The following is a 119,464-nucleotide window of genomic DNA, read 5'->3' on the forward strand; positions in this document are numbered from 1 at the left end:
TCAGTTATACCAGTATAATTAAACTGGTATAGTTAAACCCTTAGGCGCCGACTTCCCCTCTGCCTGCTGCGTGCTTGACCTCCCAACTCTGGCCTCGCCCCGCCTCTTCCCACCCCTACCCCACCCTTGCCCTTCCCACAAGTCCCCGCCCCTGCCCCGCCTCTTCTCTGCCTTCTCCCCCATGTGCGCTGCGTCCCCATTCCTCCCCCTCCCTCCCAGAAAGTCCTAAGTGCCGCCAAACAGCTGTTAGGCAGCAGGTGGGAAGCGCTGGGAAGGAGTGGGAGGAGTGAGGACCCGTGCGCATTGGGGAGCGGGAGGAGGAGGTGAGGAGGGGGACAGGGGGAGGTGGGTGCAGAGCACCCGCTAATTTTTCCCCATGAGTGCTCTGCCCCGGAGCACCCACGGAGTCGGCACCTATTGTTAAACCAGTATAGTAATACCAGTATAAATCCCTGTGTTGATAAGAGTGGCTTTTTTGGTTTTGTTTGCACAGCTTCCCAAGTCATACAAGCTAAACCAAAAATAGCCCTCCTACATTGGAATAAAAGTGTCTACACAGGGGTTTATACTGATATAACACCATTGGTTTAAATACACACCTTAGCCTATAATGGCATAGCTTTCCCACATAGATACAGTATTGCCAACTCTCATGAATTTATCGTGAGACACATGGTTGTGCCCCGCTGCTGCAGGAGCTCTCATGATGATGCAAAGAGCTCCTGCTGCCGTGTAGTTATTTTGGAGATGGTGACTACACGCACCACCCTCCTGTTTCCAGCAGCAGCCTGATTTCCTGTTCCCAGCAGCTGCCAGCTCTCTCTTCCCGTCCTGGTCTCAAGTATCTGCTTCTCTGACTCCTCCCCGCTCCACCACTTCAACAGGAGAGAATGAGTGCTCTACCCCAGAATGTCTAATAGCTCAGTGGTCATGGCCCTCTCCTGTGATAGGGAAGACCCAGGTTCAAGTCCCTGCTCCAAGCCAAGCAGAAAAAGGGATTTGACAGCAGGCCTCCCACATCTCAGGTGAGTGCCCTAACCGCTGGGTTATTGGTTATAATAGAGTGGATGTCTCTGTCTCTCTGTTTTTTTCCCCTTTGGGAGTAAGGGCTGGCCTGGCTTAGGCCTCCAATTCCAGAAGGTTCACGAATGTGAATCCCTAGTAGTGGAGTTAGGTGCCTAACTTCCCTGAAGGAGCAGGGCTTAGGCCACACCCTTCTCCTCAGCATTTCTTACTGGCTGCCTAAAGCAGTTCCCCACTTATCGTGCTGACTTCTGTGAATCCCTTTCTTAGGTACCTAACTCTCCCCGGGCACTGTATAGAGAATCTATGTGCCTAACTCAGGGCTGAGGATACCACTGGGTGGGAGAGCACCTGAAAGTTAGGCTTTACAATGCTCAGTCCCTTTGTGGATCTAACGCTTAGTCACTTTGAGGCTGTTTTTAGTCTTTTTGCAAGACGATGCCAACAAAAATGGAATGGAATGAAAACTCTTGGCATAAAAACTAGGAAACACATTTTATATAGTTAATTATTTCATGAGATTAGATACTGTATACAAATAAAAAATAACATATCGCAGTGTTAGCAAAAAAGCATGTTGCACTAAAGTGACCCGCTGTCTGCACATCCATGTATAAATGTTGTGTATTGGTATCATACACTTCCACAACACTTATATCTGTGTGTTTATAGCTACTGTCTATTGTGACCTTTAGTTCCTACCTATTCGATATTGTCACGTACTGAACATAAGTACTTTCCAGAATATGTAAAGAAAAGATAATCGAGTCATTAAGCAGTGAGGCAGGCTGAGGATAAGGCTCAAATTCATATGGAAGTCTGCAAAAATTTAAGTTGAATCCTTAGAAAACCAAGACGGTTCTGATGCTGCAAACAGAAAATAGAAAAATATATCAACATTGTTTATTTGTAACTTTTTATTTAACATTTGTGCATAGCATCTGCGTATGGACAACACTCATTTTTTACCTTCTGTGGCTTCTTCTGTTTAAAGTCTCAGCCATTCCCACCTCTGTCAGTTGTTGACCAATTTAGCAGAACTATTCTTGTGCTGGGAGGGTGAAGTGCTAGGATTCAGAGGTTGCTGCAGTGATGGGGTGCAGGAGATGTTTGGGGTTCCTTTTAAAATTGTCCCCACAGTAAAGGGAAATTTGGGCTAGTTTCCCTGCCTTGGATGGAGTAACCTGCTCTTTGCTAAACCTGTCCGTGCCACAAATAACATAATCCTGTGGGGGAATGTCACTAAAATACTTGCCAAGACAAATTCTGGCTTTTGCAACAGGCCAGATTGGACCAGATGGCAGTGGCCCTGGCCCCTCTAAAATGTCCCCTCACATGCACCCTTCAAATTACACAAGTTGAACTCAGTGCTATGCTATCAATAGACTCAGTATATATCTTGGGAAGAAAGTATAGATATTTCCAGCAAAAGCGTAGCTTAAAAGCTTAAAAAAAAAACGTTTGTTTGCTCAGTGCTGATACCTCCTTTTTTAGTTTTGTTTATAAGAAAGTATTTTATTTAAATGTAGATTTCCCCATCCCTCTACCCGCCTCTGTGGAAGCACATGAACCCCTGCCTGACACATTGGGCTGACTAGGAAACTGTTTGTGGGAGGCCCTTGAAAACACTGTCTGATCACCCTATCAGTTGTGCTTCGCTAAGTGAGCAGCAGGAATAAGGTTTTTGCTGGGTTTTTAAATGATGTTTTGTTTTAAAGGTGTTATATCAGCAAGATAAGGCTGGTTTAATTTCTTGATAACAACCTACCTCTTCCCCTCATACATAAGATCAAAAGCATCATTGATTTTGTCGAGTGGCAGAGTGTATGTCACCAAGGCATCCAAATTGAATTTCTTTCCCATATAATCAGACACCAGCTTTGGTATAGAATCTACGGTCTTCCAACCTGCAACAAAGCATATAGCACCCCAAATCAAACAGGCTGTATTTACATAACTAGGTCATAAAAAAGATAATTTTGGTCCACGAATCGGAACAGGAAATTAGCCAGGTCAGCACTTCATTGAAAAGACCAAAGTCATTCTTGAACGGGCTTGATTTGCCTCCTCTGGCCCAGAGGGAGAGCAATCTGCACCCTCCTGCAACTGTGTCTTTGGGGAGATTGACTTGCAGGAGGAGATGTTTGCACTGTGATTCTCCCCTTGAGTTCCACTGGGAGAGGCCAGCATTAATTTATGCCAGGAAACTACGGAAGGTACCCCTCTCCCCAAAGGCTGCCCAAGAGATATTCTGGGTCAGCGCATTTTCTAGGCAAACTTGTTATGCCCTCTCCTAAGCAGGCCCATCACAATTTCTGGACTGTGCTGGCTGCCTCCAGGTTCCCTGGGGGGGACTGAGGATGCAGGCAGGCTGTGTCATCTCAACCCATCTTTCTCGTTGCACTTTCCACTATGGGGGGCAGCTGGCATCCTGGTTCTGCTGGTATTCCCTGGCAAAGCCCAGGGAGTGAAAAAAGCCTTCTGGATTTTCTATGAAGAGAGGAAAGTAACAGCGGCTTGGTCATGAAATCCGTGCTCAACTTGAACATTTTTTCCTGTGAGGGTTTTTAAACTACCCCTGTTCTCTCCAGTTACTTCTAGAATTACCGAGGGGCACGACAGTTTGCAGGTAGGAGAATATACATGGAAATTAATTTAAGTTCAGAACAATTATTTAAGACTCTCTCTTGCTTAAACCATGAGGTGTGCAAGGTTGTAGTTTATGGAGCTGTCAGTCATTAAAAAAGCATAGCTTTTTTTATTAAAAAAAGCTTTTTTATTAGCTTTTTTATTAAAGTCATAGCTTACTCTCATTCCATATGTGGAATGGCCTTTGAAGTCAATGGGGATTTGGCACAGAAAAACAAAACTGTAGGCAAAATGTCATCAACTCAGGAGGGGTCATTCACATACTTCATTTCACGAATGGAGAGCCTGGTCTCTCTAATCTGTTAGGAAGTGAGCCACCTCTTTTAAAACTAGTTGTATAATTTGGAATCGTAATTTGTTTTTGAAGATCTACAAGTTTGATAATATGTGTATGTACAACAATATAAATAATATCCTTCTCTGATTTTGGGGTATAGCTTATTTAATGGCCATTTAGACTCCTGATGTATGTATTTATACCATGTTCATCATTGTGGCATCTGAGCCTTAAAAGACCATAACCAAGTAATCAAGTGGGTGACATTTACCCCTGTGCAGAGGGCCAGCATGAGGCTTGTGCACCAGTTCAGTCCCACTTAAGCTTTGCTTTGAGGGTGTGAGTGGTGAATAGCCCTTGTGCTGGACTTCTGCCATGGTGAATTTCTCCTGTGATTCTTTGTCTTGTGGCTCTCTCTCCCTGCCTGTGACACTGAAATTGTGTTGGTTACTTGGCTTGTTGTGTTAATTATTGTTATTGCTGAAGGCAGGTAGGGTGTAGAGATGGGCTTGTGCCTTTGGAAGCTGAAAGCAGTGATCCATGATCATCCTGACCATTACAGGAATTGAGTTCCACAATCCTGGGCTGACTGCTGAGAGAGCTCGGTTTCCAGTTCTCGTGAGTTTGACTCTGATAGATAACTGTGCTTCTCAAAACAAAAAAAGCTATCATGAAGAATCTTTGTGGTAGAGGAAGATGCAGTTTGTCAGATAGATCTGCCGGTGGAATCTTTGAAGGGTAGGGCCATGAACTTGAACTTGATCCAGAGTTCAATAGGGAGCTTGAAGCCCAGAGATGAAGTGCTCCCTGCAGACCAGTAATTCCAATCTTTTCTGATGAACATAATTTCAGTGATTCACAGCTATATGAAAAGGTAGGGGGAATATACTAGACTTTGGGCTTGCAATTTTTGGAATTTCTAAATTTCAAAGGATCCAGCAACTCCAGATACTTCTCCCCATTCTCCCCTTGTGTAACGTCTCACTGCTATGGTTTCTCTCTTGTATGGAAACATTCTGTTTTTCCTATAAAAATACAAGATGGCAAACAGCTTGGCTTCCAAGAATGCTGTCTGAAAAGGGGGAAAGATTGTGCAATTTTAGATTAATTTTCTTGAATTGGATGGTAGACAGTCTTTTTTTATTTTTGTTTATATTTCCCCAAATGTGGTGGCAAAACAACTGCCATCGTGTTTTGGGAAATACTGCATATCTTAGAAAAAACAACGAGGAGTCCTTTTGGCACCTTAGAGACTAACAGATTTATTTGGGCATAAGCTTTCGTGGGCGAAAACCTACTTCATCAGATGCATGGAGTGGAAAATACAGTAGGAAGATATATATGCACAGTACATGAAAAGATGGGAGTTGCCTTACCAAGTGGGGGGGTCAGTTCTAACGAGACAATTCAATTAAAGTGGGCTATTATCAACAGGAGGAAAAATCACTTTTGTAGTGGTAATCAGAGTGGCCCATTTCAAACAGCTGACAAGAAGGTGTGAGTAACAGTAGGGGGAAATTAGCTTGGGGAAATTAGTTCTTGTAGTGACCCATCCACTCCCAGTCTTTATTCAGGCCTAATTTGAAATAGCCCACTTTACTTGAATTATCTAGTTAGATCTTACCCCCACCCCCACACTTGGTAAGGCAACTCCCATCTTTTCATGAACTGTGTATATATATCTTCCTACTGTATTTTCCATTCCATGCATCTGATGAAGTGGGTTTTAGCCCACAAAAGCTTATGCCCAAATAAATTTGTTAGTCTTCAAGGTGCCACAAGTACTCCTTGTTGTTTTTGCTGATACAGATTAACACAGCGACCACTCTGAAACCTGTATATCTTAGATGAGATGGATATAACTGTTCTTCCACCCTCCCACTGCCTTATGGCTAAACTATGTGGGAAAACAGACCTCCAAAGAAAGTGGCATTTATTTTCTTTCCCATTATCAGCTGCATTGGAGAAACAGGGATTGATTGTCCACCCGGAGCCACTCCAACGATTGTACAAGTTCCCCAGCCCACCATGGTGCACTCCAGGGCAGCTTTCTGAAAGACAAAGCAAACTCAGATTTAAAGGGCACATTACTGCTTGTGTGATCAGACTTTAGGCTCTTACTCAGTTCATAGTTCATTAAACTTCCATGGACTTTAATGGGAGTTTGAATGAGGACTGAGATGCTAGCCATGGGGTAAGAGGTAAATTACTGTCATGGATCAGAAACTGGCTAATTGCCAGAAAACAAAGCGCAGGAAAAATGATAGTTTTCATCATGGCAATAAATGTGTTCAAAGGTGCTTAAAATGAAAAGATGGAACAGATCCCCCTCCCCACTACTGCAATTCAACTAGACATAAAGGTGATCTGAAAATTTGCAAAACAAGTAAGATTGACTTAACATAATTATGCAGAAAGATTGCATGAACTCTATGCCCTCCAAAAAGTCAGTACTGTGTTTAGTCTTACCTGAACAATACCATGATCACCTGTCTTAAAGATATATGATATTTTACAGTATTATGCTTGTTTTAGTAGTTCAGTCTTATTTCATTTACATTAAAAGTCAAATCCTGATTCCAATAAAGGCCATGACAATACTCTCATTGGGTTGAACAGAACCAACATTTGGCACTGGAATCATATTCTTGTAAATGATAATACTTCATGTGACACAGTAATTTGGTTTATAGAGGATATCCCATGACTTCTTAACTCCTGAATCCAAACTTCTGCTGGGAGATAGGATAAATGCTGCAGCTCTGTGGTAAACTTGGTACCAGTTTGCATGGGTTAAGTAGGATGTAAGAAGTTAGTAATTAGTAAATAATTACCAAGAAAAAAGATTGAGTAATTTAATAATTTTTTTTTTAAGATTTCTGGCTTGGGAAATGGTACCATATGAATCTCTACAATTCCAAAAGCATGTATAGGAGAACTTTGTATGCACCCCATTGGGGGCAGCATATAAAGGTGAGGAGAACGTACATTCAGTCTGTGTTATTGAGGGCTGGAAATTAAACTTTGAGGTGACAGATTTGCAGCCTGATCTGGAGACCTTGTTGACTGGGGCAACTAGTGAGAACTGGAGAAGATGCTGAATGGAAATGCTTTATGTAATGGCTTGCTTATATGGTTCTCTTTCCCAAACAGCGGGATGGGCAGTGTCTGAGTTGGCATCTAGTGGGAATAGGTGAGGTTACCTTTGGCTTTCCATATGATGCAGTGGCCAGATTAAGGCATGTTGCTAGATCACAAACCTGCACAGAGCTAGGTACCAGGGAGCGAGGAAGAGGGAACAAGGACCTTCTTGTGTCTCTGTGTAGGGGCCAGGAATAATCTTGTTCCTTGTACTTCAGGTTTGAAAGAAGAGGAGAATTCTGACAGCAAAGGCCATGCTAACAATCCATCCCAGAAAAGGGGCTGGTCTCCCCTTCTCCATTAAAGCATGCAGCAACAACAGGTGCCTCGTGAGCTCCCTGGGACATTTTGCTTGCCTCAGAATCAACACCTCAGGAAGTTGCAGCTAGGGAAGTGCACCCTTCATTAACCTCTGTAAAGGCACCCGTATAACCCACAGAAACTTAATGTTAGCAGCTTTATTCTATTCATGTCAGGAGTGTACCATTTTGGGAAGAAGAGCCATTGGGTGAGACAGTTATTGGGAGGATCTTCAGTACATAACACTTGGAGGGTATTTAATTTTAATGAATTATTACTGTCTGTTTTAATGAAAACAACAATCTCATTATATCCGATTGTTTATCCCATCTAAGTGTAAGCAGAGTCAGAATGAGCTCTACCCTGACATCTGGTGGTGAGTTGTGGAAAATGACTTCAGGAGCTGATCTCGTTTGCATGGGCACACCCACCCGGCCTACCATGATGGGACTGCTTGCCCAAATAGTCACTTTGGCTACTGTGGGACCCCCAGTCTCTTTGTTATTGGAGTAATAAAGTATTGTTATCTTGGTTATGGAATCAAGGACAGTAGAACTGTACTTGGCATTTTATGATGGAGGGACTCGCCCTTAACTAAATAGCACTTGCTAGGCAAGGGCCATGGGTTCCAAAGCCCAGTGAACTGAGAGAGGTTGGGGATAGGTATGTGTACCTGGTATTATGGCCCTAGACTATGTTGACCTTTTTTCTCACCACTGTGTAATAACAGAGCTAATCATGACTCCATTAGGAGTCTTGTTATATGCTGCAGAGCTGAAATCACTGATTCCTAGGTCTAAGCATTAGACCTACTTTGGGCTAGAGGTTATGAGTGTGCCAGCTCTGGTCCCTCCTTCCCCCCAATAGCTGAAATCACTGAGGGCTGAAGTTACTAAAGCTGAAATCACTGGGAGCTGTGTTAAGCAGGGGGCCTGAAGATATATTGGTGAGTGGTTAGCAGGGCAGCTGGTGGAGAGGAGTGGCTAGCAGGATGGCTAGTGGAGAGGAGCGGCCAGCTGGGTGGCTGGAGGAGAGGCGCAGCTGGCAGTGAAGACTGCAGCAGAACCCCACGGAGAGGCTGTCGACCCGAGCAGTGGAGCATGTAAGATGCCCCCCCCCCATACCTCCCCCCACGTCCACCCAGGTTGGGAGGTAAACTCTGCAGATGAACTTCTGAACTCTGGGGGCTGCACTGACCAAGGACAGAAACTGTGGGAGGAGCGACTGTTGGATGGCTGGATTTAAGACCCTGAGGGGAAAAAACACTGCCAAACTTACTTGGGGGTGGGTCTTTTGCTCATGGTTTGTGTTATGAATCCTGTTTGTGGTGTTTCCTCAACATAATGCCGCATTGTTCCCCTCCTTTATTAAAAGGCTTTTGCTATACTCAGACTCTGCTTGCGAGAGGGGAAGTATTGCCTCTTAGAGGTGCCCAGGGGGGTGGTATGTAATTGTCCCAGGTCACTGGATGGGGGCTCGAGCCGCTTTTGCATTGTGTTATTGAAATGGAACCCCTAGATACTGAACCTGGCCCTTGTTGCTGCCAACTCTGACGGGCAGGAGGGTTACATAAGAGTCCTTATCACACCTATTACCACTGTATCAGAGCACAGACCTAGACCAAAATACACATACTGTAATGGAACGCTAAACTGTATTATACGGTTCAGTCATTAGGTGGCAGTGTGTGTAAAATACCTTATTTAAAGCTAACCTTAGCCACACCTGGCAGAGCAGTAAACGATCTTATGGTGAATACATCTGGTGTGCATAAGCAAGCTCTGTGACCAGTCCATATCTGGTACAGAAGAACGTGACACATACCATGACAGCAACGTTACCGATGCATTCAATGGCAAAATCAACACCACCATTGCTCATTTCAGTTATAACCTCCTGAATGGGCTTCTTGAAATCCTGAGGATTGAGGCAGTCAGTGGCTCCTAACTGTTTTGCCAATGAAAATTTATCGTTGTTGATGTCAATTGCAAAGATCCGGGAAGCTCCAGCAGCTTTACAGCCTATGACAGCTGACAGGCCGACTCCTCCCAAGCCAAATACAGCACAAGTAGACCCAGGTTCCACCTGCAATAATAAGAAAGGTTAGGAAATGACTTTAGAACTCTGGAGACAAAAGGAGCTTTCTAAACGTTTTTCTGTGATCTCCGGCTCATGTCAATAAACCACAGCAAATGCACAGGTTGGATGGGGCCATATCCTTTTTATTGTTTGAAAAACATAAGAAATGATCCACTTCTTGTGTGTTTAATATCAAGACCTTTGATTCATGACTCACCCAGACCACGCCTCTCAAATGGAACTTGGTGTGTTGGCTTAGTGTTCATTACCATTCATTAACACCAGAAATGTGGAAACTTGAAACTGAGGTTGTATATAAACCATCAAGTACAGTTTTGTTTTTAAAACTAAAACTGTACTAAAGATTTTAAAAATATATAAAATGCTGTATAAAACTACAGTAACAATACACCGAGTAAAACTTTTTTATTAAATTATTTTACATTATGCATACATATATATGTATGTATAATAAAAAATGGTTGCAGTTAATGTTCCAGAAGAGCATATTCTTTTTTTAAATTAACCTTCAGAGGCAATACTGCTCACTTTTTCATGTGAGTAGACCTACTGAATTCATTACAGTCATGTGGAAAAGTTCCTAATCAAAGGGACTATTCATGTTAGTACAGTGAGTAGGAGTTGGGTCTTAATTAGCTCACCTTGGCAGTATTGAGGGCAGACCCATAACCTGTGGAAAATCCACAGCCCATCAGACAGACTTTATCCAGAGGAGCAGCAGCATCAATTTTGACAAGAGAGGTTTCCGCTACAACGGTGTATTCAGAGAAGGTGCTAGTCCCCATGAAGTGGTAAATCTGCTTCCCTTTGCAGGTGAACCTGCTGGTACCGTCAGGCATCAGGTCTTGATCAGAAATAGGTGTTTTAATTTTGCTATGGCGACAACAACAACAACAACAACAGAAGAATTTATACTTCACCGTCCCCTGCTGTCAGTGTCCCTCTACTCTGACTCACCATATGAGTCAACAGTGTGCCCTTGTTGCCAAGAAGGCCAATGGCATTTTGGGATGTATATGTAGGGGCATTGCCAGCAGATCGAGGGACGTGATCGTTCCCCTCTATTCGACATTGGTGTGGCCTCATCTGGAGTACTGTGTTCAGTTTTGGGCCCCACACTACGAGAAGGATGTGGAAAAATTGGAAAGAGTCCAGCGGAAGGCAACAAAAATGATTAGGGGACTGGAACACATGAGTTATGAGGAGAGGCTGAGGGAACTGGGGATGTTTAGTCTGCGGAAGAGAAGGATGAGGGGGGATCTGATAGCTGCTTTCAACTACCTGAAAGGGGGTTCCAAAGAGGATGGATCTAGACTGTTCTCAGTGGTAGCCGATGACAGAACAAGGAGTAATGGTCTCAAGTTGTAGTGGGGGAGGTTTAGGTTGGATATTAGGAAAAACTTTTTCACTAGGAGGGTGGTGAAACACTGGAATGTGTTACCTAGGGAGATGGTGGAATCTCCTTCCTTAGATATTTTTAAGGTCAGGCTTGACAAAGCCCTGGCTGGGATGATTTAGTTGGGGATCGGTCCTGCTTTGAGCAGGGGGTTGGACTAGATGACCTCCTGAGGTCCCTTCCAACCCTGATATTCTATGATTCTATGACCATCCTTTTGCTACTGCAGTCATGGGCTGCACTTGAACAAAGATTGTCAATTTTGCCAAATGGTGAGTTGGTCTTAGTGGAATATGAACAGTAGAGTTTAGAAGGAGACCAACCATCAAACTCACTTTCATGTCTGTCCTGAGCAAGGATTTTAACTGGGGTCTCCAGATGTTCTGCTAGATTAGTGTGTCACCTGGCTCCAAACAGTCAGATATTTTAGCTAGATACTTGAGAATAAATCTCCTGTGGCTATCACTTGGATTTAAAAGCTGGCAAAGACCAGTATTTTATTCATTACACTTTCTAAGTGTCTGGCAAGGAAGATGACTAGAAAGTGAAGTGTTCTCTGACCCGACTCCTCTTGGCAGAAAAAGGGAGAGGAAAGCCGCTGCATCTCCACTGCAGGATCTTTCCCTGGTATGGCGGGAGACCCATAAACAAGGGTAGCTGGCTCCTATACCATCATTCTCATCCCAGTGTAAGAGACATGTTAGGGGAAGGGGGGATAAGGCATGGCTAGAGCATACTGTGCTCCAGCTACTGCCAGTTGGTGGATGGTCTATCCCAGCCCGTGAAAGTTAGAGCCGTCCCCAGGATGAAGCTGAACAGAGAATCATGGAACTGTAACTGCCTCCATGATTGTCTCTCACCCCTCCCCAGCTGTGGCCCAATGTAAAAGCCACTCCTACGGCTCCCTGCAAGGTAAAATACAGTATTTGCTATTCCTACCTGATCTTTTCGCAAAGGTTGGTCTTTGGATTCAAGCAGAACTTGCATTGGCCACACTGAGGGACGTAGAGTGGGATAACCTTGTCACCTAGAAAAATCAATATTTATCAGATACTGTTTGTTTAAAGTTATTACAAAATTTGCTGTTGTTTTTTTCAAAGTCTCGTAGGCCCAGCCCTGCAAGTTCTCCCTTCTTGGAACTCTTGTAGGCCCTAAATATGTCTAATTCTCTGTTGTCCGGTGGCACCTTAAAGACCAAGATTTATTTGGGCATAAGCTTTCATGGGTAAAAAACTGGGAGTGGGACAGCGACAAGGCACAGAGACTGGCATAATCAGAGGGAGACAAGGGATGAGATAGATGAAAGCCAGAAATGAGTTGGGTAGAGCCTTAAAGGTGAGGACAAGAAGATTAAATTCTCTTTGGTAGGCAAATGGGAAACAGTGGAGGAATTCAAAGAGGGGGTGAGATGTTTAGATCAGCGGGCAAAGAAGATAATTTTAGCAGCCACATTTTGGATGAACTGAGGGTGGTGATGCAGCAAGCCAGAAAAGAGAAGGTTGCATCACTGTGCTGCTGTGTAAAAACAAAACAACCTCCCACCCCAAAAACAACACCAAAAAAGTGCCCCAGAGGTTATAGAGGGGAATGGGAAAGCCTGATTGCATTACAACAATAGCTGATCATCAGATGGGAGAGGGAAGAGCCACCTGCTTTGCTCGTTGTCACAGGGTAGCTGGTCTCTGTGGATAGACTGAGACCAGTGCCCTGGACTGGAGCAGGTAAGCCCAATACAGATAATTAAAGAGGTCTGGGCTACAGCTGGGCCTATAAAGGGCTGCTAATAGGCAGCAGGGAGAAGGAAGGATTGAGATAGGCTGAGCCCTAAGGAGGAAGCTGTATTGGAGTGGAGCTAGCTCCTGTGGTGGGTCCCTAGTAGGGTGACCAGATGTCCTGATTTTATAGGGACAGTCCCAATATTTGGGGCTTTATCTTACATAAGTGCTTATTGCCCCCCATCCCTGTCCCAATTTTTCACACTTGCTATCTGGTCACCGTAGTCCCTAGAGTCAGGGACATGGCCCTGTAGCTGCTGCTCTGGGAGGAGCAGAGCAGAAGGAGGCTGGGGCCCTGAAGCCTGGGGCCAAGAGCTGAGTTAGGACTGTGTTGTGCTTGTTTGTTAACCTCTCTTTAAAGAATAAACCTCCTTGCCTGAGACTGGTCGTGGCAGCATTAGCTTTGGATCTGGGGAGTAGTGACAGCCCTGGTGACACTCATCAATCACTTGTTGCTAACCAGCCTCAAGGGCATCAATTGCAGCATAAGTTTCCATTTCTGGCTTACTCTGCAGTTGCAAATTTTTTTCCTGTTCTTTCTGTGTACAATAACTGAAGGGGACATATCTCCAGCAGCATCCATGTGAATTGCTTTGTGGTCTTTCCTTCTCAAATCCTAAACAACTATAAACATATCTGCATTAGCTACGTCAGAGTTACTGTTTGTCACAGACTCCTAGAGCTCAAAGCCAGAAAGGACCACCAGGTCACAGCCCACCAACAACACCCAACAACCAAAATTAGACCAAAATATTACAGCCCTCCGGAAACTAAACTGTTATGTGCTGCAAGCAGAGAATCGGAGGGACTGAGGTACACCAGTGCCTGAGGCTCTTGCAATAGCAAGGAACTCATTAAGTGATATATACCCAGATGATTCCAGTAAGTGACCTGCCCCCCGTGCTGTAGAGGAAGGCAAAAAAAAGAAAAAGAAATGCCACTGGCAATGCGTACTAGCCCACCCTATCCAGTGTCCCATCTCCAGCTGCGGCCATCTCTGCTGTTTCAGAATAAGGAGACACTCCCATCCCTCCGAATAAACTTGGAGGGGGAAATCCCTTCCTGACCCGAAGGGATGAGTCCCAAAGCATGAGATTTTAGGAACATAAGACAAAATGGAAGGACAATCAGGGCTGCTGAGCCTTGCCCCCTATCATCACAAGCAACCCTGTCATGCAGTCCCACTCATAAATTTGTCCAGCTCTATTTGTTAAAACTAATTTAGTTGTTTGCCCCACAACTCCTATTGGGAAGCTGTTGCATGACCTCAGCCCTCTGGTAGTTAGAAAACTTCTTCTAATGTCCATGAGCCAGCATTGTCCTTCAGCTTAAATAGCTCTTCATCTTCCCTGGTGTTTACCCTCCTCCTCTGCAATCTATTTACAGAGAGTAATCATATCCCCAATCACATGGGGGGTGCGGGGCATGTAGGAGGAGTTCAGTTTATGTGCACTCTCTTTAAACACATTTACTAGTGCCATGTCTTCTGGCATGACAGATAACTTTGGAGACAAAATGCTTCATCCCGTTGCATTTTATCCTCCACCATGTATAACCACCGAAGTTTAATTATAACTAAACTTCTACTCTAGTAGAAGGCCTGGTTTTTCACTGGTTTCTGTAGTTTATACCAGTATAAATCATTGACTTCAACAGAGCATCACCAACATATAGCCCTTGTGTCAGAATGGCAAAAAAGGCCCTGACACTGCAATGGTATAGCTAATTTCTCAGTACCTGGTTTAAATGTAGTCACTCCTGGTCCAGTGCTCTCCACAACTCCTGCTCCTTCGTGGCCCAGGATGACTGGAAAAAGACCCTCCTTAAAACTGAGGCTAACAGCATGAGCATCAGTACGGCACACCCCCGTGGCAACAATCTGTAAGGCAGTAACACTCTTACATTGACACTGTAGGTTGATAATGGAGAATTACAGCTGTGACTTGAATCAAATTAGAGAGCTGCTCTTACCATTGCAATACCACCAAGTTTGATGGGAAATTTGAGCTATTGCCTTGATAATACCAAGCACTGGAACTTCATTAATGTTGTGGTTTTGCACAACCCAACCATTGTCAACATATACAGCAGAAAATAAACATTTGAATGCCCTTTTTTATGGAGACAAGGAATCACAAAATGCTCGACCATTCTCTTTCTTTTTCTTCCTTTTTTTTTTTGTTGAGAAGCAACACACAAAAGTGAATTAAATCTGATTACCATGAAATTTTGCCTGCATGTACATCTTGGTGTGATTTAGGGAACACAGTACACTCTGGCTGCTCTGCCCCACTTTAGCAACACAAAAGAGCTGTCAACCCGTCTTAAATGGGCTTTTAAACTATGTTTATGTTTATGACTGTTTTGCACAGCCAGGATATATTGGTGAATCTTAACTGCTTCTTTCAAATGTAATAGCCTTCACTGCTATGCTACTCCACTTTTACACCAATGTCAATCCAGATGACTTACCTTAACTCGAATTTCATGTTCTTTGGGTGGGGCGACTTCAACCTCCTCAATAGAAAAGGGGTTCCCTGCTTCCCAGGCAATGGCTGCCTTGCATTTAATAACCTTGGAAAGAAGTAAGTACATTTCAGATTTTACTTTATTGCACTCTCCAAAGTGCATTTTGAAAAATAAAGAGCAAGATTCTGATCTCATTCATCCTGGGGTGAATCAAGAATAATTCAATTTAAATAAATGAAAAATAAAAAATAATAAAAATGTATAGCAAATGGAAGAAGAGGGAGGCTGATAGTGATGAATATAAACCAGAAGTTAGGAATTGTAGAAAATTGATAAGGGAAGCAAGGGGACAGAAGGAGAAATCTATGGCTAACAGAATTAAGGAGAATAAGGAGCTTCTAAACTATATTAAGAACAAAAGGAATCCTGACAATAGTATAGGTCCTTTAGTAGATGGAAATGGTAGAATTATCAATAATAATGCAGAAAAGGAAAAAGTGTTCAATAAATATTTCTATTCTGCATTTGGGAAAAAAACAAATGATATATTCTCATCATATGGTGTTGATAGCACTCTTTCCATTCCTCTAGTATCTATAGAGGATGTTAAACAAAAGCTACCAAAGCTAGACATTTTAAAATCTGCAGGTCCAAGAGTTTTAGAAGAGTTAGCTGAGGAGCTCAATGGACCATTAATATTGATTTTCAGTAAGTCTTGGGGCTCTGGGGAAGTTCCAGAAGACTGGAAGAAAGCCAATGTTCTGCCAATTTTTAAAAAGGGTTAAAGGGGTGATCTGGGTAATTATAGCCTGACATAGATCCTGAGCATCTCATACAGGACTTGATTAATCAAGAATTAAAGGAGGGTAATGTAATTAATGCAAATCAACTTGTGTTTATGGAAAATAGATCCTTTCAAACTAAGTTGATGATATTTCTTTTTGGTAAACATATAAGTTTGGTTGATAAAGATAATAGTGTCAATGTGATAGACTTCTGTAAGATGTTTGACTTGGTACCACATGACATTTTAATTTAAAAAACCAGAACGATCTAAAATTAACATGGCACACATTAAATAGATTAAAAACTGGCTAACTGACCATTCTCAAAATGTAACTGTAAATAGGGAATCATAATTGTGTAGGTGTGTTTCCAGTGGCATCCCACAAGGATTGCGTCTTAATCCAATATTATTTAACATTTTTTATGAATGACCTGGAAGACAACATAAAATCATCACTAATAAAGTTTGCAGATGACAGAAAAATTTGGGGGGAGTGGTAAATAATGAAGAGGACAGGTCACTGATTCAGAGTGATCTGGATCACTTGGTAAACTGGACCCAAGCAAACAATATTCAGTTTAATATGGCTAACGGTAAATGTATATATGTAGGAACGAAGGACGTAGGCCATACTTACAGGATGGGGGACTCTATCCTGGAAAGCAGTGACTGAAAAGATTTGGGTGTCTTGATGGATAATCAGCTGAACATGAGCTCCCACTGTGACAGGGTGGCCAAAAGAGCTAATACGATCCTGGGATGCATAAATAGGGGACTCTTGAGTAGGATTAGAGAGGTTATTTTACTTGCATATTTGGCACTGGTGTAACCACTGCTGGAATACTGTGTCCAGTTCTGGTTCGCACAGTTAAAGAAGGATGTTGATAAATTAGAGTGGGTTCAGAGAAGAGCCACAAAAATGATTAATGATTAGAGACTGGAAAAAATGTATTATAGTGATAGCTCCATGAGCTCCATCATTTATCTTAACAAAGATATGATTAAGGGGCGACTTGGTTACATGGGGAACAAATATTTAATAATGGGTTCTTTGGTCTAGCACTGAAAGATAGAACACGATCCAATGGCTGGAAGTTGAAGCTACACAAATTCAAACTAGAAATAAGGTTTAATTTTTGAACGATAAGACTAATTAACCGTTGGAACAATTTACCAAAAGTTATGATGGATTTTTTATCATTGACCATCTTTAAATCAAGATTGGATGTTTTTCTAAAAGATCTGCTCTCGGAATTATTTTGGGGAAGTTCTCTGGCCTGTGTTGTATACAGTGATCAGACTAGATGATCACAGTGGTTTCTTCTGGCCTTGGAATCTATGAATGATGGTCCCTGGAAGAAAAGCTGGTGTAACTGAAATCAGAATTGGGATCCATACCATATAAAATCAGCTTGAAGTTTAGGTCTATTTCAAGTTTGGAATTCAGATACAAGATAATCTGCATTGTTTAGAATGACAATAATTTTCCAATCTTCATTAATATGCCCTTTTATCTTTCCAGCTCACGTTATTTACATTGTAGATGCATTAATTCTCACCACTCTGATACAGAGGTATCATAAATACTATGACCCAAATGCAATAGGTCCATCCGCTCCCCTTTTCTATGTGATACGAGATGAAGAGAGGCAAAATAGAGCATAACAACCCTGAATTGTGTGCAGCATGTAGGTGATGGGGGAGAGCAGGATCATTGTCATTCTACTCCTTAGCCCCTATGGATCATGGCAGCTCTTCTGTATGAACTTCATGTATAGTCAGGGCTCTGTGGCTTGAGGTGAAGTCAGGAGTCGGACTAGCCACGCTGTGCACCTCACAGGACAGGTGGATTTCCGTGGGGAAATTACTGCTGAATAAAGCAGAATGAATTCTCTTTTGTACCCTCCAACCACTTGGAGAGGGAGCGGAACCAATAGCAGCACAGCTCCAAAGGGAGTCATGTTGCCCAGGGAAGGGAAAAGGAACTCAAATTGTTGGTTCTGTTCAAAGGTCTCTGTAGATCCGTCGAGTGTGCTGGTGTTTCCAGCCCTGTCTCTTTTCCTCTCCACACTGTCATAAATGTCTCACTCCAGAGGGAAGGATTTGACTGAAATCCAGGCGTGAAAGTAAGTCTAGAGACTTACTGGTATGGGGCTGGGCTGGGGCCGGCTCTGGCCCCTGGAATGGGCGGTGCTGGGGGAGGTCAGAGCCAGCCCTGGCCCACCCTGTACCGGCAAGTGCCTCCTTCCCCCTCCCTGGGGTAACAGCGGCAGCTGGGGGCTCTGGCAGCGGTTTAAAAGGCCCTGGGTGGTAGTGGCGGCCGGAGCCCTGGGCCCTTTAAATCATCCCCGGAGCCCCGCCACCGCTTCCCCAGGGCTCTGGCAGCAGGGCTCCGGGGACGGGGCTCGGCCGCCGCTACCGCCCCGGGCCCTTTAAATCGCCGCCCCAGCCCCGCCGCCGCTACCCCAGGGCTCCGGCAGCGGGGCTCTGGCAGCAATTTAAAAGGCCGGGGGCTCCAGCTGCTGCTGCGAGCCACAGGCCCTTTAGATTGCGCCTGGGGAAGCCGATCTATCCCAGTACGGCGCACCGGCTCTTGCCGGTACGCTGTACCGGGGCGTACCGGCTTACTTTCACTTCTGCTGAAATCCGAAGGGTTCAAAGTCACGGCAGCTTGAGTACTCTTTCCTCCCACACTCCTCCCCTGGTAGGACAGCATGCGTGTCTCTCATTCCTTGCTGAGGCAAAGCTGTCATAGATGGACATGAAGTGAGTTTTGCCTGAGTAAAGAATACAGGAATGTGGTCTTCTAATAACTCTTACGTTGTTTGAAATGTATTCAACAATTTAATTCCTCCTTAAAGCTTAAGCATTTGAAGAATCTCCAAGCATGGAGCCACAGGCTGATGAGGACAAATGTGAATCTTTGAACAAGTATAATATATACAGATGAATTATGTGAAAAATAGCTCTTATAATTTTCTTTGGGATTTTGAACGCTGGTGCTACATAAGGAGCTGCTTTGCTGCACCCGTAATACCAGGAGCAGCTGTTATAATAAAACAGAACAGGGTCTGTGGTAATAGGTTTTTAGAAAGAAATCTATAGTATTGTAAGCATCTAACATACGTGTTCATTAGTATCTGTGATTTTAGTAACATCTTGGCCCACAGTATGACAATAACTTTCTAAGTTACTGAAGCTGTTATCGCTCCTGATCTTTCAGTCCTGACACAGACAAAATGTCTTGAATGAGTAAGAACTGAAGGACAGGGCCGATTATCTGAGCTGAACCAGAATCATGGAAACCCACAGAATCCTGCTTGTGAAGACTTTAGTGAAAATGCAGCACGCCACTGAATATGGCATAGATATACAAAGCATGTTACTTTGGCTACTGACAAACGGCAAGAAGGAAGTTAAATACAAAAATAGCTGAATGAATGAAAGGCAGGAGCCTCTCTTCAGCTAGGGTTATCTGGAGAACACGATGCTCTAGCCATGCCTCCAGTCCTTCCCCAGGCCAAGCTCTGACATACCCCCTATGCAAGAGCAAGCCTACCTGCCCTGGGGGTTCACCTACACCAGCAGAATCCACTTGTATCTGGTTGTCAGTTTTAAGGCCGCTCTGCCAAGATGTCGCCTAAAATCTGAGTAATCCTGCACTGGGAAGGGAAGGTGATATTCAGTCTGTTCTTTTGACAAATATTATAAGACAGTCTTGGCTTCTATTTTTAAGACATATACAACTAGAAATATTCACTAATCTACCCCTCAGCTATTTAGAGTTACTACTTTTGGCTGAGACCCTGTATTCCAAGTGAATTTGTTTAACTAAGCTATGAATTGATATTTAAAAAGAAGGATTTCTTGTAACAGTGTCCAGATACCTTCCAACTAGAGCAGCCTGAATTGGGTAGTTGTGGCCTCAAAAATAGCTGAGAAAAGACACTGTGTTTGAATCAAAGTGTGAACTTTTTGTAAATGACATTTTACCTTTTTTTTTTCCTTTTAGCCAGCTAAGAAGCATAGAAATCAGAGCTGCCAACTGGCATCATTTTAAATGACTGAGAATTTTTAAAAAATGGAGTGAACTGTGACTGTCTTACTAAAACCCGTTGCAAAATCCAACTATATGGGTGAAATTCATCCCTGTGCAGAGGACCAGCGCAGGCCTACAGGGTTAGGGTTGCAGCTGTGCAGAGGAACAGGCCAGAGTTGAGGTTTAAGTGGTTGGGTAGGCCTTGTGCTGGCCTTCTGCACAGGGGTGTGAATTTCAGCCTATTGGCTTGATTGACTGTTACCCTGCAACTTGTGTAGTCATTGACATCAGCACAATTTGAGTGCAAAGTCTTGTAAAAATGCTACCAGGTCAGAAAGGTAGCATTTTATTTCCACTTTTCACTCGCTCTGCACTGCCGTTCATGAAAGCACAAGTTGCAGTGTGTGGCAATTTGAGGACTCTGTCTATGTGCAGCTGATGAATTCTGCTTGCTATTATGAAATTGTTGTATCATAGAATGCCTCTCAGTGGATCATTTGCTGACAGAGCTGTAGCATGTACTTACCAGACTAGGGATGACACAGAGTCAGTCTTTAGATCTTAAATGATCACTTATTCAGATGAGACAAAAGGCTGGTTCCTATCCATGAGGACAGATTTGCAGAGTGATAGGTTGCTTGGCAATGATGTCACCTTGTAGGGTTCTGTGGTCACCTGCCAAAGGGGGCTGGAAGTTATAAAAAGAGGGTCTCTCAGCTGCCATTTTAGAGGCAGAGAGAGAGAGAGAGGAGGAGGAGAAGAGACCAGAGAGTCCATATGCAGGAGGACGGGGGGCAGAGAAAGGAACCTGGACTCCATAGAGGACTCTGGACTTTGCCCAAATAATTGTCCAGAGTGGTGGGGAAACTGAGGCAGGGAAAATACATATAGGTTTGTTTAGTACTTTGTATAGAACAGTGTATCTCTCAGGTGACGTAAAGAGTAATGGTGTTTAGAATCCTCTGCAAAACCTGTCTGTGTGTCTGTTGGCTTTCATTGTCATGTACCCCTGAGGAGGTAAGCTGTAAACCAGAAAGCTCACCCTTGGGTGGGATCCTGGGGAATGTGCAAGAGCTGCTGGGGAGGATTGAGGGAGAATATACTAGTTTCAGGGCCGAAGCAGTTGGGCTGCAGGGTTCCTACCTCCAAGAGGGATGTCAGATATGAGGTCTGCGCCAGGAGTGCATGCCAAGAGGCCCAAAGTCAGGGACAATGCTTAACTCTGCCCTGCCCCAGAAAGCTAAGGCATGTGAGATTCAGCATTTGGATCCCCTCACAGCAGTCTTGCAAGTATCCCACAGGGGGAGCTTGACCAGATCCCTGACAGGAGGCAATGATGAACGGACCCTATAAAAGAAAGATACTTTTTAAAGGCTGCCTGAGTGAATCTGTGTCCTGTACAACACGTGTACTGGGCAGAACTGAGACTGTGAAATAATGCAGGGAGGTCGGAGGCTGAGGAAATCACGGTGGCAGGATCAGTCTAGGATCCTGCTGCAGAAGTGGTGTCCCTCAGTGGAGAAGCAGGTAACTGTGCAGGGTGTAAAGGATTAGAAAGATGAATTGCTTCACTTGAACAGGAGATTTTGTGATTTATTTATATTTTCAATGTTCATAAATAAACACAACACAATTTCAACTGAGGGTCTGTATGCTTTGGGCCAACATTTCCCCTTGTCTGGTGCACAGATATTGACTCTGACCAACAGTTTCTATCAGATCAGCGTGGGACAGATTTTGCTCTCATTTAAATCAGTTGCTCTGCCTGCCAGACTCCTATTGAAGCTGCTCTACTTTGGATAAATAATTAAATAGTCTTTGGAGCAGGTGGCTGGACCTGGGTCTTCCTCCTCCTAGGTGAGTGCCGTAGCCACCAAGTTACAGAGTAAAGGCTTGTCCATGTGGCGATTTAGTGCATGGCAAGCTGGACTAGCACGCCATGCGCTGGCCATGTGACCTGCAACTGTGCACTAAAAATTCCAGAGATCAGGTCCCACAGGCAAGATAGGCTGGGGAATGCCGATCTTCACCTGGTTTGAGGATCCTGCTGGGGCTTAGGCATGAGATATGCAACCAGAGTCCTAGAGTGAAGTGTACTGCAGATGCCCGGAGGTAGCAACTTAAGCGCCGAGGGAACTTTTATAGCAAAACTGTAGGTGCGGAGTGAGTTTAGGCACCTACAGAGTTAAGTAGCACCCTAGGAGTGTTTGTGGATTGCAGTAGAGCCTAAATCTGGAGTTTAGGTGCCTATGTCCCTTTGTGGATCTGGGCTTCAGATACTGTGGTTATGGAGGGCTGTTAGTACTTTAAAAAGACAGACTATATTTATCTCGGTATGATCAACTTTTGATATAGACTTTTAATCCAGATTCTATTAGGTTGGATGGAAATTAGGAATCTGAGGCCTTGTCTACACTACGAAATTAGGTTGATTTTATGGAAGTCGATTTTTAGAAACCGATTTTATACAGTCGATTGCGTATGTCCACACTAAGCGCATTAAGTCGGTGGAGTGCGTCCTTACTACCGTGGCTAGCATTGACTTACAGAGCAGTGCACTGTGGGTAGCTATCCCACAGTTCCCGCAGTCTCCGCTGCCCATTGGAATTCTGGGTTAAGCTTCCAATGCCTGATGGGTCAAAAACATTGTTGTGGGTGGTTTTGGGTACATGTAGTCAGGCTCCCCTCCCTCCCTCCGTGAAAGCAATGACAGACAATCGTTTCGCGCCTTTTTTTCCTGGGTTACCTGGGCAGACGCCATATCACGGCAAGCATGGAGCCTGCTCAGCTCACCATCACCGTATGTCTCCTGGGTGCTGCTGGCAGACGCAGTACTGCATTGCTACACAGCAGCAGCTCCTTGCCTTCGCGGCAGACGGTGCAGTAGGACTGATAGCCATCGTACGTCTCCTGGGTGCTCCTGGCAGACCTCGGTGGGGTCGATCAGCGGCGCCTGGACAGACATGGCTATCCTCCTCCTAGAGCACTGAATGGGAGCCAGAGACTCCAGGTCATTGTCTTCTTTAATTTTCTTCTCATGGAGATTCAGTCCTACCTGGAATATCTTGTGAGCTGGAGGCTTCTGCCTCAGGCTGCTCTCCCAGCCGGCAGGGCCGCGCGGTAACACCTACCCCAGCCTACCCCTTGCTCCCATGGCTCACGAAGCCTGGACAGTAGTAAGGAGGAGTTCAACTATAGGCAGAGCAAGTGCAGAGTGGTGGTGGAATGTGCCTTTGGACGTTTAAAAGCTCGCTGGCGCTGTTTGCTGACTAGGTCAGACCTCAGCGCAACCGACATTCCCATTGTTATTGCTGCTTGCAGTGTGTTCCATAATATCTGTGAGAGTAAGGAGAAGACGTTTATGGCCGGGTGGGAGGTTGAGGCAAATCACCTGGCGTCCGATTTTGAGCAGCCAGACACCAGGGCGATTAGAAGAGCACAGCAAGGCATGCTGTGCATCAGAGAGGCTTTGAAAACCAGTTTCATGACTGGCCAGGCTTCGGTGTGACAGTTGTGTGTGTTCCTCCTTGATGCAAACCCGCCCCCTTTGTTGATTTTAATTCCCTGTAAGCCAACCATCCTCCCCCCTTCCAAATAAAGTAACTATTGTTTTGAAACCATGCATTCTTTCTTTATTAATTAAAAAAAAAAAAGAGATAAGGGACAAGGTAGCCCGAGTGGGGTGGGGGAGGAGGGAAGGACAAGGCCACATTGCTTATTGTAGCCACGCTAAAAATCCAGCTGTTTGAATGACAGCCTTCTGTTGCTTGGGCCATCCTCTGGAGTGGAATGGCTGGCTGCCCGGAGCCTCCCCCCCCGCGTTCTTGGGCGTCTGGGTGAGGAGGCTATGGAACATGGGGAGGAGGGTAGGCGGTTATACAGTGGATGCAGCGGGGGGTCTGTGCTCTTGTTGGCTTTCCTGCATCTCCAACAGATGCTTCATCATGTCCGTTTGCTCCCCCAACAGACACTTCATCATGTCCATTTGCTCCTCCATTAGCCTCAGCGTCACGTCCTGCCTTCGCTCTTCACGCTCACTTAATTCTTCCCTGGCCTCTGCCATGGAATGCCTCCATGCATTAAGCTGTGCCCGATCGGTGCGGGAGGACTGCATGAGCTCGGAAAACATGTCATCATGAGTGTGTTTTTTTCGCCTTCTAATCTGCGATAACCTCAGGGATGGAGATGATAGGGGGAGTGTAGAAACATTCTATGCTCTATGATTCTGGGGGGACTGCATCGTCACCTGTGCTGCTGAGTTCCACGCTGACCAAACAGGAAATGAAATTCAAAAGTTCCTGGGGCTTTTTCTGTGTACCTGGCTAGTGCATTGGAGTTCAAAGTGCTGTCCAGAGCGGTCACAATGGAGCACTCTGGGATAGCTCCTGGAGGCCAATACTGTCGATTTGTATCCACACTATCCCAAATTCGACCCAGCAAGGTCGATTTTAGCGCTACTCCCCTCGTCGGGGAGGCGTACAGAAGTCGATTTTAAGAGCCCTTTAGGTCAACGGAACGGGGTTGGTTGTGTGGACGCAGTCATTTTTAAATCGACCTAACGCAACTAAATTCGACCTAGCCCCGTAGTGTAGACCAGGCCTGAGGCTTTCAATTTAGCTTTCATCCTTTAAATCTTACAATGTAATTTAAAAAACAGATATGGGGCTCAAATATACAGCTAAATTAAAACAATATTTTCTGGATTGCAGAACTTCAGCTGCTTTGTAGACATAGCTACTGAGGTGTTTCAGGGGAATAATCTAACAATCTGACTGCACAATTGTTCAGTTAGTAGAACAATTAACATTAACTCAACAGCAGTCCTCATTTAATTTCCCTTCTAACAACTATTTAAGTTAGAGTTCTGGTTTACTGTGGAACAGCCTCAAGCACAGTTTGTTGAAATGAATTCCTCTTGGCTTCCAATGTAACTAGATATTTATAACTGTCAGGAGTGGAATGTTGCAACCATTGGTCTCCTGTTATTTTTTTTTTCTTGTTGCCATCATCCGGTATTTCATCATAACTCTCCCTATTAGTATTATATTTTTACTGAAGTGTTCAATTTCTTGAAGAAATGTGAACTTGGACAGAGTTAATGGAATGAGAGTGCCTTGCAAAATAATTTATTAGGTGCAACTGTCAGGACCTAATCCTGCTTGCGTTTAAGTCAAGGGAAGTTTTCCCTTATGCATGCACTGGCCCCTATCTTCTCCTTGTTCATCAGGTTACCACCCTGTCCTCACTGTGATACCGCTGAATAACATTTTAACAATGCTCATGGGGACTGAGACGGTAGTATTAATAAATAATACAGAAAACAAAAGAAGCAAACTCTAAGTTGCTTCCTCGTCCAGTTTTGGCAGTGTGCCCCGTCTCCTCTTTAGACCCTTCCCCTGCAAACACTTGTGCATGTGCATAATCCTACTCATGTGAGCACTCCCACTGAAGTCACATAAATAAAGTTAGTGACATATAAATGTGTTCAGGATCAGACCCTGAGAGTGTAAATTCTTTGGAGCCCTTTAAATTGGGTCAGATTCTTTGTCCTTGCTATGGTCCCATTGGGCTGCTAGAGTGGTGCCAAAGGACTGTAAAATTACCCTCAGGAGCTGATATGTTGCTTTTGTATTGCTCAGGACAGGGATGGGACATTGTTTTGGGGGTTTTTTCCCCAGAGCTGGAGGGGGTGGAGTGCTTTGCATTTCAGCAATTCCTCGGATGTAATGGCTCCTAAGAGCTGTACAGCCTCAAGTTTGCCAGAAATCTGTTTGCAGAGTATATTGTCAGTGCTAAACAAGTAATAATAAATAATACTGAAATAAAGACTGAAGGATTGGGCCCCACGTTGCACTTAGCCCTAGATCTGTAACATTCATATACTATAATGCATACTAACATTCCAGGGAAACAGTTATACTTCTGACGAGGTACGCAGTACAACAAAACAACAGGGAATAAAAGTCAAACCATGGCATATGTTGGGGCAGGGCATGTACCAGGAATGTGCTCTATTCTCTGATTTGCCACATTTTCTCTTAGTCCAATTTTTTATGGTTGGATTTAATAAAAACCCTTTTCTGTATATCTTAATTTCAGAAACAGCTCCTCTGCACAGTGGTGCCCATTCGCCATGCTGCAGCCCAGGGGTATTGCTCTCAGCCCGACTCTGCTACTCTCCATCCCAATTGTGTGATCCATCTTCCCGCAAATCCGCAGTGAAATCAAGGGAACACCAGGACTGCAGCATCCCTTACTTTACTCTCCACTTACTGCGCTCTACAGTGCCCCGAGCAGGAGACATGGGGATCCTTCAGAGCACTCTCCCTCTGTGCCACCCACCCCACCTTAGTCACTGCTGCAAAGGAAGAGTGCAGCATGTGATACCTGCACAGCACTCTGAGAAGATATAGCCATGCTATGCAATCAAAGAGGAGGATTGGAAATCAGCACCAAACAAGCGTACCCCCATTGTCTTACTTTGCCCACAGTGCTCATCTTCTTCCCCTCTGGAGTCTCTCTCAGGAAGGAGTCTGGGCTCAAAGAGTTGTGCTCAGATCAGCAGTGCTACCAGCTCCACAGGTACAGCCCACAAAAGTCTGTCTGTCCAGGGAGCAGCCTACACTGCCCTAAATAGCAGCTAGCATTTCCCTCATTCCACTCCCCTTTCCCCTCCTACCTCAGCACTCCTCCCTTTTCAATACTCTTCTCCTCCCCTTTCAGTACATCAGTACCTACCCTGTACTTCCCATGATTTCCTCAACCTTTTGTTTGCTTTAGTTGAGAAATATTAAATATTCTAGCTCACAAAATCGACTGTTTCTAACTCCACGGTAAACTAGCAATGAACTTCTATTAATCCCATATACATTTCTATGGCCTAGCAGAATATTAAAGGTGCTGTTCATGCTGCATATGAAATACTAAGCAACGGGAACAGAGATATATCTTCACTTGGCTTGGACTGTGTTGACTTGCCTGGTGATGGCAGGACACAGATATATTTAGTATTATCTGTTGACTTTGAAGGGAGCAGGATCAATCCATAAGGGAAAGCCTCCTCTTGGTATATATGTGCAGCTGGTGAAAGGGAAGAGTGCTTGGCAACAAGATCTTTGAGATAAATATACTGGTGCTTTGCTTTGCAGCTGGTGAAAGCAAAACTGTGCTAAAAATAAGTTAAAAGTAATGTGAAGCTCTGGGAGACTGTTTTAATACAGGAGACCCACTCTTATAAATAATTCTGAACTGATCTCCTATTAACATTCCAAAAAGTAGTCATTATGCAGGTATCCAGTGTTAAAAGAATCCCTCATTGACAATTCATTGAATTTCTTAAATATATAATACCAATGGGAGCTCTACTAGTAAAGTGGAGTTGTACACCTCACTTTAAAGTCAATAATTTGAATTATTTCTTTTGGTCTCTATCATCTGTACTGTATATACAGCCAGCAATACAAATTTTATTACCACATAGATTTTAACTTTTCACCTGGATTGATTTGATTAATGACACACTTAGAGAGTCAGATTTATTTACGCAGTACAGACTTAATTGAAAGAGAGTTTGGGCTCAAGCCTATTCTCATTGAAGTTTATGGGAGCAGGGCTGGATCCTGTAGCCTTGACATTTATACACCAAGAAGTTCTAACTGCCAAAACCTACATTTTGGACTTCAACAAACTTAGCGGTAACCTTTTATTATTGATGATAATACTCTGCATTTGTTTAGCTCCTTTCAGCAGAGAATCTCAAAGCCCTTTACAAAACACTCTTTTTAGCATTTGTAAAGGGCTTTCAAATTCAGGGATTAACAATGCAAAGTAAGCTCTTCAGAGCAGGTCTCTCTCTTTCTGTGGGACTTTTACTTTTATTCTATGTATGTACAGCACCTAACACAATGGCATCCTGATCTAGAATACAAATAATAGATACATTAATATGATAATGAATAAAGAGATGCTAATTAGTTTGTCACAGTCTCATATGTAGAATGTATTGTTGTAGACATGTTGGTCACAGGATATTAGAGAGATGTGGTGGGTGAGGTAATATCTTTTATTGGACCAACTTTTGTTGGTGAAGAAGAGCTCTGTGTAGTTCAAAATCTTGTCTCGTTCATCAACAGAAGTTGGTCCAATAAAAGATATTACCTCACCCACCTTGTCTCTCTAATATGTAGACAGTGATAATTGGGGTTAAATTGGCTTGGGGCTAGTCTACAGTCTTTTAGTATTATACCCATTTTCCAGATAGTGGGGGGAAAAACAAGGATGTTAAGTGACTTTGCCAGGGTCACACAGAAAGCTTGTAGTGGAGCCAATGAAAGAACTGGGGAGTCTTGGCTTCCTCCCTTGCTCTGTCCCTGCAAATACATTGCCTCCTGTAGCCTGAGGGGCCAGATTTGTAAAGATGTGCATGTCCTTTTGTATGTGTCACGAATAGTCTCAAATAGTCTCATTAAACTTTTTATGTCAGTTCTGAATATTATGAACTTAAATGAGTTAATATGTGAGGTCCTTATTTGGGTTTGTTAGTACAGAAATAGAAGTCAGGTTCTGGAACAAAGATAGTGCTAATTTGCTTTGAATCTAATTAAGCAGTTGCCGTAAAGGCTGGTTTCAGAGTAGCAGCCGTGTTAGTCTGTATTCGCAAAAAGAAAAGGAGTACTTGTGGCACCTTAGAGACTAACCAATTTATTTGAGCGTAAGTAAACGTTGGTTTATCTATTGTGCACATAGGTTGTAACAAACCTGCTGGTAAACTGTCTGCTGTAGTGGTTTAGCTAGGCTGGAAGGCTTGTTGACTTGCAAAATTTCATTTTCAGTAAGATTTCTGGGGAAATTTTTAATTTTCAAAAAGATTTGATGTTTTTGTGCACCTCTTGGCAGTGTGTGCTAAGACTACATGAGAAAGAATTATATTTTGAGGGTAGTATTGGAATAGTGTGAATAGACTAGGTCTTTCGGTGTAAAGAGATTTATTTATTTAAATGGCATTCTGCATTATTGTATCACCTTATTGTTTTTATTACTGAAATAGCATGTGCTGTTTCCCTTGTCATAGTCAGACATGTAATTGGCTATTCTTATCTCTCCATCCATAGTTCCTTTGTTTTGCCTTGAGCAACAGCCTTTAGTCTCTCCACTGAAGCTTTTTTTTTTTTTTTTTTTGGTTCGATCTTGTGTACAATTGGCGATAAGTAGATCATACCTTGGATTTCCTATTGTGAAACTTGTTTTTTTTTATATTACCATTATGTTGTGTTTGTGTTACTAGAGTGAATCAGAAGCAAAAAGTGTTATGTGGGGCCTTAATCATTGCCTTGAAGGCTTCTCACAGTGTGTTTGACATTGCAGATTAATGTCAAAGAAATTTGTGACTTTTTAAAAATCCCTGTAATGTTCAAAGAGTTGGTTAGTAACTGGAGTTGGGTCACAACATCACAAAACATAACGTAAGAACGGCCATACTGGGTCAGACCAAAGGTCCATCTAGCCCAGTATCCTGTCTTCCGGCAGTGGCAATGCCAGGTGCCCCAGAGGGAATGAGCAGAACAGGTAGTCATCAAGTGATCCATCCCTGGTCACCCATTCCCAGCTCCTGGCAAACAGAGTCTAGGGACACCATCCCTGCCCATCCTGGCTAATAGCCATTGGTGGACCTCTCCTCCATGAAATTATCTAGTTCTTTTTTTTGAACCCTGTTATAGTCTTGGCCTTCACAACATCCTCTGGCAGAGAGTTCCACAGGTTGACTGTGCATTGTGTGAAGAAATACTTCCTTTTGTTTATTTTAAACCTGCAGCCTATTAATTTCATTTGGTGACTCACAGTTCTTGTATTATGAGAAGGAGTAAATAACACTTCCTTCTTTACTTTCTCCACACCTGTCATGATTTTATATAGTTCTACACAGTTTGTGTTTCTCAGGAGAAATCTGTATTGAGAAAACTATTAATAATGGGAAATGCTCCAAGCAGCTTCTCAGCAGAAAGCATAATCCCCTCTGTTCTGTATTATTAATAATTATTTATTTTCCAATAATGTAGTAGGCTCTAGAGATTTCAGCCAAATCAGGGCCTCATTCTAGCACATAAGGAAGCATTTTATACCAACTGCTTCCTTTGTCCACTAACCTGTTGGGTTTTTTTGGCATACCCAAACTCACATTGACTTAAATATACTTAATACCACTTAGGCTTTCTTTTCCCAAACAAGGGTCCCGACCCTGCTTTTTATTGCAAGCCTCAGATTCCAACGGCCCTCAGTGAAAGTTTGGGGTGCACAAGGAAAGCAGGAATAGGATCCTTATTGTGCAAAAACAAAACTTAGTAATATTAGGCAGCAGAAAGATCACAACGGCTTCTGCAAGGGGAAATAAGGGTCTGAACACAGGTAAGGTGAAAGTGGCCCTACTGATGTATATGTCTATTCTTCTTTGAGCGATTGGATATGTCCATTACACTAGGTGCGTCCGCACCTTGTGCACCGGGGCCAGAGAGTTCTACCCAGCGGTACATGTAGGGGCAGCCATGCTGTGCCCTGATGTCCCTCGTGCTCCCAAATAAGGCTATCAAGGGCAGAGCTGCCCCTGCCCATCCTTCAGTTCCTTCCTACTATCCATGCTTGGTGGTCAGCACATAATATGCTTCACCTCATTCCTCCTGTGAACTTGCCTTTCTAGCTAGTTGTCAGCCTAGCTCTAGTTAGTGGTACATATTTGAGTCCCTTAGGCCCTCTTTTCTTTCAGTTATTACTGCATCAAGGGAAGACGTGAGTGTGGAGAAAGCAGACCTGCAGTCCCTCTCTGATAGGGTTGCCAGGTGTCTGGATTTCAACCAGAACGCCCAGTTGAAAAGGGACCCTGGTGGCTCCGGTCATCATCGCTGACTAGGCCGTTAAAAGTCTAGTCAGCGGTGCAGCAGGGCTAAGGCAGGCTCCCTACCTGCCATGGTGCTGCATGGTTCCCGGAAGCAGTGGCATGTCCCGCCTCCAGCTCCTACAAGTAGGGGCACTCAGGGGGCACTGCACACTGCCCCAGCCCCAAGTGCCGGCTCTGCAGCTCCCATTGACTGGGAACTGCAGCCAATGGGAGATGCGGGCGTGGTGCCTGCGGACGGGGCAGCATGCAGAGCCACCTGGCCACGCCTCCGTGTAGGAACTGGAGGGGGGATATGCCGCTGCTTCTAGGAGCTGCCTGAAGTAAGCGCTGCTCGGAGCCTGCACTCCTGACCCCGTCCCGTGTCCCAACGCCTGCCCCAGATCTAATCCACCTCCCACCCTCTGAACCCCTTGGTACCAGGCCAGAGCACCTTCCTGCACCCCAAATCCCTCATCCCCTGCCCCACCCCTGAGCACGCACCCCCAGCTCGAGCCCTCACTCCCACCACATCCCAACCCACTGCCCCCTCCCGGAACCCCCTCCTGCACTCCAAACCCCTCAGCCCCAGCCCAGAACCTCCTCCTACACTCCAAATCCCTCATCCCCGGTCCCACACCAGAGCCTGCATCCCCAGGCAGAGCTCTTACCTCCTGCCTGCACCCCAACCACCTGCCCCAGCCTGGAGCCCCCTCCTGCACCCTGAACCCCTCATTTCTGGCCCCACCCTGGAAGCCATACCCCCTCCCACAACCCAACCCCCTGCCTCAGCCCAGAGCCCCCTCTCATACTCCAAACTCTTCAGCTCCACCCACCAGTCTGGAGCCCCCTTTTGGGCTGCAAACCATTCATCCCTGGCCCCATCCCAGAGCCCACACTCCCAGCCGGAATCCTCACCCCCTCCCTCATCCCAACCCACTGCCTCAGCCTGGAGTCAACCTCCCGCACCCTGAACTCCTAATTTCTGGCCCCTCCCCAGAGCCCGCACCCACAGCTGGAGCCCTCACCCCCTCCTGCACTCCAACCCCCTGCCCCAGTCCAGTGAAAATGAGTGAGGGTGGGGAGAGCGAGCGACAGAGGGAGGGGGAATGGAGTGAGCAGGGGCAGGGCCTCAGAGAAGGGGCGGAGCCTTGGAGAAGGAGCAGGGCAGGAGCGTGGCCCCAGAGAAGGGGCGGGGCAAGGGTGTTCGGTTTTGTGCAAGTAGAAAGTTGGCAACCCTACCTTCTGATGAGGCTTCTATCTCCACCTCCATCGAAAACAGCCTGGGAGTCACCTAATATAATAGACATATGCAGTCACTCGAAGAAGAAGAAATGGTTACTCACTTCTTGTAACAGCTGTTCTTCAAAATGTGTTGCGTAAGTCCATTACACCAGTGGCTCTCAACCTTTCCACTTTGCTGTGCCCCTTTCAGGAATCTGATTTGTCTTGCATACCCCAAGTTTCACCTCACTTAAAAAACGACTTGTTTACAAAATCAGACATAAAAATACAAAAGGGTCACAGCCCACTATTACTGAAACGTTGCTCACTTTCTCATTTTTACCATATAATTATAAAATAAATCAATTGGAATATAAATATTGTACTTACATTTCAGTGTATAGTCTACAGAGCAGTATAAACAAGTCATTGTCTGTACAACATTTTAGTTTGTACTGACTTTGCTAGTGCTTTTTATGTAGCCTGTTGTAAAACTAGGCAAATATCTAGATGAGTTGATGTATCCCCTGGAAGGCCTCCTTGTATCCCCAGGGGAACACATACCCCTGTGTGAGAACCACTGCATTACACGACCTGCCTTCCGTCCCCAGCACAAGGGAGTCTATCATCTAAGATTCTGGTAGGCAGGAATTGAAGGATGGGTGGGATGTCTCCACCCTTCATATTCTCAGCTTGGAGCACGAGGGATGCCTCTGAGTCTAGGGTACAGCTAGGGAAATCTTTCCCGTACTGATGCATGAAGTGCATGCTCCCCTAGTGTAATGGACATGTGCAACACAACTGGAGAACAACAGTTACGAGAAGCGAGTAACTGATCCTTTCCCACTCCATGCCATATTTTGGTGCCTGCGCCTTTGTCCCTTCATATCATCAGATGATATTGTATATTTTAAAAATGATTTCTTCCAGCAAGTTGTGAGAATTACTCTGTAAGAATGGGTATTAACTAATTCTGATAGGCAATCTTTGTCAGCTGTGTGGACACCATTTTTTCATGTTCTTACAACGTCACTATTTACTAACAACTAAACCAATAGGCGCTTGATCCCACAAGAGGCTGAGCATCTGGTCCTGATCCAGCTTAATCATGTGCTTAACTTTAAGTACAGTCCTGCTCAGTAGCTGTAGGATTCAACCCTAAGTGAGTTCTTGGGGAGGCAGGATGGTCTTGCTGTTAAGACAGAAGTCTGGGAGCCAGAAGAGCTGGATGCGATTCCAGGCTCAGCTACGGACTTCCTGTATGACTTTGGTCAAGCATAAATATCTCCGAACTTCAGGTTCCCAACTGTTAAATTAGATGAGCTAATAATATTTACCTACCTACATATCAACTTCAAAGAGATGCCTTGTGAGACTTATTTAATTAGTTTTTGTAAAGCATTTTGAGATTCTTATATGGAAGATGCTCTAAAAGAGCAAAGGATTATTTATTACCCAGATGCAGCTAGAGACAAATATTTTAATAATGTTGTACAGTACCCCAAGTTCCTGGATGGGAGGATGGGTAAGCATTACTTTATTAATTAAGGGCTCCATTTTGCCATTGACTTCAATGAAAGGAGGACTGGGGCCAGATTTATAATCAGAATAAAGTTTATGATCGCTTAATAGGAGGGAACCTATTCTCAGCTCATGGCTTCTTGTTCTTTCTTTCTTTCTTTCTTTCTTGCTTTTGCATTCATGCAGAATATGTTGCTAGGTTTATTTCATACAGTAAATTGGCTGCAGTTTGATTTTAAGCAATTGTTTTCAATCTTTTATAGTAAGGATTGTTTTTAAGATGTTCTGCTTATCTGTCATTAAATAGTGTGACTTCACATTTGTCCCTTCATATCTAGAACTAATAGAGACAATAAACCTTGCCTAAAGTGGCAAATAATGAGAAAACTGATACCATTGTATCATGGAAATATGATTTCAAATACATCTCCGATATAATATTTAGCAGGAAATGTAAGAATAGCTTGCAAATGACATCTGTGAAGTTCTGAAACATACATAATACATGAGTAATCTCTCCTAACTACATAGCAACCATACACTGCAAGGTTTAACAAATTCAGAGTGTACCATGGTCTCAGTATACATTTCTCATCTTGTATTTCAAAGTTACTGCAATAGTGCGTGTGCTTATTAGGTTCGTGTAAAGCACCGAGCACAAATGGGCTCCTGATCTTAGTTGTGGCCTCTAAGTGTATTATAAAAGAAATAAATTATACTAATTAATAGTATTTCTTGCTCCGTTTTCTGGGAGAAAACTATCCCGCAGTAGAATTAAAAGGAAACTAATGAAAATTCAAGCCAAGTACAGAAAGCACCTATAATAGTTCCATAACAACAACAAAAATCCTACACCTACCCTGAAAGGTACTGTAGAGTCCCTAACCAGGAGTTTACAGTATGATATCCTGTCACCCACACTGTATAATCCAGCCCAAGTGCAGAGTCTGTGACTTCCTATTTCCAAAACAGGGCGTATCAAGCACCCAGAGCTGAACACTGCAGAACTCTGGGGTATGAAATCCAGATCCAAATTCAAACTGGCAATATTCAGGTTGATAGGTTTCAGACCATTAACGAGAGAGGTTGTTTTGGTTTTTTTTTAAGCTGTGAACTAGAATCCAGATCCAGAACAATGGCTTGGGTTTATTTCTAATGCCATATTATATTCCTTGTAGTTTTGTAAAATAAAAATCCTCCTGGGTGCACTGCAATATAGCAAGTTAAGCTACCACCCTGATTTTTCTACAAGTTAGAGGAATCTCTGTTCCAGATCCAGGAGAGAACCACTAGACCACAGCTGGTCACCAACTGCTCTTACACTGGTCACAAAGAAACAAACCGTAAGACTTCATGGGCACAAGTTCAATTTTGTAAACTACCTGCTGCTCAGCAACCCTTATAATAGTTGCTGTCCCCGTCCTTCAGAAGTTAATTTTGGTGTCGATTGCCTGACATAAAACCCAAATAGCTTTTTTACTGTTTTCTCAGGATTTTCCCTTTTCCCATTGTGGCTTTATTCATCTTTAAACAATATTACCTGAAAGAAACACATTTGCAGTAAACTTGTAGGTGCAATGGGATTATTCATAAAAAATAAAACTGCGATGATTGCTAATAGAAAAACTATATATAATACATCTCTTCTGACTTACTTGCTGGTTGCTAGGCTTCTCTTTCTCTTTCCCTTTGTAATATGTTAATCTCACAGTTGTAAAACTTAATGGAGGGGAAAGGAAATGAGGAGAAAAAAAGGATGTCATTAGGAAATCCCCCTTTTATACTCACAAGTAAAGGCAAAGCAAAAATAAATTTATGGGTCCCAGTCCAGTAAAGAAAACCATGGGGCAGGAGCCCTGTGTCTGTACAGAACCCCACTGTGCCACAGTGTCGTCTTGCATGGGTCTTTTTAGGGCAGTGGAATAGTGAACTTCACCAGCCTTACTGACTCTAATTCTGGAAGAATTCTGTCTGAGTTACATGTGCAAAATGCCACCCTTTTGAGGATATGGATGAGTTTGTTGTGAAGTGTTTTAGGTCACTGCAGGGAACAAGTGATTATGTAATGCCCTAAACGGCACTCTTGCTTTTTACAAGATGCACGTTCTTTAATTTCCTTGTGGGTGGGTTGCTGTCTCTCTGCCTTTGGTTCCCCAAATGGGCCTGTTTAGGCGGCAGCACTGAGGGAGGCACAGTGCCTTGCAGAATCCACCCTTTAATCCTTACTGTCTCTCTTACACGGCTGGTCCTCATGCAGTATAGCTTTATACTTTCCATGGATTTCCTTATGACTTTCACATACAGTCTTATTTCAACATTTCCTTACGCATTGTCCATCGAAATAACTGTGACTTGCTTTAGCTGAAGCAGAAGCTAAATATCTGTGCAGGAAATACATTTTAGAAAATGTTCTTTGTCATTCTTCTCGTAGTTACAGCTAATGTTTCCCAGAATAGACATCATAGCTGAACAATATGCCTTCTGCATTATCATCACATTAACAATAAGCAAGTGCCTTTTTAATGCGCTCTTCCGTATATTGTTATGAAAAATTACAGAAAAGGGGGAACAGGGGATTAAGTATTATGGGCCTAATTCTGATCTCTCACCATTTTTACAATAGTGTAACTCCATTAACCTCAGTGAAATTACTCCCATTTTACATCAGTGTAACTGAAACCAGAATCAGGCATTATATAAGAAAATGATACATTAATAAAATAGCGTTACCTATTCAGTGGATCATAGTGCACCAGGAAAACACTCTATGATATCTCTGAGCTCAAGAGTTTGCGAAGTGAATTTCTGATTCTGTCTGAATTCATTTCAAGTCTTAGATACCCTGGTGATTGGTGCTATATAAAAATGTAAGTGAAACAGATACTTAAAAACACATGCTGGTCTTCGTCCTGTTAGCTCTTATACAATACGTATGATAGTTTTTGTGCCTCAGCACCAGGGTGAGCAAAGGTAGACAAACGTAAGTCCCAAACCATCCACATTCCTACTCCTCTAACTGAAGGGTAAAAGGTGGGCCAGATATAGGCAACAAATGGATGTGTCTGAGATACTGGGATAAGTGTGATCCCCTGCATGGTTAGCTATGTATTCTTCTCTAGACATTGCTCTGTAGAAGTGAGTGTGGCTAGTTAATTAGAGCACAGGGCAGCTCCATTCATTGTGAGGCACTGTTGACCATAAAAAAAGTAAAATAAAGCTAGACAGTGCTGTTGTGCAACTGACATGTCGACATTGGCTTAAGAGATATGTGGACACAGTCAATCTGATCACCATAACGTGGCCAAGCAAAAACACAGTGTCAACAAGCGGGCTTTTTGCTGTAGCATATTTTAGTTTTCTTTAAGCATTCATTTTGGACAAAAAAGTACTTTATTTACACATATTTAACAATTTCCTCTAGTTGTATTATCTGTGTTAAGGAAGCAGATCTCATTGCTTTAAAAAAAAAAAAGAAAAAAAGTTTACTGACGTACAGTAATAGAAGGCCATGAGTAAATTCCACAATCCAAGTTAAAGATCCTGTCTTCTGGCCTGATCAGTACAGCACAGAATAGGCTTCAACACTGGGAGTGAGGCAAGGTAAGCACAAGAAAGGCAAATCTTGGCATTAGCGACTGATGGCTGCCTCTTGTCCCTGTGGGATAGTACCAGAGTGAGATGTTTAATAATTAAAGCATGTATGTATTCAAAAGAGAATATGGAGGTGAAATGGAATGGAATAGGTACTGAGAGAAAAAAGTACTTTAATGAAATGCTTTATTATAAACTACTTTATCAAAAGGGACTAGATGGCTCAGAGAGTTAATACCTCATTTCCACTGATCTGAATCTATCCCAGCAGGGGTGTGAGCAACTTATCATGTAAATGGACAGCTACTGGTCTATGTGAGACAAGCTGTTGTTCTTAGTGTGAGTCCTGGAGGATAAGTCTCCAGGGTACAAAATCCTGGAGTCTTTGTAGCAGATAGATTCCAGCCCAGAGAGTGAGTGTATTACCCCTCCACTGACTTTATTCAGCATACCCAGAGTGCAGAGAACTTACACAGCCTGATGCTGAACATATGCCTCTCAAGGCTGAATAACCTGGCCTCCAGATTTGGCCCAATATGCAGAATTTAAAACGTACAGTCTGTTAATTAACAAGTCTGCCACTTTTATTGTAGTGATTGGTTCTAATTACAATCATTTATTTTGAGTTGGGGGGGTCAACACAAGATCATCACAAATGTAGTACAAAAATGGTATTTTCACAGGTGGAGTAGGAATTATAACGTAGTCGTGAAATATACTTTAAGAATGGCTTTGGTGAACTGGTTTTTCAAAAAGATTTTTTTCCAGATATTTACACACAGTCATATTTCCTCCTTGTGAAACTGGAGTGAAAAAAGTATTTTGGGAATATTTTAAACATATAAATCTTCCAGACCAGTGACCAGTGCAGGGAGCAGATCAAACAGCTCAACAGCGAGTACCAGAAGACCAGGGACGAGAACCGCACCTTGGGTAACTGACAAACCTCATTCCTGTTTTATGAGGAGTTTGGCCGGGTGCCGGGCACGGAGCCAACGGTGGTGCACGATGACCTGGTCTATGTCCTCTGTCTGAATCCAGCATGGGGACTGATGGGAACCAGCAGCAGGCGCTGAGTGACTCTGTTTCTGAAACTGGTCCCAGAGCAGGCTGCGGAACAGCATCAACAGCAAATTCTGGGTCCATACTGGGAAGAGCTGTTTGATGCCCCTCATGGACCCTGAGGAACACCCTGCTGCCAAGCCTGCAGCAAACCCAGAGGAGATAGAAGCTGCCCCTGAGCTTGGTAAGTTTCTGACTCCCTCTCTTTCTTGTCCCACCTCCACTGGCTGCTGTACATCCAGAACTTGAGCCCTGGCTCAATGTTCCTTCACAGACCTTTCCAAGAGGAAGCATTACCATGATGAAGTTATGCTCGAAGTTCTGGAGAGAGCGGACAAGCAGCTCCAGTACCAGAAACAGAGGGATGTAAGACTGGAGCAATGGCATGCTGGAGGCTGGAGGAAAGGCTGAGGCTCGCCGCACAGCTGGAGGACAGGGTTTCAGCGAGGGAGCCGGCACTTGCCGTGCAGTTCCTGGAACAGGAATGGCAGCTAAGGGAAGAGGAGGACAGAGCTCAACAAAGAGAACTGTTTCAGCAACTCATCTCTGTCATGGCTGGAAAAGCACTAGCTCCTGCTGCCTTCCCCACACCACGGCTTGACCCCCCTGCAACATATCTTCAGTCCAGAAGTTGCTTGGTCAACTCCATGTTGGGGTGGCCTATGCATTCAGACCCTATGAGCAGCTGGGCAGGGCAACTAAAGCTCAGACAGCCTTCCTTCTGGAACCTCTTTCCTGTGGCTACCTCCAGCCTCCTTCCCAAGGACCAAGTGTGCAGAAAACAGGGAAAGGAGAACATGGGGCCAGGCGACATGCAGCAGTAGGGGGTTTGCAGTGTTTCCTGCACTTTTGTTTTGGAAATTTTCTTCTGTTGCTTGTTTGGGGGGGGGTCGTAATGGCACCTGGCCTGCCTAGCAATGGGTGACAGTTGGATCGTTTTAGCATGTTTACAAATAAAGCCTTTTATGTCATCAAGAAAGTTTATTGGTATCACTGCATCATATCAAACAATCATGATTTGAGATAATAAAGCTAAAACCATAATCAGGAGCAATTATACATTACTGAGCAAACACTATTCTTCTGTGAAGTTAGGTACGGCAATTCAAGTAACTTCCTTATGTGAACCCATACTGTGATTCTCACCCCCCCCCCCAATTCATTGTTCATCTGTCATTCACCAGTACATTGCATGGCAGTCAAGCCCACACCCCTCCCAAGCACTGACCCCCCCCCAACATTAATTAGCACCCCCCGGCACATTTTTACAGGTACTATTCTCCCTCATCCGCTGGGCCATGCGAGTCCATATTGTGATTCTAGCTTGTTCCCCATGATACCTCCCGGGAGATGTTCTAAGCAATAAAGGGGATCACAAGTCTCATACCCCGGTCCAATCTCGGTTGAGGTGGGTGAGTGTGACCTTTGGTCATTCTGGCAAGTCCCCTCTCTTACTGATCATTCTGTAATAATATATGTCACCAGACCTGCTCTAAAACTACAGAAAACATGGCATTTAACAGATGACTCTACAGATGTGGTTTCGGCCCCACCTCATTTGGGGTATTGGTTAAAGGGCACAAATGAGCTAAGTTCCTCAAGTCCCCTGTATGTGATCAATGACCTAATATGAACTATTGAAATCTTTTTCTTCCCACATTTTCACTTCTCCATATTTCATTCTCTCACCATTTCTTAAAACATTCTGGGCTTTTTACTGGCAAAGAATTAGGGAATTAATCATTTATTTCACCAAGTAAGGCTTACCTCTGATTATCAAAGCTATCTTCTATTCTATTAATCTAAACTGTACTTAAGGTAGAGAAACATTAAGAGTTTTCAGAGCAACAACACTGAAGTTTATAGACTAGGCTTCCCTCAGATAGGCCCATTTCCTTCACAGTCTACCCACTCCTCTTCACCATGAATAGTTTTGCAATGGCGACATCTGTGGCAGTAACATTGCATGTTCGCTCTTTGGATTTATTTTTGGAAAGCGCTGATGGATGGTAACAGTTGTCTATTTGGAAAAAGATACAGCAATGCTCTGATCAGGGCTGTGTAAATATATTTTCTCATCAAGGTTATGTATATCGCACTGTCGGAAGGCACCCACGGGCTTTATTCTGGTTCCTGTGCTCAGACTTTTGAACCTTGTGGCACAGAGAACATCCTTACACTGAATCATATCAGACCTCACTTAAAAAGTCAACTTCACAAATATTCTTGCCCCACAGGATGATACTGTAATGGATTGCAAATCATCCTTCTATGGAATGCATATATTCCACTCTTCTCACAATGCAATCTTAATTCTGGTGATTTTTGTAATAGCTGTTTGTAGTTCTTGTTTAAAACTTTGTGCAGGAAGCTGTACTCCCATGAAGTATGAGCATATCAGCGAATCAATACTTAATGGACAGGAAAACTGTATCACTTTTGTGCTCTCCCAATCCCTAGGGCTGCTAGGGGCTGACTCAGCTGCTAGCACACCTTATAGCAGCCTCAGGGCTGCTATAACTTAGACTGGTTGATTAGATTGTGGAGGTGAGGGGGTATGGTAAAATGATCATGGGTAGGGTGTACGGGGAGTGGCCAAAGTGTGTCTAGGATCACTGGCTGATGTAACAGCCTCCAAGTGATTATCTGCCAATATAAGTTATAGTAGTCCTGAGCATGCTCTAAGTTGGGCTGGGGCTTGACCCAGCCCAGGAGAACGAGACAGACAAAAGGGACATAGAATGCTGTCCTTAGCCATGTGCAAGTTGGCCAACTCTATGCCTATCCTTCCAACTGCAGGTGTTACATAAACAGCAATTAGAACACACCAGATGTTACAATAATTTGTATTTTATTTGCTTAAAGTACTTCAAGTATTTTATTAGTAGTGCAACAAAGAGGCTGGGTAATTAAGAGCACATTTATCTCTTTGGTAACCCCCCCCCCATTTTACTTGGAGGAGGAAAAACCAAACAGTTTCATTGGTTGGGCTGTAATTATAACAAACTAATAGCTTGCTAGCTGCTGCATTTTCATACTAGGTGTTGTGAATGTGTTGTGAGCTGGTCCCTCACCTGAAGATAATTATTTTGCACACAAAGTTTAAGACACATAGGGCCTGATTTTACAAACACTACAGCGCATAATGCTTACCACCATGACTAGTGCCAAGGAGTTTAGGAAGAAGCATTATAGCTGGTAGCAGTTACAAGATAAGCCAATAGATAACAATGCTGCCTCTGAGATTGTACTCTCTAAAAACTCCTCATAAGAACACCCTGTTTAAAACAGGATTTTGCAAAAGTAAAGAACCCAACTCCTCCAAAAGCACCACCCCACACATAAGCCTCCTGTTTCTCCTTATTTCTTAATTATTTGGACCCAATTGGCAACTATTTCTCATGGCTTCTCAAGGGACATTATCCCACTCATAGGCTTCCACAGACAGAGATGGAGGATTGAAACAAACAGCCAGTCAGCACAGGGCAGAGAAAGTCCAGTCAAAACTCTAGAAAGGTTTCCAAAGATCCCTGCTTTAGCTGCTTCTGCTCCCATACACCAGGGAGGTTTTTATTAGAAGTTTTTCCCCCTTGCAGTGTTGCTGGCTGTTACAGGCTTGTAGTAATGAGTTTCAGGAATTTAGGTATTGGAAGAGAACTGCCCTAGAACAAAATAAGCGAACAAAAGATTTCCACCACAGAATGCAATGACGACAAATCAAGGCACCCTCCCCGTGACCTTCAAGAGAGACACTGAAATCCAAACTGATTTATTAGGGTCAAGACAGTTAACTTATGACTCATCAGCTGCCCAGTATTGCCAACCCCAATCTGCCAAAAATTAGGAGACTAAAAATGTGATTGGCTTAAAAATCATGATACCACAGCAATAAATCACATTGTTTCTCACTTGCCTTACGATTGCTGAGACTTCAGAGTAAAGTTGTGTGTCCCTCGTTTGTAAGGGAACAGTTTGGGGTCAAAAATGCGACCTTAAATGGTTGCTAGGTACACAAAAAGGTGTCTATTATCCATTTCCTAAGGCCCAGGAGGGGGAATTCAATTGCTTTCCATTCTCCTCCCCCTTATCACTATCCTGTCTCCTACCCCATCCTTCCAGCACCACCCCATGTTCCTCTTTGCCCACTCAGGCACTCAAAGTGGCAGTTAGGTCCCCAAGTCCAGTATTTAGATGCCACTGGCTTTCACAAAGCCCTGGTTCAGATACCTACAAGGTTAGACAGCAGCTAAGTTTCCACCATTAAAATCTCTGAGGTACCTTCCTTTTGGCAGGTTGGCACACACACAGCTCCCTAAATTCTGACACTGCCTGGCAGCTCAGTGCCTAATTCATGCCAAACTAGTTCCCTATTTATCTTCCTGTTGGGGCCCAATTGGGTAGCTGTGCTCTGAGCATGGCTGAACCTGGACAAAATATGACGACAGTGTTAAGAGAGAGATCTTTTATTGGACTGACTTATGTTGGTGAAAGAGACCCCACCAGTATCACCAGCCCTGGTCTCAGTGACCCCTCTTTCTACAAATTGATCCTCGGTAACCTCTGCATGACCATCTACTGCCAACATCCCTATTCTCTGGGACCCTGTGTGACCCCACGGCCTCCAAGTCTATCCTCATTGTCTGATCCAGGAATTGCTACTACCTGCAGTCCTGCTGTCTGTGACCTTGTGTGATGTCTCTACCTCCAAAAAGTGATCCTAATTCACCTGTGCAGGACCCCTCACTACCAGCATCCCTGCTCTCTGTGACCCCATGTTTCTTCTGTGCCTCTATATTGATCCTAATTGACCTGTGCATGAACCCCCAGTACCACCAAGGCTAGTCTCTGTGACTCCATGTAACCCCCACCCTCCAAATTGATGCTAATTGACCTGTGCATGATCCATCAGTACCACCAGTCCTCTGTGACCCATATTCCTTCAAATTGATCCTCATTGACATCTGCATGATCCCCACGTACAATCATCCCTGTTCTCTGTGATGTTGGGTGACCCCACTGCCTCCATATTGATTTTCATTGACTTGTCCATTAGCCCCCAGCTCTGTGTCCTCACTCATTTGATCCCTCTGGTTCCAAATTGCTTCTAATTGACCTCTACATGACCTCCAATAGGACCAGTGCTTCTCTCTGTGACCCTGTTGCCTCCAATGTGGTCCTCAGGAACTCGTGCAGGACCTCCCACTACCAACAGCCCTTTTCTCTGTCGACTTGTGACCTTTCTGCCTCCACACTGTTCCTGTATGACCGCTGCATCACCCCCGGTACCGCAAGCCCTGCTCTGTGACCTTATGGTACCACACTGCTGCTACATTTATCCTGACTGGAGACTATCCCCACCCTACCCCTGTCACTGGCCAAAAAGTTCCCTTAGCAGGCTGTTACTCCTTGCCAAAGCATCCAGGGGAAGCATGTTTCCTGGATGCTGGCTAGAGCGTGGTGCCAATAATGCCAGTGTTGTTAGTTTGACTCCTGATGGTGGGTACTTGGTGACTGTGGGCCTCAGGAGGGTGGCTTTTTGACTTTTGCTGACTGCTATGGGGAGAGGGGGCAAAAAGAGGGGAAGCAAGTAGGCTAGCTGCTTTGCAGGGAGTGGAGGAAGTCCTTGTCCCACCATATGAAGAGCGCAGGCATCAATCCCACCTACTTCTCACATGTGAAGCAAGTGCTTCACTGCCTGAGCAAATTCTCTCTTCCCTGCCCCCTGCTTTTGAGTGATCTGCCCTGTGCCAGGGCTCTGGGGTCTTGAGCAAAGCTGACCAGAGCACCCCCCCACCCCCCACCCCCACCCCCCCCAAAAAAAAACCTAGCTCCCCCTGCTGCTACAGAGCAGGCTGGAGAAAGCAGACCTTGATCCTGCTGCCACTCAATTCCCCAAGCCCTCAGCCAGTGTCTGCAGGCCAGACCTGAGCCGCTTTCAACCCCAGCATAGCTCACTTCTTAGGAGGCTGAGTCAGGGAAAGGATCACAGGAGATGTTAAGCTTGCTGGTGGACAACACCTTCTAAATAGAAAGAAGGTTGCAGGCCTTGTCTTGAAGCAGGGGCTAGATTAGGTTATCTGAGAGCGAGTGTAATTACATTGATGGAATGGTTAATTTAGTTTTATGCTGAATAATATGGAAGTGGACCTATCTCTAGGATAACTTCCTTCCTACATGCTCTGCTGTCTTTCACACACAGCTCAAAGCTATGGCTGGAGGTTTGAATTTAGTCCCAAACAAGAACAGATTCCTAAATCTCATCAGATGTTTCCAGATTGAGAGGGGCCTGGTTTATACAGGTCTAGAAGCAAAGATTGTAAAAAAAAAAACAACACTAATTAAAGTTTTAACTAATGGGAAGGAGTCAGAGGATTCTGGAGAGTGGGGTGTGAGCTGTACGGCGTTTCATCATTCAGAGGCTTAAAATAGGATGTGTTAATACTGAAATGAAAAATGGAAGAACAAACCTGTTTGCCAGACAATGCTCCATGCACATCAAGGTGGACTTTGGTACACAAATAATGCTCTATATATCCAGAACGAACAATTGTCCATATGCAGACATTGGATATTTATTACAACAAGCCCATTCTCCTTCAGTTATTTTCACAATTCCATTCTGTTGGCTATGCAACACATAAACTGACCAGAGACAGAAGTAACCCTTGTCCAGCGAATAAGGATAATGTGTACTGTATTGCCAAATGTTCAGACTTAAGTGCCTAAAGTTAGGCACCTAAATTAAGTATTTAGGCTCTTAAGTTTCCTGATTCAGTTTCCAAGCACTCAGAATTCTCAGTGACAGGCCACTGTCCATTTATACCTTTTATATGACAGATTGAACCTTAGTCATGAGGTTCAGATCCTGATCTTGGGTTTCTTCAAGTTTCAGGAGTGACTAGATTCAGGGTTCTTGTTTTAAATCCTTATACAGGTCAACACAAGCTTTAGATACAAACATTTTGAAAAGTTTGTGGGAAAACTGTCTGGATCAGTTTCCATTTTGAATCCATCTCTTATCACAAGCCAGAAGCTGGGAATGGGATGGATCACTTGATTTTACCTGTTCTGTTCATTCCCTCTGGGGCACCTGGCATTGGCATTCAGAAGACAGGATACTGGTCTAGGTGGATCTTTGGCCTGACCTCATGTGGCCTTTATGTTCTACAAAAACTGGTCAAGAAATGGTAGAATCTCTGGAAATTCCTATATCAGACTCAAGAAATCATTTAGATGAATAAATAAAATCTCACCTTTTCCCTGCCCACAGCAGTTTGAATCCTTCATTGATTTTATCAAAAGGCAAAGTGTGGGTTAAACTTCTTGTTCATGTAATCAGACACCAGTTTAAGGAGAGAGTCCTTCAACTTCCACCCTTAAAAAAAAAAAAAAGAGAGCTTATCAGTAGAATGTGACATGCATGATTTATTTTCTCAGAATGGGTAAGAAAAGTCATGTTCATAATATGAAGATTGCTTTAGCTGCGGATGTGAAGCAGAATTGTTACTGTAAACACAATGACACATTGGCATTCAGTGCTCAGAGCAGCACCAAACACTAAAGAGCTATAATGAAGTCAGACTTTGAGGACTCAGTTTGACCCTTTGTTTTATTTCCAGAATTCTTGCTCATGAGATGAGTAGCACCAGGCTGGACCGATTTAAAAATCGCTGATTTAAATCAGCAAGCAGGAAACCTTAATTTAAATACTAAATTTTAATTCTGTTTTCATTTGTTTTGGGAAAAGTCACAAAAGTGGATACTCCGTTGCAACTCAATGTAGCCTTTAGCAAAAGTAGTACCAAATTTAGTGTAAACAGCTATACCTATTTAGCTTACCATACACTGAGTCTTCAATTTTAAATTTCATCTTAGATGGTGAACAATGTAAAAAAAATAGTAAATAAGAAATGTGATTAGTGTTAAGCTCTATTTGGATGGAAAAAATTTAATTCAAATAGAAGTGTGCAAATACGGCATTTAATGTATTACTTAAATGTGCTGGGTATATGAGAAAAAAAAAGTTATCCAAACAAATTTTTCATTTAAAACGGATTAAAATAAGATCTGTGGTTAATGAATTGAAGCGATTCTGTCAAGTCACCATGTCCTTCAAGATTTTAGAAGGAGCAGAATTTCATCCTCTCAACTAGCTTTTATTCATACAGAGGAAATTTAGTTTTTCTACTTTATCAACTCCCAGTTGATTTAACTTTGAATAAACTAGTCATTGAACTGAACTAGTTGAATAAATGGATCTGGAGCATGTATAATCCTTGCACCTGAAGAGGTTACTGCTGTCAAAAGATGGGTTAGCAGTTCAACACTCTGGTTCTAGGTACTTAGCCAGTGACCTCCACCAATTCAGTGGTTTGGCTTTCTTTAAAACTTCAGCAGAAAACATGTACTGCTTATTTTAGTGAGTGTAAATTTTATTTGTGTTACAATTTCAAATCTTTTTTAATAAACTGGATTTTTATTTAAATTAAGAAAAAACCCAGTTTTTTTAAATAGAATTTTTATCCACTCTGTTCCTTACTATGCAATGTCTACGCAATTTGTAGCTTCCATCTCCTCTGTGAAGGTTGCATTTCCATCTCTGGCTGTTGTCCTGCAGCAGGACCTTTTTCTTGCATAACCATGAGATCAAGATCGAGACTGAACATTCAGACTCGGAATGTCACAATTACATCAGAGCACTAGGACTGCACTTCCGCTTAACTCCTTACCTCCAATCAAACTCTCCTTCCGCTGACGCCCAGAGAACAGCAGCATAGGGTCAAAGGAGATCTGTGATCCTGAAGGGGGTTCTCCTACCAGCACACAAGTTCCATAGCCCAAGTGGCACGATAGCAGGGCAGCCATCTGTTTTAGAACACAGACATGTAAAGAGGGCAGGAAGGTAATGAAACAAGCTTCCATTCAGAGCTGGTTGTAACTTTTCCATAATACTGAAGTTTGCTAAAAGGGAGACTATGCGCAGAATAACTAGGATAGGGCCAATTGGCGATACCCTGACGCCACAAATAATCCCATTGAAGTCAACGGGAGCTGCTGGGTGCTCAGGCACTTGAAAGTAAGGTTACTAACTGAGGTGCCTAAGGAGACGGTATTTACCTTTCAGTGACTTGAGTTCTTCTGCAAGGTGTTTTATCCCTGTGTGCGCTCTACCATGGGACATGCATGTGCCTGCACTCTCTTGTTTGGAGATTTGAATTAGCAGTGACTGCAGGTCTGCACCTGTGCACCACGCAGCCTCGTGCCCCAAAGCAAGGCCACAGAGAGGAGTGGAACGTGCCATCACTCCAGAGCTGCAGACTCCACAGCAGAGGGGAGGGAGGTGGAGCACTCAAAGGGACAAAATGTCTTGAAGAGCTTTACTGAAAGGTAAGTATCTGCTCCTTCTTCTTCGAGTATATGTCCCTATGAGTGCTCCACTCTAGGAGACTTCCAAGCAGTGCTGAGAAGTACAAAGTGGAGCTCTGTTGAGCAGTCCAACTCTAAAGCCAAGAGCCATTGAGGAGCCAGGTCTTGAGGTTCAGATATAGGACTTGGGGGGAGGGGGGGGCGTTTCATGGTGCCTGAGTTCTGTGTCTGGAGGTCTGATGGAAAACATCAATGATTCCTGCTCTTAAGAAAAGTGAAGTATCTCCTAATACCACACCTGTCAGTGCCTCCTTGCCTCAAATCAGAATGACCCTCACCTTCTGCTGAGATTTGATCAGTGTCTTGAGAATAAATGGAGTTGGAGGGAAGGCATAGAGGAGGCTGTTGGGCCAGGAGACTAGAAGGGCATCCCCTAAGGAATTGAGGTCAAGTCCCCCCAGGAGCAGAAGATTTACCATTGTGTTGTCTAGCATTGCAAAGAAATTTGCTATGGGGCTGCCCCAAACTTTGCAGATATTGGTGCAAAAAAAATAAAATAAAATAAAATAAAAAAAACAGCCAGGTTGAGCTCCCACTCATGGTGCTGATGGAAAAGAGTCTGCTTAGGGCAACTGCTACTGTGTTCTGGAGGCCTGGTAGGTAGACCACAGGGATCTCTATGCGATGGGTAATGCACCAGTTCCATAGTTAAGGATTCTGTGCATGAGGACTGGGACTTAGCAAGGGGAGCAGATTTATACAGTACATCGCTGCCCTGTTGTCTACCATTACCCCGGCATGGCAGCTTTGAATGTCACTAAAAATGTTGGTACACGTAATGAGCTGCCCTTAGTTCTAGAACATTGGTATCAAGCAACAATTCTTGGTGACCATTTGCCCCTGCACTGTGGAATTCTGTAAGTGGGCTCCCCAGCCCTGCTTTGCCCCCAGCTTTGCTCTAGCCCTGCGGCTCTGGCCCCCGCTGGGGCTCTGCTCCTGGTCCTGCCCCCCCAGCTTGGATCATGGTGGGACCCTTTCCTGGCCCCCCTCCCCCATGTGTGGCCCCAGCCTTGGCCCCCTTTACCCTGTCTGTGCCCCCCAAGCCAGGGCTGCAAGTGGGTCCAGGGGTCCAGGGTGGGGGGGCACAGACAGGTATAAGGGGGGGGTGACCCTGAAAAGTTCGGGGACTACTGAATTCTCTATTAGAGTACACCAAGCACTACAGGCTCCAGTTCCCAAAAATAGAACTTGATTGTGTGCAAAGTAGGGAACAAAATTAAAGTGTGACACACAGTTAGACAAACAACTTTTATCAGCCCTATAACAGGTGAACCACACTTTAAAATCCCAAGTGAAAATGGAAGCAAGCAGTGAACATTTATGTCCGTGTATCAAAACCTACTACAGTATCGTAGGTTATATGTACACACACACAGTGACCTGTGATTTTTATAAGTCAGTGTATGTGTAGCTATTCTCCTGTTTGGTGTGGAGTAGTGTGGACTCTGCAGTGCCAAGTTGGGGGGGGGGGTATGTGAAGGGACACGCCCTCACCTTGGGATAGGAGGAGGCTAATGAACTCCCCTGGGCCTGTTCCATGTTAATGAGATGCACCTGCAAGGCTTACTCAGCCTGAAGGGGAAGGGGCTTAAAAGGGGGGAACTTACCACAGGAGAGGAAGAGGGTTGTTCTTCCCAGGAATTACTGGCAGCTGAGAAGACAGCCCTGAGATGCACCCCTCCTGAAGCTGCCCTGCCCGATGATGAAACAATATGTCCCGGGAAGATGGTAAATCCCACAAAGGAGAAATAGATTCAGACCTGAGCACTTGGAGCTGACTCTAGGGGCTGCCTCAGAGACTGGTCCTTGTTTCAGCCAGACCCTCCCCTCCTGCACAGCGAAGGGAAGAACAGGAGCCAACCCCTGGCTTGTTGGTGGTCACCCACAGGGAGCTTCCCCAAAGGCTGCCAACTGCAGAGAAAAGGGAGTACATGATGGACTGGGGGATCCAAGGAGCTCATCCTCCCCCCCCCCCCACAGGGAAATATGTTGGAAAGGCTCCTGAGTCTAGGGTCTTTGGGTATGTAGGTCAAAGCAGCTCTGCAGCATTTCAGTTTGTTGCCTGAGCAAACCTGTTACACCCTGGTGCATTTCCCAGTGTGCCTCTCAGTCCTTCTGCCTCTCCTGCAGCAGCCACTCCCCCTGTTCTCAGTCATTCTCCATGAATGAGTTCAGATGGCCCTCCCAGCCCCATGCTCCTGGTCTGAGGCCAGAGTACTGGAAGATCTCACAGAACAAATCTTCCCTGGTTCTTGCCTCTCTCCTCCTCGTCAGGGCGAGGCATTCAGCAGGCATGGAGGTAGCACTGCTCAAGGCCAGCATGCCAGAAGTTATTGATTAAACTAGACAGATGCACTATTAGATTGACTGTCAGGAGGGAACAGAGAAAAATAAGTCTCAAAATGCCCTTATTCCCACAAATAATTTTAATACTTGTCACTAGGTTTGAAACATCTTGCTACAGTGCTGCTCTGCAGCTCAAACCATGGTGAGTCCAGCCTAGCAGAGAGGAGGGGGTTCTGTTACATGGAAGCTATAACAGTTCCATGTCCTTTCCTGGGTGTGGGTAGAGGGAAAGTGCAGTGAATACAGGCATTATTTTCACAGGCACTGGTGATTTTGCCCCTCAGTCCTGAGGGTGGCAAAGGCACAGAGACTCTAGCTGGGGTCCTGTAGCCCCCAGGCCCACATGCCACTATCCTGTTTACTGCAATGGTGCCAGCCTAACCCATTGCAGAGTGGCATGGGCAAGTGTTCCCTTGCAGTGCCAAAAAAACCAAACCACAAAACACACTGTTGTCTTAGAAATCTTGAGAGCTCTCCATGGAGCTCTCAAGGCAACAGGAACATTCCTATTCAGATAGGCAAACTACTCTGCATGGCCCCTACCACCTAGTGCAACAAGCAAAAGAAGTTAAAAGCAGATGCTGACTACCTCTGTTCCACCTCTACCTGAGTACAGGCCACTGATCTGTGAATGGACTCTCCTACTACTCTCTGAATTTATTCCCTAGCCTTTTATTTTGTGACATTATACCAGCAAACCAAACTGAAAACCCTTTTTCCTCTAAGCTTGTGGATGGAATGGGTGCAATTTTTAAATGGGAGGAAGAGGGTTGTTCGGGGGTGGGGAAGGGACAGAAAGATGAGGTTTCAGGGAAACAAAGCAAAAAACCCCCACACACTGAAAGGAATAATGCATTTACACACTTACCCAAGCTCACTTCCCCTTTGTGAGTGGGCACGTCTGCTAATCTGGCAAGATTAGCTTGACTCTGGCAGAGTTGCAATAGTTCTTGGCTTGCAGCATGGTTGGAGTCCCTGGCCACATCATCTTCCTCCTCACTGTCCACAGCAGGAGTCTCCACAATGGGTTCCTCCAAAAAGCATCTACAGTTGCCTGCAGGGTGCTGCGGGGGAGGGGGTGGGTGTCCATTGCCAAGTATGGCATGCATTTCATTGTAAAAGCTGCCTGTCTGAGGGGCAACATCTGATTTCTGATTCCTTTCTTTTCACCTTGTGGTAGGTCTGGTGAGGTTCCTTTGCTTTTATGTGGCACTGCTGTTCCATCTCGTGTGTTCCCATTGCAGCATCCCCTGTGCCATCTTCACCTAGATGTTGATTGTTTCTACAGCTAGGCTTGCACAGCCTTTCCTCCCCACCACGTGAGGAGGTCCATGGCATCTTGCCTGCTCCAGGCAGGCCTGTGTCCAGTAGCTCGGTCCGAGAGTGCGTGGAGCTGGCATGGTCAGATGCATGCCACAAAGGTGAGCTGCTAGGTGTGCTCAAAGTGGGCAGTCAGGAAAAAGGCATTAAAAAAAAAAACCACACTGGGTTCAAAAGAGGTCGGGGGGCAGACTTCTACTCTGTGGCCCCTGAGCAGTGGGGTCCAATTGTGACTGAATTGTGGGGCCTGGAGCACTGTGGGATAGCTGCTGGAGGACTATGACGTTGACAACCCATGCAGTGTCTACACTCACATTGTCTACCAAAAGTAGGTTTGCTATGGCTTGCTGTTGCTCAGGAGATGGTGTTATTTTGTTGCTGTAATGGTGCTTATCTTAGTGGGTGACAAATTTGGTGTTGACACAAGTTATGCAACAGAGCATGCATAAGACATACAGGAATGTTACTTGCAGGAGAGTGAGTGCATGCACAATATTATTTGAAGAAAGAAAAGGAGGACTTGTGGCACCTTAGAGACTAACAAATAAATTGCTCAAATAAATTTGTTAGTCTCTAAGGTGCCACAAGTCCTCCTTTTCTTTTTGCCAGTACAGACTAACACGGCTGCTACTCTGAAACCTAATATTATTTGAGAATCCAGTGAGAATTCCTGCTTTTCAGCCACGTCCAGCACATTTACTGGAGAACAATGCTGAATAAAGCAGCTTTATGTATAGTTTAACAAATGATACAGAGAACCAGGGAATTAGCTGGGAACTGGATTGGCTGGCTATATGGATACTTGGGGCAGCTTGCTATTGGATAAGTATGCTGAAGAAAGGATGTATAAAAGCCTGTGTAACTTCCTGCTCTGTGTACAGGATTTGAGATTCAAATCTCCCTGTACCTATTTGAAGCTTCAAATAAACTTTTCTGCTTCTCCACCCCGTTGTGATTATTGGGTGTAGCACTCCGGGTAACGAACCACTCAAGCTGTTGTTCAGCCTCTCGGTACTGGGTGCCGGCAACAGCTTTTGGCGTCCCTGGGTGGGCCAGAGGCTGCAATTTAGCCTTGCCCGGACCCCTCCTGGAGGTCGAGGATTGCGGCGAGAACCGACGCCCAGTGCGCACAGGTGAGTTCACCGGGGCCTCGGCGGAGACGCGAGTTGATCGACCCCGGAGGGCACAACGGTGCAACGCACTCATATAGTGGAGAAGCAGTTGTGGTAGACGACGGTGAAGAACTGGTCCCTTGCAGTTGTGGACGACGGTGAAGAACTGGTCCCTTGGATAAGGTAGGAACCTTTTGAAATCTGGATTGTATGCTCTGTTGGAACCTGGGGACGCCCAGAGTCACCCTGTAGGTATGGGACAGGGACAGAGCTCGGGGGTTAGGGCACAGTGTACACCCCTAGAGTGCATTCTAGCAAACTGGAAGGTATTTGGTGCGGATCCGATGACTAAGAGCCAATTAAAACGATTCTGTACAGTTGACTGGCCTCAATATCAACTAGAGGACCAGGAGTGGTGGCCACCAGGAGGGTCAATTAATTACAACACGATCCTTCAGTTACTCCTGTTCTGTCAGAGAACAAGGAAATGGAATGAACATATGTATGCGCATTTGTTTCTGACTATGTACTCGACCAGATATTTTACAGCACTGTAATCTCACTCCGACTGGTTCGGTAGCAGCTAATGTTAGTCCCCAGATCCCCACCCCCACTGTAATGGCAGAGCCGGTGTCCCCTTCGGCCCCTACACCCACACCTTGTAAGTCCCCAGTGGTTGGCCTATACCCCTTAATCACCGAAACTAAAGTTGCCCGGTCTGAATCGGACAGGCGTCCGGCCACAACTATGCAGGTTTATACTCATGTGCCCTTTAATCCTGTGGATTTGGCTGCTTTCAAAGCACAGGCAGGAGAGTTTTCCACCAACCCAAGCAGGTTTATATCAGTCTTTGAGGGGTGCCTCAATAGTCACAAGCCGGACTGGGATGATTGTAACATCCTCCTGGGAACCCTATTGTCTGAGGTTGAAAGACAACAGGTTGTGTCCAAGGCAAGGGAGGAGGCGCAGAGACGGTACGACCGGGATCGTATTAATGTCCCTGACCCGGATGCACAAGTCCCCCGAGCAGACCCCAGGTGGGATCCAAATGATCATGGGGATATGATCCGCCTTACCTCCTATAAGGAGTTGCTTTTGCATGGACTCCGTCACTCGGCTGTCTGACATAATAATTGGGCAAAGCCATATGAAGTAATGCAGGATTTAAAAGAAAGCCCAGGGGCCTTTCTACAGCGTATTCGGGACACCATTCGACAGAACACTAATGCAGACCCCGATGATCAGGCAACCGAGTCAATTATTAAGGGAATTTTTACGAGCAGAGCAGCCCCTGATATTAAGAGAAAGTTACAAAAAAAAGGAAGATTTAATGGGCATGACCATGGCACAAATCTTAGAGACTGAAAACCGAGCTTATAGTCTGAGCGAGGGAGAGAAGGAGAGAAAGCAAGTGAGATTGATGGTAACAGCGGTACAGGCCGGCACTAAGAGAAGTGGCCGGGGAGGAAGGGGCCGTGGACGTGACCGTCTGGGCCCGCAGGAGAGACGACTGGGTCGCAACCAGTGTGCCCTGTGTTGACAGGAGGGACACTGGAAAAATGAGTGCCCAAAGAGGAAAGAAAAGGGGGGGTGCCCCTGTGATGGTGATGGCGGAGCAGGAATAGGGGTGTCAGGGGAGACGGACCAACCTACCCCCGGAACCCCGAGTAAAGATGCGGGTGGGAAGCTCAGAAATAGATTTTTTAGTGGACTCTGGAGCGGCCCGAACTGCCATAAATCAGCCTCTTCAGTTGCCAGTAGCAGATTCCCTTACTGTGGTGGGAGCCACAGGCAGGGACACCAAGTGCCCAGTGTATGCCCCAGCGGAATGCGCTTTGGGAAACAGGACTATATCCCACAAGCTGGTATACCTCCCTGAGTGTCCAACACCTCTGCTTTGACGGGATCTGCTTTGTTGCCTCGGTGCCACCCTGCATTTTACTGAGGACGAAATAACCCTTACCTTACCCCCTGAGAATGCATGGATCATGACCCTTGCAGTTGAGCCCTCAGCCATGCAAGCCCCAGAATGGAGCCCGTGGGAAGACCAGGTGTACCCCCTCGTGTGGGCATCAGGGATCCCAGGAAAGGCCACCCACCAGACCCCCATTACTATTCAGCTCATACCAGGGAAAGACCCAGTGCAAGTAAAACAGTATCCAATCAAGAGGGAAGCCAGAGAAGGTTTACAGGAAACTATAGATCAATTCCTAATGTATGGTATTGTCCGGGAATGTCAGTCAGCCTGGAACACTCCCATTCTACCCGTACAGAAGCCTGATGGCACGTATCGGCTGGTACAGGACCTAAGGGCAGTCAATGAACGGGTTAAGACTCTGCACCCTCTTGTCCCTAACCCGTATACCTTATTGGCTTCTGTAGGGGGACAGTATACCCATTTTTCAGTCCTTGATCTGAAAGATGCTTTCTTTACCATCCCAGTTGCCACCCCGTCACAGGAGATCTTCTCCTTCGAGTGGGAGGACCGAAACAGGGTTAAAAAGCAACTTTGCTGGACAGTGTTGGCCCAGGGATTTAAAAACTCCCCCACCCTCTTTGGCCAGGCTCTGGCCAGGGACCTAGAGGAGTGGGATAATGAGGAGGCCCTCCTTCTGCAGTATGTAGATGATTTGTTAATTGCCACTGTGGGCCAAACCCCTGCCTTAAAGCCACCGTGAGCCTCCCGAATTTTATTGGACTCTGGGGATATCGGGTAGCACGGACCCTAAGGCTCAAATTGCCCTCACAGAGGTACGGTACTTCGGGTTTCACATACAGAAAGGGGAGCATCAGCTTTCAAGCGAAAGAAAGGAAGCTATCTGTCAAGTTCCTACCCTAAGTAACCATAAGCGGCTCAGGGCATTTCTGGGTATGGCAGGCTTTTGCAGGATATGGATCCCAGAGTTCGGACTGTGGGCTAAACCCCTGTACGACTGTGTAAAAGGAGCGGATCATGACCCCTTCTATTGGACCCCAGAGGCTGACAGGGCATTTAAAATCCTGAAAAGAAAATTGATGGAAGCCCCGGCTCTGGGCCTGCCGGATCTCTCTAAGCCGTTTCAGTTGTATGTACATGAACAAAGGGGGGTGGCCCTAGGAGTGCTTACACAGCTGTTAGGAGCATGGAGACGTCCCATGGCTTATTTTTCTAAGCAATTGGATCAGGTTGCAAAGGGTTGGCCGGCATGTTTACAGGCGGTCGCAGCTACTGCCCTAGTGCTTGAGGAAGCCGAGAAGCTAACATTGGGAGGGGTTTTGCAAATCTATACTCCCCATATGGTCCGAGCCTTATTGGATGCAAAGGGAGGGCTTTGGCTCACCCAGGCTCGGATTGCTCGGTACCAGGCTAAGCTGTTAGAGAACTCTGAAGTCACCTTACAGCCTTGCCCCTCCCTTAACCCAGCCACTCTCTCGCCAGAAACAGAGGAACAGAAACATGACTGTTTAGAGGTCATAGATGCCCAGTACTCCAGCCGTCCGGATTTAAAGGATGTACCCCTCCCAAATGCAGATTATGAGTGGTACACTGATGGTAGCAGTACTGTAATAGATGGACAAAGGAGGGCGGGTTATGCTGTTGTGACCCTCCATGACACTGTGGAAGCTGAAGGTTTGCCTGCTGGGACCTCTGCCTAGCTTGCCGAACTAATAGCCCTGACCCGTGCACTTGAACTGTCAAAAGGAAAGCGGGTCAACATTTTTACTGATTCAAAGTATGCTTTTGGTGTGCTGCATGCTCATGCTGGCCTGTGGAAGCAAAGGGGAATGCTGACAGCCCAAGGCTCCCCAGTCAAGTACTGGCCCCAAATCCTCCGGCTCCTAGAAGCCGTACAACTTCCCTCGGAAGTGGCGGTGGTACACTGTAAAGCCCATCAAAGGGAGGATCAAGATGTGGCCAGAGGTAACGCCCGGGCAGATAGAGAGGCTAAGCATGCTGCCACCCTGCCATCCCCTCAGACTGAGAACGCCCATATGCATGCCCTTATCCCATCAGTAGGGGAGCTTCCAACCCCTCAGTACTCTGGGGAGGAGAGACAGCTAACTGACAAACTCGGTCTCCGGGAAAAGGAGGGATGGCTCCATTCCCCAGAAGGGAAGGTCCTCCTACCAAAGGGCCTGATCTGGCCAGTGCTGCAGAAACTACATCAAATCACTCATGCTGGCAGGGAAGCACTTATCCAACTAATGGGAAAATACTTTATCATTTCCGGACTCCGACCCCTGGCTGCCCAGGTACAAGTGGACTGCTTAGTCTGCCAAAAGAATAATCCCCGACCGGGACATCCTGTGCCACCAGCTGCCCTAGAACCCACTCCGGGCCCTGGACAAGTGTGGCAAATAGACTTTACTGAGTTTCCCCGGACCCAAGGGTTCAAATATCTCCTTGTTATAGTGGATCGGTTCAGCGGATGGCCAGAAGCCTTCTCATGCTGTAACTGCACTGCCAGAACAGTGGCCCTCAAGTTTGTTAAGGAGATCATTCCTCCCTTTGGACTCCCCCTGTGGATGGAATCTGACAACGGGACACACTTCACGTCAAAAATCATTCAAAGCATCTCACATGCCTTACAGATCCCCTGGAAACTCCATACGCCCTGGAGACCGCAAGCCAGTGGGGTAGTGGAGCGTACCAATCAGACCCTTAAACGGCATCTCTCAAAAGTGTGCCAAGAAGCCTCACTACGATGGCGTGATGCTTTGCCTCTCGTCCTACTCCGTATCCGCGTTCTCCCAAAGGGTAGATTAGGGCTCAGTCCCTTTGAAATTATGTTTGGAAGGGCATGGCCTATGAATGGCACCCCGGTTCTGTCAGGGGAATGGGAGTTGGGTAATGGTTTTTTGTCACAGTATATGTGTTCCCTGTCTGCTGTTCTCTTGTCTCTTCACAGGTATACCAAGGATTCCCAGCCTCTCCCCTTGGACTCTCCCGTCCACTCCTTACAGCCTGGTGACTCCGTGCTTGTTCGTACCTGGAAAGACGAGCCTCTCCAGGAAAAGTGGAAAGGACCCTATACCGTCCTGCTGATCTCCCATACAGCAGCAAAGATCGAGGGACACAAGAACTGGATCCATCACTCTTGTCTGAAGGCAGTACCCGCCCCCTCGTCAGCAGAACAGTGGACCGTCCAACCTGCTGACTCCTCATCTAGTAACGATCTGTGGAAGTATAACATTGTATAAGTATAACGTTGTATAAGGGGACATGCTGGGTACATTGTATATGAGAGGGCATGCCAAAACATGTTACAAAGTATCTGAGGGAGCACACGTAGGGACAGTTAGCTTTTGAATGGAGAAGCAATTAAGATAGAGCCAGCACGTCTAAGAAGCAGGCATCAGAATGGAAGGTGTGAAGGGCAATTAGTTAAGTTAACTGGAAGCTGTTAAAAGAGATTGTTAAGGGTGACTGGTCTCAGGGATCTCGAAGGGTGGTGACTAAAATCTTTTTTCTTCTTTTCTCTGTAACTTGTTCTCCAAAAAACTGTATAAATTAAGAGACACAAGCCTCACTCGGGGGGCTCACTTCTAAATGTATTAGCAGAGCAGCTTTGCTAATAAAACAGAGTGGTCTGATAAATTGTGAGTCTGAGTCAAACTTTGACAGATCTCGGGCTAAAGCTACTGTTTAAAAGACACAAATAGTGGGCACCTTAACGCTAAAATGGGCCCACCCAGGTACTGGAGACCCTGGGTTGGGAAGACTCTGGTGATAATTAATTGGGTAACATTGTTATTCTCTGTATTGGTATTTCCAAACTGTGCATATCGGGAGCATAACTCCTTTGTTTCGCTTGCGCACCATGTTGCTACTTTAACAAACCAGACTGACTGCTGGGTATGTGCTCCAACTCCACTGTCCCCCAAAATGGGAGTGCCCCTTGACATGCTGCTCCTGACCCTAGCAGAATTAGCCGCCACCAAAGAGCAGGAAAGAACGGACTCACCGTTCTGGAACAAGACCTCTTTACAGCAAGCCACCTATCAGGACCAGGAGTATTCAGTTGCAGTACTCACTGAGGGAGTGTTATGTTTTACCCAAAACCAATCTAATCACTACGGGCGTCCTGTGGGAAAAAGCTCCTGTGTTATTATACAGTGGGCTGATGGGCAGTGGATAAAGACCAACAGGGGAGGCCAACAGTGTGGGTGTAGTGGTTCCTCCCCTTTTAGGGAAACTCTTACAAATAATCTTACCACAAAAGAGGGGTTTGGAAATGTAACTTGCCGTCCAGTTAACATCTCCAATGTAGCAAGCCAATGGTGGGTTTGTAGTGGTCCCTATGGCGAGTGTAATTTGAACGGCACAATGAGAAATGCCCCCACTTGTACCCAATCAGGAGGATGGGATGCCCCCCCAGGGGCATATGAACTGTTTGGAAAAGCAGCCTTAAATATCCCAGGAATCCCCTTAAGAAACAGTCCTTACTGGGCCCTACAGGGTCTTCAGGGCTATCACAAAGTGCTTATGCAAAGTCCTATTGTAAAGAAATAAGTAGCCCAAGTGAGAAAACTCAGAGCCAAGGTTGTTGAGTGTTCTCAAAGGGGGGAGTTGTTGGGGACACTGGGGCATGGCCACTAGGTAACTCGAGGGGATGGAAGACCACGAGTGTCGATGAAGCCCCCTCGCACTAGGCCCAAGTGTCCTTGGCCGCCCCCTCCCGCCTGGAGGCACTCGCAGCAGCTCTGCGTACTAGGCCCAAGTGTCCTTGGCCTCCCCGCCTGGAGGCACACACAGCAGCTCTGCAGAGTCAGACTGCCTGAAACTAAGCAAGGCCACACAGGGCAGATATGGAAGAACAATGCTGAATAAAGCAGCTTTATGTATAGTTTAACAAATGATACAGAGAACCAGGGAACTAGCTGGGAACTGGATTGGCTGGCTATATGGATACTTGGGGCAGCTTGCTATTGGATAAGTATGCTGGGGAAAAGGATGTATAAAAGCCTGTGTAACTTCCTGCTCTGTGTACAGGATTTGAGATTCAAATCTCCCTGTACCTATTTGAAGCTTCAAATAAACGTTTCTGCTTCTCCACCCCGTTGTGATTATTGGGTGTAGCACTCCGGGTAACGAACCACTCAAGCTGTTGTTCAGCCTCTCGGCACTAGGTGCCGGCAACAACAGTGCTAGTGTTTCAGTGGCTAAGGCACTAGACTGGGAGTCTAGGGTGACCAAAGGGCAAGTGTGAAAGATTGGGATGGGGTGTGTGTGGAGGGGAAAATAGGTGTCTATAAGAAAAAGCCCCCCAAAAAATCAGGACTGTCCCTCAGGTGCTGACTTCTACTGGTGCCAGTGGGTGCTTGGCCCCCCTGCCCCAAAACCCTGCCCCTCCCCCTGAGCATGCCATGTTCCCACTCCTCCCCCCTGGAGCTTGCTACAGCTGTTTGGCAGCAGCAAGCGCTGGGAGGTAGGCAGAGGAGCGGGGACATGGCGTGCTCAGGGAAGGAAGCAGAGGAGGAGGTGAGGTGAGGCAGGGTGGGGAGCTTGGCTGCTAGTGGGTGCAGAGCACCCACTAATTTCTCCCTGTGGGTGCTCCAGCCCCAAAGCACCCATAGAGTTGGTGCCTATGCTGTCCCTATAAAATGGGATTTTGGTCACCCTATGGGAGTCAGGAGACCCGGGTCTAGTGCCTATCTCTACCACTCACCTGCTGTGTGATCTTAAATCACTCATCACCCTATCCTCAGTTTCCCTATCTGTAAAATAAGGCTAGGGATTTTTTGTAAAGTTCCTTGGGAGCATGCATAAACAAAGCATCCAGCAACTGCTCAAATATCCATCAGTGATAGCCTCTGGTCAGAGGCTTGTGAAGAGATGGGGATTTCTTAAACATTTAGGCAACCAGGAATCTTTAAAAAAGAGCCCTCCTTGCCAAGACATGAGATGTCAAAGAGGAGCATACAGTACATCCACACAGAATCCTTCACAGAGGATAGGAACAACATGAGCAAGAACACAAACTTCTTGAGCTTTTGGAGGAGCAACCTCCACCTCCTTGATAGAGAGCGCTTTACCTGCCTCCCAGATAACTGCAGCCTTGCATTGAATGACCTGTGGGGAAAAAAAATTATACTTGTGCAAGAGCCTGTAGTCACTAAAAATGACCAGGAGCAAATACAAAAATAATGGCATAACATTAATTTCCACTTTGCTGCTCATTTCAGGAATCCGGAACATTTTATTCCAAGCAAAGTTGTCCCTGCTGAGTGACTTTCCCCTTCTATAGGTTGAGTTTCATTCGACTAAGCTGTATTCTGTTACTTACAGTCATTTTGCTTCACAGGGCATTGCCATGGAAAACATTTTCTTCCTAGTATGTTCATTCAAAGACCCCAGCTACAGTGGGAGAAGAGCTGCCTGCCTTCTAGAGACTGGTAAGTAGTAAAAGATAAGAACTGAAAAATACTGGAGTTTTAAACTGATGCCCTCAAGAGTCAACATTACAGCCATTAGTCCTGCAAGCCAAACCACAGAATAAAACTGACCAATGCTCAGAAGCAACGTTTGTATTTCTGGAAATGGGTTTTTAAAGGTTCTGTTTGCACTTGTGTTTGCCTCCCACTTTCCCAGCTTAGAATCCCCTTGCTTCAAGGATTTAAAAAGAAATTGTAGCTACTGCTTCAAACCCATATTTGGGGACCAAAGTCTAGCTTCTGTTACTGCAGCTAATGAAATGGCTATACAGACTGAAATAGGGAATGGGGGCAAGAATGGCTGGTCCAATCTAGAACACCCTCAGAAATTGTTGGTGCAAAAATTTCAACTTGAACCTGAACCTTATTGTATTGTTTTATTAGAGACTAGGGGGGAAAAGGAGCTAAGATAAAACATCCAAGGGGCAAACAGGGTAAAAGTAGAGTAAAAAGACCAATTGAGAGAAACGGTGAGGAAAACTGCGACCAAAGCAGTTCTAGTTTTTAAAAATGAATCAACTTTGGCATTGGGCATGGAAGAGATGGAAAATTGTATTGAACTTTTCAGTCCTGTATGGGCAAAAGACTCATGGATTTGAAATAGTTTTGCAATGCCAAAAATGGCTTGACCAGCTCCATGAGATTTGCACTTTTGTACTATTTGCAAAGAAAATGATTAACACTGCATTTTATCTGCTCAGTCATAAGATACATCACTGTCCTTTGCCCCAGGTTGCAGATTGCATGAAAGCTATTGTACAGCGGCCACAGCTTTCAAGTTTATTTCAGATATGCAGTCTAGTGCAATTGCACTTGAAGATAAAAGGAAGTGTTTTCAAAAGAGCAAATATAAGGGCTCTCTTCAACTGGAACTAGAAAGCTTTTGTTCATGCTATTGCACTGTTTCTTCACCCCCCCTCCCCCCCCCAAATGCCATGCTGACTCAGGGACCTATCCCCTGGCTCTCTGCAAGTCAGCCCCAGAGCTCTTTCGTCCCCCCACCTACATCTCTCTCCCCACAGAGAATTTCAAAACCCCAGAACCTCCCCACTGTTCAGCTCCCACCTACTAACCTGTCCCAGGCTCCAGTGGCAGCCACCCAGTGCTATAGTCCACTCCTCCCCACTGCCAGGCTCTCCCGCACGACCCCTCTGGATATCCAGAATTCATGTTCTCTTGGCTACAGATACCTATTTGTATATTCTAAATTAGAATAAGACCCTCAAAATCCCAAATAAGTTTTTACATTCCTAACTGAACCGAGCCCTTCACACCTCAGTCAACCCTGCACTAGGCTGAGGAGGAGATGGGGGAAAAAAAAGCAATGCAATAGCTAGGCCACCTATTTGCACATGGCTATAGGTAGTTTAAAAATATTTGGAGAATGGGATTTTTCTAGCTAGAGGTATATCTTATGAGTAAAGGACAGAAAACCTGCCTGGAAAATGGAATGTTATAACAAAGCCAGCTCTTTGACCTTTGAACAAACAGTATTTTCTTATCTTTTAGAACTTTAGCATCTATATTGTATAGAGTTTATAAGTGTGCCCTGCTTACTTTTCCAGAAGTTTGTGTCTCGGCCTCTGTTGGAAAGCTGTCCCAGCTGTGCAGAGACTGCTTCTTTCCACTGAAGAGTCTGACTCTGGCAAGAACATAGGTACTAATACAAACTAGATATATTCCCTGTACGCTCTCAGTGTGTAACATATGCTAGGCTAGCCATTGATGGGTCATTCAAACGTTGTTCAAATTTTTAGTGCAGAAGGAGAGCATCTGGGTATTTAGGTGGAGCCAAAAACTCCTTGTGCAGACAAGTTCCACAGAACTTACATAATTACTATCAAGTTGAGTGGTAGCATATTTTACCTTGGTTCAATGGTCTTATTTAAAAAAGAGTCTCTACATTAGAGATATTTACCACGCTAAGTGTGGTTTATTCTCCCTCCACTACAGCACACCTCACATCCTCGCACAAAAGGAGTCATTGGCTTATGATAAATATTTGAAATAGCCTATGCTTGTGTCAGTTTCATAACCCAGGGCTGGGGAAACATACAGCCCATGGGCCGGATCCGACCTGCTGCTTCATTTCATCCAGCCCATGGCAAGTTCTCCCACCATGGGCCAGTAGCTTCTATGCCCCCTGGCAGGGCTGGAGCCATGAGCACCAGCTCACCCTGCTGTGGGTGGGGAGGGGGAGGGGAGAAAAAAGGAGAAACTAGGGTTGCCAGACCATTAAAAGTCTGGTCAGCTCCATGCAGCTCCCAGATGTCCCTGTGGCCCCTAGAAGCAGGGGCAATTAGGGGAGCTCTGCATGCTGCCCCTGCCCCCCAGCCCTGGCTCTGTAGCTCCCATTGGCCAGAAACCATTCAGAGCCACCTGGCCCCTCCGCCTAAGGGAGGGACATGGCAGGTACTTCTGGGAGCTGTGTGCAGCCAGGGAGCCTGCCTCAGCCCTGCTGATCAGGAGCCACCTGAGGTAAGTACCGTGTGGCCAGAGACTGCACCCTGAACTCTGGCCCAGGTCAGAACTCCCTCCCATACCTCCCCCCCCCACACCTGCACCCCAACCCCCCACCATACCTCAACCCCCTCATCCCCATCCCAGAGCCTGCACCCCCAGCCAGATCCCTCAATCCATTCTATATCCCTGCCCCAACCCAGAGCCCCTGTGATATGATCCCCAGGGTGTAGCCTGGGACTGCTGTGCCCTCTTAACTCTCCAGCCTGGGCTGCCTCTCACAGTGCTTTGCTAATGATAAGCAGCAAACCCCTCCAGGTGCTGTGATCACTCAGAACCACAGCACGTGGAGCCCCACACCAAGCTAGATTTTATGAATGCTCCTAAAGCCACTCATGAATCAGAGTGAGGCACTAGCCAAATCCCCCCAGCTCCCAACCTTGTACCTCAGGACTATACACTCTTGCACTTCTGAAGATGGAGTACAAATTTATTAATTTGTTCACCACTCTAATGGAGAGCGGGTGTACACCAGCCTTTCTAACCTGAGCAGATTTACTACACATTTCAGGCAAACTCACTGGTAAAGATAAAATTTCTTTTTTAGTCAAACTGTTGTGTTTAAGTGACAGGCTAAAAGTCATATTTTGGTAACCATTCTAAGCATGTAGTCCAAACTCAATCCTATTAGGCTGGGCAACATCTAGGTTAAGCAGTTTCTCACCCCACTGGATATTGCGGTCCTTAATTTGTCCCTTAAACCTGGGCCAGTCTTCTTCTGGGTGTCTTTGTTGCTTGCAGCATAGGTGGGGGCAGGAAAAAGGTCAAGCATGTGGCCACTGTTCTGTTTTATACCCATAGGTCATGTCTGGTGGGCATTGCTGAGTCCCCAGGGAAGGTTGAGCAATTCCCCTGGTGTGGCCTTATGCAGGCGAGTCATTGAATTGCAGCTCCCTTGCTGGACAATGGCTGGTGATGCTGTTCAGCACCCCACCCAGATGTTGGTTACCTTTATTGTCCCTGGAGAGCTAGTATCTGTATGCCTCCCAAACCTACAACACATTTTAGTGACAACCATACAACATTCTCATAACTTCATATGCATTAAGAATATACACCTTTAGATACAACAATCACTTCCAGCAGATCATAACCTTTCCCCTGATACCTCACATGGCCTGCTTTATATGCAATATCAGTTATAGATATTAATGAGGAATATGGGGGTTACAGGGTACTCCCCAAGGTATAGAATGTCACAGCCCTCTCCACCCCCATTTCTGGCCTCACCCCAGGTTTTTAATGTGGGCCAATGGCCCCGATAGAAAAAGGTTCCTCGCCCATCATAAACCACAAGGAAAGGGATTATGCAGGGTCCGTTAATGTTGTTAGAAGCAACTAGCATCCCACTTTGCCCATTTTACAGTCATGGATCATGTATTTTTTCCCCAGGCACTAAAACCTTCGTCTGCATGGTTTGTTCAGGGGTTTAGGTCACAAGACAGGCACAAAAGTCCCATTCATGTCTCTAGCACAGCTCAAGAACCCCAGCCGGGGTTAAATCCCTTAAGGATTTCTGGCACATGGCTGTTGTGGTGGTTGGCAAGAGGTGAACAACTACCACGCATGGTGATGAGTGAGCTATAAATACCTAAAGAGAGACCATTCAAACAAAAACCCTATTGGCACTATATTGTTGGGGTACCATTAAAAGCAACTCTATATCAAGGCCCTAAAATTGACACCCCACAAAAATGCATCCACAGGAAAATTTATAATGACGTTTCTGGATAATGATTCACAATGAAACTGGACTTTGAATGAAAAGCCCTGATGTTTAAAGATAAGAAATGTTGACATTAAAGAAAGTTAGCGCGATATCCAAACTCCTCTGCCCAAGTAGATAAAGGATAACGTGTACTGACATAAAAATGAAGATGGCTAAATGGTAAAATTAAAAGCTTTGTCAGCTATATTTTAAAGATTTGTAATTAGTGAATCACTACAGAAAAAACATGAACCAATGCCTTGTTTGTGTAAGTGTAGTTTTACCAATTTTTTTCCTTCATAAAGTAACTGATGGCTCAAATTTATGTTATTGCTGACAGACCGACAGTAACACAATGTGCTGTAAGTTCTGAGGTAAAGAAAACAAACACACCAAAAAGTCCTTTCTGGGAAGACCCAGGGCAAGGGGGTATAAAATGATAAGACAAACTGGAAAACCAACAGGAAAAATGCAGAATTCAGGTAACTGAAGCACGCACATGCATAATCATCAAATCAGAATGGGAAGGGACCTTGAGAGGTCATCTAGTCCAGTCCCCTGCACTCAAGGCAGGACTATGCATTATCTAGGCCAGGGTCAGCAACCTGCAGCACATGTGTCAAAGGCAGCACGTGAGCAGATTTTTAGTGGCACTCCACTGCCAGCCAGGGTCCCGGCCTCCAGCTCCGCTCAGCCCACTGCCTGCCTGGATGAATGGAGCCCCAGGCTGGCAGTGGGCTGAGCAGGGCTGGTGACTGGGACCCCGGCTGTCACAGACCCCCAGACTGGCAGGAGCCTGAGCAGCACAGCCCGGGATCCTGGCTGCTGGCCCTGCTCAGGCCACGGCCGGCCTGGATGGACCCCGCCCAGGGGGGGCCGCCGGGCTGAGCCACTTAGCCCGCCTGCCCACTGCTGTGCTGGGGTTCTCTCTGCCACCCCGAGATTCCATCTGCTGGCCCCTGCCAGCCGGAGTCCTGGCTGCCGGCCCCGCTCAGCCCACGCCAGTCTGGGGTTCTGTCCGCTGACCCCTGTAAAAGTAAAATGTATTACTAGCATGTGAAACCTTAAATTGCAGTAAATAAATTAAGACTTTGCACACCACTTCTCAAAGGTGGCCAACCTGATCTAGATCATCTCTGACAAGTGTTTGTCCAACCTGCTCTTAAAAATCCCCAGTGAAGAAGATTCCACAACCTCCCTAGGCCATTTATTCTAGTGCTTAACCACCCTGACAGTTAGGAAGTTTTTTCCTAATGTCCAAACTAAACGACCCTTGCTGCAATTTAAGCCCATTGCTTCTTGTCCAAAGAGGACAGATTTGATTTAAATCATGAGTCAGGAAGACTAGATTTAATCATGGTTTTCTACATAAGTGTATTTTTGTTGGTTATAACCTTAATACATATTCTTCACAACTCCGATGTAGGTTTCATTTTTAGAAGATGAACATTATACATTTTTAAAGTGATTTATTTTGAGAACTTTTCAGATTAGTTTTATAGCTATACCAGAAAATGAATGATTGTTTGGTTATTTCATTTGCCAAAGGTAGTTGAAGCAGATCTTTATGAAGTCATTGGGAGATTTAACGATCCTTCATATTTGGAGGATTTTCTTGCCATGCTGTATTAGGAGGAGACCACCACACAGACATTTAAGTTTTAGTTAACTAAAAACCACTGTTAAGTATTCTGGATTTCTCTTCAACAAACATTTTAACAAAAAAAGTATGTCTCTCGCTTCTCACATTTATCTCCAGACTTCTCCTTGTCTAGATCTATTCTGCCCCCAACAATCTATTCATTGAACTTTTTGAAACTTTGCACTTTTAGAGAGGTAAGGGATTGACTCAAAAGGCAGAGTGCCAAATCCTCAGCTGAGACAGGTTTAGGCTTGTTGCAGCTGAGCAGAGCAGGGGTAGGAACAGAAAAGTGATGTGCAGGCCACCTTTTTTGCCTTACCCTATGGAATAGCATTTGAGTTTAACTCCTCCTTCCATACTTGTGCCAGTTGGCAGCACGGATGGGTGTAAGGGACATAAACAGGAGATCTGGTACTTGTAGTCTTCCACCCCCAGTCCCACTACATACCGAACCCTTTTCTGCCTGACCCTTACCCCATCTGTAAAGCTCCCTATGCCCCCATTTTCACCAGTAGTAGCATGTTGCACTGACCATATCAGAACTGCTTTCTGCCCTTCTCTTCACAGGTGACAATGGATCCTGCTCTGAGAGCAGCCACCTGGCCCACCAACCACATCCAGATTGGAATACACTGTCCTCTACAGCTTCTCCTGGAATGGCAGGAACAGTCATCTGTACCAAGAAATTTCACTGAGCTGGAGCAGCTGGGGGAGCAGATTCCAGCTAAGGACCAGAATGAATTGAGCACTGATTTTGTAAGCAAGTAGTTTAAATGGGGTGAAACTTGAGGGTTTGCAAGACAAATCAGACTCCTGAAAGGGGTACAGTAGTCTGGAAAGGTTGAGGGCCACAGACCTGGCAAGAGAGTGTCTTCCCCACCCCTCAACTATAAAGATGGGAGGTCTGACCCTCAAATGAGGGTCAGTTAATTGCATAGACTATTACTATACTATTAATAGTATATTATTATATTAATACTATACTAATTACATAAACTATACTATACTTAACTTGCCTAGCATTGTTGAATCCACAGTATTGCTCACAGCACAATTTTGAGTGGGAGCCCTGGGTGGCCACTCAAAATTGTGGCAAAGCAATGATGGAACCTTATTACCACAAATATGGTACAATTAGTTTTCCCACAATTTTTCATGATTTTTCTACAAGGCAGAGAGTTTTGAGTTATCCCACAAGTGCAGCCTTATGTACTATAAGAGTGCATCAAGTGATGTCTTGTATGCAAGCCTATGATACACCGGTTATTAATATTTAGAACTGTGAGGAATTATGGGTAATCATGGATATGCTTTTGTCATAAATATAAAGGGAAGGGTAAACACCTTTAAAATCCCTCCTGGCCAGAGGAAAAATCCTTTCACCTGTAAAGGGTTAAGAAGCTAAAATAACCTCGCTGGCACCTGACCAAATGACCAATGAGGAGATCTTTTCAAAAGCTGGGAGGAGGGAGAAAAACAAAGGGTCTGTGTCTGTCTGATGCGATGCTTTTGCCGGGGACAGAACAGGAATGGAGTCTTAGAATTTAGTAAGTAATCTAGCTAGATATGCGTTAGATTATGATTTCTTTAAATGGCTGAGAAATTAAGTTGTGCTGAATAGAATGGATATTCCTGTCTGTGTGCCTTTTTGTAACTTTAAGGTTTTGCCTAGAAGGATTCTCTATGTTTTGAATCTAATTACCCTGTCAGGTATTTACCATCCTGATTTTACAGAGGTGATTCTTTTTACTTCTATTAAAATCCTTCTTTTCAGAAACTGAATGTTTTTTCATTGTTCTTAAGATCCAAGGGTTTGGGTCTGTGGTCACCTATGCAAATTGGTAAGGATTTTTACCAAGCCTTCCCCAGGAAGCGTGGTGCAAGGGTTGGGAGGACTTTTTGGGGGGGGGGGGAAGATGTTTTCAAACAATGCTTTCCTAATAAAAATAAACCCAGATAAACGTTTGGTGGTGGCAGTGGAAGTCCAAGGGCAAAGGGTAAAATAGTTTGTACCTTGGGGAAGTTTTAACCTAAGCTGATAAAAGTAAGCTTAGGAGGTTTTCATGCACGTCCCCACATCTGTACCCTAGAGTTCAGAGTGGGAAAGGAACCTTGACAGCTTTATACTATTCACTGGCAGCCATCTTTCAGTTGCCAGTCTGAGCTTTATGTAAGCCCCACCTGTTCCCTCATAGGAGAGAGCTTGCTTCCAATTAGTGACCTCCTCATAGCCTAAATCTCCCCACTATTTGTTGCTTAATTGGACCTGCCTGGCCTAAGTCAATCCTCTGAGGTCCTGTGTGGGGAGTAAACCGCATCACAGGGTCAAAAAGACATTGGAGTTATCCATGACTTAAGGGATCCAAGGGGCCTGGTCTCTCTCAAAAAAAAAAAAAAATCCACAGAAAATTGGGTCCTTCAGCCAAGGAGGTTTAAGTGTCTGGGAAGTGACTGCAGTTGAGAAACCTGCTTCAGGGAAGATTTTAAGTTGCTGAAGTTAAGTGTGTCTTAGAAGCACATTTTTACTTTTGTTTGTTACCTTTTCTAGCTTTTCTCCTTATACTTGGAGTCACTTAAACCTTTGACAGTCTTTAGTCCACTTAATTTACTATAAAGCAATTTAGTGCTGTGATTAAGTTGAGTTAGTTAACCACAATTAATAAACTATTGCTACCATCTCTTTAAAGGAGCAGCAAGCTTAATTTCTTTGAGCGTTCCAAGAGAAGGTGGGCCACTGTAGGGAAACATATCTGGGGAACTGAGGAGTAGGGGGTTCTGTTTGTCGGTGGCAAGGCAAGGTTTGGACTGGCAGAGTCCTGAAGAGTTTCCTAACAAGACAAACAGGTGCATCAGAGATCTGTCACACAACTTACCAGTGGCAAAACTCTCACTTGTTGAGAGGTAACATAGTAACTTAATTCTGGGAACCTTGGCATATTGTCACATTGGCAGCTGATTTGGGGGAAATTCAGAAGTAATAAATGGGTGGTAGAAGCTAGGGGGTGACCTGCATGCTTGTTTGCTGGCCATTAGCGTCCAGGTTGGGAGCATAGCTTTTACAGCCCCCAGAGCTGCAGGGCAAGAGTTACATAACCCCTTACTGCTCTGAACCCCCAGAACATCAGACCACCACCAATATTCCCTCTTGCTCTGGTGGTCCATTCCAAATTTTAATATCTAGGGCATTTGAAGTACCATGCACTGTCTCCTTGGATGAGTCAGACATTGCTACATCTTTGAGTGTTTGAACTGCAGGGCTGAAGCCGCAGCATTGTCATACCCCATCCCCCTTCCAGAGTCCTTCAACTTTGCCTCCTCCATCCAGGCCCCACTCTGGTCCATCCCAAAAATGGTCCCCAAGCAACACAGTTATAAGTCAATGATTTTATTGATATCTGACAAGCCAGTATTATAGCTGAAGTGATGTCAAAAAGACAGACATGAATAGTCAGGCCTCTGTACCCATGCATTTCTTGGCCAGCAATGGCCTCAAGCCACAAAAAGGCCCCACTACTTTAAGTGTAAGAGGGCTAAGACCTTACACTGGGTTTACAGGGCAGTCATTTTGACTCACATGAAAGTGACCCAGGACTAAATACACATGGGAAAGGTGACCCAAACCCTTCTTAAAAGGTTGTCATTAGACCAAGGGTATGAAAAAGAGGCCAGGGCCAAGAGTGAGGGAAAGGAGAGACCTACATTCTCTCAGTAGCCAGGGGTCATTTTGCCTAGCAGTTACCTGGGACCCAAGACCAAGACAAGCTAAACTGGGGGTTTAATGGGTTGGCAGTGTCCCTCCCCCTCCTTAGTGAGGGGCTACTCCACCTCACTACACCCCTGGGACACCACCCCTTACCAGGAATTCAAGGTTAGGTCCTTAGGTGGGACAGTGCAGTCCAACCATCTCAAGGAGCCCAGGCCCTTAGGCAGGGCCCAGCAAAACAAATATAGTCTAGTATTTAGCATCCTGACTCCAGCAGGCAAACTCAGGCTTCTGAGCTTAAGGGCTGCCACCCCAGGGTGTGGCTGGCAGCAGGGCATAGGGAGACCCAGGCCCACCCTATTCCACCAGGTCCCAGCCCAGGGCTCTAACATGACAGTGTTCCACCACTGGGTCAGCAGGGAGCCAACCAAAACACACTGACCAGCATTCAGGCAGCCACTGAACTATAGTCAGCTGTCCCTGGGCTACTTCTTACTCTCTCCCCATAAGGTACATGCAGCTCAAGGTCATCCTGCATCTCCTCAAGGTATACAGCAAGCAGCAACCCCAGCAGCTCTTCTCAGTCTCATCCTCAGGCAGGGCACAGTGCAGCTGTTGCTTCAGGCTCAAGAGCAGTCTGAAGACATCTGCTCCTTTCCCTAGCTCAGGCTGAACCATATTAGAGGCTCCACCTTTTATACTTCCTGTCCCGCCTCTTAGGTTTCTGTAGGAGGGGTGAGCCCAGCCTGGCTCCGCCCACCAGGGATCAGAGAGTGGTCACTCCCCCTCCAGCTCAGTGGGAGGCTACTCCAACTCAGTATGGGGGGGAACTGAAGCCTTGTTGCGTGGAGAAGTCAATCACACAGGGCATTTAAAAGGTGTGAAACAGAAAGAGACCAGAGCCCATATTTAAGCATGGTCCTTGAGCTACAGATATATAATGGATACCCAAATCATTTGTTTGGAGGTGAAGGACATTGATCACTATTTACAGGGAGGTCCTTCTACATGGCACTTCTAGGGGGCTTAAACCCACTGAAACAAGTGTTTAGGACCCGAGCCCTCGTTACAGGAGAGCAGAGGCATGCATACAGTGTGTCTCCATCCTTTCTCTGGGGCTGTTTCTTCCCTTCTCTTTTCCTGCCATTTCTTTGGTGCTTCTGTGGTCTTGTCTGTTTGTTGGGTCACCCTCATAGTTATATAAGTATGGTAAAATTATACTCAAGGAGTAGTAAAAATAAAGATAGATATAAGAGTTATATAGGTATTGTAAAAGGTTATGAATATCACTTCCATGCTGTACTATTATGTTGAATTTCACTCTGTAACAAATGCAAGGCCAAAGTGCTAATTATCTCAAGCCGGTACAAGGACTGAGTTAATAGGCTATGCAAGGAGATGATAAGAATGGCCAGTACAGGACAAAGTCTGTGCTGGAGAGTGATAATGAACTTTGAGAAAAAAATGATGTTCTTTGAAGCAACACCCTGATGCTCTTCCTCCCCCGCGGGGGCCCCTTATCATGCCTATGTAAATCTTTGTAACCAAAGAGGGAAAAACAATGGGAAGAAACTTGTTAAACTCAAAGGAGTCATGAGACTGTGTTTTTAAGTAAAAGAATGAATAATGAGTGCATGGAATGGAATGTCTGAAGCAGGTAAATAATTGGTTAGTAAATGGTGCCAGCCTAATCCTAAGAATTACAACCTTGGTATCGATGGGCCAAAGAGTATGCAGAGTGGAGATAACCGGATGACCCCCAGAAGGCGAACCGGAATCCACCCAAAACGCATAAAGGAAGAACAAGAAGATAACGCCTAGCTGTCATGGAGCAGTCATGGATGTACCATCTGCTGACTGAGCTGATTGATGGTCATCTCAATTGTAAATTCAGCACGATGAAGCAACTTCCATAGACTTGTATTGAACCAGAGACCTATAAAGATTGGACCCTGGGACTGTGTTCTTTGAGTCTGGTTCTGCGACCACCCTCCAGGAGCATCGGATGCGCATCTGACAACGACTCGGCTCCACTCTTGTGTCCAGGCCACCTGGTCGGTGACTTGGCATGAGCAACATCTAGGCTAGTAACTATAACAACCTTTATGTAGAACCTGTGTGTGAAATGGATCTATATAGAAATTGCATATAGTAATGTTTTGTTGTAGTTACAATAAACATGGCGTTTCTTTTGCCTTGTCCCTCTTATAAGATCCTATTGGTATTATTTTAGTAGTGTAACATGTTTTGTCTTTAGAGTTGCTAGAAAGAGAGCAAGAGAGAAAGACAGAAGATTAGGTGTGGACTGAGTGGATATCATGATTACAAGGTCAATTTAGATTAATCTGACAAGCCTCTCCTTGAACCCAAACTCCTAATCTTCTGTACCCATCTGTGTACCCTGGGGGTACAGACTGGCTTGGGGGGGGGAAAGCTGCTGGGCTGGAGATCTGCTCCTGCCATCTGCTCTGGGGGTAGAGACCCCCCAACTCCCTGCAATACCTGCCCGGATGGGTTAATCTATAAACTGTGGGGGCCTGAGACCACTGTACTCTCCTATTGTTCCCCACCCACTCTTCTCTGCCAGGGGCAGTCTGTGCCTCACTTCGTCCACCCCTCATGCTGGGACCCCCACCCATCCTGGGGAGCCCGTCCTCTGGCTTGGAGTCAGTCCCCCCCACACACACATCATTGTGGTCTGATCCACTTCTCTGCCCTCCCACACCCAGGGCTTGGAGTCAATTCTCTCCACATGGCAGGCTGAGACCCCCACTCCTCCCCGCCCTGTGCTCATTCTCCCAGTCCTCCAGCCCTCCCCTGGGACTGCACCCCTGTCCCCATGCTGGCCCGCGGCTATCCGTCATAGATGCAGTGGGTCAGGACTCTGATCATGGTGTCAGCACCGTCACCGATCAGCCAGGGGAAACCAGGCTCTCTGCGCATCTGGATGGGATGCAGGCCCCACCCCCATTCAGGTCCCTCAGCACCATCATGTTCTGGGGGGACACAGAGAGAGACATGAGGATATGGAGGTAGACATTACCATATCTGAGGTAGAAGCGAAACTCAAACAGCTTAATGGGACTAAATCGGGGGGCCCAGATAATCTTCATCCAAGAATATTAAAGGAATTGGCACATGAAATTGCAAGCCCATTAGCAAGAATTTTTAATGAATCTGTAAACTCAGGGTTGTACCATATGATTGGAGAATTGCTAACATAGTTCCTATTTTTAAGAAAGGGAAAAAAAAGTGATCCGGGTGATTATAGGCCTATTAGTTTGACATCTGTAGTATGCAAGGTCTTGGAAAAATTTTTGAAGGAGAAGGTAGTTAAGGACATTGAAGTCAATGGTAAATGGGACAAAACACAACATGGTTTTACAAAAGGTAGATCGTGCCAAACCAACCTGATCTCCTTCTTTGAGAAAGTAACAGATTTTTTAGACAAAGGAAACGCAATGGATCTAATTTACCTAGATTTCAGTAAGGCGTTTGATACCGTGCCACATGGGGAATTATTAGTTAAATTGGATATGATGGGGATCAACAGGAAAAATGAAAGGTGGATAAGGAATTGGTTAAAGGGCAGACTACAACGGGTCCTACTGAAAGGTGAACTGTCAGGCTGGAGGGAGGTTACCAGTGGAGTTCCTCAAGGATTGGTTTTGGGACCAATCTTATTTAATCTTTTTATTACTGACCTCAGCACAAAAAGTGGGAGTGTGCTAATAAAGTTTGTGGATGATACAAAGCTGGGAGGTATTGCCAATTTAGAGAAGGACAGGGATATCCTACAGGAAGATTTGGATGACCTTGTAAACTGGAGTAATAGTAGTAGGATGAAATTTAATAGTGAGAAGTGTAAGGTAATGCATTTAGGGATTAATAACAAGAATTTTAGTTATAAGCTGGGGACGCATCAATTAGAAGTAACGGAGGAGGAAAAGGACCTTGGAGTATTGGTTGATCATAGGATGACTATGAGCCGCCAATGTGATATGTCCGTGAAAAAAGCTAATGCGGCCTTGGGAAGCATCAGGAGAGGTATTTCCAGTAGGGATAAGGAGGTTTTAGTACCGTTGTACAAGGCACGGGTGAGACCTCACCTGGAATACTGTGTGCAGTTCTGGTCTCCCATGTTTAAGAAGGATGAATTCAAACTGGAACAGGTACAGAGAAGGGCTACTGGGATGATCCGAGGAATGGAAAACTTGTCTTATGAAAGGAGACTCAAGGAGCTTGGCTTGTTTAGCCTAACTAAAAGAAGGTTGAGGGGAGATATGATTGCTCTCTATAAATATATCAGAGGGATAAATACCGGAGAGGGAGAGGAATTCTTTAAGCTCAGTACCAATGTGGACACAAGAACAAATGGATATAAACTGGCCACCAGGAAATTTAGCCCTGGTCTACACTAGGAGTTTAGGTCGAATTGAGCAGCGTTAAATCGATGTAAACCTGCACCCGTCCACACGATGAAGCCCTTTTTTCAACTTGAACGGCTCTTAAAATCAATTTCCTTAATCCACCTCTGACAAGTGGATTAGCACTTAAATCGGCCTTGCCGGGTCGAATTTGGGGTACTGTGGACGCAATTAGGCGGTATTGGCCTCCGGGAGCTATCCCAGAGTGCTCTGCTGTGACCGCTCTGGACAGCACTCTCAACTTAGATGCACTGGCCAGGTAGACAGGAAAAGGCCCGCGAACTTTTGAATTTCAATTTCCTGTTTGCATGGTCACCTGCAGCTTGCCATGCTGGCCAGAGCTCATCAGCAGAGGTGAGCATGATGGAGTCCCAGAATCGCAAAAGAGCTCCAGCATGGACCGAACGGGAGGTACGGGATCTGATCTCTGTATGGGGAGAGGAATCCGTGCTATCAGAACTCCGTTCCATTTTCGAAATGCCAAAACATTTGCCAAAATCTCCCAGGGCATGAAGGACAGAGGCCATAACAGGGACCCGAATCAATGCCGTGTGAAACTTAAGGAGCTGAGGCAAGCCTACCAGAAAACCTGAGAGGCGAACGGCCGCTCCAGGTCAGAGCCCCAAACATGCCGCTTCTATGATGAGCTGCATGCCATTTTAGGGGGTTCGGCCACCACTACCCCAGCCGTGTTGTTTGACTCCTTCAATGGAGATGGAGGCAACAGAGAAGTAGGTTTTGGGGACGAGGAAGATGATGATGATGATGAAGTTGTAGATAGCTCACAGCAAGCAAGCGGAGAAACTGGTTTTCCCAACAGCCAGGAACTGTTTCTCACCCTGGACCTGGAGGCAGTCCCCCCCGGACCCACCCAAGGCTGCCTCCCGGACCCGCCAGGCGGAGAAGGGACCTCTGGTGAGTGTACCTTTTAAAATACTATTCATGGTTTAAAAGCAAGCATGTTTAATGATTAATTTGCCCTGGCATTTGCAGCTCTCCTGGATGTACTCCCAAAGCCTTTGCAAAAGGTTTCTGGGGAGGGCAGCCTTATTCCACCCACCATGGTAGGACACTTTACCACACCAGGCCAGTAGCACGTACTCAGGAATCATTGTAGAACAAAGCATTGCAGTGTATGTTTGCTGGCATTCAAACAACATCCGTTCTTTATCTCTCTGTGTTATCCTCAGGAGAGTGATATCATTCATGGTCAGCTGGTTGAAATAGGGTGCTTTTCTTCAGGGGACATGCAGAGGTGCCCGTTCCTGCTGGGCTGTTTGCCTGTGGCTGAACAGAAATGTTCCCCGCTGTTAGCCGGGGGGGGGGGGGGGGGAAAGAGGGGGGAGGGGCTAGCCCCGTGGTAGGGGGAGGCAAAATGCGACCTTGGAACGAAAGCACATGTGCTGCGTATGTAATGTTAACAGCAAGGTTTACCGTGAAAGAGTGTAGCCATTGTTCTAGAAAATGTGTCTTTTAAAATACCACTGCCTCTTTTTTTTTTTCTCCACCAGCTGCATGTGTTTCAATGATCACAGGATCTTCTCCTTCCCAGAGGCTAGTGAAGATTAGAAGGCGAAAAAAACACACTCGTGATGAAATGTTCTCTGAGCTCATGCTGTCCGCCCACACTGACAGAGCACAGACGAATGCGTGGAGGCAGACAATGTCAGAGTGCAGGAAAGCACAATATGACCGGGAGGAGAGGTGGCGGGCTGAAGAGAGTAAGTGGCAGGCTGAAGAGAGGGCTGAAGCTGAAAGGTGGCAGCAGCGTGATGAGAGGAGGCAGGATTCAATGCTGAGGCTGCTGGAGGATCAAACCAATATGCTCCAGCGTATGGTTGAGCTGCAGGAAAGGCAGCAGGAGCACAGACCGCCGCTACAGCCCCTGTGTAACCAACTGCCCTCCTCCCCAAGTTCCATAGCCTCCTCACCCAGATGCCCAAGAACGCGGTGGGGGGGCCTCCGGCCACCCGGCCACTCCACCCCAGAGGATTGCCCAAGCAACAGAAGGCTGGCATTCAATAAGTTTTAAAGTTTTAAACTTTTAAAGTGCTGTGTGGCCTTGTCCTTCCCTCCTCCACCACCCCTCCTGGTGCTTCTCTCCTCCACCACCCCTCCTGGGCTACCTTGGTAGTCATCCCCCTATTTGTGTGATGAATGAATAAAGAATGCATGAATGTGAAGCAACAATGACTTTATTGCCTCTGACAACGGTGTTTGAAGGGAGGAGGGGAGGGTGGTTAGCTTACAGGGAAGTAGAGTGAACCAAGGGGCGGGGAGTTTCATCAAGGAGAAACAAACAGAATTTTCACACCGTAGCCTGTTCAGTCATGAAACTGGTTTTCAAAGCTTCTCTGATGCGCAGCGCGCCCTCCTGTGCTCTTCTAACCGCCCCGGTGTCTGGCTGTGCGAAACCAGCAGCCAGGCGATTTGCCTCAACCTCCCACCCCGCCATAAACGTCTCCCCCTTACTCTCACAGATATTGTGGAGCGCACAGCAAGCAGTAATAACAGTGGGAATATTGGTTTCGCTGAGGTCTAACCGAGTCAGTAAACTGCGCCAGCGCACTTTTAAATGCCCAAATGCACATTCTACCACCATTCTGCACTTGCTCAGCCTGTAGTCGAACAGCTCCTGAGTACTGTCCAGGGTGCCTGTGTATGGCTTCATGCGCCATGGCATTAAGGGGTAGGCTGGGTCCCCAAGGATAACTATACGCATTTCAACGTCCCCAACGGTTATTTTCCGGTCTGGGAATAAAGTCCCTTCTTGCAGCTTTTGAAACAGACCAGAGTTCCTGAAGATGCGAGTGTCATGTACCTTTCCCGCCATCCCACGTTGATGTTGGTGAAACGTCCCTTGTGATCCACCAGTGCTTGCAGCACTATTGAAAAGTACCCCTTGCGGTTTATATACTCGCCGGCTTGGTGCTCTGGTGCTAAGATAGGGATATGGGTTCCGTCTATGGCCCCACCACAGTTAGGGAATCCCATTGCAGCAAAGCCATCCACTATGACCTGCACATTTCCCAGGGTCACTACCCTTGATAGCAGCAGATCTTTGATTGCGGTGGCTACTTACATCACAGCAGCCCCCACAGTGGATTTGCCCACTCCAAATTGATTCCCAACTGACCGGTAGCTGTCTGGCGTTGCAAGCTTCCACAGGGCTATTGCCACTCGCTTCTCAACTGTAAGGGCTGCTCTCATCTTGGTATTCTTGTGCCTCAGGGCAGGGAAAAGCAAGTCACAAAGTTCCATGAAAGTGCCCTTACGCATGCGAAAGTTTTGCAGCCACTGGGAATTGTCCCAGACCTGCAACACTATGCGGTCCCACCAGTCTGTGCTTGTTTCCCGAGCCCAGAATCGGCGTTCCACCCATGAACCTGGCCCATTAGCACCATGATGCCCACATTGCCAGGGCCCCTGCTTTGAGAGAAGTCTGTGTCCATGTCCTCATCACTCACGTTACCGCGCTGACGTCACCTACTCGCCCGGTATCGCTTTGCCAGGTTCTGGTGCTGCATATACTGCTGGATAATGCACGTGGTGTTTAATGTGCTCCTAATTGCCAAAGTGATCTGATCGGGCTCCATGCTTGCCATGGTATGGCGTCTGCACAGAAAAAAGGCGCGGAACGATTGTCTGCCGTTGCCCTGACGGGGGGAGGGGCCATCAACGACATGGCTTACAGGGTTGGCTTACAGGGAATTAAAATCAACAAAGGGGGTGGCTTTGTGAGAAACTGAATGGCCCCCTCAAGGATAGAACTCAAAACTTCAAGGATAGAACTCAAAACTGGGTTTGGCAGGCCGTTGATTTCACAGAGGGAAGGAGGAGAAAATGAATACAAAACAAATCTGGTCTATTTCTTCTTTTGAGCCACTTCATCTATCTTTATACATCTTGCTGGCAGCAGACTGTGCAGTACGACCGCTAGCCATCATCATCTCCTGGGTGCTCGGCAGAAGACGATGCAGTATGACGACTAGCCATCATCTTCTGCTGGCTGGAGGTTAAAAGACAGTGCACTGCCGGTAGGACTGAATTGCCACGAGATGAAACTTAAAAGGGAAATGACCTGGCTGAGTCACTCCTATGTTTGCCCAGGCACTCGATTAAAAGAGCACCCTGGACTACGTCGACGACGGCTACCAGTTATACTGCACTGTCTGCTGCCAAAAGGCAATAAACTGTTGCTGTGTAGCAATGCCGTACCGCGTCTGCCAGCACCCAGGAGACATACGGTGACGGTTAGCTGAGCGGGCTCCATGCTTGCCGTGGTATGGCGTCTGCACAGGTAACTCAAGAAAAAAGGACCAAAACGATTGTCTGCCCTTGCTTTCACGGAGGGAAGGAGGGAGGGAATGGGGGCCTGACGATATGTACCCAGAACCACCTGCGACAATGTTTTAGCCCCATCAGGCACTGGGATTTCTACCCAGAATTCAGATGGGCGGCAGAGACTGCAGGAACTGTGGGATAGCTACCCACAGTGCAATGCTCCGGAAGTCGACGGTTGCCTCGGTACTGTGGACACACTCCGCCAACTACATGCACTTAGAGCACTTGTGTGGGGACACACACAATCAACTGTATAAAACCGCTTTCTACAAAACCGACTTCTATAAATTCGACCTAATTTCGTAGTGTAGACATACCCTTAGACTAGAAATTAGATGAAGGTTTCTAACCATCAGAGGAGTGAAGTTTTGGAATAGCCTTCCAAGAGAAGCAGTGGGGGCAAAAGATCTATCTGGCTTTAAGATTAAACTCGATAAGTATATGGAGGAGATGGTATGATGGGATAACATGTTTTTGGTAATTAAATATTCATGGTAAATAGGCCCAATGGCCTGTGATGGGATATTAGATGGGGTGGGATCTGAGTTACCCAGGAAAGAATTTTCTGTAGTATCTGGCTGATGAATCTTGCCCATATGCTCAGGGTTTAGCTGATCGCCATATTTGGGGTCGGGAAGGAATTTTCCTGCAGGGAAGATTGGAAAAGGCCCTAGAGGCTTTTCGCCTTCCTCTGTGGCATGGGGCACGGGTCACTTGCTGGAGGATTCTCTGCTCCTTGAAGTCTTTAAACTACGATTTGAGGACTCCAATAGCACAGATATAGGTGTGAGGTTTTTTGCAGGAGTGGTGGGTGAAATTCTGTGGCCTGCGTTGTGCAGGAGGTGAGACTAGATGATCATAATGGTCCCTTCTGACCTAAATATCTATGAATCTATGAGACAGGAGTCTGGACACATGGGTCCCCTTCCCTACCACCCCCACTCCCAGGGGCTGGGAGCTGCAGAGCCCCGAGAGGAGTCATCCCAGATGCCTGGGTCCCATTCCCTCCCCCCATCCCCAGGAGCTACAGAGCCCCTGCGGAGCTCTCCTGGATGTCTGGGTCACATTCCCTGCCCATGGGGCTGGCAGCACTGTCATCCTTCTCCCAGGAGAACCGCCTTGGACACCTGGGTGGCTGGGTCTGTTTCCTTTGCTGTACCCCCCACCCCCACCCCTGGGCCTAGCAGCACTGTGGTTCTGCCATTAGGGGCATCCTCCCGGATGCCTGGGTCCCATTCCATCCCTGTGGAGGCTGGGGCTGGGGGAACATGGGTATGGGGGTCAGAGAGCTCATAGGGAAAAGGGCAAGGGAAGGGTCACAAAGGGTGGAGGGGAAGGGGGCCATGGAGGATTAGGGCGCATGGGGGGCTTGGTGGAGTGGAGGAGGAAGACGCTGAGGCAGTTATAGTGGTGGAGGGGGCACTTGGGGTTTGGAGGTACTGGGACAAGTAGTTAGGTGTGGAGGGGGGGGTCTGGGGAAGGAGAGGGCACTGAGGCATTGCTGGATGGGGATGGGGATGGGGTGGGGGAGCAGCAGAGGCATCGGGGGCACTGGGGAGGGCAGCAGGGAGCACTAGAGGGGGTCACCGGGCGACCCACTTTTGCTGGATGCCTGGAATCTGGCAGCAAAGAGCCCCCTGGCAAAGTCCCCAGCTTCTCCAGCCTCCTCATACCCGAACTGGCACCAACTGGTGACCGACACCATGTCTGACCTTCCAGGAGAGCGGGGTCACAGCCAGTCCAGAGCATGATGTCTGCATGGGTGCCAGCTCCAATCCGGCCCCAGGGCAGGGAGGCAGACTGGTTGGCTCGGGAGTGTGTGTGTGTGTGTGTGTGTGTGTGTGTGTGTGTGTGTAAATGGGACACAGGGCCTTTCCTCTGTAGGGGACGCCAGCTCCAATCCAGACCCCAAGCAGGGGGACTTCCTGGCTCAAGGGGGCGGGGAATTTGACACGGCACCCTGACACCGAGGGGGTGCTTTGGGGAGAATTTACAGATGCACAAAGATGATCCTCTCCTTCTAGGTCCCGTACCCATGTCTCTGGGTCCCAACTGGGTTGTACCTGCCCTCGGAAAGAGCTGTGAACGTCACCTCATTCACCCCCTGCCTTTCCCCACCCGAGCCAGGGATAGCGCCCAGCTCCCTTGCTCTCCAGCCCACTAGACCCATTCCCCCTTTGAGAACCAGGGAAAGAACCCAGGCAACCTGGCTGGGCCCGGTACCCGGTCAGTTCCTTCGCTAGGGCCAGGACAGCGTCTCCCGTGGTGTCTCGGACCTGCTGCACCATGGCAACGTCACAGAGCACCAGGATCTGCAGAGACGCACTCTGAGCAGGGGGGCGTGGGCAGCCAGGCAGCGTGCTCGCTTCATCAGTGCCTGTTCCCCAGGCAAAGCCCATGACAGACGCACCCCCCCCCATCCCTCCAGAACCAGGCTGGTCCCTAAAACCCTCCTGTGGAGCCAGGCCGGTCTCAGAACCTCCCCCCAGCAAGCTGCCCTCCCCCAGCCCACACCTCAACCAGTGTACTTATCACCCGCACATTGGCCACTTGGCCTCTCCAAAGCTGTGCACATTAAAGGCACAGACCTTGAAGGCGGCCCGGGCAAGGTGCCCCCTGAGCAAGAACAGGATCAGGGCAGGAGAGTGCTATAGGAGGGAGAGCCTCAGGAGAGGGCCTTGTGGGTCAGTGCCTAGGCAGGGAGGGTACAGGAGAACAGCGATCTGGCTGCTTGCTGAGTAGGTGGCTGGGACATGGGTCCTTTTGACTGGCAGATCCCAGGACATTAAGGGGAGAGAACAGCCTGGGCTGTGCTATAGCCCCTCTTCCCTCCCTGCTCCCGTTCACGCCCTGGGAGTCCTGGTATCTAGCCCCCCACTAGACCCCAATACTTTCCCAGTGCTGGGGACAGAACATAAGCATCTTGCTTTACATTTCCCCGCCATGAGGTGCGGTGCATTATACAGCTCTGGCCAGGTTTAAATCAAGCTGGGATGTTTTCCTAAGAGATCTGCTCTGGGTCAAGCAGGGATTAAATCAGGGCCTGGGTCAGACTGGGGGACAGATGAGATGATCACAGGGATCCCTTCCAGCTTTGGAATTTACGAGACCCTTGAGCTGTCAGCAGAGACCCAGGGCAGCTCATTGTAAGGGCTGACACCACAGTCATCATCAGCTGTGGACACCTTGGTAGGAGGAGGAGCCAGGCTGCTCTCCAGGTAGACAGGGAGTTTTACCACCTGCAGCTGATCAGTGGGTAAAGCAGGGTCAGGAAGTTTATTTAAGGGCCGGATCTAGGCCGTGCTCTCTCTTATGGGGAGGGCTGTGACAGAGAATCCCCTTCAGAAACTGCTCCAGCTTGCAGCTAGTTTGGGGTTTTCCAGACCCCGCTGCCCCCCCCCCCCCCCCGGCTGGTGGGTGGGAACAGTCTTCTCATTTCCAGTCTCAGCTGATCCCTGGTGAGTTTATCCCTATTGGCTTTTGGGACAACATTGTCCTGTAGCTTCACTCGCTCTTTCCCTTCCCTGGTGTACTTACAGGGAGCAACCACATCCCTGGTTTTAGGCCAAACAAGCCAAACTCTTCTAGTCTCCTCTCGGAAGAGTTGCAGGCTGTTTCCCTGGGCATTGTAGTTGTCCTGCTCTGTTTTAGTTAGGATTCCTATTTGGGGCCACGGATTGTACCTAGGATTCCAGATGAGGCCTGGTCCACAGCACTGAAATGTCTCAATAGCTCCTGGAAATACATGGCCTGGTACGTCAGCTGAGCATCACCTGACAATGCCAACAGGAGGACGCCCCTGTGGACTCTCAAGAAGGGGTGAACAGAGACAGGGAGGAGGTGGGGGAGCCATAGGGGCTTTGCTTGTTTTATCTGAATATCTGTGACTCTTGTGTGCGGTGAGGGTAAAAGTTACTGTGGTTAAACTCCTCTTACTTTGCCTTCTGTGCAGTCCCCAAAGGGTTAAATTATAAACCAGAGTGCCCACGTGGATCCCCATGTAAACAGCCCTCACACCCTACCCCAGAGGTGGCTGCATCTCAGCACCGGGCAAGGGGGGGGGGTCCCTGTATAAACAGCTCCTGCACCCCACCCCAGAAGTATGAGGATTCATACCCACCCCAAAATATGTCTGTATTAACTGTTATGCTGGAAGGTGATAATGGCTCTTTGATCTATAGACAATTGCAGACCTGAGTGTGTGAAGAGCTTTTCTTTCCAGCTAAGCGGAAGGGGCAATTAAATGCCCCTTTGTGTAGAGATAGCTGTGAGCAATGGGAAGCCACCACTGGAGACACTGGGCCGCATAGCACAGCCGATCAGAAGCTGAGGGGTGTCTCTGGGACCAGTTGTGGATGCAGGGGCTGAGGGATCGGCTGTGTTCTGGGCAGAAAGTTAACAGACAGTAAAGGAAGCCAGGCCCCTGGAAGGAAGCAGAGAAACAGCTCTTTTGGACATGGGGCCGGCTGGAGAAGCAGACTTGGGTTTCGGAGCAAGGAAAGGGCCTGGGTGGTTTGATTCCCTCGAGGAACAGGACTCTGTGTGTTCTCCATGAGTAACTCGGATTGTGCCAGATGGAAATAGTTCAGCACAGTCCCGAGTAACAGCAAACCACAGAGGCCAAAGGAGTTACCATAATGTGGCCGATCATGATTATAATCCTCATAATTCCCTGCCGCCCCCTGGCGCTCCCATAATGCTGCTGACAGTGTGCACTATAAAAAGGGGAGGCAGTTACTGTAATGCTGCTGACAATGTCTACTTCATACTGGGGCACCTCCCAGGTGGTATGATGATGTCGGGGCATGCAAAGGGGGGGGACAAGCAGAGGCATGCCCCCTCCCCTATAATTGTCGGGGACACTGAACTCTTCCTGGGGTTGCAGTGGTGGGGAAAGCGAGCTCCTGTTGGACCCAGGGCGGGGGGAAGAGCATGCTCCTGCCAGAGCGGTGGGCTGGGGGGCACACAGTGCCCCAACAAAAGGGGTCAAAGTTAAATTTCTGTGCATGTCCCTGGATAATGTGCACTTTGTTCTGGGACAGGTGCTCCCATACCAGGGGGTTCCCCCCAGGCACTATAAAAAAAAGGGGAGCCCGTGGACGCTATTGTAGTGCTGCTGCTAATGTGCGCTTCATAACGGCCCGCCTCTCCTCCAAGGTGCTACTGTAATGTGCTGCTGATAATGGGCACGTCATAGGGTCTCCTCCTTGGTTTTGGGCTTCTATGTGCTACCATAATACTGCTAATCATGTCCATGCCATATGTGGGCCCTGATTTTGGTTGGCGCTACTGTAGCCCATGCAACAATGATCCCAAGCGGCCCAGCTGCGCTGGCTCCTGGCTGTCACTGCCCTCCCCCCTTCAGCGCTTTCTCTCTCATTGCTGCTCTCAGATCAGCACCCTACGTTCCCAGGGAGTAGGAGTCACATCACCAGACGAGGACAGCCCGCCTGGATGGCATTACTGCTGGAGTCATTAGAGCAGAAAGGATTCAAGGGTGCAGTGAGATGTCGCTCCCTCAGAAAGCCCAGCAGCTGTTTGCCTCTGGGCTGGACTCTGCTTTTGATTCCTTCTGCGTAACCCCACTGACGCCACTTCAGACTGGATATCCCCCACCCTGTCTCTCCCCATTGGGTCATTCTAGTTTCACGGGGCTCTAATCGGAGCACCACCCACCACCGTATAGCCGGGTCTCTCCACGAGCCGTTCAGGGACCCGGGCGCTTTGCTGAATTGTCACAACGTGTTCGGAACCCTGTCGGCGTTTCCATAGTTTTGGGGGTGTTTTTTAATTCACAGAAATAATTCTGCACGAAGAGAGACGCAGAGACCAAGGCATATCTCCTTCCAGGCAAAGCGGTGTCACACGCCAGAGGAGAGGGCGGCCCTTATTTAAGGGCAAGGGGGTGAGGAGGAGCAAAGACCGGGTTTACTTCAGCAGCGAATGTACCAACCATTTAAGACCAATGTCCCAGGGTGGCCGGCTTCTTGAAGAGGCGCCAGGGTCTGGTCTTATCCACAATGAGCTTTTTAAAGAAGGAGCCCACCTGTAATTAACCGCTGACGTGGCCGGTGGGCAGTGTTGATAAATTATAGCGTCGAGTGCTTGGCTCTGCTTTGGTTTGTTATGAAATATACAGAAGAGCTCAAATAACCAATAGCAGTCAGGTTTATTGCGGAGAGTCAATAATAGCATAATACAGGAAGAAAAGTTCAATAAGATACCGTGACAGAAGACACCCCTGTATTCACACCCGATGCACGATTGTAAAAATCTTTGTACAAAATACGCCTGCTTGGGGGTACCATGTGAGAAGTAAACCTTGCTGGTCAATAATATCACGGTAAAATGTATGTAGCAACATTATATGTCAAGTTATGAACCTAAGCCAAAATCAATACTATGTGTTTACCGGATATGTCTGGAGAGTGGGCAAACCTGTTTCTCAAACGCAAAAGACAAGTTGATACCGCAGGCAGGTGTCATCACCTATCAAGTGCCGTGCCGGATTAATGCAGGGACTTTAGGGGCTGCAGTCCGGGGCCCCGCAGGCCTGCCGGCTGGATGCGGCCCACTGCTTCTTTTCATCCGGCATGCAGCAAGTCTCCACGCCGTGGGCCGGACACTGGTCCCCGATCCTTGGCGCCCCCCCCCAGGCCTGGAGCTGCGAGCGCTGGCTCGCCAGTGTGCCCCTTCAGAACCTAGATGAGGGACGTTCAGGGAATCTCTGTGTGCTGCCCCCAGCACTGGCTCCGCAGGTCCCAGTGGCTGGGTACCCCAGGAGCTGCCCCAGCCCTGAGCCCACTCCCCCACTCAAAACCCCCAGGGACCCCACAAAATCTAATAGCCCCGGGCCTACAGGAGAGTTAATCCGGCCCTGATCAAGCGGTCATTCTTTGACAAGGAAGCAGGGCAGGAACACACAGATCTGATGTTAGTAAACAACAGTATGAAAGGTTTCAGAGTAACAGCCGTGTTAGTCTGTATTCGCAAAAAGAAAAGGAGTACTTGTGGCACCAGTATGAAACCTTTCTCCCACCAAACTCTGTGTCTCCTTGCTCTCAGCTGGAAAGAGATTTTAACCAGGGGTCACGCTCAGGAACATGATTTCCAAAGTGTGACTGAGCTGTAAAACAGGGGCAAAAACATCCCAAGTTATCTCTTCTTGTCCATCTCTCTCTTTCACCTAAGCTGACAAAAAGAAAACAGCCATTGGACGTCGGGAGCAGATCCTGCCCTGTAATTTGGTCAGCAATGCTATAGAAAATCTGTGGTAAGAATTTCATCTTGAACCATGTCTAGTTTAAGTTGAGAACTAGGAAGTGTTTTATGTTTGTCTTGTAACCATTTCTGACTATAACTTGTACTTTTTAAAAAATCTCTTGTTGTAGTTAAATAAACTTCTTTTGTTCCTTAATCACAATTCATCCAGCGTTGTGAATTTTGTGGGGAACTCCATTTAAGGTGTTGTAGCTCGATGCCCGCACAGAGGCAATGGACCGAATATATTTGGACAGTACAGGACAGACATTTCTGTGGGGAAGACCAGGAGTGCGTTGGGATCACCACGCACATAGTAATGGAGGCTGCCGGAAGCCAGAGAGTGGCCGGTGTTTGCTAACAGGCCACCGGGGTCAGAATTGCTGGACCAGGGCCGTGGCGGTACAAAGACGTTCAGGGTGTGACCTGCAAATTGTTTGGCTGTTTGTAAGTGGCCCTGCTTGAGAGCCACAGCAACAATTGTGAGGCACCCCACATTGCAGGGGAGGTTGTGTATTTCTAGGATGATTTTACAAGTTATAAAACTCTTCACGTCACTAAAATCCAGCCCATCTGTTGGTTCCAATTGTTCCACTTGTTACTCCTGGGGGAATTCTGCACCACTGCATGTGCACAGAATTTATGTCCCTCACAAATTTCTTTGCTTCCCCACAGAAAAATGACTCTTTGATAAGGAAGCCACAAGAGCGGTCATGCAACCTTCCCCAGCAGTATGTTCCCCGGCAGAGAGGTAAATCACTGTGGGGCAGGGGGCGGGACTGGGGGAGACCTGGCTGATAGCTCCTACCATGTGCCGGGCTCAGCTGCTAGTCCCATCTGGGCTGGGGAGCATGGGACTTCCTCTTCCCCTGCACGGTATCTGGGGTCATGTGAGACCCACCCCCAGATTTCTCCCCCAACTGCAGGAAGTGCCGCACACACATTTCCCCACCACCCACACCCCCCCACACTTCCTGCACCCATTGCTCTTCAGCTGCAGGGGGAGGGATCACTGTAGAGGGAGCTGCTCCCCCATCTGCCCAACCCTGTGCATCCAGACCCTCCTGCCAAGCCTCACCCCCTCGCACCCAGAACCTCCCTGACGAGCCCCACTTACCCAGCATCTGCACCCCGTCCACTGATCCCCCCACACTCAGACCTCCCCCGCCCCCCTTCCGAGCTCTATCAGACCCCTCTTCCGCTGAGCCCCAACCACGTTCACTTGGACACCCCCCAACCCCGCAGAGTCCCATTACCATTGCACCCAGAACCCTCCAACAAGCCCCTGTACATCCAGGTCCGCAACCCCTCCCCCCCCAGCAGCCGGATCCCCCACTGAGCCGCCTGTACCCAGATTGCCCCACCTAGAACCCTCTCAACCCACACCTGGATTTTCCCCCCCGCCACTAAGTCCCTCTAGACTTGGATCCTGCCTTGCTGAGCCTGCCTGCCCACAGTGGTGCACCTAGCAAGGTGGGGTAGGGCCCTGGGCTGTTTCTGGGCCAGGCCCTGTCCTTGCACTGTGTCAGGATTGGGTGCAGCCTCACCACTGAGTCCCGGGGGGAGCTGCACAGTGATCTCCCACCTCTATGAAGCCAGTGGCCTGTGCTCCCCAATGCCATGCTGGAGTCTCCACATTTGACAAATAAAATTTGCAGAATTGAGCAGAATTTTAAAATATTGTGTACAGAAATTTTAGTCTTTTGGTGCAGAATGCCTTCAGGAGTAACTTGTTCTGTACCTTTCATTCTCCTTGTTTTGGATACTAGCATTCCAGTTACTGACCCCAGAAGGTACCTCTGTAATTCGTACCAGGGCAAAATAGAAATGTATTTGGATTTTTGACAAGTGACCTATCTGCTTATGTCACAGGCCAAGCAGTTCTATCGCAACATGTAGCTCACCTCCTTTGCATTGCCTGGGCGTTCAGTTCGGCCTGCCTTCTGGTTACAACACAGAGCCATCCCAGGGCTGCCGCATCCCACCTCCTGGGACCAGGGGGTTACTTGTTTGATGGGTTAAGATAGGGCTCGGTGGCTAGCCACAAATCCCCGCATTGACTCATTGCCATCGGTCTGGTGTCTGTGACACAAGAATATGTTCATGGCAACTGGCAAGGGGGGTGCAGAAGGGGTTACAGAAACCTCCTGAGTTTGCTATGAACATTCTAGTTCTCCCAAAGCATCTCAGGTGAGGTCTCACCTGAATGCTGGGGACACACTAGTCATTAATATTGTGGTGAAATGTTATATAGATACCATGTAAGGAGTTGTGTGTGTGTGTGTATATATATACTGAAAAAATGTGTTTAAACTCTGAAAGGTGTACGTCTCTGTTGGGATGTAAATGTAGCATTGTAAAATAACAGAATGCATGCCTGTTTACATACAAAGTCTATGTAATAAAGAGACATGAACTCTACAGAAAAGGAGCACACAGGCAAAAACAAGCCCTAGGGGATAATCCTGCCTTGGAGTAAAGCCAATGAATGTCGGGAGTATATATAGAAGGCACGGAAGACACCCCTGCACCTGGCAAGCGAATAGACAGCGTGGGTCACAGGCAGCCTCGCTTGAAAATGCTGCAGCAGACTTTGGGTGAGAGAAACGTCTTCAGCCAGGAGGTTAACCTGCTAGTTTGTGTCTAGAAAGCGTGTTATGATTTTGGTGGTTTCGGTAATGCCTTGTTTCCAAACTCTGTTCTTTGTTAATAAATGTATTCTCATGTGCTGTCAGCTCGGCGCCTGTGGTTAAGCCAAGTGCTGGTCCCAAGTTGAATCTTACAAGCCAGTATGTACTGTTTATTTGGGAAAGTGTTCAGTGGCCCTGTAGTGGGTGTGTGTACCTAATCTTGCGTGTAACTAGAGGCTTGGGGGTGGGTGTCAGGGAGCGGCTCCGCAGCAAGACTTCCTCATGCTAAGAGCAGGGGTGGTGGTGGTCAGGCGCCTCCTGACCCAGGGGAATGGGAGGGTGCAGGTGCTGGTCCCCGGAGGAGCCCTGCTCTGAGGGTGTAATAAAGCACCCTCCCCCTTGTCCTCTGTGCCACGCGCACCCGGCGCGTTACCCTTCTCCGCCTTGGTGACAGAAGATCGGTTGTTGCTGGCCTCCAGGCCTCTGCCCCCGCTGCGGCTGCGCGCTGCTTTCTCGCTCAGGTCACAGTCCGCTTTCTTCGGCGGGCGGGGGCGCAGGCGCCGTTGTCTCTTTGTTCTGGGTCCGTGCAGTGCTTGGCTCCGTGACCCGCGGTCTCGGCACTCACCCGGTGCGGCCGGCGCATGCGCATTTGCATTTGGGTACAGCGTCCCATTGGGCGCCTTCCCAGCCAATGGGGAGGCGCGGGCGGGAAGGAAGCGGACCCCGCGCGGGAGAGCGGTGGCTGCTCCAAGCATCCGGAGCAGGGAAGAGGCTGGAGCGGCGCGTGTCCGGCTGCCGGGCCTCGGAGAGCTCCCGGGCCGCTCCCTGCGCTGCAGGCCCCCGGCCTTTGGTAACGGTCCGAGACGGTACCTTTCGCTCCCCCCCTCACGGGCAAGCTAGAGCCGGGCGAGGCTGTACTGGTGGCGGAGTCTCCCCTGGGCGGAGTTACTACAAGCAGAGCAGAGCAGAGCTAACTTGTGTGGTATTTATATATAGATATAGGATGGACGGAAGTGGGTGCTGCCGTTTCTGACATATCAAAGTATAGCTTGTATGTATGTGTCTTACTGCACTAGTCAAGCAATTGTATTATGGTGGCTATATGGTATTTAAGACTGCTGCTCCTGCCTTTCGCTGATCAATAATCAGATTCTTGTTCCAATTTCTTTCAGGTATCCTTGCCGGGGTGGAGAGGCTCTTTCTTGTGCTGCACTGTTTTACTTCAGAGATACATGTACAGACATTCTTTGCCCCCAACAATGCATGTGCCTTTAGGAACCTGCATAATAGGTTTCAGAGTAGCAGCTGTGTTAGTCTGTATTTGTGAGCTACAGCTCACTTCATGAAAGCTTATTAGTAACCTAAAAAATCTGGTCCCCTGGCCCCATGTTGCTTTTATATAGTGAAAGTTCAAATTTTTTTTGGTTTTGTTCTTGTCTGAAATGGCTTCTTGGTTATTTTACCTGTCACCTCAAGCTGGTTTGGAAATGTGGTAGGTGGTTGAGCCTATTAGAAAGTAAAAGTCACAATCTCTAGTGTGTTGTGTGTTTTTTTTTTTTTTTTTTTTTTAATTTTGAATGCTCAGTTAGGAAAAGTTATGTTTTTAACTCCATTTAGCTAGATTTATGTAATTCTAGAGCATTAAAACCTCACAGTTGCTTCTGCCAATCCCATTTGTGGGTGATACAGATCAAGGACTTCATCAGTTAAGGATATGTTTTCCGTTGTAATAATGCTAAAAGATGAGATGCAACTTTTAATTTAACTGCTTTAATTAATTTCCAAAGCTCTGGGCTCATGTGGTTGTTGGCATTCATATTTGAATAAACTTGGAAAGATTGTAGGACTCCGTCCATTACTCAGCTATTAGTAGGACAGTGCGGATACTGAAATAGAAAAAGTCAGGTTAATGACTGATGTTTGGAACTTTATTCTGAATATGTTGCTTCCTTTAAGGGGAACTGTTCTGTCATTATTGTAGACCGCCCTAATGAAATTCTGAGATGCAGTCCTCTTGCTTTCATGTCAGGAATGTATATTATCCTACCATGTAAACATTCAACTAGACTACTGAAATCCAGTTTCTGCTGGTTCTACACTACGTGCTCTCCCAAACTGTGGGGCACATCCCCCTGGGACAGACCTCTCAATTGTTCTTCAGTCTCTAGCTGTTATGGTTGTATTTCACTGCTCACCAATTAAGATATGTCAGCATTTAACAACAACAGGGTTGTCCTATGAAAAACAATTTAATAACTGCTCAGCTGAACCTTACCTCTTTCTGAAAATGCCTGTCAAAATTCACACTTTGCCTAACTTTGTCTTGTCTTTTGACTTTACAGTTCAGTGCTGCTATCTTTCATGGAAATGGTATTTACAAGATGAATAAATAAATAAGTCACCTCTTTCCTGCCCGCAGTAGTTCAAATCCTTCATTGATTTTATCGAAAGGCAAAGTGTGGGTTATTAAGGCATCCAGGTTGAATTTTTTCCCCATATAGTCTGCAACTAGTTTTGGGACAGAATCTTTGCTCTTCCAGCCTGAAAGACAGAAGATTGTACATTATCTATCAACATACTGCCACTGAAATAATCAGAGCAGTGCATCAATCGAGACTTTGTTGGGACTTGTCAATGTACATTTACTCATGGAATGCCATCTGCAAACAAAAAGTTAATATTTTAAAATGGAAGTGATTCCTTACAGAGCAGGTTGCCAAAGAGCTATAGTAATACATCAGCAGCCCCACATTCTCACATATTCATTTTAACCTGGGTCACTCCAAATAGGTTCTTGGGGGGGGGGGCTAAATTAGGCTGGATGAAGCAAGCTTTACCATGACAGTAACTGGTACCCCCATCATCTCCTGGGGCCCTTGGATCCTTCATATCTCTCATCCTGTGACCATTACATAACTGCTTAATGTTGCAACAATGTCCCTGATCAACAGAACAGTGCTCAGAATCTGTGAATTTCACAAGCACACAAAAGAGTTTAGCCAGTTGTTCTCATGTCAATACCTCCAAAAACAGACCCCTTCCAGGTGCGGCCAGTGAAGAGCAGCATAGGATTGTAGGAGATCTGTGATGCTGTCGGAGGCACTCCTACAATCACACTCGTTCCGTAGTTCTGGTGGCAGGATGCCAGGGCAGCTGTCTGATTTAAGACAATGAAATCATCTTAAGTGGACATTTCCAATGAGAAGTAAAATAAATATTGTGGCCCGTATCCATCCATCTGCCATCTTGAGTTGAGGAGGGACAAAAGTTGCTGGATTGGGGGTGAACCCCAATGCTGCTGCCTTGGGAAAGAATGCAATCCTCCACTCAGTTATACCAGTTTTATATTAGTGTAACTCAGTTAATTTCAGTAGAGATCAATGGAGTTACATGCCATAAACTGCCTCCTAGCTGAATACGGCCGGCATAGGACACTAGATAAGCGACTCGAAGCTGATTAATTTTGCACTACATCATCATCTTACATCTTTTGGTCACATACCATGGTATCAGTGCGTCCAATGACTTCAAAGGAATAGTCCACACCATTACCACCAGTCAGCTCCATCAGCACATCTTCAATGGGCTTTGTGAAGTCTTGAGGGTTGATGCATTCGGTGGCTCCTAACTCTTTAGCCTTGGCAAATTTGCCCTTGTTGATGTCAACCCCAATGATCCGGGAAGCACCAGCGGCTTTACAGCCCATGACAACGGAGAGGCCAACTCCTCCCAGACCAAAGACGGCACAGGTAGAACCACGTTCCACCTGCATAATCATAAAAACATCAGATTCTCTTAGAATCCAAGTGATATATAGTGATTCCACTGCATGAGTTATCCTGTAAATCTTTTCATTTTAGGCTCTGCTTGTATTGGATACAACACTTGTCAATTGGATGAAAGCATTTTTGCTATTCAAAGTAAAGGTTCCCATTACTGGATTACAACTGGATAAAACCTACCAAAGCATATGTTGGAGAATAGGTTTCTTTGGGCTCAGCCTATTCTAGAGATGAGGCCAGCTGTAAAATCAGATACTCATGTGGATTTGGATTCGTAACCCTCCATGTAAACTTTGGAGCTCTTCACATCCATGGCTTTGGTTGGAGCCTCTCTCTAGTTTTCATTAAATATAGCCAGAAAAGAAACCTGAACTGGGCCAATTTTGCAGCATGAAAGCTGTTGCCACAGAAAACTGTCGAGCCCCGAAGAACGCCGTGCTTACAGGGAACCAATGATTTCATAGAAGGCCTTTATTTATTTAATATAAATTAAAGGAAACCTTTTTGTAATTCAGAAAATGCAAGATTATTTACTCCTAAAAATGAGCCATAAGATAGATAGTTTTTATTTATTTATCTATCTATCTAACAAACTAACAGAGAAAACCCTACATATGATAATAATACTTGGCTTTTGTATATTTTTCATCTGTAGAACTCAAAGTGCTAAACAGCATGTCAGCCGCAAAGCCAGTTCTCCTGACTCTCAGGCTGATGCCCTGTTTACTGGACTACACAAATAATCAGCACTATCCCAACAACAGAGTTTGTCCTTTAAACGCACATGCTAATCCTCACCTTGGCACTATTGAGGGCAGCCCCATAACCAGTGGAAAATCCACAGCCGATAAGACACACTTTTTCCGGAGGAGCAACTGCATCAATTTTGGCAACTGATGTCTCGTGCACCACTGTATATTCAGTGAAGGTGCTTGTACTAGCAAATTGATGAATCTGTTTTCCTTTGCAGGTAAACCTAGTGGTGCCATCGTTCATTAATCCACAAGCTGCACCAAGGCTGTTCAAAAGACAACCAAAAATAAAGGTAAATTCGATATTTTAAACATGGGCCAGTTTTACATGAATGATATCAAATTACTTAGGATAATAATTAAGGCTGCAAGTCTTTCATGGAAGCATGGAGCAGCTGGGCAGCGGCCGCTGCTTGGGCGGCCCCAGGCAGCTGGTCCCAGGCTGCCCTGGAGCTGCGGTCCAGGAGCAGCAGTGGCGCACCAGGCCACCGCCCCCCAACAGTGTCGGTGGGGCCCCAGGCCGCCCCCCGGCCTGGAGCAGCAGCGGCAGTGGGGCCCCAGGCCGCTCCTTACCCCCAACAGCAGCAGCATGGGCCTGGCGCTTCCCCCCCATCTCCTACCCCCCAGCAGCAGCGGAGTCCCAGAGCACCTCCCCCCCACCCCTGGCCCAGGAGCAGCAACACCTGTGGGAGTGCCCCAGCCAGCACCTAAGATTTAGTCACGGGTATTTTTAGTACAAGTCATGGACAGGTCAGGGGCGTGACTTTTTGTTTATTGCCCGTGACCTATCCATGACTTGTACTAAAAATACCCGTGACTAAATCATAGCCTTAATAATAATAATCAATGAAACTCACTCATTTTTAGTGCACAGATTGCCCTTGGAGCTTACGCAAGAGCTACACTCTCCACACTGTGGAACAAAGAGCGGGATGACTTTGTCTCCTAGAAATAGAGCAGAGCAGTTATGAAAATTTCAGTCAAGCAGATAGAGAACACCGAAGAGCACACAAGTAAAAGATTGTAGCGGGTACAGTTATTACACAAACACATGTGCAGGAAGAGTACAGTGCAGACTTGAGTTCTCACCACGACCATTTCAAACAAACAGAGTAGCTAGTAAGTACCTAAATGTTTTTGCTCTCCAAGACTCAAAATTCACTGCAAGATATATTAGTACCAAGTTCTGACTGGGAATTCCAACACAAAAAACATTAGGAAATTCAAACAGATGGTATCTATCAGCTGCTGTGGATGTGCTGGATACATGGTATGTGACAAAGTTTTGTTGCCTGTTCATAATCTACCACATTTCCCCTTTCTCACGGGGCGGAGGGAGGGGGAAAATGAAGGACTGTTAGCGTGGAGCGTGAATTTAATTTACCAATAGATAGTAGGGCGATCATGAAACTTTTTTTCGAAAACCTTTTTATTAAGGCAAAGTTACAATAGAACATTAACATACATCACACATTGAATATTGATGCTAAACAAGTAAAGAATCCGGCTAAAGATTCTGGCTGGCGAGCCCTCCTCCTCTGAGTACACTAGGAAGCGTGACCACATTTCTAAATATCTGTCCTCTTTGTGTCTCTTCTCTTGTGGACATGCATGGTGTGAAAGCTTTTCCATTACAAAGACAGTCCATATTTTACTATACTAAAATTCCAGAGGAGGAGTCACATATCCAATAATGGGCAATATAAAGTCTAGCTGCTAACAATAAAAAAAAATTAATTTGTTGTTTTGTTAAAAATGAAAACACTTTACTGGGCCACTAAATACACATGTTAAGGGATATCCAGGAAGCCGCATTTTGTCATCAGATGAATCTCGTTATTAATTCCCTCCCAAAACTGTTTAACTCCAAAACGCAACCACTACATTCTGTTGTAACATGAGTCATGGTATGGAAAAGGTTGAGAACTACTGGTGTGGGGGCTTAGAGGTGCTAAATTAAATAGGCCTTATAGGTTCTTTTTTAACTCCATACAAAAGACCTGCCTTAACAGGAAATGAAGAATTCATTGACCGTTACCCTTGTGTCTTGAGTCTCTGTCCCATATCTAGTCCTGCTGCTGCAACATGGGGATGCAGACAGCTAAACAACTCCCCAGAAGATCACAGGAGGAGAATTTGCACATGAGTGAGTTTACCAGCTCTTTGATTCTCCCTGCCTTCTCCCATGCAGTCCACTACATTTGAAACCCATTCTCCCTAACCCAAAATGATTTCTTCCCTCCAGTCCCTGCTTCAAGCACTTCCTACGTAAGCTTCTAGTCTCTCCTCATTAAGGAGTTAGCAAGCCAGATGCTGTAAACTCTTCTTTTTAAAAAACAGTAAGGCTCACAAGACGTGCAGAACTTCAGTGCTCAAAACACATTGATTTCTGTCCCATCCTCATCTCCTTCTTGCATTATTTCTTTGTGTATAGTCTGTAAATTCTTCGTGGCAGGAACCTGGTCTTCATACTTATAGAATGTACAGAACCTAGTACGATGTTGGTATTTTATAAATATTATAATAATATCAACTGGACCACCATTTTTGTGGCCCAAGAATAGATGGGGGCAACAGGCCTTTTGGACGTTCTCTGAAGCTCTGGGACAGATGGTAATCAGGGTTGGATAATATACCATGCATACACACAGGGCCGTCCCTGGCGGGGGTGCGGGGCCTGGGACATAGGCACCGAGTTTCTAATCTGCCAGGTTTCAGAGTAGCAGCCGTGTTAGTCTGTATTCGCAAAAAGAAAAGGAGTACTTGTGGCACCTTAGAGACTAACAAATTAATTTGAGCATAAGCTTTCGTGAGCTACAGCTCACTTCATTGGATGCTCCCAGGGGTGCTCCCACCAGCTCCGCACTGCCCCCACTCCACCCCTTCCCCCAAGGCCCCACCCCACCCTGCTTCTTCCCCCCCCCCATTTCATCCCAGCCCCACCTCTTCCCACCCTGCCTCTTTCCTGCCAAATTCCACCCCCGCCCCCCCGAGTGCGCTGCACCCTCACTTTTCTCCCCTCCCTGCCCCCATCGCCTCCTGACGCTGCGAAACATCTGATCCACGGCAGGCAGGAGGCGCTGAGAGGGAGCCGCTGGTAGGGGGGCTGCCGGTGGCCGCCACTCGCCTCCTCACCTCACCCGCCTGTTCGCCTTCTCACCCCTCTCCCACCTGCCTGCTGCTCGCCTTTTCCATAACCAGTGGAAAATCCACAGCCGATAAGACACACTTTTTCCGGAGGAGCAACTGCATCAATTTTGGCAACTGATGTCTCGTGCACCACTGTATATTCAGTGAAGGTGCTTGTACTAGCAAATTGATGAATCTGTTTTCCTTTGCAGGTAAACTTAGTGGTGCCATCCTTCATTAATCCACAAGCTGCACCAAGGCTGTTCAAAAGACAACCAAAAATAAAGGTAAATTCGATATTTTAAACATGGGCCAGTTTTACATGAATGATATCAAATTACTTAGGATAATAATTAAGGCTGCAAGTCTTTCATGGAAGCATGGAGCAGCTGGGCACCGGCCGCTGCTCGGGCGGCCCCAGGGCCAGCCGCTGCTCAGGCAGTCCCAGGCAGCTGGTCCCAGGCTGCCCTGGAGCTGCGGTCCAGGAGCAGCAGTGGCGCGCCAGGCCGCCGCCCCTTCACCTCCCCATCCCCCTCATGTTTTTATCAAAGCGTGGGGCCCAGGGCGGTCGCCCCAATTCGCCATACCCAAGGGACGGCTCTGGATACATATACACATGCCAGTTAGTTGCAGACATACAAAACAGAAAATGACTGCCTAGGAAGGAGTACTGCAGAAAGGGATCTGGGGGTCATAGTGGCTCACAAGCTAAATGAGAGTCAACAGTGTAACCCTGTTGCAAAAAAAGCTAACATCATTCTGGGATGTATTAGCAGGAGTGTTGTAAGCAAAAGGCGAGAAGTAATTCTTCCGCTCTACTCCGCGCTGATTAGGCCTCAACTAGAGTATTGTGTCCTGTTTTGGGTGCTACATTTTGGGAAAGATATGGACAAATTGGAAAAAGTCCAGTAAGAGAAACAAAAATGATTAAAGGTTTAGAAAATAACGACCTATGAGGGAGGATTGAAAAAATTGGGTTTGTTTAGTCTGGAGAAGAGAAGACTGAGAGGGGACATGTTAACAGTTTCCAAGGACATAAAAGGTTGTTACAAGAAGGAGGAAGAAAAACATGTTTTCATTAACCTCTGAGGATAGGACAAGAAGCAATGGGCTTAAATTGCATCAAGGGCGGTTTAGGTTGGACAATAGAAAAAACTTCCTGTCAGGATGGTTAAGCACTGGAATAAATTGCCTAGGGAGGTTGTGGAATCTCCGTCACTGGAGATTTTAAAGAGCAGGTTGGACAAACACCTGTCAGGGGTGGTCTAGATAATACTTAGTCCTGCCTTGAGTGCAGGGGACTGGACTACAAAACCTCATGAGGTCCCTTCCAGTTCTATGATTCTATGAAATTCCAAATTTTGGAAGTACAGCTATTTCCCCTTTACTAGGCCCTCCACATCCAACTGTTATACATATCAGATTAATGGACTATTTGCCCATCATTACCACCCAATGTCCAGGGAGTTGATGGAACCAAGATGAACATACCAACACAGATCGGTCCCTAGACTAATACTCCCTTTTGATAGCCTTTCTATAACATTCCCTACCCATTTACTGTTCCGTCTTTAGTTTGTGTCATTATTTTGTCCAGACACATGGGAGTATACTCCAAAATTTCAAAAGATAATCAACCTCTTCCTTTACCAAACTCTCTTAAGGCAAACTTCTTTAGATCATTTAATCACTCATCCTTTGTGCACCAGCTTTTGGGTATTTAAGCCAATTCATTTATTTACAGTTTATCTCCACTAAATATATATATTTACCAGACAATCTCAATTAGCAACCAAACAATTCACTCTCATATTTTGTTTAAGTCAAAAGTTCTTGGGCAAACATCAGCAAAGAATATCTTAAAGCTTACTGTGGCATTATTGAAGAAAAACCATTCTGGACACTATTGGCTGCCTTTCCAGTAAGTCAGGAGGAAAGGCACTATCTCTAGAGGAGCTTATTGATTAGCAGCTGCTAGAGACAGCAAATATTGCATCATCATGCCACTTTTGTCAGAAGGAAGCCTTTAAAATGTATCAGATATATATGGGTCCATATGAGACGTTAGCCTGCCCAAGAACATGAAATGCACAGCGGATGTGTGGCAAGTTTTATTGCCATACTTCCTGATCTAATCATTAACATGAATTGTACTTTTGCATCTTAAAATGTTCACTAATCTTTGTGAGCAGCTGTCATTCAATTTCCAAAGAAGAATTAATTTTTAGCACCTATGGAGGTATGAAATTCAAATATTTTTCATGTTTCTAGTCTATACCATGGAACCTGCTACGAGAGTTTAATTTGAAGATTCAAAACACAGGAGCATCTGCTATTTTGCGGAGATGTCTGCAGACACGCTCCAGAGTACACGAACAGGGAAAAATCTACATATGTGTCTCTGGAATTTTTAACATATTAAAACCTAATGCCTTAAAATTGTAGCGAAGGCATTTTTAAATGGGCTACTTTTAATATAATCAATCCAGCAGCTCTGCTTTTGCCAACCTTAATTCTGATGTATTGTTGTTGAGCTATCTCTGTATAAAGATATTAATCATTTATAGTACCTTTGAGAATTGATGAGGGATATTTCTACAGCCCATTATGTACGCAGTTTTTAAATTCCACAGAAAGGGAACAGACTATTTGATTACAGTCTGATTTGACAAAACAAACTTTATAGGCCTGTTAAATTTTCTTGTAGTTATGTAATATGCTTACAAAGGAAAAAAACAAACCACCCACAGCACAAAGGAAGAAAGCTAACAGACCACTGTAGAAAGTGAAGACACTCCCAGAAAGAAATGCCCAGACACCCATTTTAACATCTTATTATACATTTTTCAGAACTTCAAATTCAACAACCAGTACAAACAATCCAAGATGAAACTCAGCTTCGACAACAGTTTTCATTTTACTGAAACGTATTCAAGAACAGAAGATAGTCACAAATGTATCCTTATCAAAATTAAAGTTCTTAATATCACCTTAACTATGCTACCACAGAACCATAATAAGGGTAGTTAATTACATGTAGATTAGAACGTCTGGTTTCTTCTTTTTCCAGTTCAGGGAACCTTCTATTATGCTTCAGGGATATTTGATGAGGACATCTGTTTGTCTTTCTGATCAATCAAATTAAAATTCAGCAGCTTCAGACTGACCCACAAATTTGCCTTCAATACTTTAAAATGTTCATCAGGTCTCTTAACTGTCTGGTAGGTTAGGAGCTCATGGTCTTAGTCACCAATAAGGGTAGTTAATTACATGAGGATCTGAATTCTTGGTTTTCTCTTTCCCATCTCAGTAAACGTTCCCTTGAACAACAGAGATAGTTGATGAAAGGGTCTCTGTGTCGTGTCATGTCATTACAATTCAACAGCTTCAGACTGGTGCACAAATTTGCCTTTAACAATGAAGAAAACCCTGTGCTATGAATTTACTTTAAAATGGTATTCTAGGAATCCTGGTTATGGAAGCAATGATATGGGCAAGTTTGGACCTTAGTTATAATCATACCTTCGTACTAAAGAAATGTGAGACACTCTGCAGAATAAAACCTTAAATTCTTAATGCAATTGCAACTACCACAGTACTGGCAGAGTCAGGTCAGAACCTGTACCTGAATTGCTGACAAGTAGTGGCATGGTAATTCTTAAAAAATCTGCTTATTTTCTTTACTAAACTAACACAAATCTAGCTCATTGGTGGAGAAATACACAATAGAACTCTAGCAAATAACATTAGGATTAGACACTATTTTACTGCAGTGTCTGACAAAAGAATAAAAACTTGCCCCCCCCCCACAGAACGATGGATTTTGGAAGACCGCGGCTACCTTTCCTAGCCCAGTCTCAATGGGCAAACATCAAAAGATTTCAGAGGATCATTTGGAAGAACACATGCCGTATAATACCTAACTTTAAATGGAGGCTGTCAGGGCTTTCTAGTGCCAGATTACCTAGGGCAGGGGTTCTCACGACAAATTTTTTGATGGCCTCAGAGTACGGCCACCAACTCTTGCTGGTGGCCGCTCTGACAGTTTTTCCTAAAATACTTAATTAACTTGAAGAGAAACAAATAAATATGCACATCCAAATCCTTGTAATTTATTTATTGCTAGCTCGTAAGTCTGCTGCTGTGAAAAGTTATTTTTGTACGTTTGTTAATATCACGTTTCACAGCCTCCCAGCTAGCTAACAAGTCTCTCTGCTGTGAAAAGGATATTAACACTTTTCACAGCAGACTTACTCAACCCCAGCAAGCGTGGTGACAAATTAAGCCCTGGATGGGGAGGTGGATGTATAGGCAGCAAGGGCCAGGTGCGATGAGGGGGGAGGCAGTGGGGAGCCAGAGCCTGAAGCCTGAGGGATGGGGCACCAGGAAGGAGCCTGAAGCCCTGTGGCCTGAGCCTGCCACCCAATCATCCCAAGGCTGAAGCCCAAGCCCCACCACCACTGGGAAGGTGGGGAACTCACAGACTGCCTGCTCCTCCAGGGCTGTGCCCCAGGTGTCTCCAGAGGGGGGCAGGGGCCAACCCCTCCTGGCAGTCCCAGCAACCAACAGGGGGGCAGCTGCTTTCCCCCCCAGTCACTGCCCAGGAGGCTGTGGTCACAAGAAAAGCCCCCGGTGGCCGCATTTGAGAAACGCTGATCTAGGGAAAGAAATCATAGGGAATTAGAAGCTGGAGATGGCAGAAAGCAACCAGTTTTAGATAACTGTGACCTGGACTTAGTAATAAGACTGCTGAAAGAAACTTGCCAGTTTTTGTTGTTACAACCTGATGGAATAGGAGATTGATAGATCTCATTGCCAACTGCCCTCTGAACTTCAGTTAGCACAGACACTTTCCTTTCTTCCTTTTGTCTCACAGTCCACCCCACAGGTCTGTGTGCCCAAAGCATCAACAGAATTCCAAAGTAAAAAGTTGTTCTGATGATTTGCCGAAAGGTACAGCCTAGGACTCCACTGAAATCACATGGTAGTTAGAATTCAAAGTATTATGTTTATATGAATTCTCTGGACCAAACCATTGTCACACACTCTATGCCAAGCTCAAAAGAAAAGGAGAAAAGAAAACGTGTTTCTTTGCAGCCAAAACTTGTCCAACAGTTTGCATGCTTATCTGAAGCTTATCCAAAGCAATTTGATCTGGAAATCTGATGGGAATAAGCTCTCTCAGAAGATTTCCTGTCCTTTCTAATTCCAATAAGAATAGAATAGATGCTTTTGCATTACTGAAGCACTTCAATTGCCAGGATAGCCAGGAGGTACAGAGACATGGGGGGGAGGGGAGTAAGTAAATATTTTAATCTTTAAAAAACGGTTTGGATTCAGTTCAAGATTCAGATACTGATCTGGTTCATTTAATATTTTATCTTAAATACTCCGCGCAGCCCTCCTCACAGTTCAGAGTCACTGCGAAAAGAGTACAAGCGTTGGTGTCCCATCTTGCAGTGTACAGAGGAAGATGAGAACCTCCTCCTGGGGTTTTATATTTACCAGCTCTATGGCACAGAGAATATGGTGAAAGAAATAATAAACAATGAAACGGTATTCTGTGAGAGAACAGGCACAGGAACTAAATCTTTTGTCTGGAAGATGAATTAAGTACATGAATTAAGACACTTTCTGTGCTAGTGTCACTTAATACTAAGTGTGAAATAAAGTGTGAATTTCAGTACCATCAAAGTCTGATGACCTGGGCCCTGATTGAGCAAGGTATTTGAGCACATGCCTAACAAAATAGTCACACTGAAGTAAATGGCATTATTTGTATGCACAAAGGTAGGCACATGTTAAAATTCCTTGCTGAACGGAAACCCTAATGAGGATCTGAACTCAAAATGGTAGCTCACATTTGGTTCCCTTTGAGTGAAATACAAATAAGCACCTCTTTTGAATGCTGGGGAACGGGGAGCACTTCACAGTCACATAAAACTAGACGTGAACAGGCAAACATTTTTGAAATAGGAAAGATCATTTGGGAGTATAGCAAGAAAGACTTAAACAACATATTTCTCCTCCAAAATATCCTTGATGAGGCCCTGTGAAAGTTGAATGTTGGACTACTTGTTTCCTCTGCAATAAAGAAGTTCATACATGTGAGTGTCTTTGATATTGGAGCAGGGCGTGTGAATGCTCAGTGAGAACTACTTATCATTGGTTAGTGCTTAATGCTTTCTTATACCTGGTTTCACATAAGTCACCCCTTCTCCAACGCTCTCTACAACACCAGCTGCTTCATGGCCAAGAATAATGGGAAAAGGCACAGCAAATGCACCACTCATAACATGGTCATCCGAGCGACAGATCCCTGTTGCCAAAATCTGCAGGGAAAGCAAAGAATATTTCAATATGTAAAGAACTAATTTTTCAGATTTTACCCGTGTGATATGATATAGAAGTGAAGATGTATTTTGTATTCAGAGAAGTGAGTATAACCATAATAAACCTAAGACATGATCCCTAAGACTGCTTATTTATCACAGCCATGACTCATGACAGAAATCATAACTTTTAGTGTTTTTGCACAGCAAGTTATGGCCTTTGTCATCTGCCACACAAGACTCTTCCGTAAATGTTTACTCTTTTTCTGGTCCGTGTAGCTTGAAAGCTTGTCTCTTTCACCAACAGAAGTTGGTCCAACAGAAGATATTACCTCACCCAGCTTGTCTCGCTAATATTTTGGAACCAACACAGCAGTTTTAAATAGCCTGTATAATTCAATATGAGTTCATCGGAGTAGTAAGCACTCTGGTGGTAATATTTGTAAGATCGAGCCGTACAGTTCTTTAGCACGAACAAAACCGGCACCGCTACAGTATGTAATTTACAAAGTTCATCTTTTTCTACCTTAATGCGAACTTCTTGTGCCTTTGGCGGGGCAACTTCCACCTCCTCAATGGAAAATGGTTTCTTAGGCTCCCAGGCAACAGCTGCTTTGCATTTAATGACCTATGAAAACAGCAAGGAAAACAAAATGGCATTTGTGTACATAGCATCTTCCCCAAGGTGTGGCTCAAGCCTCCTCCCTGGCACTTTGTACTTAGAGTGGCTTCTCCCCTCAACTCACTAGGGTTGGGTCTTGGGTTCTTTTTCTGACACCTGATGCCTCCACCCAAGGTGACTCTTCACCTTGTCCCTTGGGAAAATGAATAATGCTACCACTGCTGGTAAGCAGTATAAAACCTATGTAACCCCTTGGGGTTTAGAGAGTATGGCCGCTTTAAAACCTTGTCCTGAGGCAGCGGAAGTGCTATTGTTCTGAGAAGAGGAAGTGCTGGTTGTCCAAAGGGGAGAGGGTTGAAAGAGAGGACAGGGACGTGTGGGTGTCTGTACAGCAAGCAGACCCTCATCTAGAGAAGCAGCTGAAAACCAGCCTGAAGCCTGCGAGAGACAAAGCAGCTGATTTGGGACATCCCAGGATGGAAGCCAGGAGGAGCACCGTGCCAGTAAGGAATCACCTCAGAAGGACAAAGCAGAGCTGCACCTCATATCACTGTCACTCAGACAGACTGTATAGGGCCATAAGTACTGAGGCTTACGACTACACTGAGAATATGGAGAAAGGTTGTCGCCAGTTAAGTGGGAGGGTTGTCGCTCTGTGGAGAGAGATAGAAGAGGGCACTGGAGGGGTTGTTGGGGAAAATTTACTGGTGCTGAAGATGCCAGGAACACCCAAGATTCACTGCTGGACTGGAACTCTGCCAAGTATTCCTGAACTCTGAGTCTGGACGCAATGCTCAGCATCTGTCCTTTTACATTGTGATAACACTGAGCTCCTGGATCTTTGTATTGGATGTAATCGTTTTACTTCTCCCCCTATATTTTCCTCCATTCATCCTCCTGTAAATAAATATTTCCCTTTCCTATATTCATTGTACTATTCCACTGTGTGCATCTGTGTGTGTTTAGTGTGCGTGGGGGAAGGGGTTAGAACGAGTGCCTCTAGGGTGGAAGGGAGTTTCCCTGATGCATTCCTGAAGGCCCCTGTTCTTGGCCAGAGCCCGCCTCAGGAAGTCTTGGCCACGAGGGCACTACAGTTACACCCAGTACACAATACATTAATACAAACCCCAGCAAAGGAATGACACACCCAAAAATAACAATACAACAAAAGGGGACTTTATTTGAAGCTGGAAAATAGGATCTGGGGAAGAAAAAGGTTAGGGTTAACGAAGTATTAAAACATGAGCAAATCAACCAATTATCCACCTCCCAACACTCAAATCTTCACAACCCCTAAGTCCCTTCCTGGCACCTTCCCCAGCAGATGGTATGCTAGAGATGAATCTGGGGACATGTGCAGCAGCACTGTGAACATTGGCTGGCTTAAACAAAAAGGGTCCTCTTTATTGTGCCTTCACGCTGGGTGGGGCAGGCTCCTCTCCTGGCTTCCTGGTCAGAGTCCTACACTATCACACAGTCTTTTAAATTCAGTACAGTTACGTGTCTCTGAATCATACTGGTTTTCTAAATTATATGACCCAAAGGCGTAACTACTTGGTCATCTGTCTGTCCATTAGTTGCAATGAGTGGCTGTGGTTGGTTTGGAATTTTTGAATCATCTTCTGCATCCATCATCTGTAGAGTTTTCTCTGTTGATTGTTCTTTCTGAGGAACAAACGGCAGACATTGAGGGGTTCTGCTGAAGTCTCCGCTGTCAATCTCGAGCACGTATGACCTGTGTACTGAATTCCTTTTCTTTAGGACAGCTGCAGTTGTCCATCCTTTTTCTCCACCCAATTGGATATAAACATAGTCACCAAGTTCTAGACCCAGCAATTTTCTAACTGAGTGACATCTGTTCTAAAAAAGTGTTCTTTTGGCCTTTTCATCCAGTTTGGCTACTCTCTTCATGTCTGGACACTTTGGAGATAAATTCTTTTCCAAAGCTGAAATAGTAGCTCTGAGTTGTCTTCCCTTCTGGAGTTGTGCTGGACTATTTTCAGTGGCCACTATTGGTGTTAATGTGTAACTCAGAAGAGTGAGGAATGGCTCTTCCTGCTGTAGGATTTTCTTGGCTGTCTATTCAGATCTCTCAGCCTTTCTATTTGCTTATGGATAATGTAGGCTGCTAGTAATAGGATCAAAATTATATTTTGTTTGGAACAACTTAAATTCTGTTGCAGTGAATTGTGGTCTGTTGTCCATCACTAGTTGCTCACCAAAGTGAGCAAAAGCTCGCTTCACTTTCTCGATAACACTGTGACGTGGTATGTCTTTCAAGTACGTTATTTCTATATACGTGAAAAATAGTCCACAATGACGAGGTAATGATGTCCTCTGAATTAGTATAAATCTGCAGCTAGTCTCTTCCAACATCTGTCTGGTAAATGTCGTGTTACTAAAGGTTCTTTGTGTCACGTTGGTCTGGAAGTTCTGCAGTGTTCACATACAGATGCTTTATTCTTTAAGTCCTTGCTGATGCCCAGCCACCACACTGACTGGTTGGCCCGTTCACAACATTTAGTTATTCCTTGATGTCCTTCATGGATGAGGTTTAGGATTTCTCCTTTCATTTCATTTGGAATTGCAATGCAAATCCCTTAATTATGAGTCCACTTGACTCACTTACTTGTACACACACTGCAAAGTAATCTCTTGTCACTTCCTTAGTGTTCTTTAGATACTTGAGTCAGCTGCCCCTAATGTAACTTAGAACTTCCTGAAGTTGTATGTCTGTTGAGATTGCTTTTTGTATCTGGAATAGTCTCTCTTGTGACACTGGCCTATATGTGTCCACAGCAGCCACATATGCTTCTACACCATCTTTGAGCTGATGGGCAGTTGAGTGTGATGCTGGGCTCCATGACTGAGTGTCTGCTACTACCAGTTTTTTCCCCAGAAACACACTTAGCAATTGGATTAAATCTCATTAACCTTAGCAACAGATGGCATTTCAGCAGTGCTTGATCCAGATCTTTTCCGTTAATGAGCGTTACAAGTGGTTTATTGTCTGTTGTCAGTGTAAACAAATCAAGTTTGCACAGAGATCTGTAAAAGTTCTCATGTGCTTGCGAGGTACTCCTTTTCAATCTGCGCATATCATTTTTCTGTTTCTGTGAGTGTGTAAGAGCAAAATGCAAAATTCATTCAGAGTCATGTTGTTGCAACAATGCACCATCTAGGCCATAGCTGCTTGTATACACGCTGACCATTGTGGGTTTGTTAACATTGTTGTACTTGAAAATGGGAGCTGTTGAGATTCTTTTTTTTTCTTTTTGAAGGTAATTTCTTAATTTGGCCCCATGATGGGGAATACCTGCCCCACACTGGGCTGGAGGGAGTTAATCCCATGCTATGGGCTGAGGAAGCCATGCCCCTTCACACCTGCTGGGCATGCTCTGACTGGAACCTCAGTATAAGAGGGAGCAGCTCAGCTCAGTCTGGGCTGACTGCTGACGAGGGTAGACATACCCCACAGGCTCCTTCTGGGAGAGTGCCAGAGCCACCAGACGCCAGCACCAGCCAGGTCGTTGCCTCTACTGAACCCCAGTCAACTGCTGAGGCCGATGGAGGGGAGGCAATTATTGCCGAGGGATCCCCCCGCATTCGGAGAAGGGGTAAGAAGCAACCCAGGGAATGGGATGGTCGCAACAGGTGACCATCACTGAGCAGGAAGGTATCAGTTCCCTAAGGCCCTAGGTTGGATGGAACCTGATGGAGAAGGGAGGGTCCCGGTCACCCTGCCCTGTCCAACCCACCATGGACACTGCCACCATACGGGGAGGTGAACTGGGCCACCAAAGGCCATTACTTAAGACTTTGGCCACAAGGCCTTACTGTCCTGAACCCTGGGACAGCCCTACTGACTCTGGCCATTGGGCCATGCTGCCCTGGGAAGGAGAGCAGCTACTTAGACTTTAGCCACTAAACCTATGGTCCTGAAGCCCAGGCCTGCCTTAAAGAACTTGGGCCACCTGGCCATACTGCCCTAAGGGGCTGATGGGGTATATCTGCCCCTTAATAGGCCACCATAACCAATTTCCGTGTTTTTGTTACTGTAGAAAGGTTTTGTAGGTATCTACCAATGTAATTTATCATCCCCAGTACACGTCTCAGTTCTGGTACATTAGTTGGTGTAGTCAATTAAGAACATAAGAACGACCATACTGGGTCAGACCAAAGGTCCATCAAGCCCAGCAGCCTGTCCTCTGACAGTGGCCAATGGCCGGTGCCCCAAAGGGAATGAACAGACAGGTTATCATCAAGTGATCCATGCCCTGTCACCCAATCCCAGCTTCTGGCAAACAGAGGCTAGGGACACCATTCCTGCCCATCCTGGCTAATAGCCATTGATGGACCTATCTTCCATGAATCTATCTAGCAATTCTCTAATTGCTTGTACTTTCTCAGGGCTCGGATTGATTTCATCTTTCTTTGTCGATCCCAAAAACTCGATTTGGTGCAGGTGAAAAATGCATTTTTCATTGTTGAGTTTTAATCCAGATGGACTGGTCAGGCTTAGGACTTTGAGGGTTTTGTGTTCTTCCATCCAAGATCCATGCGTCGACCATGAAAACTAGAACCCCATTTGTGTTAGTTACCAATTCTGCCATCTTTCTTTGGAAATTTTCAAGTGCACTGGTGGTCCCAAAAGGTAATCTTCAAAAGTAAAATCTCCCAAAGGATGTGATAAATGGAGCATTTTCTTAGCTAAAGGAATTTGCCAGAATCTGCTCAAGGTATCCAGCTCGGAGACCACTGTAGCTCCTTTCACTTTGGGGAGGAAGTCATCCAATGGTGGGAGAATACATTTTTCTCTTGTAGCTGCTTCATGAAGTCATTTAAGATCCACACAGATTCATATTTTTCCTTGTATTTTAATAACTGGTACCATTGAAACACAATATACTGTTGGCTCAGAGATTTTCTCAATCATATCAATCCATTCCAGTCTCTTTAATTCAGTTTCCACTTTATGAAGTAATAGGATCGGAATCCTGTGAGGTGTGTGCACGCTGTATGGGTCAGCATTGTCTCTTGAGGTTATTTGTACTGCAGATCCTTTCTAAAGTCCAATATTTCCATCAAGTTCCTCACCCATCTCACTAGGCCCATCATGGCTGCTGGCGTGTGATCACGGCTGAGAAGGCTGCCGGCGGATGATCCGTTCATCACATACATTCTGAATGCGTAACTTTTGTCTTAGGACTCGTCTCAGCTGTGTCAGGTGACTTCAGCTCTGAGAGGGGTTGAAGGCGATTGTTTCAAGAGAAACAGAAGGAAACAACAAAAACAACTTGGAATAATGGTGACCGAGCTACCAAATAGCACCTAGAAGGGGGGAATAATTAATTAATACCCTGCCCCTCCCTCTACTCCTTTCAGGGATGTGGGATGGCACGTCCCGAGGTTACAGCACCCTGGCTCGACCACGCAGGGAGGGTTGATGCTTTGTTTGCACCGCGCTGAGTGGCAGCTGGCACTGCGTGCTCGGCAGCAGCAGCCGAGCTCAAAGGCTAGAGGCAGCAGCACAATGAGCGGTTTCGCTGTAATCTCTTCTACTGGTTCCCATGCATTTTCTGCAAGCACTTATTGCACAGGTTTCAATGAAGTGATTTAAAAGGAATAAAATTTCTCCTCCCCCACCCTTCCACCCCAGCTAGTGCATGACTTTCTGCATAAATGGAAAGTGCAACGGGTGGCAAATAGCAGAGCAGGGAGGAAAGGTAACGCTGAAGAAGCGCTTCTTCTGTTCTGGGCATCTATAGTTGTAACTTGTGGACTCCTTTTGTGCAATGCAAGAAATGCCCAAGTTACTAGGGTATTGCAGTGCTTTGCAAGGAGATGTCTCGGGGCTGCTCTCAAACTTCATACACGAAGTATGGCTTTAGGACACAGAATCACTGTTGATTTTCATTATAGAAAGTTCCAGGCTAGTTTCAATGAAAACGTAATGTCCCTTATAGTGTTCCTCATTTCAAGGTGTGTTGTCCCTCATTTTGAAGGTCACTGTCCCACATTTTAGAGTCTGCAGCTTCAGAGGTATGAGTTTGGCCCTCCAGGAGCTGGCAAACTCTAGTTGGGGTTTACATGTGTGTACAGTTACTGACTCTCGGTCAGATCCTGCATTCCTTTTTTTGCAATCAAAACTCCCAGTGAAGTCTCGAGTGTATATTGGTTTTGGGAATACTACCAGGAATGCAGGATTGAGTCATTCTGCATAAGTGAGAGGATACACTGAAAGAGGATATTGTATAACAATTTTTCTAGTTCGTAGCACTCCTTTTTTAGCAGCTTCCTGTCTCAGATGGCCCTCAACAACAAGATTTCTGAATATCTCCCAGTATTTTAGCATATACAAGATAGCGATTTTTCTCTCACCTTCCCCTAGTAAGTAGTCTATGTTATATGGTTTCTTGTTTTGGCAGAAGGTATTTTTCCCCCAACTGTGATGTCATGGTGTGCAGGCTAGATCAAAATGCAGTAGCTTTTGCATTTTGTGAAAAAGATGCTGAGGTCATCATGATATCACCGAAGAATGAATTCCAGATTCATAGTCAGTTGCTAAGAAAGCTTTGTCTTCTGCACAGACATATTTCACGCTTGAGGCTTTGATCTGTTCCTCCAGTATCCATATTCATGCAGCCTATAAACCCCACGCTTCTCTTTAAAAAATTGCATCCAAAAATACACACACACACACACACACACAGAGCTAACAAAACCCATGGTAAATATAACCAACTACTTAGCAACTAAATTGTATGTTGTCCTCCTTTCCTCCATATTTTGTTTAATTCTTTGGTAGGAACCTTGCAAAACATATTTGCAAAATACTAACCAAGTAAGTTAAAAACAACTCAGAACAAATTTTGCTGGCAAAATTATTCTGCAGTATGAGCAGTTCAGATACAGCTTCAGGGTTCTAACTGTGGAACCCAGCCAAAATAACCCATTTTTAGATCCTATCCCTCTACTCCTTTTCATCATTTAAGAAATCAGGAATTTTATCTATGTTTGGGAGGAGGCTCTCCCTCCAGTCCCACTTATTTATAATAGGGGGATGTTAAAGGTTCTGATTTTCAATCCCTGACCTTGGCTCATTGGTGTACAATATGCATGTAATTGAGGTAGCCCTTTGTAAATGCGAACACTTGCACCCACATTAGAACAATTACAACACCTGGATCAGCAAACCAGGAACCAAATTCAGTCCCCAAATGTATACTGTTTGATGCAAAACCATTGTTGCAACTCCCTCATGCCTTGTTCTGTTGGTTTTTTCTTGCTCACTGAGGGGGGCTCTTCCTCACTTCTAGTTTTTTGTTTGTTCACTTCCTCTTCTTTTCTTCCCACTTCTTTACTGTGTGTGTTGTTCTGTTCTACCCTCTTAAAAGACCATTCCTCTGCCGCTGCTCTGCACATAGACCAGGGACTAGACACTAGAACAAAAGCTAGCCTTTTGTAAATCAGGTTAACTCTGCTCCTGGCTGCTCTTGCAGGGAAAGAACACCTTGCAAGGGCAGCATCTGGCTCCTCCTCTTGTGCTTGGGCAACTCTGTCCTTGGGGAAATTTCTAAAATGAAAAGTGGTATGAGAAAATATGGAATTCCTCCATCAACTTTAGACCTTTATTAAATGAGGGGAAGACAGAAAAATAAAGATTCTTGGCACTATTTGTATCAGGGTCAGTGAAACTGAAGTCAGAGGGACAAGATTCCCCGCAGGGACTGTTATTGACAGGACATCAGTAGAACAAGGAATGTGGGGAATTAGGTTGGAAGCAACTCAGTCACATGGACAGAGTAAGCCCTCAGCTTACATGAAAGTTCCACTTGTTCAATTTAATATGTGCTCAGCTTCATTGTTTGCTAACGAAGTATGGCGTCAAAGCTGAGAGTTCTCTGTAGCGTAGCAGCTGGTAGCATGTGCCACAGAACTTGGTCTGAAGCCCCCCAGAGCCCTTGATTTTACAGTGATGGAAGGAGGAGTTTGAGCTATACACAGACCTGGCTGTGCAGGAGGATGACAACAGCAGGAAAGCAAAAAAAAGTGTTACGTTATCTTATTGGGAAACAAGGCAGAGGAGATTTGTACACTCTGAAGCTCATCACTTCCCCAGGCCTCATAGCGATTCTAGGAGCCCTGGAGAACTATTGCTTCCAAAAGCACAACAAAACTGAGGAGTGACAGAGGTTCTTCAACAGGGACTAATGAGGGGCAGGGGATAGACCCACTATGTAATTGCCCTATGCACAATGGCTGCTACAAGCAATTTTGGGGAACTTGACAGACTCCCTGATTTGGGATGGGACAGTCTGCAGCACTTGGGATCAGCACCTGTGACAAGAGGTGCTCCGGCAAGGCAATCTCACAGACAGACACGATAGTAATGTAGGTCCACATTAGATTTGTGTGAATTATGGTTTTAAATTGAGTGGGGATATTAGCATGAGCAACAGGCCCAAAGCATGTGACCAAAAAGGATGAGATCATGAGAAAGAAGATTGTATTAAACTTGTAGTGACCGTTGGAAATACCAGTGTTGTTTTAGCCCAAATCTTAAATAAGGTAATAGAAAAAAAACCATGGTTAATTGGGTACCAGGTACAATAATCAGGTACATAAATGCCTACATTTGGCCTTAGCTAAGGTCCAATAATTGGCAATAACATGACTTGTTTTTAAGAGGAGTTACTTTTTTTTAATATACCCTTTAACAGACTTCATTGCTAATAGCTGCCTGACCAAGTTGGAGCCAATTACTATGGGTCTAAGCACCCAGGACTTTAGCCTGTTTGTAAGTATCTTGATCAAATGCTTATAAATGTTTTGTTACTGTTTAGGTGTAATAAATTGTTGATTATTTAGAGCAATTGTATAAATACCATTTATTTATAAATCCTTTGGATTTAATCCTTTGCATTTAATAAAGGAATTTATGCTTACATTAGTATTGTGAATTAGTACCCCGAATAAATAATATTTCCAACAGATGTTTACAGGGGGAATACAACGGAAACCTAAAGAGAAAGGATAAAAACCGTATCAGGCACAATAGCCACAGATATATGATGCAGTGAGACAGTCAGTCCTGTGTGGTCCCCTGATGAGAAGACCAAAATTATCTCAGACTATGTAACCAGCTGAGTCTGTAATAAAAACGAGACTCCAGCTCGGCTATACATTAGCAGCTTCAGGCTGAAAGGAAGTGGGATGGGAGTCTGAACATCAATTCTTTGTTTTTAAAGTTTATACCAATGTTAGTAAAATAGGGAAGATGTATCATTATCAGTGGAACTGGCTTCACACAGCCAGTGTTTCCAGAGGGACATTACTGATAAGACACCAATGGAATAGGGAATGCAGGCCGTGAGGCTGGAAGCAACTCAGCCACATGGACAGAACAGTCCACAGGGTTTAATAAAGTTACACCTGTTCATTTTAACCTGCATTCCACATCACACTTTATGAATGAAACAATATTAATGTGAAAAAGGAATGAACAAAAAAGTAACTCTGGACTTGACTTAATCTAATCTAGGTTAGGTTATCCTTAGCACCACGTCTGAGAGTTGAGCATTTACCAGTCCGCAGGCTTCACATTTTTTAAATAGCAATTTCTTTATTTTTGTTTCTCCATTAAAAAAAAAAAATAAACGTTTCAGGTAGAGCTGGTGGAAATTTTTCAAACAAAAAGCTATTTGAAAAAAATATATATTTAAAAAGTTTTTTGTGCAAAAAATTGTGAAATAGTTCAAATATTTCATAAAAAGTGTAAAAAATTATTGAAAAAATTGAATGCAAATATTAAAATTTACAATTTATCTATTTTCATAAAATATTGATAAATTAATATTGCAAAAAAAATGGTTCCAAAAGGAAAACAAGTTCAACAGTTTGAATTTTTCCCCCACACTACTTTTAGATTTTTCTCTCAGGTTTAGTTTCAAGTTTTGATCTAGCTAATAAGACTAGACTGGCGGGGCTCAGGAAGTGCCATCGCATAGCTGTGGTGCGGTTGAGTGCCATACACCTACTGAATGGCTGCTCTTCTCATGCTGGTCTATCAGCAGGACTTTCCAGGCTCCATTTTGCTGACCCTGATGTTACTGAATGGCTAACACATGTGTGATGTCTACCTCAGCCCTTTAACATTTTTCTTTTTTGTTTTTAATTTGTTTTTCATCTTTATTGTACCACTTGTGCATTCACTAATAATGAAGCTTCTAGTATCTGCAGTAGATGTGAGCCATTTAGTGGAAATACATTAATGTTAAACTATTTTAATATATGTGCAGTATGTTGAACCATTATAAAGAATGATTGAAGTGGAATGTTCCCCCAAGATAACATATTTTCCTAAAATAAGACCTTCAAGTTAAATCCAGGATTCTTGCTACTTGAAATATATTTAAATATTTTAAATTAATTGCATTTAAAGGGGTCACTGAATTGCTTATCTGCTGACATTTCCAGAACCACATTTCTGTAAATGATGAAAATTCATTCGAAAGAAAAATTGACACCCCCCCCCAAAACCCTTTCCTTTTTAAATTTAATCATTGTCTCTTGTTGGACTTTTAAAAGTGGAGTAGTCATACTTTAAAAGTTCATTCCATTGTAAAAGATTCTACCTGTAGGTGTGACTTTTAAAATGGGAAATGCCACTGGAACCAGGAATCGCTCTCAAAATTATAGCTGGTTTAAAAAAAAGGGGGAAAAAAAACCTCATTTAATTAACATTTTCAAAATGTCAAACTTGTTTTAATTTGAAAGGTTTTGAAATGGATTCTTTCTTTTTATTAAAATCTGTCACAATTTTTTTTAATTTCTGAAGTGTTTACCCAAAGCATTATTCAAATTATCATTAAAAAGTTCATGGAAATTTATTGTTTACTGAAAAGGGGTTTTCAGCAAATGAAAAATTTTGACTACTATTTTGACACTTCCTATTAAAAAGTCTAAATATCAGAAAGACATGACATTTTTGAGTGAAAAAAGAACATCTATGTCAAAAGATTACATGGATTTTTTTTTTAAAAGAACTTTTCAATGAAAAACTTGGTTTGGAAATAGTTACTAGCACCACTAAAAGTAAAATGGACTTTTTAAGCGTGCCCACTGTAAAAGCTAGCTCATGTAATTATAGAAAACACCACAACATTCAAAAATAAGCAACTTCAGCCCCGATCACACAAAGATTTAAGCACATGCTTAACTTTACACACTGTGACTGGTCTCATAGAGTGCACTGGGACGATTCACATGGCACAATATTGCCACTGACATCAGTGGCAGCAGGATCAAGCCCACAGTCCACCAAGTTAAGCGCACACATGTTTTTGCAGGACTAGGCCTTTATATGTAATGCTGCCAAGCTCATGCCAAGGCCTCCCCAAATCCTGACAAATGCACAGCTGAAAACCAGACTGGCTCAGCTGTACGTTAGTGTTGTTAAAAGAGATGTTAAGTTTATAAGAATGTCTTTAGACCTGATGAAATGTTTGCAGGATGTATTGATCTCACTTATAACCTCCATATCCCATGGTATAAAGTTATATTGAGTGTTTGCTTTGTAAATCTCCTGTGTAACTCAAACTGAAAAGAAGCATCAATTAATGTAAAGTGCTGGTCTTTCACACAAGAAGGCCCATTGAAACCAAATAAGCCGCTGTGAAACATCAAAAGGCCAAAGACTTTGTTGATTGTGCCCCCTCTCACACACCCACCCATGAAGAAGAGATGGGCACAAACACTTGTCCCATGAGTTTGAACTCAAAGATATAAAAATCCCTGACCAGAAGGAACTGCATCACTATGGTGCTTGGCATTCAGAGAGGGCAATGTTTCTAAACAGAAGCTTGGGATCCTCAAGCTGCTTAGCTTGGAGTAGCTCTCAAGAGCATAGAATGCTTGCATATCACAGCAGCTTCTATTACCTTTTGGAACCAAAGAGGTTAACTGATTTGTTCACCTGCTTTAACCTCGTAAATAACATCTCTTTTTTTAGTTAATAAACCTTTCATTGGTTTATTATAGGATTGGCTAGAAGTATTGTCTTTTGGTGTGAGGTCTAAGGTGCAATTGACCTGGGGTAAGTGACTGGCCCTTTGGAACTGGGAGTGACCTGAATATTGCTTGTGATTTTTTTTTAGTGTAAGGGACCATCTATCACAAAGGCAAGTTTGCCCGAATGGCAGTACAGACTGGGTTACGCCAGGAGACTATCTGTGACTCCATGGTTCGGTTGCTGTAGCGCTTGGAGTTCATACTTCTTGGCTGGTGAAATCAAAGTGTAGAACTCCCAACCAATTTGGGGTTTGAGTCCTCCTTCTTGACAGTCCGCCCTGAGGTTGTCACTCATGCTAGTCAGCTACTCCAGCCGGCTTGACAAATGCAAAAGGATTTTATCATCAGAGCAGTGAGAAAACACCAATTTTTGCTTAACAAAAGTACAAAATAAGAACATTTCCAATTAGTAATAAATCCTATTATCTGAACAAAAAAAATTAAGTTCGACAAAATAATAGCCGAGTGCAACAAAATAGTCCAGCCCCAGCACATTGACTCAAGATGGGAATGACTGTAATCCTTTATAGGGACAGACTTAATAAAAATGCTCCATGAGGTCTGCAAATTCACATGTCAGACATAAGGATGTCCAAAATCAATTTACAGTGGAGATCAAAGATCACATTTTAAAGGGATACAGGACACGAGTGGGGAAAAAGAAAAAGCTTGTACATTTTGGTCTTACATAGTATTCCATTTACCATGTGGCGATACGGATTTCACAATCTGTAAAGGGCAAAGTCCTGCAGAGTTTATGGATAGAAATGTAGCCGAAACCTCCAAACTATGAATTACAAATTCCTAACACAAACAAATATATCTCAACCCAATTCTTTCTGTATAAGTACATAAGGCTCCCTCTGAAGAAGTTCCACTGAGTTCAGTGGGAGCCCTAGGCATGCACTCACCCATTGGATTATTGTAGGAACCATTAGAACTCCCAGCACAAGCTGGGGGGTCACACAGTCAGATGCTTCAGAACATCTCCAACTTTCTACAAGTCTTGGGGCAAAATTTCTGTTGCAATGTAGTAACCCTTCTTTATACACAATCTGGCCGGACATAGAACAAAAAAAATATAGCCTCAACAGAACTTTCTTAATGAGTGTGTCAGTGATGTATATTCTTCCTTTAGGTGTTTCATCTGGCAGGGCTCACGTTCATCTATCAAAATCCAGTATTCTTATATCAAGGTTTTTTAGTCCCTTTTATTAAATGTAGGAAACCAAATCTATCAATGACATCTACAACAGCATGGAAACTACAAGAGCCTAGTAGAGGTGTAAATACTCATTTTTATTTATCTTTGGTGAAATTATAAATTTTACAAATTAAATATTGAACAGGAAAATATTCAATAAATGATTTTGATCAGTAGATAATATTTACACATTAAGTTTCCCAAAGCAACCATAATTTAGCCCTATTTTGCATATGGTATATATTGCAGTATTTCAGAGTAGCAGCTGTGTTAGTCTGTATTCGCAAAAAGAAAAGGAGTACTTGTGGCACCTTAGAGATTAACAAATTTATTTGAGCATAAGTGAGCTGTAGCTCACGAAAGCTTATGCTCAAATTTGTTTGTCTCTAATGTGCCCCAAGTACTCCTTTTCTTATTGCAGTATTTGTTGTTTATTGTCGTTTATTTAAGATATGTATTCACCGTGGTTAAGTTACAAGTGCTGTGCAAATTTTGGTTCTGAATGACCATTTCTACAGTTACATTAGCAAACTTAAGACTCCATAAACTTGGTCTTGATTTTTTGTATTTAATTTTTTTAAAAAGGAAGATAAAATAGAAAAACACTATCCATATGCCCACAGCTTAAAGCACTTTGGAATCTTTCAGGACGAAAGTTATAAATGTATCACTTAATAAGTACTTAACAAAAAATGAACCTGAAATGTATTCAGCTAAACAACCAGATACAAAATAAATGCACAAACGACAGGGTTTCATTTTGATTTTGCTGCTATGCCTTGATAGGGTGTGTTCGAAAAGCAAAGTTCTGCATTTAAACTTTGTTGCTCATTTTCAGCACAGTGCTTATATTCTTGAGCAGCACAACAAACACTCCATACCATGTTTATGCCAAACATTATTTAAGAGTTTTATGAATTATTAAAATATTAAGAGTCACAAATTTAAAAACAACAATTCTGTACCAGTTTCTTTATCATCTGCAATGAGGAGAACTTTCTAAAATGAATTGCTTGCTTACTTTGCCCGAAGTGCTCATGCTGTCTGTCTCTTTCACAGCTTGCTAATGCTAGTTTCTTGCTCCAGAAGTTTAGTCGGCAGTCAAGGATTCCTCTTGCTGATAGTCTGTCCTGCTGGATAAATAGATTCAAAGTTGTTCCTGCAATTTGCAGCGATGAATACATTACTTGGGGCCTTTTAACCAAGCCTGTTTGTGCCCTAACCCCACCCCTCAAACATCCAAAGCACTGAACAGAAAAACTAAACCACTCCTCTAATGAACGCCTACTCTCCGCTGAACTTTTGTAACATTAAACAATTAGAAGTGAGCTGACCTGGTAGTCTACTGTATTATTACAGTGCATTTATACAGTGCCACAAACATACATGGCGATTTACAATAAATAGGGCATGCCAGATAAAGAACAGTGTGCTTGTCCTTATGAGTGGGAGGCAGATGTAAGCCCAGTGAAGTACAAGGCATACAGCTGCACAGGGGAAATCAGAATTCAGATCTCTAGCACCTCTCTCACTCCTGGTCTAGCAAAGGCTTTGATAAGCACCAACAAGGCGACACCACACTCCTCTCCTTACAGAGATGCAGTGAGCTGGCAAAAGGAAAGTAGGGATTGCTCTCAGGCAACCCAGTCTGACTCCCAGGGCGGGTACTGACGAGGACCAAAGGGATCATCGCCAGGCCTGGTCAGCCAGGAGGGGGTCACATCAGTATTTCAGGTGGCTAATAAAGAGGATCAGTTTGGGGAGTGCAATTATGTTGAGTCTGTTTTCCTTTACTGCTTGCCTTGGACTAGTTTGTCTTGCCCTGCAGAAATCAAGCCCTGTGGAGAAAAGGGATGTCTACAAAACTCTCGATAATGGCTAAGCAGCAGTCATGGCACTCCTGTTACCATTACAAAATACCATCTGATTGTTTCACTGTTATTTTGTTCTCCCTCTTGCAGTCTCATGTCATATGCAAATCCCATAAGATCTTTGGGGCAGGAACTGTCTTTATCACGTGTGTACACTTCTTAACACAATGGGGCCCTGATCCCTGATTGGGGCCTGTAAGTACCATTGTGACACCAACAATAATAATCCTTGACGATACAAGTGGTGGGCCCCCTACCGGAGCAGACCTTTTAAATCATATCAACTCTTGCAGTACAGCCACCTACTTCCTTGCTTTGTAAACCGTAGTTGCTGTCGCTGTCCAGCGGCAAAGATTGGACTTCTTAAAGTTCAAACTGTAAGTTATCAAATTACCCAGGGTTTAAAGTGTTCCTACCCCTAAGGCTCCTGGCCAACCTACTCAGATGTCAGTTCATTGTAATATTGGTCATAGATTGCTGTCTACCTTCTATGAAAAGAATGCTGTGTATAAAGGATATGGGGGCAGAGTTAAGGTTGTTTCGAGTTCCTTAATAAAGCTGTGTGAATAATGGATTTTTTGGTTCACTGACAATTCGGGGGGGGGGAGGGAGGAAATCATTTTGAGTCA

At 45.4% G+C, this 119,464-nt stretch overlaps 2 protein-coding genes and 2 long non-coding RNA genes across 5 annotated transcripts; 2 read left to right on the plus strand and 2 right to left on the minus strand.

Moving 5' to 3' along the window:
- Positions 1 to 533: 533 nt before the first annotated feature.
- Positions 534 to 26,564, minus strand: LOC141986289 (all-trans-retinol dehydrogenase [NAD(+)] ADH4-like). Its single transcript, XM_074950660.1, has 9 exons — positions 26,437 to 26,564; positions 15,134 to 15,235; positions 14,399 to 14,540; positions 11,826 to 11,913; positions 10,132 to 10,363; positions 9,215 to 9,475; positions 5,865 to 6,000; positions 2,792 to 2,930; positions 534 to 1,890 (listed from the first exon to the last, which is right to left on the minus strand). Exons 1-9 carry the CDS (start codon positions 26,452 to 26,454, stop codon positions 1,866 to 1,868), a joined length of 1,143 nt encoding a protein of 380 aa, XP_074806761.1. The 5' UTR covers positions 26,455 to 26,564; the 3' UTR covers positions 534 to 1,865.
- LOC141986292 (uncharacterized) lies at positions 26,477 to 67,551 on the plus strand. Of its 2 annotated transcripts, XR_012639245.1 has the most exons (4): positions 26,477 to 26,538; positions 60,708 to 60,798; positions 62,403 to 62,494; positions 67,275 to 67,551. It is a non-coding gene; the product is annotated as an uncharacterized LOC141986292 (long non-coding RNA). The 2 variants fall into 2 exon arrangements; XR_012639246.1 differs by lacking the exon at positions 26,477 to 26,538 and having other exon boundaries at positions 60,684 to 60,798.
- A 23,060-nt stretch (positions 67,552 to 90,611) lies between these two features.
- On the minus strand, positions 90,612 to 118,162 carry LOC141986293 (alcohol dehydrogenase 1-like). The gene is made up of 9 exons (XM_074950662.1): positions 117,986 to 118,162; positions 103,593 to 103,694; positions 102,928 to 103,066; positions 94,463 to 94,550; positions 93,652 to 93,871; positions 92,574 to 92,837; positions 92,093 to 92,228; positions 91,474 to 91,612; positions 90,612 to 90,957 (listed from the first exon to the last, which is right to left on the minus strand). Exons 1-9 carry the CDS (start codon positions 118,001 to 118,003, stop codon positions 90,927 to 90,929), a joined length of 1,137 nt encoding a protein of 378 aa, XP_074806763.1. The 5' UTR covers positions 118,004 to 118,162; the 3' UTR covers positions 90,612 to 90,926.
- On the plus strand, positions 93,307 to 103,705 carry LOC141986294 (uncharacterized). Its single transcript, XR_012639247.1, has 4 exons — positions 93,307 to 93,898; positions 96,947 to 97,021; positions 99,585 to 99,690; positions 102,134 to 103,705. It is a non-coding gene; the product is annotated as an uncharacterized LOC141986294 (long non-coding RNA).
- Positions 118,163 to 119,464: the final 1,302 nt, after the last annotated feature.

The sequence above is a fragment of the Natator depressus genome, chromosome 4 (genome assembly GCF_965152275.1).
Source record: "Natator depressus isolate rNatDep1 chromosome 4, rNatDep2.hap1, whole genome shotgun sequence".
NCBI lineage: Eukaryota > Metazoa > Chordata > Testudines > Cheloniidae > Natator > Natator depressus.

Coding starts and splice junctions, on each gene's coding strand:
- LOC141986293 (XM_074950662.1), bottom strand. Junction 93,872..94,462: donor AATCTGTGCACTAAAAATGA/GTGAGTTTCATT, acceptor TCTTTTGAACAG/CCTTGGTGCAGCTTGTGGAT. Junction 92,838..93,651: donor CTGCCCTCAATAGTGCCAAG/GTGAGGATTAGC, acceptor ATGATTATGCAG/GTGGAACGTGGTTCTACCTG.
- LOC141986289 (XM_074950660.1), bottom strand. Junction 9,476..10,131: donor CTGCCCTCAATACTGCCAAG/GTGAGCTAATTA, acceptor TTATTATTGCAG/GTGGAACCTGGGTCTACTTG. Junction 2,931..5,864: donor AAATGCCACTTTCTTTGGAG/GTCTGTTTTCCC, acceptor GCTTTGTTGCAG/GTTGGAAGACCGTAGATTCT.